The following is a 144,179-nucleotide window of genomic DNA, read 5'->3' as shown; positions in this document are numbered from 1 at the left end:
CCTCCTTTTGCATGTGGTAAGGCTAAATGTGATCTTCCCTCATATTCCTTCCCCCCACCCTACAATCTATTTCTCTTTCTGGAGCATCCGGAGTGCATGACTTCATCTGCTTAATTATCTTGAGCCTTGGGAATGCTGGCTTTGTCTCCAAAACCACCAGAATGTGCTGAGCAAACACCACTCCTAGTCAAGCTGCATCAGGGCTGGCAGTTAAAGCCTCCTATGCAAGAAGGCACTAGGAGCTGCTTTTCAATGAGATCATCTTTAATGACACAGAATTGTCTTATTTGGTGAACTGGATTGAACACGAGGGCAGTATTATGGCCAAATAAAAGAGCTGTTGTTTCCAAATGTTTTTGTAGCTTTCTAGGATTGCATTTTTTGCACAAAAGTGGGCATTCATTCTTTGTTACTTTGCAGTTTCATCTTTCATACTGACAGCATAGTTTCTCTCATTGGAGGTGGTTCCAGCAAATTCTGTAATGGATTTTTAAAATGTTATTGGAGAGGGTGTGTTTCTTTTCTCTGAGAAAGACATAGAGCTGTGTCTCTGGCAATGCAAACTTCTCCATAGGCAAGACTATGTTGTTCACTCAAGTCTACCTGGCTATGGATCATTGTTGTTCTTGTGGATTAGTCAGCTGGAGTAAGCTGAAGCAGTGCTAAGGGTAGGGTTGTGAACAGGCATCTAATGGGGGCCATTCCATGGAAACTCCTGTAATATGAGTGCAGGAGCACTCTGTGTGATGTCTCCAGCTTGTTGAATGGTGTCTTTGATGCCACAGCTATCCTGACATGCTGTCTCCTGAAAGAAACAAGAGGAAAGTAGAATGGGTTATAGATATTGCTGGGATACTAAGAAGTTTGTGTTAGGTGTTTCTGTATCAGCTGATAATATGTAGGCTATGCAAATGCAATCTTTGTGATCAACAAATATCTTCTTCTACCTTCCACGAGGAAGACAAGTTTTTACAGCTTCATCAAAACTTCACATAAGATCAAGCTTCATTTCATTTGTCAGAAGGGGTCCAATGGATGGGGAGGGAATATGTGATCAAGAACCAAAACAGATAAATGTGAGTTGTACACCCTGACCACCAGCCTGTGAGGACAAGGCATGTATTAGCATCATGAATTTCCTTCTTGAGTATTTGAGAAGAGTGGGCCTGCCACCATTTGTACATGGCAGAGGCAAATAATGCAGATGGCAGTGACAACTGCTGTTCAAATCTTAGTCAAGCATGTACTTATTTGTCTGAACAGTGTCAAGGTCCCAACTTTCTTCCTGTCAGGCAGTCCAACCCCTGCAGGTTTAGAAGTTGAGTTGCTGGTGCATGTGAGGACATTTGCTGGTTTCTGTCACTGTTCTTGTGATGTGTATGAAGTTGAGCATTACCCTGGTGTTAGGCTGATTGCCTCCAGCATGGATTTTGGGGGCGAATAAATCAGTCTGGTCAAATTAGAAAGAGTTGCTCATAACACAAGTTAAGCAAAACAAAGCTTTTATTTTATTCTAGTTTAGGAGAGGTCTAACTCTTTGGCATGAAGCCCTCTGTACTCCCTCCTAGTCCATCATTCAAGAATCAAGCAAATTGTTACAGCTCAGTCAGCAATGCTGAGAGGATGAGCTTGTGCAGAGCTGAACCTGGCTTCTGGGAGCTTTTCAGCTGGATACTTTGAATCTTTAACCTGGAGACTGCCTCAGTTTTTATGGTTTCTGTTGAGACCTGTGTTCAAGTCAGTAGCTAATGTATGGAGTTTTGCACAGCCTAGCAATCAGAAGATGTATCTCTATCACAGAAGATAAAGTGGAAGCATTTTCCATTGAGACAACTGGAGAAAGTTACAGTACATCTGTTGGCTCTGAACATTTTCAAATCATTAAATCCAAGAAATTTGTATCCAAGCATTTTTGAAAAGCTGGAGAGAGGAAGTTTGACTTCTATATGTTGCTCTTTAGACAGTGAGTGGAAAAAAACATATTGTTACCATGCTGTGAAAATTGAGTGCTGGTGTTAAGTATAGGTCTGTCAGCTTGACATTGATCCAAGGCAAAATAATGGAACAGCTGAAATAGGACTCCTTTAATAACGATAAATTAAGGGAAGACCACTTTGTTACTATCTATCTATCTGAGCCTAAGGAAAATGGACCTTGTCAAATCATCTTCATGTGTTTTACTTTTCCAAGATTACAAGCCTACCTGATAAAAGATTCAGTAGCCCTCTGAGTGGGCCTCCTTCACATCTTGATCCAGATGCAAAATGAGCAATATCCAACAGAAAAATGGTTTTGACACTTGACAGGTCTCCAAATGGATGTGGATGGAGAGAATCCTCTCTGAGCTGACATGTATATGGTAGGGTTCCTCAGGGATCATTTGCTGGCATTTTGCTATTTAACACTTGTATCAGTAGCTTTCTATAAAACATAAAATCATTACTGATAATGTTTGCAGATGTGCATGCAGAGTGGCAGCTGCTGAGGTGACGAATAAATCAGCTCTCTGGAAGAGCCATCTGCATTGTTTGATAAACTGGGTGAATGTAAGAAACACTTGTATTTAAAGCTCAAGGCAGCAGCAGGTCTTGTGGAGGCCCAAGGCTTTGGTGCTACAGAGAAGTGACTGAGAGGCCTCAACAAATGGAAAAGGGAGTATAAATCTCACACTCTGCCAGGGTGTGGGGTTTGATAAGGCACCATTGTGGATGTGGAAGGAAACATTAAAAAACTCAGTACTGGTAAAGGAAGTGGGTTGTTTATGGAGTCTGTGTTGGATAAAATCCACTTTTGTGCACAGGGCTTGCACAGATGATATTCAGGCTTGGAATGAGATTTTCATCTCAGGCTGGCTTTCAGTGCAGGGGTGGAGTTTACCCTTTGAGCCTCTGCATGTAATTGTGCTACACCAGGATTTAAATTCTGTATTTACTGTTTTCCTGGCAAACATTTAGGTAAATGTTGCATTAGGTAGGTGTTTGTTTTTAATGACATTGACATTTATCTTGCTTTTCTCCTGACGTTTTTACCATCTTCACAGATATCAGCGTAGCTATTTCTGTTCTAATACTTGTGCTTTTCTGTGTATCTATGGGAGCAGCTATCAGCAAAGAGAAAGGGAGGCATTGCGGTTACACATCGTGTGATTAAAGATAAAATAATTGAATATGTTGTATTTAACATAGATGCTTTTGAGCTGAGAACCAACATCCTGATACCTGCTCAGAGGTACCTTACTCCACAAATAATCTCCGTTCTGGTAACTTCTGCTGTGACTTTGGAGCATTGGAGTATGGTTCAAGGCAATTACCATTTAGAGACAAAGGAGACACTTTTTGTGCACCCAGAAGCAAATCACTTTGATTGCTCTTCCAGGCACAAATTGTATAATTTAAGATGTATGATGCAGCAGTGGAGCCTTCTGGGACTGGTTCATCCCAGTGAGAAGGCTAATGCAAGTGATGGGTGAGCAGATACAAACCAACAGCGTCAGGGGTACTATGTGGTGTATGCATTATATGCTGTGCATCTTTCACTCAACAGTATTGATCTTTCCAGAGCTGAAATCCAGCTTGCCCACATGCAACTGAGCTGCAGGAACGTCTCGGCATTGCTCTTTGGGGGATTGCCTGGGCCCTGAGTGGAGCTGCAGTTATATTGAGAAAACCAGTCTGTCATGTCAGGTGCTAATAACAGGAATTAAGCCCTTCTGCAAGCACTTTTGGAAGTATAAACAAGAATCATCAGGCTCATGTCTCATAACAGGTTGGTATGTGATGACTCCAGAGAGCCTTGGAAAAGCGTTTGGAGAGCATTCTGAGCATCCTGTTTGAGACTATTTGCTGAAAGCACGGGGTTGGTCCATAGCTCTACATGGAGCTGCTCTGTGCACAGCCAGGAGGTGACCTCACGATTGCAGGGTTGTTTGTTGTGTTATTGACCAGCCACCTGGGAAGGATTTCTAAATCCAGCTCTTTTTTATTACTCAGCCAGCACTTGAAACATAGTACAGGGCAGTAATTGCTGTTGTGTTTGTATCAATTTCCTTTTGATGGTATCTCTTCCTTCTTTAGTCTGAGGTCTGAGATGCTTTGGGAAGACTGGGATCTCCCTCCCTATCTTCCCTGACTCCAGCTCCTCCCTGTGCTGCAAAATCAGCCTCAGTCTCTGCTCCCCATCCTACTCTAAAGTCTTTAAACCTGTAACTTACGCCACAGCTAAACAGCCCCTTCTCATGTTGCTACAGAAGTATTTCTCTCCACGTGGCCTGAGTTTCTGTACCAGAGGCGTAGCAAGAAGTGGAGGAACTGCCTCTTCCAGCAGCCACCCACTTTTTCCGGAGTTGTTGGTGATCCCTGCTCTGACTGAGAGGTGAGGTGAACAGCAAGCACTGAAGTCCTGGTGTTATGGAGCATCTGGTGAGGTGTCATCAGACAAAGTTCATGAACCTGGGCTTGATACCATATTTTCTCTCCTGGTTTAACCTAAAGGCTGACTTTAAAAGTGTAGTGAAACAGGCAGTCAGCACCTGCAACAGACAAGATTGCTTCATTGTCTCCCATGTGTTCATTTGAAAAAGCAAATGTATGTAGTTTGCATGCCTAATGCAACTAGAAGAGCCAGAAAAAGACCTAAAAAAGAGGTGGTTCTGTTTCATTTCTGGAGCCATTCTACTCTTGTGTAAAATCAGCAATGTGATTGTGGCATTCTTATTATAATATTTTTGCCATGTGGCATTCTTGCATCCCTTTTTGTTTCCTTCTTCATAAAATTTTGTGCTTTCAGTTCTGAAGCAAATTAAAGGTTTTGAATTGACGGTTCCAGGTGTAGATGCTGTCTGTTCATATAGCAGGTGCTGTACAGTAGCAGAATTAAACTGCCAGTTTAATTTTGCTTGAGCACCTCTGATCCGATCCAGAGAAATCTTCATGACAGCAGAGAAAGTTAGCAATTGTGTTTTCAGTACAAGCACAAACCTTTATGATGCAGAAGTTATGCAGCTGACTGAAGTGAACTGACTGGTGAGATTGCTGCTCTGCCGTCCCTGTCCTCACTGCTTATAAACCTCTGCCTCTTTATCCCTGTTTCCAGCAGGTTTCCTGCTTTCTGGATCTGCTGGTCTTCAGTAATATGTTTGCTAAGAAAAATTCCTGTGGGCTAATCTTCAGCCTTTTGTGAATTTATAATTTTTTAAAATTTGCCTTTTATTTATTTGTTTTATTTAATTTTCTTTAAAAATAAAGAAAGGAAAAATAAGCAGGAAGAGGGGAAAACTTGGATCCTAACAGAGGGGAAATCTTGGATCCTAACAGAGAAGCTATTTAAGGGGTGAGTGCAACTTGGAGGCTAACACAAACCTTTTCCTTTGGAATCACTCCATGGGTGGGTGGTGCTGCTTCTGTACAAGCACAAGGTGCCTTTAGTACATTTGTAATTCAAAATTATTTCCAGCAGTGTGAGTGCAGATGGAGCCAATAATTGGTGTTTATTTCTAGACTCTTTCTATCTTCTCATGAGGGAAAAATAAGATCTTTCTGGTATCATTTTGAAGCTGAGCATGATGTGAAAGTCAGACAGGCTGGCCTTTCATCTTCCTCTAGACTGGTGCTCACCATGGGGACAGTGACCTGTGTCTTGCATAGGAGCTGAGACTCTTACGCCCAGAACCAGAGACAGACCACAGCTGTTTCTTCTATTCAGGACCCTGAGAAGGGGCTCATTCCTGCCCCAGTTTGCAGAACAAGCAGTTTCCCTGTCTCACATGGGTCCCAGGCAGGAACTGTCGCATGCTGTCCCTCACACAGGCACAACATGCAGCACTGGGGCCTGCGCCTATTGCTATCAAAACCCAGAGAGATTTCTTTTCCAGAAGCCTAATGGGAGATGTTTCAATCTCTTCAAATTGAATATTACTCCAAAACAAAATGCCATTTAAAAATCAATGTTCCTTTGTACACAGCTGCTCTTTCTCACCTCCTTTGCAGGAGGTGATCGAGGCATGGAGCTGAATTACAAACCCTGCAACAGCTGGGTAACAACTGGCAACAGGGGACATTCTTGAGCAGCCAAAACTTGATACGTGCTTGGGTGGAGAGTAGGGAAAACCATCTCCTTTAAGGAAATCTTGGTGGCTTGAACAGATCAGCACAGTCTCTCTGTCTACACCTCCCCCCTACCCCCCCTGCCCCATCCTGCCTGTGGTTAGCCACTGGGCCAGCACTCCGGTGGGATGCTCTCCACACCCATCCTTTCCCTGTCAGGCACAATCTGTCCCTCTGTGTTGGAAGTGCATGCAGGGGTTGCGGAACAAAAGTCTGCCTGTGCAGCTGGTGAAGTGAGAACCGCTCACCCTCAGATGAAAAAGACCACTTTTTCCCTTTTTTTTTTTTTAAATTTATTTTTTACTCTATTTTTTAACAAAATAATTTATTTAAGTAGTCCAGACAGTTACTGTGCATTGCCTTCAGAGTCATTTAAAACCAATTTAATGGAGCACGCTCGTAAGCCAAATCATAGGGAGGCAAGTAAATCTTTCTTCCCAAGTCTCAGGGGAGCTGTGTGTTCCCTGCAGCGTGTGAGGACTCACAGACGTGCTTAAAAAGTCACGTATTCATTAGAAAGGCCACACTGCTGTTCAGATGACACCACTGGTAAGCAGGCAGTTTTGTTCCTTCTTGACCTAGTAATGTGTCTGCCTTCTCATTATCATCCCCCATTTTACTTTAATTGGGACCAGGCTACACCAGCAGTGCTACAATCTGTTTCACAGGGTTTCTCCTCCTCAGCTAAGGATGGTATTTAGAAAAAAGCTGGGGTTGGATTAACACATGTAGAAGCACTAAACAAAGGGGGGAATACATGCAGAGTCTGGCCTAGCCCATCTACACTGAAAGATAACGCTGCTCTTGCTTTTTAGGATTAACATCTGGTAGAAATTCAAGCTGGGTACAGCGATGTTGCTGCTTGCAGATGGAGGTGCAGGGAGTGATCTGCTGCTCCAGTATTCACCATCGCTAGCTGTTGGGTTGCTGGGGAGGCTGGCAAGTGGCTTCAGATCACTGCCTAGGTGAGGGATTTTTGAGTAACTGCTGTGGGGATTGCCCTCAACCCAAAAGCTTGTTAGTTAGTGATTTCTGCTCATTGATATAAAGTTTAAAATAGCTAGACAGAAAAAGCTATCAGTTGCTACTGCTCCTTGAACAGATGTTTCTGCCTAAGATAACTCCCTTCTGGGAGTGGGGATGAATGGAAATTAGTTACAGGGAGTTCTAAGGGAAGGCGAAATTAAAAACAATTTCATTATAAACTCTGTGTTTGTGTTGCAGAAATAATTAAAGGGCCTTGAGCAACAGTGATTTTTACAATATAAAATAGAGTAACAAAATATTTTATGCGTGGAAAATATTATTGGTAGATTCCAAATACTGGATTTTGTGCTGGACTAAATTTGTACCATTAGTTGTGTCTAGAAAACTGAGAGTTTTTTGCAATGGGAGCAGGAGTCCATAGAGAGACATGATGAAAGAGGGGCTTTCTCTCACCCTGCTTTTACACTCAGAAAATTTGTGCGTTTCCTGTTCACATCTTGACCAAAACCCCAAACATTTTTAATGCATACTCTGGATTGCTGCATTGCCATCTACTACAGAGTAGGGGCAGCTGACTGAAATAGAATGAAAATATTAAAATTACTGTTCAAAGAGAGATTGTTCAGATATCTTTATTTAGCAAGTGAAGTATGTTGCCAGTAGAAAGGAGAAAAACGAAGACTCAGCTGTGTTTACAAAGGCAACAGAAAATTTCCTGAAGTGAGGCCAACTTTGATATGAGCTATTAAGTTTGCTTGATTTTTACAGGGCTAATTCTGAATAGGATCTAAATATCATGTTTTTGATAAACAACTTACTTTCAGTTCATGTTAGCTTTGTGTCTGCAGTTCTATGAACTGATGTTTAGTCTGGTGCTTTGCAGACCTGTAACACTGCAGAGATCGAAGCATGACCTGCTGATCCCTGCATACTTTTGGGAAGAGCTGGGATTCTTGTGGCACCAAAACAGGTTCTTGATGCTAGTGTGAAGTGCATTGCTTTGATCTTGTACTTTTTGTCTTTCCATTGCAGCAAATGTTTTCCTTATGGCCTTGATCCAACAACCTGTTTAATCTCACACAGGTGCAAGCTTGTGATGGGACCCACTAGCACACCTCACTGTGTATGAAACTGTACTGTCAATGAAAAACAAACTACAAGGCACTACAATCTACCTGCCCCTGCCAACTCCAGTCTTTGTTAATGACGAGTACAAACATCTTTCCAGAACACCAAGGTCAGAGTGGCAAACCAGGAAACACCAAATTAAGGCGCAAGTCCTGACATTGCTCCCTCTGACCTCTGAAGATGCTGCAGGGAATTACCTACAACACTTGGACTTAATCCATGAGAGTGGTTTTGCTAGGTGCTTGATGTGGCAGATGGGCAGTGCAGCAGGTTTTTCCCAGGTCTCATTGCTCTGTGAACACAGTTGTCTGAGCACAGGTTGATTGGTCACACAAGGCCACCTGCAATGCTTCTACCATCAGTGATCCATGTTGTGCAAGTTGTCAGTGGCAGGCACAGGTGGTAGTGTCCTGGAGATGGCCATCCATGAAACACTATAGGAGAGTGAATGTTTTTCCACAGTTTTTTCTAACTAGACACATTTTTTCCCCGTTACTTACCCACAACACTTAGCTGGTAGCTTTGATACCTGCAGACCTACCTAAGATGTCATCTATTTCTGTCTCCATCCTGCCTCAGACAAGTGCCAGACATGAATGCCAATATACATGAGCATCCTTTCTTATTGCAGTAGGACACTTGCGCTCTTGATTCATTGACCATTATTTGCGAGATGTGTTCCTTGGTCCCTTTGCTGTTGCAGATGTATGTAAGAAGTACCTCGGAAGGGTGTCCTGTATCTCGTGCCCACTCTAGTCACTACCCTTTCCCATTAAGAGGAGCCTTTGGCCTTCTCTTTCCTTGGTGACTCTTCCTCATAACTTCACCCTTCATATTAGTTCTCAGTTTCTCCTTAATCCAAATTTTTATGCCAGGAAGAATTTATTTACCTTCAAGCACTTTTTTAACTTCTTGCTGTACTCAGATTGCAGCGCCTCAAAGTGAGCCCTGCCCCTCCCCATCACCCTCTTAGTAGAGCCAAGTTGTGAAAGCATACCATTACTTGACTTCCTTCCACTCACTGGCTGAAGAACACACTTAGTAGATATTGTTCAGGTTTTGGGGCTAGTGAACCCTCCCACTGATTCTCTTGAGCAAGAGACAAAAGCTGAAGGGTTGACATTTTCTTGACCTGCCCAAGCAGGTCAGCCAAATGTGACCCATTTGGCTGAAACTTTTGCACGTCTGCTGAAGAGCTCAATTGTTTTGGCAATACAGTGTTCAATTGGCCATGTCCCAAGAGGGATAGACCTGATGATCCTTCAGTGGAAATGTCAAAGGGCTTGCAAGTATGAAATTATGGCTAGAATCTGTTTTGTCTGAAGATCATATCCCCTGGTTTACACAATTAAGAAGTTTCAGTCCCATGGAGTTATTTATGATGTCTATCTCACATCAATAATATTTTCCTCCTTTACAGCACTGCAAGCAATCACTGGATGCAGCCAAGTTTGTGAGATTTGTTTGGGAGCTGGACAAATGGATATGATCCAACTCCCACTGATTTAGAGAGAAAAACATCTAGTGACATCTCTTCACAAGTTGTCTTGACTGAGGCTTAACCAGATGAAGAATTTCCCAGATAAGTCTTTTTGTAGCCTGTCCTTTCTGTTCACAGGCTCAAATTGGTGGAAGTTACAAACTTTGTTCCTCTCCCAGCCCAAACCCTAAATCTAGTCAGGGTCTGAGCCCTTTTCCAAGGAACACAAGCAGAAATCAAGCCATTAGGGGGGAAATACTTTGCAACCTCCCTTTTCAGCCACAACTCTACTGGAATTCAAGGATTTTCCTTCTTTTAGTCCTACTCCTGAGCACTGTATTTCACAGTATCACAGTATAAATAAGGTTGGAAATTACCTCGAGGATCATCAAGTCCAACCTATCAACACAGACCCCATGACTAGACCATGGCACCAAGTGCCACGTCCAATCTCCTCTTGAACGCCTCCAGGGACGATGACTCAACCACCTCCCTGGGCAACCCGTTCCAATGACGCATGACTCGCTCGGTGAAGAACTTTCTCCTCACCTCGAGCCTAAACCTCCCCTGGCGCAGCTTGAGACTGTGTCCTCTTGTTCTGGTGCTGGTTGCCTGGGAGAAGAGACCAACCCCTTCCTGGCTACAACCACCCTTCAGGTAGTTGTAGAGGGCAATGAGGTCACCCCTGAGCCTCCTCTTCTCCAGGCTAAACAATCCCAGCTCCCTCAGCCTCTCCTCATAGGGCTTGTGTTCAAGGCCTCTCACCAGCCTTGTTGCCCTTCTCTGAACACATTCAAGTGTTTCGATGTCCTTCTTAAACTGAGGGGCCCAGAACTGGACACAGGACTCAAGGTGTGGCCTAACCAAAGCAGAGTACAGGGGCACAATGACTTCCCTGCTCCTGCTGGTCACACTATTCTTGATACAGGCCAGGATGCCATTGGCCTTTGTGGCCACCTGGGCACACTGCTGGCTCATATTCAGGCAGCTGTCGATCAGTACCCCCAGGTCCCTCTCTATTTGGGAGCTCTCCAGCTACTCCAACCCCAGCCTGTAGCTCTGCATGGGGTTGCCGTGGCCAAAGTGCAGCACTCGGCCCTTGGACTTGTTTTGCCTGGACCATCATCAAGTAGAACAAGCCTCACCAGCGATGAAGTTTTCAGAGGCAAAATCCTAATGAATCTAGTCCCTCCTTCTGAGGGAGCTCTTTGGCAGCTCCACATCACATGGAGCTCTAGGATTTTTGGTAGTATCCTGAACCTCAACCTAAACCCTGTGTATGAGCTGAGCATTTGCCAAAGAGACCAAGCCTTAACCAAGATAAAGCAGTTGAGGGGAAGAAGCCCTTAGCGGGCCCTGCTTTCATTTGGCAGCTCATTAACAACCCCATGCCAGCGGGAGCTGTAGGACCTGTAAGTGTCCTATAGCTCCAGCTCTAGGTGTATGGAGCCAATGCGGGCTGCCCCGCAGCTAAGAACACTCAGCCGTGGCAGGCATGAAACATTTAGCAGGAGGGTAAGTTTGTTGCTGTTCATTCCACCCTTTTCCAAACCCTTTGCAGACTTGTGCTGAATGGAACTCCAGGCTGTCCCTCTTCCATCCCTAACCCTAAAGCCTGAGCACAGCTGATTCTTAGCCAGGTACCCAGAGCAATGGTCCTGATGAAAAAGTCATCAGAGGAGAAATCTTTCCATGGCCCACACTTTCCTTCAAAAGGCCCTCATCAGTGCCATGCTAACTGGAGATATAAGCTTTGTCCCTTTCCTGGTACTAAACCAAACTCTAACAGTGTGCATGGAAGAGTCCTTTGCCAAGGACCCAAAGCCCAAATCAAACAGTAGTCAAAGGAATGATTTTTTAGGAGACTGCTATGGACAACCAGCCATGGTTCCGATGAAGATGTTGGAGGCTCAGTCTTTCAAGTAACCCATACATTAACCCTAACACTAAGCATGAAATGAGTGTTGTGCCAAGAAACCAAGCCACAAAAATGGTTGGGGAGACATATTTGCTGCTTCCTCCTTACTTTGTAAGCCCCTTGTAATCACCATGCCAACCAACTCTCTTCCTGTTCCTGTCCTAAATCTAACCTTTCACCTGACTGCCTCATTTTGTATACAGCCTGTATCTGTGATCCAGAGGAAAAAGTTGTCAGGGGATCCATGTTTTTTTCAGCTTATAGGTTGTTTTGGTAGTCCCATGTTGAGCACCAATTATTTTTTGTAGTGTGATGGTCTGAGATTTCACCCCACACACATTAACTTTGCCAGACCAATTCAATTAGAAGCAAATGAAGCTGTATTTACAAGCAAAACTACACTCTACAATGGAATGCAATGAGTATGTACAAAATATACAGTATTTACAATATTATGCAGGTATTTACAATTAGCAAACAACACAAAACCCTTCCCGTCAGAGACCAGGGAAGCTGTTCCACTGCCTCCCTCTATCCCCCTGTCCCAAGAGAGAAAAGGAGCAGAGAGAAAACAATGAGTTAGACTTAACAGCGCAGCCAAGCCAAGGTCATCTGAAAAGCAGGTTAATCTCTCCTGAGTGCAGCAAGCAGAGAAGAGAAAAAATTGGTTTGGTACAGCCCGTTTTATAGCAAATATCTCTCCAATTAATTTGTTTAGAATAATCTTTTGTGTTCCTTTTTACACCCAGTAGTGATTTATTTATATTTTTCTGCTTTTCTGCTCAAAATCTGTAACTAATTTTAAAGGCATGGCCTAAGACCACCACACCAGTACTAACTGGAGCTTTAGGTTTTGGCTCATTCCCAACCATTAAGGTTACTGTAACCTGGATTTTAACTTTAAACCTACCCCTGTATTAGGATATTCAAGGGATAATTGTGTTATTCCAGTGCTGAGATGCTGGTATCTCTAGCTGTCCTTCTAGCTACAGTGACTCACTTATGGTCTTTAAAGTCTGTGTCCATTTTGAAGTTTCTTTTTTCAGTGTCACAGCTAGGCACAGTACAACTAAAGATTATTGACAGAGCCTTGTGTTGCTAGTGTGTTTGTGGGCACTACTGAGGGTTCTTCCTCTTCAATTAAAAATAAAATACAAAAATCCTCTGCCAGGAAGCACTGCTGTGTCTGTGATCATTTATGAGGACGATGGAAGACCAGATGCCATCCTTGTGAAGTGGGTGCATTTGTCCAGTGGCCTATGTGGACTGGTATGGCTGTGTCCTAAAGTGATGGCAACACGAACTCCAGACACCAAGTATCTTTCTGCCTATTCTGGTGCAGTCCAAGCATCATTTTCCTTTCTTTCAAAGGCTCTGCCTTGGCATACAGCTGGACAGAACAGAAGGATCAAACCATCTCCCTGGGGATTTTTGCACCCAGCTCTTGCTGGTTTTGCTACTGCAGCTAAGAGGAAGACTGTGTGTTTATTTTCACATGGTGTCTCCCACTCATCAGCTGGAGCCAGCTGTGGATCCCCACCATCTGAATCCTGCAAGCAATTTCCCTTTCTTCCCTCTTCAACTCTGTGTGCCCATGCTGAAAAGTAACTTAAGAATAAAATGAGAGGCTTCCTATATTAGAGGAGATTCTTTTCTGTATCTCCTGGTGCAACATGTTCCACTATGTTCAAGTGACAGGAGTCCAACCTACATTTCTTCTGTTGTGTTTTGATGCTGGGAAGGCTGTGGCATTCACCCCAAAGGCCCATGCATGGGTTACTTGAAAGATTGAGCCTCCAACATCTTCATCAGAACCATGGCTGGTTGTCCATAGCAGTCTCCTAAAAAATCATTCCTTTGACTACTATGCACCCATCTGCCCCAGAGCTAGAGATATCATGAGAGAGCTCATAGCACATGACACTACTGAATAATTCTTAAACACACCAAGCTCACCTCTGTGTCCATAGATAAGTGGGCTGTGGAGGAATTTGGGCCTTTTTGAGGCAGAGCATACTAGTAGACAGGAGCTGTTAACCCCCAGCTTATGAGTTGTCATCTCTGCCAGCTTGTGAGACTGCTGGGGAATCACTGGCTGCAAGGAGGTAGATTTTATTCTTCCAGGAATCAGTGGCCTTTGCTTCCCGTGGTTCCTCTGAGTGGTGATTCTGTTCAGCTTCAGGGCAGCACATTGTTGTCTGGCCTCTTCCCCAGCTTGGGGTCCCATTGCGATGCTTGAGGGGGATACATTGGATGAAATCTATATTCATAGATTCATAGAATGGTTTGGGTTGGAAGGGACCTTGAAGATCATCTAGTTCCCACCCCCCTGGCTAACGCAGGTTGCTCAAGGCCTCATACAACCTGGCTTTGAACACCTCCAACAAGGGGGCGTCCACCACCTCCCTGAGCAACCTGTTACAGTGTCTCACTAACTTTACTGTAAAGAATTTCTTTGTAGTATGCCAGCTCATGTTGAGTTTTTCATCAACTGACACCCTCAAGTCCTCCTCAAGACTACTCTCAATCCACTCCTCATTCAGCCTATATTTGTGCTTGGTATTGCCCCAACCCAGGTGCAGGACCTTGCACTTGGCTGTACTAAGCTTTTCTCAAAAAGTACAGCAGAAGGAAGAAGGGGACCCTTTCCCCTTAGAAAGTGCCAGCATTAAAGCAGGATATGGTAGATGTCAGCTGTCATCCTCACCACTCCCTTGGGCTCTCCAAGTGCATCTTTCACACATTCCTGTTGATGCTACTCAACTTTGCTTTAGTAGCAGTCACTTGTTTTGAGAAGAAAAAAAAAAAAAAGAGCAAGCATTAGGCAATAATCATCATCATCATTTACTGCTGGCAGCTGCATGGATCACATTGAGATTTGACCACTTTTCTGCTCAGTTTTTCCTCTTGCACCTCTGAGAGGGCAGGAGATTTGCTGGCCTTCCTACCCATGGATGAGGACATTGAGGAAGCAAATATGGATCACTGGAGTCACAGCTTGCTGTCTCTGCAAGACCCTTCTTCCTCTCCATCAGAACCAGGAATGAAGGGTTACAGCCTGTTCAGTTCTGCCTGGGAGAGAACACAGCAACTTCTCAGAAATTAGGATGAATAATTCCTTTTGCACAAAATAAATCTAACATGTAGGGAAATGACCAGAAGAAAAGAATATGCAAAGGTGCTGAAAGTGATTAGTATTTGTAGATGCAGAATTTGCCTTATCAGGAAGGTAAATGGTTGGGTCAAGGCAGAGGCTGAGCTAGGAAAATGGATGTTTTCCATCTTTGCATGTTGACACAATAGATTTAAGGAGGCAGTGGATGGGGAATAACTGACTGTAGTGATTGTTATGTCCACAAACAAAACCGAAAGAAACCTCTTACAAAAGCTCAGTCTTGATCCCTACCTCCCCTTTTCCCCTGCTCTCAGATCACTAATCATCAGTCACAGCTACACCAGGTTCAAAGGGGGAAATGCTGAACTAGGGCAACTTTTCCTCCTTCAGGAGGTTTATTAAGCTAATGCCTTTATTATTCAAAATATTTGAACAAGTGGTAGCATGGTTCCCTCCCTCTTTTGGAGGTCTGCTGATGCTGGCCCTAACACAGAAGAACAAAGCAGAGACTTTGCTCAGCACACCATTTCTCCTCTCTCCTGTTCCCCTCCCCAGCCCTGCACAAAGTGACCCCTGATGAAGGGCAGGCAGAGGACTGAGCTTTAGAAGAGATTATTTTGGTCACCCTTGGAATTGAAAGCAAACACTCCTGAGCCTCCTTTGATGCCAGCTGACCTGAATCAAAGCTCACAGACCCCTAGCTGATAATGTTTACCACATGCAGCAGCCTAGAAGGATTTCTAATCTAGCTTCTCACTTACTAGATATCCATACTGAAAACTAAGCACACGGGTAGGAATTTGACATCTGACTGCTGTAACAGAAAGCTTGCAAAGGAGAAAAAGCAAATAGAAAATCAAGTGAAGGACTTTCTGCATAGTCCAACACATTCAGGTACTTGACTAACAACTTGCAATAATCCATGTAAGTGCAAAAGGTCCCATGAGAGGTTCTGCAGCACTGGGATTTGCTTGCGGCTGGGTCTGTACGAACATCATTTGCCATTTGGGGAGATGGGGGGAGTCCTGTGAGGCAAATACAGGTTGGCAGAAAGGCAAAGCTGAAGGGAAGGAGCAGCAAAAACAATATTTTTGCTGACAAAAGCAGAGGAAAATGGAATGTGTCACCCGAGGGACTCTCAGTGGTGGATAGCAGCATTGACAGAGCCTGGTGATACTGGGGACACAGATAGCTCAGTCACCTGCCGCAGGGAAAGCGAGAGAGATGGCAACAGCTACCCAACCACCACATTTCAAATAAAACTATGATGTGATGCAGATATTGCTTCATACCCTGTTTTTGTCTTGGAAAGCCCAGTTCTGCCTTCAGCTCTGTGATGACAAAGCAGAAGCGTCTTAAGTATGGGAGGAGATATGATGTTACCTTAGCAGAAGAGCAAAGAGAGGCACACAAACACTCACCTTCCAGAGTCTAGCCTGGAGAAGAGGAGGCTCAGGGGTGACCTCATTGCCCTCTACAACTACCTGAAAGGTGGTTGTAGACGGGAAGGGGTTGGTCTCTTCTCGCAGGCAACCAGCACCAGAACAAGAGGACACAGTCTCAAGCTGCGCCAGGGGAGGTTTAGACTCGAGGCAAGGAGGAAGTTCTTCACCGAGCGAGTCATTCGGCATTGGAACCGGTTGCCCAGGGAGGTGGTTGAGTCATCGACCCTGGAGGTGTTCAAGGGGAGATTGGACGTGGCACTTGGTGCCATGGTCTAGGCATGGGGTCTGTGTTGATAGGTTGGACTCGATAATCCTCGAGGTCCTTTCCAACCTAAGTGATACTGTGATACTGTGAGTCACAATCTGTTACAGGAGCACTTCAGCTGACCTTATTGAGAAGGGGAAAAGGCAGAAGGAAAGGAGGAAAATCTATGCATTTGTATTTCAGAGGCTCAGCTGACCAAAGCAAGCCCAGACAAAAGGCCCTGTTGTCCTGTTGCTGGAAATAGCAGCAAGATCAGGCTTTGTGGGCAGCAGAAGAAAGCTAAGCATTGCATGAAGGCCCTTTGTGAGGGCAGTAGTGCCATAAGTACAGCTTCAGATAAGATACAGAAAAACATTAATAAATGGAAAAAAACCTTCAGGTCCCACAACACACTGAGTTTCCTTGTGCCATGGGGTTGTGCCAGTACCTGGCAGCTCACCAGCCAAGCACACATTGATTCTACTTGGGCCTGGAGAATGTGCTGGCCATCCTGGTAAATGGAACCTCTTTCGGAAACTGTGGCAAAGGGATGGGGGCAGGGAAAGCAACCAAATGGAGCAACACACCAAAATCCTTCAGAATCCTGCAGCAAGCGAGGAAGCAGAAGTGAGCTCCTTCTGTGAAATAAAGGCTGGTGAAGGTAGTTGCTGTGGGGCAGTGCAGCACCCAATTTATTTGGGATTGAGGGCATCACCGGCAGTCTAGCACAGCTGCAAGTCCTGCATTTGTTGACATGACTTGAACATAAAGATCTCAGTTTGCCAGGATGGTCTCCCATCCCCCTCCTCCTCTGGCTTTTTTTTTTTGTGTGTGTGTGTGTGCCAATTAGTGATTAATTACCATCCCCACTAGACCCTGTTAGAATAGTCCGACCTGGGCTAAGATATCTCATCTATCTCTGCTTTATAAAAAATTGGGGGATAACCATGTCACGTGGCCAGAGGGCTTCCTGCTGCCCTCCTTCACCCCAGGCTTCTCTGCCTTTGAAAAATCATTAGTTTGCTCTCAGCTCCATGACTCTCTAGGCATGACATCTGGAAAGCCAAAGAGCACTGCATGGGATATGTGCAACCTCTCCAGAGGTCAAATCAACTACTGCACAGTAGTAGCTACTACTGGCCTCTCCATCAAACTACCAGACCTGCATCACCTGCTTTACAGCTGCTGGAATGCTCCTGTGCCCTGCCCTGTCTATCACTGGCATACAGGGGCTGGTACCAGCTAAGTCTTGCAGCCTTCTCCCCAGGGTGGTTTTCCCCCTGTTATTCTACAGTTCCTTTGTCTGAGCACAGCCCTGGCGCTTCAGGATTCAAGCAATAAATGACACACAATTAAAAAGTGGACATGACCTTGTCTATTGCATGCTCTTAACCTGTTCTTTGTAGGGTTGTGAGTGACAGAACCCATCTCTTCTCAGCAGGTCATATTCCTTGTCTCTCAGGAGCCAGCCTTCTCCATTCCCCACCTCATTGCTGAGCTGATAAAACATCAGCTCCCTTGCGTGCATCTGAGTGCATCCTACTGCAGCCCTCCACATCCAAGATGCAAGCCAAAGGATAGAATAAAAGGGACCCTATGCAGTTCATGCCCTGTCTGAAAACCATTGTGCAGGGCAGAGAGAAAGGCGAGGTTGTCTCTGTCTGATCCTGAATCCTAGGATGTAGCCTGCATTTTACTCTAAAAACTTCACTCTTAAGATCACTATAGGCCTGTCCCAAATGCTCTCCACCCCTTCCCAGTCTGCCTTTTGCCTTTGGTTCAGTTTTGGACTGGAGTTCAAAGTGAGGTGATGGCTCTCTCTGTCAGGAAAGCTCAGGCTCAGGTCTGGTGCAGGTTTTAGGTTTGAGTAATACAGGGTGACTGCACCCACCTGGCCCTCCCTCCACACCCAAGCAGTGCTGGCAGTGCTGTGCCTGCAGCCTTTCTTTCCCTTCTTTCCTCCCAAAGCACCTCAGGGAGGTCACCCCAGCACAGAGTTGCCTCCTAAAGACAGGGGTGCTAAAGAGGACATGTATTTAAGTATTATTTAGCATATGGTTTGCATGCTGTCTGGTCTTTGCTTAGAAGAGCAGTGTATAGGAAGAGAACCCTCAAGACACTGTTGGTTTTTTTTTAAAGTCCTTGAAGACCTCTAAACCCAACTGCTCAAAAACAAACCAAATTGCTGATGAAAGGAAGAGCCATGTGTTGTTGCCACAGGTAAGCAGGCAGGCATCTGCTTTAACAAGGAGTGTTTAAAGGCCCATAGTGAGCACACCCTCGCTCAAATTCCTATCAAAAGGAAATTCAGTCTCAGGAGAGTTTGTTTTTTTCCTGAGAAGTCTTCCAGCCATATGGTGCAAATCTCAAAAATTCATATCTGAATAATTTATTTTTAATAGGTGAATACCTTCCTTCTGTCTCTGTCTTACTCAAGCTTCCTTAGCAGGACGAGAACAAAAGGCTAATAATTCAACTTTGGGAAAGATTTTAAACAGGCAGCTTAGGCAGTCCTCTTAATTCTTCTCAACACGAGGATTTTCTGCTTTACTGGTTTATTTTTGGACACACAGTCTGCAAGAAAAAAAACCTGGAATTTTGTTAACAGAGGCATGCAGTCTGATTTGTGAAAGTAACTTTTCAGAAGCACGAGAGAACATTGTGCTGTTATACTTAGGTCTATACATGTTTTGCTGACTTGGAAGTCAATACTGCATTTCAAAGACTAAGTTGCTAAGCCTGATTGGTGTCCTTTATCTTTTGATGTTTAAGAAGCTTTTCTTTCCAAAGGTTCCTTTTCTTTCGAGGCGCTTCAATGAAAGTCTTCTCTTACCCACTTTCAGAACTGCACATAGCATCTCCTATTCTCCCTGATTTACCTTACCTATTCTCTTAACTAGAGGCAGATCATAAATTTGCTCTAATTTATGATCTGGTGGTTTTCTTTTTCCTTTTCTTTGAACTCTGCCATTTTCAGAGACATTTATTTCACTCTAATGAAATAATAGATCTGCTAGGGTATGCTCATCCCACTGAAAGTAAACGATGGTGGTCCACCGCTGCAGTAAGGACATTAAACACAGCAACTGGAAGCAGAATCAACTGCTTTCATGTTCAAATGCAAAAAAAAGTGTGTTTAAAAATAAAGTGGAGGGTCAAACTCTGACCTTGATTTCTGTGGGAACTGCACTAATCTGGTACTTATGACCATGTTCTCGTCAGAATTCCACAGTAGAAAGAAAAGCATTTTTATTTTGTTTTGGCTTTTTTTCTCTTCCTGTGGGGGGAAGCAATAGCTACAGGGTGAAAGACCCACTTATGTCTTGTTTAGAGGCTTTAAAGCAAACCGTAGTCTTCAGTGACATTTCTGGGACTTGTATATCACTTCATGTTTGAATTTCTCCTCTTCTGGCTTTTTGTCACCAAAAGTATTTGCAGGAATATAGGATTATTCTTATTATTAAATTTAAAGAGTTCATCTGCTCCTGCTTCGTCTCGTTCTCTCCTGGAATCATTATTTTTTGTTTGCATTGCTAAAATTGTTGCTGTGGAACTGTTTATCATATAATAAATAGAAGAACATGACATCATGCAGGAAAGTAACAGCAGGAGATGAAGAACTTTTAAAGGTCCCTCAATTCTTAATTTTTTATTTTCTTAAACTCTAATTTGGACTGTGTTTCCCTGAAGAAATTAGTTTGGCAGGCAACAGACCTCCTACCTGCCATGTCCCTTGCTGGCATGTATGACTTCCCAGAGCTTTCAGATTTCAATATGAGCTGGTCAGCAATGGCTCAAGATTTATACTTCTAGATCAGTGTTAATCATGAAAATGCAACTGAGTCCTCAGCCACAGATTCTTTGGCAAAATGCTCTGTTGATTGTGACTCCTGCCAAGTTGGGATAAAGATTAATTAAATTCATGCTCCTGATGGTTCTTTGTAGGACCCAGGCCAAATTCGTCTTCCCTTGACACACAGTTTAGCTGTGGGGAATAGAGAAGGTTTGACAAGACACCATGCTTGGTGTTTCTCCTCCTTCTGGGAGTCAGAGACTGTCTACAGCAGGAGGGGAGAAGGTGGGCAAAAGGCAAAGCTTTGTGTAGGACTGTAACCTCGTAAGTGGCATTGTCATCTCTGTGGTCCTCAGACTCAGAATTAAGATGAACATTAGGTTAGAAATAAGAATCAAATCAAGAACCAATGGGGATTTTGCCTTCCAAAGCAGCACAAGATGCAATCCATCTGGAAGATCATCTGGGCTTTTTTCCCCTGACATACTTCTTATGCTGACATGGTACTAGAACAATTAGGAACTACTTTTCTGTAGTCCTTTGAGGTGCCTGTTGTGTATTTTATTTATGCACCAAAGATTAGTTTTGTCATGGATTAATGAAGTGTCTTGTGGCAAAGCAAAAAGGGGGTGTGGATCCTTCCATTATATGATTGCCAGTGACTGACAAAGACTGGCTTTAATGACTCAGCAGGCTTTTTCTAATCACATTATTGATACCGGTTGTCCAAACCAAGCTTGTAGGATAATCTGGACTGTTTCCCTAAAAACACTTGGATTCAGACTTGGATTGGGAGTAGGACTCTTGAAATGAGCTCTGAAAGGCACAAGTTACCTAGAGGAAAGAGCTGAGGGGAGCAGCCTGCTGTCTGCAGTCTCCTGCCTTAACTGATTTGAAGCTTTTTGGCTTTGAATTCTGTACTCTTCTTCTGAATTTGCTTCTTTAGAGAAAGGCTTTCTCATTCTCCATGCAGCAATAGAATCTCTTTGCATATCAGAGTCCCTGATGTTTTAATCATGAAACAATATTTCAAGAACCAACAGGAAAGACTTTGGGCAGCCACTCCAATCTAGCAAACCTTGTACCCTTCTGATTTGCTGCAGAATTTGACTGAATTTGTTGTGCGATGACTCATTCATGCCTGTTTTTCTTCTGGGGTCTTGGAGGCCTCTTCAGAGTTCACATCTCCACCTCCTTTCTCCTTCTCACCTGTTTGTCACATTTCTTTTGTCAGGTAGGTTCATAAAGTTTCTCAAACAGTAGATTTTTAGAGGCTATAGGAATATCATTCTGATCCTACAGATGTTTAACAAATCCACATGACTACATTACCATTCTGGCCAGAAGGTGTTGCCCTGACACAGTAACTGGAAAGCAAACAATTAGGGAACAAGCAGGGGCTGAAGCAGAAGTAGCCAAGCAGCTCTTCAAGGTTTCATCGTGGCTTCAAATGGCAAAGAGTCTGAATGCAGCGTTAACTACAACAGACCAGACATAACTTCTGTACTGCAGCCCTAGCACCTCTGAGTGTCTTGGCGTCTTTTATGAAATAGAAGGCACAGGGCACCGTGGTGCAAGCTTCTCAAAATAGTTCCATGTCGGGTCTAGGAGAGATGGAAAGATTCACATTGGTTCCATGGTGTAATGAACCCTTCTTGGCTTCTGGAATGGGTTATAAGCAAGGAAGCCACATGTGTCTACCAAGCAAGAGAAGAAAATATGAGGCCAAATGTTGCAACAGCAATTTTAGAGGCCAGCCTTTAGAGAAATCTTGATAGAAAAAGCAGCACTAAATGCCCACAGGATAATGGGAAATAGAAGATTCAGAAAATAACAATTGTTATGCAGAGATGGGGACATGCTGGTAGACATAATTTAACAATGGGAGCTTTATCCCCATCTTTCTCTTTAATAGAAAAGCTGATTGCATTCACTTTCACATGAAAAATAAACAAGTGAAAAGGAGAGAATGGTAAATTGTTAGCTGACCATTTAAGAGCACAGGAGCTGCAAAGATTTATTCCAAAGGCAATTTCTTCATCTTGCTCACTAACTTGTGACTCCAGTGAAATAACTAATGAATCTGAAACATTCTGAAACGTGCAAGTGCATTTCCCAGCATCTCCTGTAATCGATCACTCTACCATGAGACAATTAATTTATCAAAATTAGAGATTCTTGATAGGGCTGTTTCACAGTTCCTCTACTTTTAGAGAGGAAAGCTAAACAATGAATTAAACAAAAGGGAGAATTTATCCAAAATGATGACTCTCTAGCTAAATAAGATTAAACCTATATCACAATAGGATTTTGGGGAGGGCTTGGTGTGGAAAGTGATGAGCTCAGAAGCTAGGCAGCATACTTAACTGCCTGTGTTCAGAAACTGTATGAGCTCTCAAGCTGGAGCATTAGTAAATTATTGGTGCCAGATCTCAGCACTTCCTCCTAAGCTGTTCAGGAACACCTTGAAGCATCAGCTTAATTTTAAAATTATTGACTCACTGGTGAGCTGCCAAGGTGCAGTTTCAGCAAATACATGGCCACAGATGTTAGACATCTGACTAGCTGCCTCCAATGCAGGTTGATGTCACTTTCAGGAGGTGCAGTTCCCAGCAGCAGTCCCTGTTGGAAGACAGTACTTTTCTTTGCCCCAGCAGAGTGGTAATCACTAGGCCTAAGGCCACAGAGGATGGCTGCAAGGCTTTGATATTTCACAAGCTCCACCAGCCACTAGGTACCTTACAAAACCTGCTGTCTTTGTGGATGCTTATTATCCGCAGCTCAGCACGAGGAGACTCCAAGTCTATGCATTTTATCATAGAATCATAGAATGGTCTGGGTTGGAAGGGACCTCTGAAGGCCACCTAGTCCAGCCCCCTCTGCAGTCAGCAGGGGCATCCTCAACCAGCTCAGGTTGCCTGGAGCCCTGTCAAGACCCACTTTGAATACCTCCAGGGGTGGGGCCCAAATCACCTCCCTGGGCAACCTGTTCCAGTGTTCCACCACCCTCATAGTAATGAACCTGTTCCTAATACCCCATCTAAACTGCTCTTCTCTAGTTTGAAGCCATTGCCCCTACAGGCCACTACAGGCCTTTGTAAACAGTCTCTCTCTTGAATGTTCCTACTATGCAAATATTATACAATAATTCATAAAAGTAAGCAAATAAAAATTAAACAGACAACTTGGTCCAAATTCTGCTGAAATCAGTGAGCCCATAATGACTTTGTTTTGGATCTTGAGAAAAGTTATTCTTTCTGATGAAAGAAACGCTAAATGTATGTTTGTTGTTCATGTATGTTTGTTGTTCCTGTATTCAAGTATGGCACTCTTCCACATTTTCTATGCATAATGAAGAATTATAAACTTATTCCTATAAGTTAACAGCAAGGAGCATAGAACAGATCCTATACACTAGGCCTTTCCAGACAGATAATGAAACCCAGATGACATTTCAGGAAGAACTTTAAAATCCTTTTGCCTTAGGTAAATTGTAATCTGCACTGCAAGCAAAATTGTTGTGACTATGTCTTTTTTCCCTTAGTTTTTATTAACACAACCATTTACATAAAAAACAAGATACTTGTTTCTGAAAAGCTCATATTCTCCTGCTGCTTGTTTGCTCCCCTGAAGTTTTCATTCTCTGTTAGTAACCTGATAAATCACATCCACTAAACTCAATTACGGTATCACCAACACGGCTTTATCGCTTCGGGTGATAAGGAATAAGTAGCAAACACAGCCACAAAACCTCCAGGAATACAGATTATGTTTCTGTGTCATTTGCTCCATTAGCAGCTTGTATGGTGTGTTTGGGAAAAAAGAAAGAAAAAGAAGACATGATAGGAAGAGGTTGTATTCTTTACATATCTCAGATGCTAATGACCAAGGTCACAGCTCAGGTAGGGCCTTCTGAGACCAGTAGAAGGATTTTCATCAGCTTTTATGGTTTCCAGAAGAAACATTTGGAGTGAGGCAGAGTACCACTATGTAATCAACACTGATGAAAACTGAAAGGAAAAAAAACCCACACACACACACAAAAAAAAAAAACCAACAAACCAGGCAAGTGAGAGGAGAAAAAAGGCTGCAGGCATTTTGTGAGAAACGAGTTGGATGTGAAGATGCACAGCAGACACTACTGAAGCCAGAGAAGATCCATATCTATATGGAAATAAAGAAACCACTACATCTGAATGAGATTTTGCTGATCCTGTTTAATTAACCTGCTAAATGTTCATGTACTTTAGTAATTAAACTTTAACTTTAGAAGCTAAATTGCTCCTAAATAAGCTGCTGGGATTTACCTTCGGCATGGAGATCAACAGTCTTTTTTTTCTTCTACATTACAAAAGCCTGGGTCATCATTATGACAGCTGGCATCATAGTCCAAACCACCACCAAAAACAGATTTGTAGACAGAGACCCATATTTAACTCTAGTTAAGAGTACATGTGGGAGAAAAAAGAAATCAAGAATTTTAGCCAGAAAAATGTCATCTAATATTTAAATCATTCAGTGTTATGAGCAACCTGAGCTATAAAATAAAATGCACTGTGGGAAAGTTAGTGGTCAAAACTACAGTCATAATGACAGATTACAGAGAAAGGTTAATGTCTGGTTAATAATCACCATCCAAAATGTGCTCAAATATTTCTAAAATAGAGGTCAGTTGCAGCTTGGAAAATATAAAGGGTACCTGTAAGACAGGAGAGTCTGTCTCAGGAAGTCAGTGAGAGGTTATGAATAACCTGCTTGACGTGACTGAAGGGCAATGATGCACAAGAAGAAGGAGCATCAAACATAAGCAGGCACATTGTCATGCCTCTGTCAAGCAAGAGGAGAGGAGAGGAGAGGAGAGGTTCGGAGAGGTTCGGAGAGGAGAGGTTCGGAGAGGAGAGGTTCGGAGAGGAGAGGTTCGGAGAGGTTCAGAGAGGAGAGGAGAGGTTCGGAGAGGAGAGGAGAGGAGAGGAGAGGTTCAGAGAGGAGAGGAGAGGTTCGGAGAGGAGAGGTGAGGAGAGGAGAGGAGAGGAGAGGAGAGGAGAGGTTCGGAGAGGAGAGGTTCGGAGAGGAGAGGTTCGGAGAGGAGAGGAGAGGTTCGGAGAGGAGAGGTTCGGAGAGGAGAGGTTCGGAGAGGAGAGGAGAGGTTCGGAGAGGAGAGGAGAGGTTCGGAGAGGAGAGGTTCGGAGAGGAGAGGTTCGGAGAGGAGAGGTTCGGAGAGGAGAGGTTCGGAGAGGTTCGGAGAGGAGAGGAGAGGTTCGGAGAGGAGAGGAGAGGAGAGGAGAGGAGAGGAGAGGAGAGGAGAGGAGAGGAGAGGAGAGGAGAGGAGAGGAGAGGAGAGGAGAGGAGAGGAGAGGAGAGGAGAGGAGAGGAGAGGAGAGGAGAGGAGAGGAGGAGAGGAGAGAAATAACCAGGTTGGAAAAGACCTTTGAGATTATCAAGTCCAACCTATCACCCAACACCATCTCATCAGTTAAACCATGGCACCAAGTGCCTCATCCAGTGTCTTCTTAAACACCTCCAGTGATGGTGAATTCACCACCTCCGTGGGCAGCCCATTCCAATGGCCAATCACTCTTTCTGTGAAGAATTTCTTCCTAACATCCAGCCTAAACCTCCCCTGGCACAGAGTGAGACTGTGTCCTCTTGTTCTGTTGCTGGTTGCCTGGGAGAAGAGACCAACCCCCCACCTGGCTGCAACCTCTCTTCAGGTAGTTGGAGACAGCAATAAGGTCTCTGAGCCTTCTCTTCTCCAGGCTAAGCAACCCCAGCTCCCTCAGCCTCTCCTCATAGGGCTTGTGCTCGAGGCCTGTCACCAGCCTCACTGCCCTTCTCTGGACACACTCAAGAGTCTCAATGTTCTTCTTAAATTGAGTGGCCCAGAACTGGACACAGTACTCAAGGTGTGGCCTAACCAGTGCTGAGTACAGGGGCACAATGACTTCCCTGCTCCTGCTGGCCAGGGGAGTATGTGGGCTTCGTTCATCACTACACCAGATACCTCTGTCAGTTTATGATAACACATGCCCTTTACAAAATGCTGCTCACTTAAATTCAGCTGCACATAATCTGTAGAAAGTCATAGAGGGGTAAGTAGGCAAGAAGAGGCAAGTTACAGAGGATCAGGTGCAGAGGGGAAATTGGAGCAGAGGACACTCTGGCACAGGCACATGCATATTATTTGCACTGCTGTGGTTGGCTGTACAGAGGAAAATACAACGATTCCTCTGTTTGCTGTCTCCTTGCTCCGCTGGAGAGAGCAAGGAGACTTGGGGAGTGCTCCATGGCTGGGTAGGGTCAGCATGTGCTGCTAAGGCCATTACTACACTGAACCTGCCTGAATTCAGGCTCCATGCAGTTGCCTAATGGTCTCTGGGGGGATAGTTTTGTGCTGTTGGTGCATGACTACCAGATATGTTTTTCAGACAAAGGTAGAACAAAGAAATTTAACTCCATCTGAGCACAATAAATGTGAGCAGGACAGATCACAGCACACCGAAGCATGAATATAGGCTGGGCAACGAGCAGATTGAGAGCAGCCTTGCAGTAAAGGACTTGGAATGAAAACCAGAACGTGAGCCAGCAATGTGTACTTCCAAGGCCAGCTGTATCCTGGGCTGCATCAAAAGAAGTGTGACCAGCAGGTGGAGGGAGGTGCTCTCTGCTGCTCTACTCCACTCTGGTGAGATCCCACTGGGTGGCATCCATCTCTGGGGCCCCCAGTGTAAGACAGGGACTTGCTCAAGCAAGGCTGGAGCACCCACACTATAAGGGTGGGTTGAGAGAGTTGGAGTTGTTTAGCCTAGAGGAGAAGCCTCTGGGGAGACCTTATAGCAGCCTTCCAGTACTTAAAGGGGATCAACAGGAAAGAGAAACTGAAAGAGGGTAGTTTAAGATTAGGTATTAGGAAGAAATTCTTTACTGTGAGGATAATGAGACACTGGAGCAGGTTGCTTAGAGAGTTTGTGAATGCCCCATTCCTGGAAGTGTTCAAGGCCAGGCTGGATGGGGCTTTCAGCAACCTGGTCTAGTGGAAGGTGTCCCTGCCCGTAGAAAGGGGATTGGAATAAGATGATCTTTGAAGTCTCTTCTGAGCTGACTATTCTACAGTTCTGATCCTAGGGTTCTAGGATTTTATTTAGCCCACTGATAGGTAGGGAATTAGATCAGAAGAAATCATAGGATAACATCTGCTGGTGTCCACCCCATGGAGCACAGACCACCTGCTAGCATGGTGTCCCACAGGCCCTGAGACACACAGTCTTCTGTTGCCCACCCTTTCCTGGTGGCAGCACAGCCTCCTTGGCTGCTGGAGCCCAGGCCTTGTTCATGTCTGAGATGGGAGGTGGACCATGTGATGCAATGCCTTAGAGGGGTTCAGCATGAGCTTCCTGGCCTTCAGCTGCCTGAATGCTGAGCAGAAATGGAAAGCTGTTGGTTGAAGACTGAGCTGCTTCAGCTTCCTGCTGAGCTAGGCTGCAGCCCTTTAATTAGGGGAAGCTAATTACATTTGACAGAGGAAAAGAGACTGTCAGGTAGTTTGGGAGAAATTCTTTTTGATTCAGCAGAAAACATTTTAACCTGAGGTATCCTGTAGGCAATAAGCACAAATAGGAAGCAAGTGTGTCTGAGAATGGGCTGCTCTCAGCAACGTCTCCCCTTCTCTGGGGATTTGTCCTATTTGGACAGTGGCTGACAGACAGGAGATGAAAGGCTGCTGAGGCTGCTGAGTGCAGCCAGCAGTACTCCACCTTCTTGTTGCACCAAAGGGGTGGCAGCAGTCAGTGGGGTGGGGGCTGCCAGGGCATGTTTAGGCTAGCATTGGATCTGAATAAGGTTTAGGATGTGCAAACCTTCCTAACTTACTTGCTTATCAAAGGATTTAGGCTGAGCTTTCTAGAAGAAGCTGGCACAGGATAAGCACAACAGATCCCCTGTGATATCCAGGAGGAACTGGGTTCCTTAGTTCCCAGACCTCTTTGAAAATCCCAGACTTCCTTTCCCCTCTTGCCCCTGGGGATCTGGGACCAGCTCAGAGGGTTTCCTTGTGTCTTATTTCATAATGTAGTTAAGTGTGATATCTCAGAGCTTAAAGTTGCTCAACTCCAACAGCTAGCGTCATGAGGAGTCTGAGGGGCTGGCGATCACAAATGGTTAACTAACAAGTGTTTACAGCACCTCATGATGGTTACTGGCTCTAAGACAAGGGCAGTAAAAGTAGATTAGATGAAGATAAATGTGAGACACAGGCAGAAACAAGTACTCCAGCAGATGTGTGTGGAAATTAATGGGGTGGTGATAATAACAAATTCTGATTTGCCACACAGTAAATGTGTCTCTTGATAATTGCTTCCAGTAGGATACCAATTGGGCATGCAAGGGACAGAAACCGAAATGGGGTGACATCTCCACATTGCCAATGCCTTGGATATGTGAACAAATAGCTAAAAAAATGTCCAGAAAAGTCAAGTTTGTTTTGTCCCCTGCAGTCTCACCCCCTTGAAATTTTAATCCTGTAACTGTGACTCGGTTACTTGACAAATAATTCTGCGAGGCTACCAGGGAAAGATATGTTCCAACTTCAGCATAAGGCCAGTGATCAGGACAACTTGGTTACATCCCAACTGCTGCAGCAGTTATCTTGTCTGAAGCAGGGCAGGGGGGGTGACTATCAACCTTGTATGACTGCTCATCTACTGAACTGAGATGTGAAAGCTCCCACAAGGCACAATATTTTGCCAGATATGTTGTTGAACTTCATGTGTTTATGTTTGTGAAGAGAACACAGGACGAAAGGCATTACAGAAATGCAAGATATGATTTGTTATGATTTAAAAGACATTCTGGTATAGCAGTGATACTTTCAAATATTTGCACCCCACAGGCATTTCCAGATAAGGACTCAAGCCCAGATTTTCTTTCCCAGTCTGCTTTGTTTAAAAAAGCAGAGCAACTTCTAAACCCTGTGGAAATGGGTCTTTGAGCTTGTATGCTGAAGCCTGTGTGACCTTAGGGACCTGGCTGTGGCTCCACAGTCATGGAGACATGAAAAGCAGTCCCTGCACTCACCTCTCTCCCTTGTGGTTATGAACACACTTCCTCCCCCAGCTTCATCCCTCACATCCATCTTGGCAGACATGTGCAATGAATGTAGGGCAAACCAGGCCAGGGCTTCAGCCATATCCATTCCCTGATGCCTGGAAAGAATGAGGAAGGAGGGAACGAGTGGCTGGAGAAATAGAGGAGTGGGGGCAGTTTTGCTGAGAGCATAAGCTGCATGACTGCAGTGCCCTGGTGTAGGTCTGCAACCCACTTTTCTCATCAGGGAAATCACTCAGAAATCTCCCATTTCTCCATCTTCTGCATCACAATTTGCTGCTGCCTGAATTGTATGGGTAAAACTGGGAGGGACCTCTATCCAACAATGCCTTGGGAAGCTCCAGCTTTACAGCAGCAAATCAAGGTTATTCTTTCATTGTTTTGCTTTGAGGAAGGGGTGGATTTTTTTAGCTGGGGTCATTTTGGTGAAGCTGTTAGCAGAGCAGTGCAGGAAACACATTTCCCAGCACAGTGGAGGGGGGGAAGACAAAATTAATCTTGGGAAGGACCTGAGTGGCCAAGCCAGGACTGCTGCAATGCCAATTTTGCCAATGGCTCTGGAGCTCAGGCTGTAGCAGTGGAGGGAGGACAGGAGGATGGGAAGCCCTGAGGCTGGTGTCACCATAGGGGTAATCGTAAGAAGGACATAGCTTGTCACTGATACTGGTTATTTCTACACAGATGCCTGGAGTGAGGTTGAGCGAGGGTAAGAATAAAACCTGTGGGTCCAGTCTGTGTACCTGCTAAAATCAGGTCATTTGTAAAAGCAAGGGGTACTAAACAGGAAGTACATGGAATCTATAGATTTCTGTCTTTCATCCTAAAATAAATATGGCATCTTCTGGAGCATGTCCCTGGTCAAAAGGTGGTTTTCTGTGCTGAACACTCTAGCCACTTGAGGTAGTGTTGCTTGGATAACCTATTCCCTGGCCCCTCTTCCCTGGCCTCCCATGCTCAACCACACCAGTCCTGATCTCCCTTGCCTTAGGCTTGGACAGTCAGGGGTCAGCAGCTGAGCAACATGATGAAAACCAATGAAAGCAACAAGTACAGACCTGCCAGCACCAGAACACTGCTGATGTAGCCCAGCCAATGCATCTAATTTCCCAGTCACTGCTTCTTGTGCACATGACCTGTTAAAAGGATTAAATTAAATGAATTCCCAGAGCTAATCTAGTGATGATATGATGAGAGATAGGACCTCAAGCATATCACAGAGGTGGCTGATCAGGTTTCCTAGGATGTATTATTTATGGGGCCATCTGCTTTAGATAAGTATTGAATTCTACAGAGGAGGAGGATTTTGATGGAATTCGATTGAATCCCAGTTAAAATTGGGACGAGGGTGAAGGGAGTGCTGTGGGTTCCCTCCTCCCCCCCCCCCTCCCCCCCAGTAAATAAATAATTTTTTAAAAAGCTGTAGTTAGTTATGGAGTAAAGCTTCCAGCAGGGTACCTCTGTGCTGATGCCTTCAACAAAAGGCTTCTCAGCTCTAGGAGCTGTGTGTGTCCTCACAGAAAGAGCCATTCATAGCATGGTCCATTAGTGTGAGAGAGGTACAAATGCATTCCAGTTTGAGTTACTAGGACTGTGAAATACAGGCATATAAACAGAGCCATGGCTGGAATGTGAAGAGGCAGGGGAACAAGACAGAAGAGTCCACAGGAGAACAGGAAGAATTTCCTCAAAATAGCTGATTCAGTTACTGTATAGCTCAGTAACTGTATAGCTCAGAATTTGTTTACTGCTATTACAGGCCACATAAAGCAAAATCACAGATTGAAAAAAAAAGAAACTGTCTTTCTTTCTGATTTGGGCTGACATGATATTTAAATAATATGGGTCGAGAAATCTGAAATAAAACACATTCATGAACAGAAGCTGTGTTCTTTTCCTTCTTGTTCGTTCCTGTGGTGCTAAAAGCAGTCACCTTCTGCTGACGTTTCCCCATCACAATTGCATCATCAGATTTCTAAATATCAAAGCTTCCCCAGGCTAATATCTAAACCTTTCTTAGTGATCAGAAATAAAATTACTCTCAAAGCTTTGGTTGGGAAGGTTTTGGCAAACCTTTATGTAGAAATTTGCTAGAAGCTACCTGTCAGCTTGCTGCCCATTTTCCAGTAATTCAGACTAATGACTCGTCAACCTCTCTTCCCCCCCTCCTTCCCCTCCCTTTTTTTTCCCTTCTTTTGCATCTGTCTAGAAGTAGCTTTCTGCTTCAGTTGCTGGCTTAATAACACAAGGCTATATACTGAGGCAAAATTCTCACCCAGTCTTATTTGATTTGTCTCACAACTCTTTTTATAATCCTTATTTTTTTGGTTATTAATAAAAAAAATCTGAGCAACTGGTTATAGCATTCAAAGATATCTCTGAATTGGATATTGTTTAAGAGCTGTACTTCTGGGCACTGGACCTATGCAGGAAAGTTTTGATTACCAAAAATGCAGACTTATAGTCACAGACTATATGCAAGAAAGGCAGCTGTGTACAAAATCAGGAATATTATGTGTAGTCTGATTAGGTGAAATTCCAGTTTATGCATTATGGAATGTTTCTCCCAGAGTTGTTAGATATGAGTGTTTTATGTGGACAGGCAGAGAATTAGATTTCTGTCTGGTAGACAGCTTGCTGTACTAGCCATGTGCCAAATGTTGAGGCTGGGAAATTAAGCTTGTGTAAGGAGACTGGATCAGGCCACATGCTGGGATTGTTCTTGTTCAAGAGCTTTGCTTCAGTGTCTTTCCCATGTAGCTGCCCCTGACAAGCTGTCCCACCACCTTCCAGGCAGTAGCACTCTAAGTCACCATCAGGCTCTTCTGGCTAGGGGACAGTGCTGTGGGATGCAGCAGCTGGATGGGGAGCAGTGGAGCATCAGTGTAACCGGTTGTCTGTGAGGGTCTGCTTGCAAAGGGCTAGATGTCCTCATCAGCCCCTGCTCTGTGGTGCCTCACAATAAGGGATGGAGCACTATGACATGGGTGTATACAAGAGAGGAGAACTGTATGAAGCCCCAGCTCTGGGGCCACACAGGTGGGTGTCTTTTGCATGCTGCCATAAGGTACTGCAAGGGCAATCCCTTGACAGTTGCTAAATACCGAGCAAAGTGCATGAAGACAGAAACCTGCATGAAGTGCCTGGGGACAGACAGGGATGTGTACTATCTTTCTGCTGCAAAGATAGAAGTCAGCAAGTTGACAAAAAGCAATCAAGCCTCTGGAGTCCTTGTTCTCATTGCTGTAAGACACCAGTAAGATACCAGTGGCAGATTTGTCTCCCTCTCAACCCAAAGGCCTCCCAAAGACGGGATTTCTCTCATGAATTTCTCTGGCTGGCAGCCCTTCAAAGGGAAATGAGTCACAAGGAACAAGACCTCTGAGTGGAACAGAGCAATGTTAAATGTCTTGCAGGACAAAACACTGGAAGGGCATCAAGTGGCTGTTGAGTAGGGGACAGTATTTTAGCAGGGCCTGTCAAGATAGGACAAGGAGTAATGGGTTTAAAACAAAAGAGGGTAGATTTAGATTAGATATAAAGAAGAAAGTTTTTACAATAAGGGTGGTAAAACACTGGAACAAGTTGGTCAGACAGGTGGTAAATGCTCCATCCCTGGAAACATTCAAGGTGAGATTGAATGGGGCTCTGAGCAAACTGCTCTAGTTCAAGGTGTCTCTGATCATTGCAGGGGTGTTGGACTAGATAACCTTCAAAGGTGCCTTCCAACCCAAACCAACAAGAGGTAAAACCCACTGTGTTTGGAGTAAAACATAGTTTTGCTGTTGCAGGATTGTGAGGATTTTGAGCACAGCTGGCATTTGTCATTTACAAAATGGAGCCTGGTTTTCTGCAGCAAGGTGAGCCTGCTGGTCATGCCTTTTCCCTCTGGCCCTCCTACTGACCCTAGGTGTGCCATCCCTCCATGCACCTCTTGGATGCTGGGTCTCAGATCTGCTGCACCAGTGCATACTGGCTTCCAGCACCTGTAAGAAATTAAAAAGCACTAAAACAATCCCTGGAGATGGTCGCTCATCATAGAGCTGACAAAACAGCCCAAATTCCTTTCACATGAGAGCATGGGTACATCTGCTTGCAATCATCTTTCTCCAGGCAGCCGGCCTGATTAAGCAGAAATGTGATTCTCCACACTTGGTCCAAGGAACATTCAGCAGATGCCTACAGCCAAGAGACTGGGATCTGGGAGAGGAAGAATAAATGCGCCGTTCACGCCCAGCATCCCCAGCAGTCCCGTGGCTCCTGCGCTTGCAGCCTTGGTTGCTTCTTACCCTGCTTGCAGGAGACAAAACAGGCTGAAATAAAGAGAAACTTGTTCTGTGGCAGGAAAGGTAATTTCTTCTGGCCAAGCATTTGGGAAGGAGACAGGATGCATATTATTTTAAAGGTAAATTGATAAAATATTTGGTTGCTGGAGGAAGGGGAGGAATATCAAAACTATTCCAGCATTCTTTAGAAAAAAAAATACTGTGGCATCTTATTCTTGCCCTGACAACAACTGTGGGGTATTGTAAAGAAATGTCTTATCCTTCAGTGATCTGCAGCCTCATGTAGGATATTTTCCTTGCTGGAAGGATGCCCTTTGTGTGTCTGTGCATGTTTGCACGTGTGGGTGTGTGTGTGCACGGGAGTGTGAGTGCACCCTCTGTACTGGAGCCAACGGCTAAAAGTATTAGAAGTGGGTGCACATAGAGGGATTTTTATCAAAGTCTCTAGTAATGTTATTGTTTGTTTCCTACTATTTCCTTTATTGCACCTGACCAATGAGGAAACAACTGAAAATTACTGCTTTAATAAAAGCTGCCATTTGTAGCACAGATGCGTTATGGCTTATGCACTTTTGTAGGTATGTCACATTCCATTTCAAAACTTGCCTTTCATGCTGCTACACAAGAGGACTGAAGAAGTAATTTATAGGTGCAATTAAGAATGCCATGTTTGGGGAATAAAGGACAGGTATTTTTAACAAAAGCGAGCTTGACAATTGAGTAGCTCAGCTTCACTGTCATTCTTGAAAGCAAGCTGAACACAACAGCCACAGCATGCTTTTAATCCTCAGATCTGATCATCAGTTTGGTATAGGTTAGATTGTCCCACTCCCAAGACTGCTTTTTGCCCCTCATAGTCCAGATAAGCTGAGGACTTCAGTCGGATCTGCAGAAGGTGTAGTTTGCTGAAGCCGCAATGCAGCTGTAGCCGACGTGCCCCCAGGGCACACGTGTCTCAGCCAGCCACAGTAGCATCCATCCCGTGGGACTGATTAAAATGGTCAGAAATGACAATTCACCACATCCCTAACTAATGCAGGCTATGTGCAAGAAAATGCTGTGCTGGCAGGCTGGGCAAAGGGACCTGGGACAAGGGGCCCTGGGGCAAGGCAGCCCACTTTAGTTTGGAGGCATGCAGTTGAATCAAGCATGGATTTTTCCTAAACTCTTTGAACTGGACTCTTGTCAAGATCTGCCAAGGTATTGTTTTAGGGCAGGCTATATTCTTGACCTCAAACAAATGCCTAATAACAATGGGACAACTGTGATATGGTTAAATGAGGATAGACAGATGCTGTTTAAAAAAAAAAGTAGTGTGCAGGGGTCTATTCGCTCATCTGCATGTTTGACCATCGCAGTTTTTCCATGTGCACATGCAGAGTTTTAAGGTACCAATAGAAAGACCTATGCTTCAGGAAGATTCAATGAGAAACATCTGAGATTAAAAAAACAACAAGGGGAAAAATATTTCTTTGGCACAGGCTGAAATACAGAGATGTTTGCATGCTTGACTTACTATAGGCAAGACTCAATGTACAGAAGGGCTGTCTGAAAGCAGCCTCGAGCTCGACCGACTGGGCAGATGGGCAGAATCCAATGGGATGGCATTTAACAAGTCCAAGTGCCGAGTGCTGCACTTTGGCCATGGCAATCCCATGCAGAGCTATAGGCTGGGGTCAGAGTGGCTGGAGAGCTCCCAGAGAGGGACCTGGGGATACTAATCAACAGCCACCTGAACATGAGCCAGCAGTGTGCCCAGGTGACCAAGAGGGCCAATGGCATCCTGGCCTGCATTAGGAATAGTGTGGCCAGCAGGAGCAGGGAGGTCATAGTGCCCCTGTACTCTGCTCTGGTTAGGCCACACCTTGAGTACTGTGTCCAGTTCTGGGCCCCTCAGTTTAAGAAGGACATCGAAACACTTGAATGTGTTCAGAGAAGGGCAACAAGGCTGGTGAGAGGCCTTGAACACAAGCCCTATGAGGAGAGGCTGAGGGAGCTGGGATTGTTTAGCCTGGAGGAGGCTCAGGGGAAACCTCATTGCCCTCTACAACTACCTGAAAGATGGTGGTAGCCAGGAAGGGGTTGGTCTCTTCTCCCAGGCAACCAGCACCAGAACAAGGGGACACAGTCTCAAGCTGTGCCAGGGGAGGTTTAGACTCAAGGTGAGGAGAAAGTTCTTCACCGAACGAGTCATTCGTCATTGGAATGGGCTGCTCAGGGAGGTGGTGGAGTCACCGACTCTGGAGGCATTCAAGAGGAGATTGGACGTGGCACTTGGTGCCATGGTTTAGTCATGAGGTCTGTGTTGATAGGTTGGACTCGATGATCCTCGAGGTCTCTTCCAACCTTAGTTAGTTAGTTATACTGTGAAAGAAATTATGTAGGGTGTGATATTTTCTGGAGCTTCTCTCCTGAATGTTCATTTTGGATGTTGCAGTACACTGACACTGTAATAAATCCATTCAGCTATTATGTAGACATCTCATACTCAGTGTGGGCTTTTTTAATACAGCTTCATTCTCTGTGAATCCTAATGGGGATATACAGAGATGAGAAGTTCTCCAATGGTAGACACAGATGGGATGCCTAACGCCTGTGCCAATGGCCTCTGAAAATGTTGATCACCAAGTGTGGTTACTGAGAAAAGATGCTGAAGCCTTTGGAACCAAACAGTTAACATAACGTGGATCAAACCTGGATTTGCAGTTATAGGAAGGATAAGCCCTTATGTCAGTCTGTCCTCATGGCAGTCAGCTGGCCTAATGCTTAGATCTCAGTGTATCAACAGGAAAATGCACACCTTTGTTACTGTGCTTTGTGAAGGTTCCATTCACCACATGGCCTTCATCCTCAGCAGGAGGCACAAGCACAAGTCTTTAACTTCTGAGATTAAATGTGATTTGTCAAGGCCTTGCAGAATCAGGTCCCACTTTTGCCTCTTGGTCTTTCTAATCTGTTTTGCTGCCACCCTTTGCCTGCCTTGCTTCTCACCTGCAGCCCCTCTGCTCCTCATAGCACTGTCATCACAGCTATTGTGCCTTTCAAGGTATTGCCTGAAGCCACTGCCTTAATGAGAAAACAGTAACAGTTAGGTTGAAGGAAAGTTGACTTTGGCTGACATTTTAGGATAAATTCAGAGCAATCAATTTCATAGGTCATTTGTAAAAGTACAAAGTCTGCGTTACCACCTGTGTTTGCCTTCCTTTCATATCCAAGAGAGATGCATTGATTTTAAGGCTAGAAGACATCGTTCTGGGCTGACCACCTGTGTAAATCAGATCCTTTGACATCCTTATATAAACTTATGTTTCAGGATCAAAAAAAAGTCCTTGTGACAGAGAGTTTTTAGCAAGAACCACCACCCTCTTCAAACCTACCCTTCATTAAGGAAGACCCACATAGACCAAGGCAGCGCTTTTGAAGTCATTTCAGTGTTGTCCAAGAAGAGTGTCTTATAGCTTTCACATCTGATAATTTCCCTCAGAAGCCAAACTCTGAGCCCATTACACATACAATTAGGTTATAAACCTCCAGGAGGAAGGCTGCTCTGCTACCTGCACTTGCATTGCCCATGCACAGAATCAGATATTAGTAAATAAAATATACATGTTTCGTAACTGTAATTGTTCTTGTCACAAGCTCTGCCTCAGATCATCTTGGATAATTTAATCCTGAAGCTGCTCACGTTGTCTGTGAAGGGAAAAGTCAGACAGATTTCCCAGTATATTGTGATGCAGAAAATGTGCTTGGATCTTTGAATATTTTCTGGATTGTACTGTTTATTTACATAGCAGAGTGTAGTTCTCTGTGCATGAGAGCTTATTTTGTGATGTTTAAGTGTAAACTGGAGATGTATGGGAGAGAAACCTCTGATGAAACAAGAACAGGTGGACTTTGTCCATAATGAAACCACAGCGAGGGTATTCTGTCAACCTTTGAGGTTGAGCTGAGCTGAGGTCCTGAACACCTTCTTTGCCTCAATGTTTAACAGCAAGGCAGGAGTTCAGGACGAGTGGTCTCCGGAGCTGGGCGTTGGGGTCGGGGAGCAGAGTAATACCCTGGAAATCCATGAGGAGTTAGTTCGGGACCTGCTGAGCCACTTGGATATCCACAAGTCCATGGGACCAGATGGGATCCATCCTAGGGTGCTGAGAGAGCTGGCGGATGTGCTAGCTAGGCCACTCTCCATCATTTTCCTCCAGTCCTGGCTCACTGGTGAGGTCCCAGATGACTGGAAACTGGCCAACGTGGTCCCCATCCACAAGAAGGGTCAGATGGAGGAACCTGGAAACTACAGGCCAGTCAGCCTGACCTCAGTGCCAGGGAAAGTGATGGAGCAGATTATCCTGGCAGCAATAACTGCGCACCTGAAGGATGGCCAAGGGCTCAGGTCCAGCCAACATGGATTCAGGAAGGGCAGATCCTGCCTCTCCAACCTGATCTCTTTCTATGATCAGGTGACCCGCCTGGTGGATGTGGGGAGGCCTGTGGATGTGGTCTACCTAGACTTCAGCAAGGCCTTTGACACCGTCCCCCACAGCAAACTGCTGACTAAGCTGTCAGCCTGTGGATTGGACCATTACACTCTGTGCTGGGTTAGGAACTGGCTGGAGGGCCGGGCCCAGAGAGTGGTCGTGAATGGTGCCACATCCAGCTGGCGGCCAGTCACCAGTGGTGTCCCCCAGGGATCAGTGCTGGGCCCTGTCCTCTTCAACATATTCGTTGATGATCTGGATGAAGGGGTAGAGTCAGTCATCAGCAAGTTTGCAGATGACACAAAGTTAGGGGCAGATGTTAGTCAATTAGAGGGTAGAAAGGCTCTGCAGAGGGACCTCGACCGACTGGAAAGATGGGCAGAGTCCAATGGGATGGCTTTCAACAAGTCCAAGTGCCGAGTGCTGCACTTTGGCCATGGCAATCCCATGCAGAGCTACAGGCTGGGGTCGGAGTGGCTGGAGAGCTGCCAAACAGAGAGGGACCTGGGTGTGCTGATCGACAGCCACCTGAATATGAGCCAGCAGTGTGCCCAGGTGGCCAGGAGGGCCAATAGCATTCTGGCCTGCATTAGGAATAGTGTGGCCAGCAGGAGCAGGGAGGTCATGGTGCCCCTGTACTCTGCTCTGGTTAGGCCGCACCTTGAGTACTGTGTCCAGTTCTGGGCCCCTCAGTTTAAGAAGGACATTGAAACACTTGAGCGTGTCCAGAGAAGGGCAACAAGGCTGGGGAGAGGCCTTAAACAGGCTGAGGGAGCTGGGATTGTTTAGCCTGGAGAAGAGGAGGCTCAGGGGTGACCTTATTGCCCTCTACAACTACCTGAAGGGTGGTTGTAGCCAGGAGGGAGTTGGCCTCTTCTCCCAGGCAACCAGCACCAGAACAAGAGGACACAGTCTCAAGCTGCGCCAGGGGAGGTTCAGACTCGAGGTGAGGAGGAAGTTCTTCACCGAGCGAGTCATTCGGCATTGGAACGGGTTGCCCAGGGAGGTGGTTGAGTCATCGACCCTGGAGGCGTTCAAGGGGAGATTGGACGTGGCACTTGGTGCCATGGTCTAGGCATGGGGTCTGCGGTGTCAGGTTGGACTCGATGATCCTCGAGGTCCTTTCCAACCTAAGTGATACTGTGATACTGATACTGTGATACTGTGATTTTGTTTCTTCTTTTCAACCTAGTCTGGGGGTGTCTGTGCACTGGTGGGGAAATCATTCTGTGCCTTGGGCAGTGGGATTTCTCCATGCTAGGGGACACTGATTGATTGTCTCACATCCTGAGACTGTAAATTTGATGGGAACTATACAGGAATGGTGACAGTTGTGGGCATTTGAAGGGTTTGCCCTCTTTACTAAAACATACACCTTATACCATATGCTCCTTCTTCTGACAAGAAGTCCTTGCTCTGCTATGTATTTATCTTGTCTTTTCTCTGTGTATTTCCCTCCTTCCTCTCTAAACTTTTCAGTATGGCTTATTTTAAGTATAAAATAAGAAGTCATCTAAGATTAGTTCTATGGAAAAGATTTTTCATAAACATGCTTAGTGGCTTTGTAATGATTCAGTAATTTGGTTACACTGGTGGTTTTTTTAATTTTTATTTTTAGTTTGTTTGTGGTTTTATTGGTGTTTGTTTGGTTTAGTTTGTTTGTGTTTTGGTGTTTGGTTGGTTGGTTTTGTTTAGGGGTTTTTTTGTCTGGTTGGTTATTTTGTTCCAGTTTGGGTTGTTATTTGTTTGTTTGGTTTTTATTAATAGTGTAACACTATTTCTCATTAAATGGCCAACTCAAACCCCATGGTAAAAATTTCATATGAATTCATCAAGGGTGAAATGCTAACATGGCTAAATCCAATGACAAGTGTTGCATTTAAGTCAACAGGACCAAAATGCTTCTTGTCCAGGTGCTTAAAATTTGGGCAGGGCAGTCTAGGCCTCTGAAAAGAGTGTTCCTATGTCCAGTACTGCATGCTTCAAAGTATGATTTTTCTCTGCTTCCCTAGTTTTCTCTTTACTAAAAAACAAAACAAAAAACCCCAACAAATAAACACCCACCCACACACACAAAAAAAAACCACCCACAAAAATACCCCACCCAGCAAGCTGCCTATCTCCTCTTCCCTGTGGCTCACAGCAGTGGTTGAGTCACCATCCCTGGAGGTATTTAAAAGTCATGTATATGTGGTACTTTGGGACATGGTTTAGTGGTGGACTTGGTATGGCTTGCTTAGTGGTTGGATGGTTGATGAGCTTAGAGGTCTTTTCCAACTTAAATGATTCTATCCTTCTTCGTTTTTAACATCCCTGATTAACCAGTAATTACCAACAACAAAGTTACTTTGCATGTTGCATGCTGTCCCTGAATCTGCAGTAATCAACACAAAAAATTATCATTTAAATTACCATCTTAAAAAAGGTGTTCCTAACTCCATTGTTACTTGAGTGAAAATACACAGCCTAATGCCAGCATGTGGCCTCTCCTAATCTATTATACAGTCATTACTGTGTTTGTGCAATTTCTGTAAGGTACAAGAAGTCCTAAAAGCTTTGTCTGCATGTTTAGTTATACCTGTATGGCTAAACACCAACCTGGGCACACATGGGAGAGAAAGAGAACAGTGTAACCAGAGCATCACTCTGCAATTACAGTGGTCAGGTCCTTCCCATCTCCAAATAATGTTCAACTGTTGTGTATTAGACTTACAGCCACTGCATCATTACTGATAATTACCAAGTAAAAGCAGTTTTCTGTTGTGGCCATTAAGTGGTAACCATTCTTTGCTTAGTAAGAGTACTATACACCTGCATTGCAGGGTGTGAAGAGACATTCAAACAGGAATATGTTCTTAAAATAAAAGTCACTGCAGTCTTGCAGGAGTTGCACAGAGTTCTCCACATGACGGTAGATCTTGAAAAAGGAGGAGGAGAAAGACTTTTGTGCTGTTTTGGTAGAAGTAAGCAGTTAAATTGCTTGCTTGAGGATTACAGTCTCAAGATTCCTAATTCTGAAGAAGATTAGCTTTTTGGTTGAAGTGTGTATCTGGTCTAGACCAAAACTGAGTGATCTGGCCCAAAACAGGGCTGTCTTGCTCACCAGGGCAGCTTTGATGGAAAGGAAACAACATGCTGGAGATGGATGGCAGTGTATTTGCACCTCTGTGCCACAGCCATCCTTTATGGCAAGGTCTCCAGGGTGTAAAAGCAGTTCTGCTGATGCTTAGAGGATCTAGCAGGGATTTCAGGAGCCTGTCTGCATTAGAAAGAAAAAAAAAAAAAAAAAAGAAGAAGAAGAAGAAGCAGCAGGCAGGTTCTGCTTTGGTAATGGAGAACCAGCTGAGCTCAGAAGTTGTGCAGCCCTAGTAGCACAGACAGAGTTAATGGGCCCTGCCATGAGATGGCTCAGACCCTGTGATGGTCTGGTCAGAGCCCAGCAGCAGTCCCCTCTTCCACCCACTAAACAAAACCCCAGGAGGTCAAAGAGTTGGGGAACAAATACCTACCTTTCCAGGGGAGCCACGCTTCTGTAAGACGTTTTGTGAGATCTAACAGCAGCAGACTGGGATTTAATCTTTCTGAGATAAATGGGATTCCTTAGGGCTCTTATGATTACAAATCTGTGTGCATGAATATTTGCAGGACAGACACCCAAATGATCACAACAAGAGAACAAAATCTCCGGTTTCCATACCCTGCAACCATTGTCCTGTCAAATTGGCTCCTGCCCTTTGAAGCTGCTGGCATCCCAGCACAGCCAGGGGCAGTGGGGCTTTGTGCTGCAAGATTAAAGATGTCATGATCTCTTACTCAGCAGTAGCACAGAAAGGCTGCAGAAAGTGCATTCTCCTGGAAACAAATCAGACCATAAATCAGAAAGGTAATCCACCAGCAGATGAAGAGAGGCTAGTTCACAGACAGGGCTTAGGCAGAGCATTGGAGTAACTGGAAAGCACAGATATAAAGCAGCCACAAAGCAGATCAAGAGAGGCATAAGGTCACACATGATAATGTCAGCAAGACAGGTGAGGTTTCTGCTCTGATAACCTGAGAATCTTGCTTGGAGCTGGGATGTGCTGTCTGTTATTAAGGTTCCCAAACACTTGTGTTCGACCTGAGGACAGAGCAATTACCTGCCCTCTGCTGTGGATGACTTTGCTGCATTTCAACCATTTGGGCAGACATTTTGTGTGCTGGGAACCTGCCTCAGGCAGGCTAGTGGTACTGCTGGAAATTTCAGTCCATGTGATTCCTACCTGCCTGGGAAGGCAGGCAAAGGAAAGCAAGTTTATGCTAAAAGTGCCTGGCAGGCTTCAAGAGATGTTTCAGGTCCTGTGCTTTTAAACAGGAACTTCAAACTGAGCAAGGGGTGGCTGGAATGTGCTCTACTTCCTTCCTCGTGAAAATGCACCCCATTTGCAGAAAAAAATACATTAACACACATGCTCGGTAGACATGCACTGTGTCCCTGCAGGTCTGTAAGAAGTATGTCCCTGCTGGGGAGGTGGCGCTGGAGAGGCACAGGGCTTGCTCTGCCTCCCAGGCTGTCATGCATTGCTGCAGGCTGCAAAAGCTGAGGAGCCTGAGGCACAGGGAAAGAAACCTTAGGTAGAGCTAACCTGTCACTGTCTCGAGTCTTTTGCTCCTCAGAAAACAAACTTGTTCTGCTAGTACACTTCCCTGCACAGGCAGAGATCCACTCTGGAACATGCATAAATTTAATAAGCATCCTAGTCACCCACAGAAGGTCATGAAGACATCCATTTGGCCTGCAGGAACCAGTTTGAGGCATGGCCAGAGCCTTAAAGATGAAACACGAGGAATGTGCAATCTGACTGGGGTGCTCGGGCAGAATGGGATCAGTGTGGATTCAGATCAGCCTCTCTGTGATGACCTGCTCTGGGAACACTGAATACTGAACACCATATAAGCTGGACCCCTGGCTATTCCTTAGGGTGCAGTAGAAATAATACCCTCCTCCAGCAAAAAGGAGAAGTTCTGTTTCATCATTTTCACTCCATTCCCACTTCTGGCCATACTGTCCCACGGCCCTCTTACTTTTCCCCAGCTCATGCAAACCACCTGCCTGAGCCATCAGAGTTCACCAGTCCTGAAGATCTGCTTTGTTAGAAAAGTTGCACTTCCTCTAAAAAGTACTAGAGCCAATGCTAGTAAGGAAGAAAATGAAGTAGCAGGGGGCAAAGAGACTTCCCCGTATTGGTGGTAGTAACCAAACATATTGACTTAAGCTATTAAGGGTAAAGCAGTGGCTTTATGAAGCACAGCCAGGTTTCCAAGTCATGCTCCAATTTATGCTGGACTCAGCTGTGTGTTGTATAGACTGGGTTCTCTGGTGGTGCTCTTTGAAGGAAGAGGCTCCTGTGCACTGTTCTGTGAAAAAATTTAGGACTGCAGGTGCAGGAGGCATATTCCTACATCTGTGATGAAGGTGTCTAAATCATAGAATCATAGAATGCACTGGTTGGAAGGGACCTCTAGAAGGCATCTAATCCAACCCCTCTCCAGTGAAAAGGGATATCCCCAACCAGATCAGGTTGTTAAAGCCCCATCAAGCCTCACCTTGAAAGTCTGCAGGCTTGGAGCCTCCATCACCTTCCTGGGCAACCTGGTCCAGTGTCCCACCACCCCAGTAGTAAAGACATTCTTCCTAATGTCTAATCTAAATCTATCCTTCTCCTGTTTAAAACCATTGCCCCTTGTCCTAGTGCTATCCACCCCTTCTAAACAATTTCACTGGCTGCTAATCTGGCATCTAATCTAAAACAATATCTACAATAATGAGTAAATAAAGTTCATTGTCCATTCTGGCTATCTCAGATGTAGATGATTCAGAAGTCCAAAAACCAGGAAACAAGAAAACAGAAAACAGTTTGTCTCTTCGCAGATGAGGCAAAGAAAAGGAACAGGGACTCTCAGGTGACTCAGGGCTCTCAGGGTTCTTAGGGTTTGCACACCATAGATTTCTCATAGATTCTTCTTTTGGGCATAACTTTGTAGCTGTACAACACTCTGAAGTTAAGCTCTCTTAGCCAAAGTTTGATTTCTTTGTGGAATACACTGAATTTCACCATTCTCTTGCATTACCCAGTAAGTGTCACCACGACCTTCAGCAGAAACCACCCCTTGGACAGGTTTGGCCTCTCCTGAAGGAGAAAATACCCAAACACTTTTGCCTAACAGATTCTTTTCTCTAACAACAGGAACTCTATCACCTTCTACCTTTTGTAGCAGATCTGAGTGTGCAAGTCCACTGAACCTCTACTATTTACCAGCCAGGTTGCTTGTGCTAGATGTTTCTCCCAGTTTTTTGAAGATCCACCCCCCATGGCTTTCAGTGTGGTCTTCAGCAAATCTTTGTAGCATTGTAGCAGGTGGTGCATAGTAGGGAATGTGGAATGCCCACTCAGTGCTGTGCTCTTTGGCCCAGTTCTTCATGAGACTGTTTTTGAAATGAGTTCCGTTGTCTGACTCAATCCTCTCTGGAGTTCCGTGTCTCCACAGGATCTGTCTCTCCAGACCAAGAATGGTGTTGCGTGCAGTTGCATGTGAAACTGGACAAGTTTCCAGCCATCCAGTGTTTGCCTCTACCATAGTAAGCACGTATTGCTTACCAGAACGAGAACGTGGTAGAGTGATGTAGTCAATATGCCAGGCTTCACCATACTTGTACTTGGACTATCTGTCACCATACCACAAGGGCTTAAGTCGTTTTGCCTGCTTAATAGCAGCACAAATGTCACAGTCATGGATGACTTGCATGATAGCATCCATGGAAACCTCTGTGGATCTGCGTTGTAGTATGGGTGTTAGGTGTACAGCTGAGTACAGCTTCCAGGACAAGATATTAGCAGGCAAAGACATTTATTATGTTATACAGCAAAGTTATATAGTCTATCAGAAGGCACATGTGTCACATCTTAACTGGTTATTTTCTCTGGCATGCACATAATTAAGGCATACAATAGGCTAAAATAACAAAACAATATTTCAACACATGGAACCAAATTCTGCCAAATTTCTTCCTTCAGTTACAAGATGTTTACATTCTTTTCTAAGTCAGAGACTAAGCCTTCTCCTACATCTCCCCCTTTTTCTAATTGAACCACACTTTTGATCAACCTTTCTAACATTCTCTGCATACACAGAAGCAAGCAAGGTAAAATTAACTACATAGCAATAGCAAAAGCGAAAGTTCTGTAAAGTAGTGTGTCTAACAGACTGATGTAACCCATAAAAGATACAATACTCAGAGCTGTACCAATTAGCTCATTCTAACACAATTGGCATAATATATGGTTAAAGATAACAAGACTTCCCGCTCAAGCACACATTCCTTTCCACTTATCTTACAAGGTCAAAATACAAACAGAAAGTTTCATCCTACAGTTTTGAACTTACTCCTTAGTTGCCTGATCTCTTAAAGGAGAACTTAGATCTTACTAGTTCCAATTCTTACATTTCCCTTTTCTTATTAATAAAGAAGATTTGATTAACCATAGCAGTTCTAGCCTGAACACATTGTATGCAGAAATTAAAATACAAAGACCTACAAATAGAGCAAACCCAATCTTCAGCACTGTCTTTTACAATCTACTTCAAAAGTATGAATGTTACCCCTTTGCCTTTTTCTAAGATGGTCAAAAATCATAGAATTGTTTAATGTCAGCAAGATTCTCCCTTGTTCTATGAGGGTAGGGCTGCCCAGGCTTCATCTCCACAGATAAGGAAAATACCTGCAGGCAGACAGCAAGAGTGAAAAGGCCACTTCACTGTGTCAGAGATGACATCTTGGATATTCATGGTTCTGCCCAATGTTAAACTGAACATAACACAATAATCCATTTTTACTCATCCTAAGATACTGATCTCTTGATGCTCTGTTTTTGCTAAGGAAAGGTACTGAGTCCTATCGATCGTAACTTTGGCCTAATGTTGTTTCTTTTTCTTTTGAATTTCTCCCAACTAAAACCTTCCCATTTTTCATATCCTCCATAAATTGTTAAATCACACTTAAACCCACATATAACATGAAAATTTGAGAACATAACATACTTTAACTATTCTTTCTTGTGACATAATGCCTGAATTCCCTCTTTTTTGGGGTTTTTTTTATAACCTAAAATGAAAATGTCTTTTGTGCTATAATTAATTTTTACTTTCCCTTTAACTATTTAAAATTATTACTTAATTATGACAGACTCATGATTTAACATATAAATCCATGTGAATATATTCCCTAATCACACAACAATTAGGCAACCGTGATCTTCAGTCCTAATTCAGATGTTTTCTGGTACATTTTTGTGTAGTCAGCTTCTGATTGATGCTTTTGATCTCAGATTATCATGACAGTCATTGCGATCAGTACTAGGTAGGTCTGCTGATGGGAAGGTCTGATTTCATGGGAAATGCTGTTTGTCCCATCTTCTTGATTCTCGTGCTGTCTTCTGTTGAGATGATTGCAGCACTGAGTTGCATAATTGATGTTTCCAGGTCGTGACATAGGTTGGCTTTTCCTTGCTGGTATCACTAAAGCTGCAGGTTATAATATATGTATTCCCCACACACACCTTTTTTTCTTTTTTAATATAATCCTTAAAGCTATTATGAATACAAAGAAAAGACCAAAGAAACCATTCCCTAATATTCCTACATCAAACTCTTAACTTATACCAAAAATCTCTAAACCACTTAAAGAACTATGTTAAAATTAAACTATCAAATCAATGTCTAAAAAAAGAAACAAAAGAGCTGTTACATTAACTAAAGCATGTTTTTCAAAATGAAAACCTATTTACCACAACCCTCACCTAGAGCTCTTCTGAAATGCCATGGCACACAGTAAAAGAAAAAAGGTGTGAACCAAAGAGAGGAAAAAAACCCAACTTAACCTATGAACTCCTAGAATAACTTATTCTACTTAAACTTACCCATTATCACTTATATCTTATTATAATCACTGAATACCTAATATAAGTACTCATTATGCTTACTATTAAAACTTAACTTCTAAAAACATTGAAATAACAAATTGCTAAAGTACCTTAAAATCAGAAATAACAAAACTTAGCACTGTTATTTTAAATCAGGACACAGGTTTTGGAGAGAAGGGAGAGTTATCAGGAAGAGGAGGCAGGGGATGGGGAGAATTTACAGGCTCAGCAAAAACACTGTAGCTACAGAGCCGGGAGGAAGGGATGGGAAAAGGTGGGGGGAACGTTACCAAATTCAGAGCAGCTGCCTTTTCAAGTAGCTCTCAGTTAAACTGTAGGATTTCTTGGTGGCACGGAGAGTCCTGTGGGATTGGGTTGCAGTGTTCATCGGAGGCTTGAAAAATGTCATAAGTTTGCTAGAAGTTGTAAAATTCTCACCTGGAGCTAACAAACAAGTACCAAGGGGAGGTGATAGCTTAATTGATGTTTTTGGGCCTTCTGCTGAGGCACCGCTTGTCCTCCTGCTGTGAGTGGCTCTGAAACTCGAGATAGCTAGAGCAGACACTATTGCTTCTTCCCCACTCCATACTGCTGGATGTTGATGCATTATAGTACACAAAAGTTTCTGGAAATCAGTGCTTTTCAATTTCTTCTCCAAGGTAGGCATTGCTTTAATTTCTCTGATCTTACTCTCCTTCTTAGCATAGTCCCAAAACTCCGTTCTGATCTTATGTGAGATCCCTGGATCATACACTGGGGGTTTTGTGAAAGAGGAGTGGAGCTCAGCAGTTGAGAAGAGCATCTGCTGAAAAGCAGAGGCACTGATAGATTTCTCATGTTGTTTAAAGAGTTTGTGAAAAGCTTCTAGGAAAGGTATCTCCTCCCAAGTCATACTTTTCACTGAAAAAGTCCCTTTTGTCTGCAATTAAAATATTTTGAAGAGAGCTGTAGCTCTTTTTTTCAAGATCTGATTAAGACTCTGAATATTGCACTTCCTTCTTTTATGTGCTTGCCAAAAAAGAGGGTCCAGCCCCCTTATGATTATCCCAACTGCTCACCTCTGCTTCACAGTTCTGCGGATTCACTTTCTCTTCAATTTCTTCTTTTTTTTTCCAGAGGTGCCTATAATTTATTTAACATAGCCTTTTCCTACAGATCTGTCATGAGCCCACTGATAGGTTACACCTCTGCCTTGATGTCCTGACAAATCGTGAGCCCACCGAGCTAAGAATATCTCACCTCGGTGTTTCCAATCAGGATCAAAATCAGAGCCTGTGTCTACTTGAGAAACTCTTGCAGCTAGATCTGCCTGATGGTTGTGTTGCTGTTCCTCAGTAGCTTTGCTCTTAGGGAATGTGAGCATCAGTGTGTCTCACTTTCACTGGAATTCTCTCAATTCAATCAGCAATGTCCTGCCACAGGTCTGCTGCCCAAATGGGTTTTCCTTTCCTCTGCCAACCATTCTTTTTCCAGTCCTTTAGCCAACCCCACAGAGCATTGGCTACCATCCATGGGTCAGTGTAGAGATAAAGCTTTGGCCATCTCTCACATTCAGCTACGTCAAGAGCTAGCTGGACAGCTTTTACCTCTGCAAATTGACTGGATTCTCCTTCTCCATCCTTTGCCTCTGCAACTCGGCGTGTTGGACTCCACACTGCAGACTTCCACCTTTGCTTGTTTCCAACAAGACGACAGGAACCGTCTGTGAACAAAGCATATTTCTTTTCATCATCAGAAAGGTCATTGTAAGGAACAGGTTCCTCAGCACGAGTTACTCTCTCCTCTGGAGGTTTAGTACAGTTGGTACCTTCAGGCCAACTTGTAGTCACCTCCACCAGACCAGGTCTTTCAAGATTTCTCATTCAAGCTCTCTGTGTTATCAGAGCCATCCACTTGGACCACGTGGAATCTGTGGCATGATGTGGTGTAGAACCTTTACCTTTGAACATCCAATTCAAAACTGGTAATCTAGGAGCTAGAATAAGCTGTGACTCAGTTCCAATTACTTCAAATGTAGCTTTTACTCCTTCATAGGCAGCTAGAATCTCTTTTTCTGTTGGAGTATAATTAGCCTCTGAACCTCTGTAACCTCAACTCCAGAAACCAAGAGGATGTCCACATGTCTCACCTGGAGCTCTTTGCCACAAGCACCAGGTTAGACCATTGTCACTTGCAGCCATGTACAAAATGTTCTTAATGTCTGGACCAGTTTGGACAGGTCCCAGACCCATTGCTTGGACTACTTCATGCTTTATCTGGTCAAAGGCTGCTTGTTGCTCAGGACCCCACTGGAAACTCTTTCTCTTTCGAGTCACAATCAGGAGCAGGCAACCTTCCCCTAGGAAATCACCCCAAGCCAATCAGGGGATGTCAAGGGGGTCTCTGTGGAGGATCCTCTGTGACCATGGAGAGGACATGGACACCTGGCATGGTCAACCCACCTCTGCCCTCTGCAACAGAGTGTGGGAACTGCAAGGTAGCCACAACAGGGATAACTCATCCAGGAGAAGGGCTGCCCTAGTTTCCCAGAGTGGCCCCTCTCACACAAGAGACCCTTCCTCTAGTAACACAGGACCCTGTGACAAGTGTGGGCATCACTGCCAGCATTAGAAGTGCCCTACCTCCAGCCAGGTGGAGGCCAGGGACAACAGAGTGTACTGGGACATCTATGTGAAATGGCCTGGCACTTCAGAAGCCCTGAAGTACTGAGCTCTGGTGGACGCAGGGGCCCAATGCACCCTGATACCATCGGGGTACAAAGGGGCTGAGCCCATAAGCATTCAAGGAGTCACAGGGGGCTCACAAGACCTGACTGTACTGCAGGCTGAGATAAGCCTGACTGGGAATGAATGGGGAAAGCATGACATAGTCACTGCTCCAGATGCACCTTGCATTCTTGGCATTGACTTTCTGCAGGAGGGATGCTTCAAGGACCCTAGGGGGCACAAGTGGGCATTTGGGGTAGCAGCTGTAGAGACTGCAGGCAAAGAACAGCTGTCCACCATGCCCGAGCTGTCGGATGACCCCTCTGTAGTGGGCACCCACAAGGTGCAGGATTTGAAGTTACCTATTGCCTCTCGTGTAGTACATCGCAGGCAATACAGGACCAACAGAGACTCTCTGCACCCCATACACCAACTGATTCGATGACTGGAGAGCCAGAGGGTGATCAGCAAGGCTCACTCCCCCTTCAACAGCCCAATATGGCCAGTGTGGAAGGCAAATGGGGAATGGAGACTGACTGTGGACTACTGTGACCTGAATGAAGTGACTCCTCTGATCAGCATTGCCGTGCCGGACATGCTGGAACTCCAGTATGAGCTGGAATCGAAGGCAGCCAAGTGGTATGCCACAACTGACATTGGTAATGCCTTTTTCTCCATTCCCATTGCAGAAGAATGCAGGCCACAGTTTGCTTTCACCTGGGTGGGAATACAGTACCAGTGGAATCGGTTGCCTCAGGGCTGGGTCCATAGCTCAACCATCTGCCATGAGGTGATCCAGACTGCCTTAGAGAAAGGTGGAGCCCCTGAGCATTTGCAGTTCATTGATGACATCATTGTGTGGGGTGAGACAGCAGAGGAAGTTTACCAGAAGGGTAAGGGGATAATAAATATCCTGTTGGAGGTTGGCTTTGCCATAAAGAGAAACAAGGTCAAAGGGCCTGACAGGGAGCTCCAGTTCCTGGGTGTTCAATGGCAAGATGACTGTCACCACATCCCTCAGGAGGTGATGAACAGGGTAGCCACTATGGTGCAACCCACGAACAAGAAAGAGACACAGTCCTTTTGGGGGCTTGTGGGTTTCCAGAAAATGCACATCCCTGGGTACAGTCAAATTGTGAAACCTCTCTTCCATGTAACATGGAAGAGAAATTATTTTGTGTGGGGATGTGAGCAGCAGGTAGCATTTGACCAGATCAAACAAGAGGTGGTCCATGCTATGGCTCTGGGACCTGTTCGAACTGGACCAGAGACTAAGAATGTGCTGTACACTGCGGCCGATGAGAATGGTCCCACGTGGAGCTTGTGGCAGAAGGCTCCTGGTGAAACCAGGGGCAGGCCCCTAGGTTTCTGGAGTAAGGGGTACAAAGGCTCTCAGGCCAACTACACTGCAACAGAGAAGGAAATCCTAGCTGCCTATGAGGGTGTCCGGGCTGCCTCTGAGGTAATTTGGACTGAGTCACCTCTATTTCTAGCTCCAAGGCTTCCAGTCCTGACCTGGATGTTCCAAGGGAGAGGCTCAACCCCACATCATGCCACAGATGCCACCTGGAGTAAGTGGATGGCCCTGATAACTCAGCGAGCTTGGATGGGGAGCTTTGAATGCCCTGGCATAGTGGAAGTGATCACCAACTGGCCAGAGGGTGCTGACTTTGGAATGCCAGCAGAGCAGACAGTGACCCGTGCTGAGGAGGCTCCCCCATATAACGATCTCCCTGACAACGAGAAGAGCTATGCTCTATTTACAGATGGGTCCTGCTGGCTTGTAGGAAGCAAGCGGAGATGGAAGGCAGCTGTCTGGAGCCCAACAAGGCAAGTGGTGGAAGCAAGGGATGGAGAAGGCGAATCCAGTTGGTACGCAGAGGTAAAACCTGTCCAGCTGGCCCTGGATATAGTGGAACTAGAGAACTGGCCAGTGCTTTACCTCTATACTGACTCCTGGATGGTAGCCAATGCCTTGTGGGGGTGGCTGAAGGAATGGAGGAGGAACGGGTGGCAGAGAAAAGGGAAACCTGTTTGGGCCACTGACCTGTGGAAAGAAATCACTGCCCACCTGGGCAAGGAGGGGGGAGTGGAACAGACTCAGTTTCCCAGGGGGAAAATGCCCTGCAGGGAGGGCAAAGCACTCTCAAGCCCTCCACCCTGTTTTCAGAATGAGTGTTAACCCACTACAATCTCCCTGTGCCAATTTGGATGTGGAGGTTTTAAGTTACTCCTTCATCTCTTTCATGCAATTCTTTATCTCACCAGACAGAGTTTCAATAGCTGAAACCAAAGAAACACATGTGAGACTATCCTCCAACTGTGTCATTTGGTCAGTGAAATGGCCAACAGTAGGAGGCATTCCCCCATAATTCTTGCCACAATTCTGCTTGCTAGAATGGTAGCATAATTAGGAGGAGCCAGTTTGATGAGCTTTTAGGCAAGGCTTGCTCCCACAGGAATTTTATCAGGATTCAGAGTACCACAGTCTCCATACATCACTTCTCTCACAGCAAACTCTCTCAAGCACTTAATTCCCTCACCCATGGTGTTCCAAGGCTTAGAGTTCCATGGAAGGTCATCTATAGAAGGGTATCTCATAAGAGCTGCCAATAATAGGTGTGTCCATAGTGAAACCTTACCAAAACACCTGCCTAGATGCCTATCTATTCCACTATCTTTTGAAAGAGTACCAAGCTGAGATGTGGACTTCTCACTGTGCTTATCACAAGAGCAATAAGGTTAATTCTGTAGTGAGGGCAGCAAAGTACTGTCAGGTAATGAAGGAAGGAGGATGGACAGACCAAAAGACACCATTTCTTATCTAACAGGGTCAGACAGAAGTTACAAAAAAATATCAGCAGTAGCCAAGAACAGGGGAAAAGGTGGAAGAATAAAAAAGACTATTTGAAGCTAATTTCTATGGAGAATATAAATTTAAAGTATTTATTAATGCTGTCGACCAAACTAATAATGTGACCACCTGAGAAGCAATGGACAAAGCACGTCCCAAACCATGTTTTAGTCCAATGAGACTCACAGCCAGCAAAAAATACTTTTTCCCTAAACTAAAGATTCTTGTTCTGGGACTTGGGACAGGACCTGTCAATACTGGGAGGACTCTGAAGCAGTGGAAGAAATAGTATGAAACTCAAAACATATGGGAAAGAAATGTTCTTTCTTCTGTTTGGAAGGAAAATATGACTCCTGCAGTTTTCTTGGAACGGTCTGCAGAAAACAGTCTGGAGTGCCTCTGTCCTAAGGCTAACGACCAGGCCAGTACGGATGGGAGATTTTGTAAAAACCTTATTAACAGAAAATAATCTTGTTCTGCGTGTTGGGAACACTGTTCAAGGCTGCAATGCTCTTGATCAAATGGGCCTTTTTAGTAGATCATTCAAATCTTCATGGTGCTTCTTTGCAACAGATGAAGTGTCATCTCCTGCAATCCCTGGCCTATTTCCAACCTACCTACCTACCTACTAAGTTAGTAAACTTATGCCAGGTCTTAGTATTTTATAGTAAGTACTGTTGTATTTGGTGATTTTTCCGTGAAAAACAGGGAGTCTTGTGATTGCATAAGCATTTAATCTACACTCTATTGAAAAAAAAAACCATTATTGTATTGAAATGCTTGAAAACATGAAGCTTAATAATGGAAGAAGGAAAGAAACCAAGATCGATCTTTTTAACATGATTCTTTGTGCTTTGTATTTCTGAATATCCTTGAGTGGCCATTACTGATGCTATCACCTCTTACATTTTAATGAACACAATGCCGTTCTCCCAGCACCTACTGTGATGAGGTGAAGGCAAATCATACAATAATAATACTAATAAAAAAATCAAACACCTAAAAATTTAGTGATGCTTTGCGGCAGTGATATTTTTTCCCTGTGTTAAGACCAACTGCACATGCCCATGACACTTTAGGTAAATGTAGAAGCCACTGGCTTTAAAACCACGAAGCATAAACTCAGAGACTACACAGATGAAACAGGGCTCTCTGAGCAGTTGCCAAACATGCATTGAATTGCAGAACTGTTTGAAACATCACACAAAGTCTTATCTGCTTACCCTAAAAAACGTACATTAAGTCCTGCAGACTCCAAAGAGAACACTGGCTGGCAGTAGGTCCAGCAACTGGGATTTCTCCAGCTCCAGCAAGCCCCTTGAATGGCTTATACCCATTGTTTCTCAAGGTCAGGCACAGAGTGGCTTTCTGTTGGATTGCTCCCAAATTTCTGCCTCAACATGCAGGATTGCAAGACCACAGCCCAGCCCCACGCTGGGGAAACAGTGAAATCTGCCAGCTCCATCCTGCTACCCTGCTGTGGGCTTTCCTCCAATTAGCAGTCCCCATTACTGTGAGGGGCTTGATGAAGTTTTACAGGCATCATGAAAGAGGCCCTGCTGACTGCTCCTCATCCCAAAGCTGTCTGGAGAACAGTCCTGCTGATGGCAGTAATTAACATCTTTCAACGAAGTCTCCAAACCAAAAGCCTACCATTGTCACCAGTGGTGATGAAAGACATTTAAACCAATGACATCATTACCAGCAAACCTACTTCCCTAGACCTCTTGGGGATCCTGTGCATCCATGCTGGCAGAGAGCTCCCAGCACTACTGTGCTAACAGAGGTAAACCAAGCCCTAAGACGAGCCTTAAATTCCTCCATGTTAAGGAAGGGATGTTTTAAAGAGGGTGATGTCACTGCTGATGGAGAGATCCCAGGAAGATACAGCAGTATCTGAGTCCTGTACACAGTAGCTGTGGTTTTAAGTGGCAAACAGCAGAAAGGGGTACTGCAGGCATGTCAATAGCCACAGATAATCACTTGAAGATAAATACTACTAATAATAATGCAGTAGTCACAAGCTCAGCAAAAACCTGTGTCTTACTACTACGCCAGGGCAACACTGCCTTAATCCTTACAACAACCCAGAACAGAAATAAAGATTGCTACTAAAAATTAGCAGTGACCTTTCCCCACTGCCTCTGAAAAGAAGTGTTATATTTTTACACAACTTTTTTACTTTATGTCAAAAACTTCTTTCCCCTGAACTAAGAAAGTGACCTTTTCTGGGAAGATACTGCTCTCGCTTTAACCATGAATACTATATTCTTTTGTCATCACTTCCTCTACCACTAGAACAATGATTTTCTGCACTAACCTGCACTTGAGTCTGTTCTTTGGGTTTCACCTGACAGCACTTTATCTCAGCAGTTTCTTCAGTCATGGGGATAAATGTGGTATCTGGAGGAGGTTTCTTTGTAATCCCTTGGCCTAGAAGCACCAGGTACCTGAAGTTCTGCAGAGCCCCAGTTCCCATGCAAGTCTCATTACAAACCAACCAGCTGAACAAAACACCATTTGCCATTACCAATGTAGCCATCGACCATAAATATTCATGAGTTACACTCCGGTTTTATAAATTACCTACATTATGGCTTTTTCATGTAGCCTTACATACACGCTCTTCAGTTCTGTCCCTTCTAGCTACATTCTGCAACTGGCTATCCAAAAATCTTGGATGGTTTCAGTAAAGAGGTTGTCAACATTAAGCTGATGGAAGAATGCATTGATTCAGAAGGCGTCAGTGTGTTTGCTCCAACACATGGTGCTGTCTGCTGAGGCCTGAAACATGGGGCTATAGGGAAAAACACTGAAAATCAGTGACAGAAAGGACAAACTAATTTCAGTTCTCAGCTGCCTGGGAGTGGAGCTGGGGCACTAGCCTCCTGTGGGAGTGCTTAAATCACAGGAGTATGGAAGGTGCTGCTCTCTTCTGCACTGCCCTCTTGAATCTGTGGCTCCTGCAGAAACCAAAGGGTGCTTTGGTTGGAGGGACCACATCACTTTTTCAAGATGTTGCTTCAACTGGGATGAGCTGAGAGGCCTGAGTGTTTGTTTGAGGGTGCTGGGGGACAAGAGAGGGGCAAAGTGATGGGTGTTAATTGCAGCTCCAAGTACTGTTTTTTCACAAGGGGAAAGATGCATGGGACAATAAGGAGTGGTCTCCTGAAGGAACATTCAGGCTGGGGAATCACTGATGACCCAGTCTGTGCAGGTGCTCCTTCTGCATTTCATGGTAAGTGATGAAGCCAGACATAGAGGCTTCCCTGCCACCCCGCACAATTAGCTGTACCAGAAATAGCACTGACAGCTCCACATCTGATCTCAGCAATCTGCCACCACTGCATGGCTCCCTCACCATACACAGTATGGTGAAGTACTCAGTAGACATATTTATATACAACTACAATATATACAGCATATACAGAGTGTGTGTGCGCATACATTCATCTGCAATCTGGAAAGAATCCATGGATCAGGGAGCTGAGGCACATTGCTTGCCAGATTTTGCACAAGTAGGTTACAGAGAGCCCATCTCTCCCTTGCCTCCCCCCAGATCCCTCAGTGTACCCTGGAACAGCTTCAGCTAGAGGCCAAGTGCCCATAATGGTCTCCTGAGTGTTGTGGGTCTGCTGCAAAGGAAGAGGGAGGTTTGTGTCCAAGGATGGACAAGGATTTCGCTAGACTTCTTTTGAGGTGTTTCTGGCATTTGCAGAGCAAAGAGCTGAGAGAAGCTGAATTCACTGAGGGAAGCTTAAGTCTGAATTAGGAAAAGGCAGGAAATTTTAGAGGGGATTACAATCCTGATCCTGATGAATAAGGACTTTTAATTTGTGAGTTTGGCTTTTGGTCCCTGAGTTCTTAGTGTATGCTTACCCTGCCTGATACAGAAAAAGACATCCAAATAATTTTTTTTTTAAAGCTGAACAGTTGAAACGCTTTGCAGTATTCCGAGGACTTGGAAGGAGAGAGAAAGAAACCCTGAACTAATTCACCTTTGGTTGATTCTGATTTGTTTTGCCAGCAAGGCAAGGTCTTGATTTCTGTCTGCTGTTACAGACAACTGATGAACTGCCTTTACAGCAGTGAAAAGTTAAAAGACATACTGAAGCTACTTTTTTTCTTAATTCCCCTGTAAGAAAAGGCAGCACCATTTGCTGAAAAGTCTTCAGGAGTTGTACTGGATTATGTGTAACTACCCAAAAAAAAAAAAATATTAAAAAAACAAACAAACAAACAAACAAAAAAAAAAACCAAACAAAAAAAAAAACCCGCTTCTGGACACTGGTGAAATGTTCCACGTCGAGGAAAAGGCTTGATGCCTTGTCCGCCCGAAACGCATCTGACGCCGCGCTCCAGCGCACAGGGCACAAGCTCAGGGCAGAAGCCCACCAGGCTGCCCTCGTCCCTCTCCTCTGGGCGCCTCCCCGCCCCTCCCCGTCGCGTCGCGTCAGGCCGGGCCGAGCCGGCCGGGCCGGGGCGCGGCGTGGGGAGGGCGGGCGCGCCCCTACCCTACGCTCCGTCTCCGTCTCATCTCCATCCTCTCCATCTCCTCCCGCCCAGGTGGGTCGCCGTGCCGCCATGCCGCCGCCGTGTCTCCACGGGGTCCTGCCTGCAGCTGCCCTCCTCCTCTTCCTCCTCCCGCTGCTCTGCGCGGCCCCCGGTGAGTGAGAGCCCGCGTCCGGGGTGGGGGAACCTAACCGGTGCCGTAGGTTACAGGAGCCCGGAAAAGACCTCCCCTGGCACCCCCAGTAGGCGAAGTTTTTTCATCGCTCCAGAACTTGTGCGAGTTGAGCATCTATTTTAAAAAGCTTATTTTTGAGCTAAACAAAGCATTTTGGAGCAGCCAAGCATTTGCAGGGCTCCTGTTACACGGCTCAGCCACAGACTAAAGCCTTGGATCTCTTTTAGGAAGAGGCTTCAGTAGGACAACAGCTTTGATGTGCTTTGGGACAAGCTGCGAAGCAAAATTTTGCAGCTGCTGGTTGTTAGTGTGCCCCTTGCTGAGTGACCAGGGTTTTTCAGGTTACTGTGCCACCCTGGCCGCCAGGTCATGACACCAGCACCAGCTGTGGTCTTCTGCTTAAAATTATAACAATTTAACTGGGGAAAGTGGCCAGTTTAGGGGCTCCTTTGCCAAAAAGAGATGGGGAGAGGAGGCTGGAGCATCAGAAGCTTCCCTGCATATGTTGTGCTCAAGCATGAAAGAGGGAGAAACTTGCTGCAGAGTTTTGCCCGTTGGGCTGGAGCTATGGCAAAAACACTTCCAGTATTTTTTGAGAAATTATTATTATTTGTTGGGTTTGTTTCCTTCTTCATACTTGTATGTGTTTTATTTTTACTTGACTAGATGTTTCAAGGGGACATAAGCTTAAACTGTTGCTTCAGAAACGTGAAGGTAAGTAAAGAGATAGCAAAATGCTTTCTCTTATTTTTTCCTTGAGTAAGTTGCTGACGATCAAAGGTGCCCACATATTGTCACTCTGTCTCCAGCTCACAGAGGGCCGGCAGAGGTGCACTGTACAAACACTCAGTTCAAAGCTGGTTGCACACAACTGCTCTTGCTACGTACCATAGCTAAGCCTCCTGTGCCTCCTTGTCCCTTTTGTACTGGCCAGGCTGGAGGCTCTGCTTATCATGGCCCCCTCCCCTCATGACAACCAGGGCTCCCAGTCACAAGCAGTATGCACCTACCTTGTCCAGCATATGCATGGTGGATATGGTTAACCCTGGGAAGTCACAAGACTTTCCAAGGAATTGTAAGATGTGGCAATACTACTGGCTGAGGTGCAGAGAAGAAAATGTGCAAACAGAGCTTGCTTGCAATACCTTGGCTTGGTCCTTTTCTCTTCTCGGCCCCACACATGCTTCCAAGACTGATGTCTCTAAGGGCGACTGGGCCAAAGCCCGGTGGGCAGATGTACCGAATGGTTCACTGGCTGAGGGAAGGGAGTGGAAACAGAGCTGGCTGGGGATAAACAGCTTTGCAACAGATAAGGGGAAGGTTTCGTTGCCTCTCCTCAGCCTGCTCTGTGGCTGAAGCAAAAGAACTTACAACACGCTAAGGGGGCACTCCCACTTCTGCAGCAAGACTGCCTTAAATGCTCACTGGATTTTTCTTCTGGCATGGCCCACCAGGTCTTGACAGCCCTAAAACACATGCCCCGTCTATGGCTGTTTTCTATGCACATAGTTTCCCTCCCTCCCTCACTCACTCCTCTGCAATGCTTGCATGCAGATAGTCACGACCACCTGCAATAGCAAGCCTCCCTGCATCACACCATCAGTCCACTTGTTTGTTCATGTCCCCTGGTGAGAAGAACACCTAAAGGGAGACTTATGCAGCACGCAGACAACATGGCCTAGATGAGGAAGAGCTGCAAAGCCTTGAACTGATCGATGGAGGGTATTATGTGTTTGCTTAATTCCAGTATAACTCCCCTTTTCCAGTTGTGCACTAAAGCAAGCAGACCAGCACACAGTATAGGTCCCTGGCTGGCAGTGTCCTTTGTTCAAGGTTCATTCACATGACATTTGTTCAGCTGTCTCACTTTCCTGCAGTAACACTCTGATCAAGCACACAGTGAATTATGTTTCCAGCTCATCACTACAGGGCACCCTCCTGCTTCCCACTCTTCCTGCTACAATTCATCTATTCTTTTACCTCTTGCATCTCCTTCCTGATGTAGTCTTTTTCCTCCCCCTGTGAGTCTAAACACCTTCTACTTCCAAGAGTTTTCACATCTCCATCTGATTTCCCTGTGTGTCTTGACCCCCAACATCCTCCAAGAATGCCTATCTACATCAGTATTCCTGGTCTATCCCTTGTTGTAATGAACCCTCTGAAGTAAAGATGTTCCTTACATGTCCTTCTTGTTTCATGGGAAGACCAAATATCATACCACATTTCATAATTTCCAAGCATGGCAGGGAGCTAGACAGTCCTCACATCCATACCTTTTAGAGATACATAAATCCCCCTAGCAGCCACAGCAAACTGTCTGCTTCCAAGGCATGGGGACAGCCAGATGGCATGTTTGAGTCTGGCAGGTTGAGAGCATTTCCGTGCATCCTCCAAGCAGTATGCCATGAAAGCCTGCTGGGCTTTTACTTTCAGGCATACTGGGCATTTAGTAGCATCCATGATTTAAAGGCTGCGTTTTCACACAACAGATTAAAGAAATCTTATCTTTTTATGTGTGCCTGGTAAGGCAGCAGTGTTTTCCCAGCTACTTCAGGCTTTTTAGCATCACTTCTCATCTTTATTTCAATTTCTAATACAGCTACAGCAGGCCAGTCTCCTCTTTTCCCCTCAACACATTGGGTTTATTTATTTAAATTTCTCACTTAGCTGCTGTTCTTGAGCTTGAACAGCTTTTACAAAATCTGAGAGAATGAGGGTAGCTGAGAAGCCCTGTCACATCAACACTCCTGGGTTTATAGCCCTACTGCTGCTACATGCATCGTACTGCCAAATGAGAAGCATTTTCTTACTTGCTGCAAGCAGTACACTTCAGGCTGACTAAAAATTTCCTGGCATGCCTTTTTTTTTTTTTTTTTGGGGTGTGGGGGGAATTAATTTCAGCCCCTGCTGCCACAAAGCCTGAGGTGTTAGTGAAAGAAACAGCAGCCAAGGAGTTCCTAAGCAGCCTGAGACGCCAGAGACGCCAGCTGTGGGATAGGAGCCAGCCCGACGTACAGCAGTGGTACCAGCAGTTCCTGTACCTGGGGTTTGATGAGGCGGTGAGTGGAAATCTTTCAGAGTGAAGGGCTGTGAGCCTGGACACAGCCACGGGGGCAGCCAGGGAGAAACTGCCTGGTGTCCCTTCACAGACACTGTGATTTATTTATTTTTCAAATGTGGCACAGAAATGTAAGTGCTGTTATTTGTTAGATTTCTGTGTTATGTGTTAGTAGAGAAAGACGACATTAAAATCTTCTGTGGAGCTCTTGTCTGCTACCGAACTCAAGTTTAATAATGGATGTATAAATGAAGTTTGTCCTGAAAAATAGGCAGCCAGACCCAAAGCAATCAATTGCATTCCAGGAAATTAATTTGGCAGCCTCAGCCCAATCAATTTCCTTTTGAATGTGCTGAGAAATCAGCACCAAACTGGTCATGACTGACATTCCTCAATGGAACTGCACTAACTTTGTCACGTACCTAATGCATGGGTGTGCCTCTGCACTGTGGGCAACTCCCAAGCATTGTGAGCACTGGCAGCTGTGTCTTGAGTCCAACAGGATGGCATTTAACAATGCCAGATTCTGCACTTTGGTCACAACAACTCCTTGCAGTGCTACAGGCTGGGGTTGGAGTGGCTGGAGAGCAGCCACACAGAAAGGGACCTGGGGGTACTGGTTGATAGTAAGCTGAACATGAGCCAGCAGTGTGCCCAGGTGGCCAAGAAGGCCAATGGCATCCTGGCCTGCATAAGAAGTAGTGTGGCCAGCAGGAGCAGGGAAGTCATTCTGCCCCTGTACTCAGCACTGGCTAGGCCTCACCTTGAGTACTGTGTCCTGTTCTGGGCTTCTCAATTCAAGAAAGACACTGAGTTGCTCAAACATGTCCAGAGAAGGGCAACAAGGCTTGTGAGAGGTTTCGAGCACAAGCCCTATGAGGAGAGGCTGAGGGAGCTGGGGTTGTTTAGCCTGGAGGAGGCTCAGGGAAGACCTTGTTGCTGTATAGAACTACCTGAAGGGAGGTTGCAGCCAGGTGGAGGGTTGGTCTCTTCTCCCAGGCAACCAGCACCAGAAAAGAGGACACAGTCTCAAGCTGAGCCACAGGAAGCTTAGGCTCGAGATGAGGAGAAAGTTCTTCACAGAAAGAGTAATTGGCCAGTGAAATTTGCTGCCCAGGGAGGTGGTGGAGTCACCGTCCTTGGAGGTGTTCAAAAAAGGATTAGATGTGGCACTTGAAACCATGGTTTAGTTGTCAGGAGGTGTTAGGTAACAGGTGATAGGTTAGACTTGATGATCTCTGAGGTCTTTTCCAACTTGGTTGATTCTATAAAAATAATTTGGTAGTGTGCAGTCAACTTCCCTTCAAAAGAGAGAAAAAGACTTTTTTTTTCTTTAAAAAGAGCTAACTTCTAAAAATGCTGATGTGGAATCAGGAGTACCCAGCTCTGCACAAAGCTCTACTAAAGAGATACTGTAATAGAGAAAAAAAATGTGCATTTACTTGTGGTCCCACATGCAGAATAATTCCTACCTTAATAAGAGGTAAAAATAGTCATAGATGTTGAGTTCTTGGCTTGTGTTAGCTGCATGAATACATTTAATGAGATTGCACTGGCACAGGCAATCTGGAGTACATTTTGGACCTTCGTGTTATGTGGATTGCTTAGAAGATGAATGCACTCATTTTCAAAGCTGGAACCATTAGGAAAATAAGCCTTTGCTTGGACTGAAAAATGAAGGATACATTTTTTTGTTGCTCCTGGACATTATGCACATAAAAAAGACCTTCTAACAGCATGGCTATATCCCTTTCCCTGCCCCCAATAGCAGTAGGAAAAATGTGGTTTTATGCATCAGAAACTGAAGGCTGGGGGCAAATACTAGTAGGTAGCAAGGAAAAAACTTGAAGATAAGATGAATTCTTCTCTAAGTTCCTGTATGCATTTCAAAAACTGAAATGAGGCCTGTTGTGGGATACAATGAATTCAGTTAGGAGGTTTTCTTGAGTATTAAGACACAGTTTTAACAATGAAATAGCTGTTTGTTCCAGCAAAAGACTTAGGCCATACTTATTCATTGTGTATTTTGCAAGACTCTTTTTTTCAAATCTCAGCCAAAAATATTTCCAAAGACTCATTCAGATGGAAAGGTTTTTGCCTTGGCAAGTATTTGATATCCTTGCACACGGTTTTTCCCTCTGCTGGCATGAGCAGAATTGAACTGCTTATTGCATTTCCATAGCTAGAAGGCTGCGCTGTACCTTCACTTTTATCCATGCAAAATGAGAGTGAAAGGTCACAGGCATAAAGCAAAAGCCTGGTGCACCACTTTGCAGTCAGGGACATCTTTACTAAAGGCACAAGGCAACAGAGAATCAAACCTTTCAATTTTTAAGTACGAAACATGGAAATGTTTTCATAGTTCACTGCTGAAGAGGTAACAGAAACATTAAACATGCTTAGCACATGCCTCAGCTGCAGGAGCTCTGAGTTTAAGGTGGGCAGAGGGTGTGGGGGTGGCTCCCAGATGTAGGTGGGCAGAATGATTCCTGCACTTGGGACCCTGATAATCCCACAGAGAACGTTGGTGCAAGTCACAATCCTTCTTAGATCTAAACATTTCATTTTGACAAATACATAAAAGATCTGCATTTCTGAAAGAGACATTTGGAGGTGTTCAGAAGGAGACTTGATGGGGTGCTTGGTGCCATGGTTTAGTTGTTTAGGTGGGTTGGATTGGTTGATGGGCTGGACACGATGATCTTGAAGGTCTCTTCCAACCTGTTTTTTTTTAATTCTATTCTTATTCTATTCTATTTTCTATTTTTTTGCAGAAATTTGAAGATGACATCTCCTACTGGACAAACTTGGGGCGTGCTCGGAATGAATACTATGGTGGATACTATCAACACCATTATGATGAAGATTCACCAATTGGGCCACAAAATCCACACACCTTCAGGCATGGAGCAGGTGTCAATTATGATGATTACTAATGCCATTTATCCTACTGCAGCTAGTGCCTGTAGGGCTGCATTGGGCAAGGCTGAGCCCTCCCTCACTCAGAATGGCCCTGCTTCCCTTATAGTCATGTAAAACGGCAAGAGTAAAGGAAATGCCAAACTTCAAAGGAAGCAACATGACCTTTTTTCTTAATCATCATTACTTAGTAGTACACTCTATAGAAAGTGTTGTAGGAATAAAGTTTTTTGAGAAAATAAACAGGTTGCCATTGTTTAGTAGTCTGTGACAGCACGTTTCATTCCAAGTGTATTACTACAGATTCCTTTTCAAAGGGCTTTTTCATTTGCTTTCCTACAATCAATTGCAAAATTACATTGTATCATTTAGTTTGGCATATACAATATCTAATGTGAGCCAATACATTTCAGATGTGTCTGCTTATTCAAATTCATGTCAGCAAGTAAATCTGATTATTATTGGGGAAAAACAACCCAAAACCATTCCTCTCAATTGAACTGCTGTCTTGCTGCCTCCTCTGGTTTTTTCCATACCTACTTCACAGAGCCCCCCAAACTTGTGTGATGTGGCCCTTCTACAGCTCCTCTTGAAGTAAGGACACAGATGTTCACTAAAGCTAAGTTCAGTACAGAGGAGCTCACCTACCTGCAAAGCCTGTGGAAAGAAAGACCTCTCCAGGGAAAGAGATACAGGAACTCATCTTCAGAATTGCTGAGATGCAGAGAATCTAACCTAAAAGAGGCTGCATTTGAGTCACAACAACCCCATGAAACTACAGACTTGGGGAAAAGTGGTTGGAAAGGTACCCAGTGGAAAAGGACCTGGGGATGTTGGCTGACAGCTGGCTGAATATGAGCCAGCAGTGTGCCTGGGTGGCCAAGATGGCCAACAGAAAGGCGGCTTGTGTCAGAAATAGAATGGTCAGCAGAACTAGGGGAATGATTGTCCCCTTGTACTTGGTACTGCATGAGGCCACACTTCAAATACTACAGTAAGTATTTGGCCCCTCAGTACAAGGAATACAGAGTTGCTGGCGTGTGTCCAAAGAAGGGCAATGAAGCTAGATTCTCCATGACTTCTAGAGCTGAAGAATCAGGATAAAGACGGATGAAATGTATACTGCAAAGTACAGCAGTCAGACAGCATGAGTGCTTTAAGCTGTCTGCCATGTAGAGCTTACAAGAAATTTCCAAAGCATGGATCATAGCAACACCATTCTTTACATTTCTTTCTTAACTCTGAGTACAATTCCTACTTTACTTCAAGCCCTCATTGCGTGAGGGCCTAGTATCCGGGAGAGGCAGCCCAGCACTATCCTACTCCCTGTAAGAATGCTTCCAAGGAGACAGCTTTTTGTTGGGGAAGCCAAATTGGACAAACATGTTAGTCACTTCTCCTCTGCACGCATGGATACACACTAGCCTAATGTGCTCCGTAACTTCAGCGTTCCCCTAGTTTTTGGAGTGCTTGCTTTCAACAGAATCCTTGCCAGTTTCATCAGTTTAAACGGGTGTATTTCCTTGGTAGAAGGCTCTTTATTACACATATGGAAAACTCCCAGTGAGTCAAACACACCCTCTTCTGCACAGCTGGAAAACACCTATTCCTGGAAGAATACTGCCATTTTGTGTCCTATCAAAAAAGCACAGCACCAGTTTGGCAACACTTGAACCATGCTGATAGTTTCCATCATTTCCCAGAATTTACAACAAGTAGGAATTCAGATCTGCCAAATAAGGAACACTAAAAAAAAAAAAATAATAAAAAAGTCCTGTAAATAAGTACCATCCCTCTCTAGGCCTTCGTAAGCTCTGTCTGTCCCTGCAGGCTGACTCCAGTAGCTTTCTGTGCCTTGCAAGCTCACAACGAACACTACGATCTCTGTCCTCTGGATTCTCCAATGATCTTTTCCAATATTTTTGAGTAACAGATCTTTGTGGTGTATTTACCTCATCTACCTGGGGATGTCGCTGCTTACTGCAGCAGAGCTGGACTAGATGACCTTTGGAGGTCCCTTCCAACCCAGTGCGTTCTATGATTCTGATATGTTGCACACTAGTTTCCAACCACATATTGAGGCCTAGCTAGACCATAGTTAATTTCCTTCATAGCAACATGTATGATGCCATGTTTCAGATCTGTGACTAAACCAGTGCTGATAACACACCAACATTTTTGCTGTTGTTGAACAGTGCTTGCACAGCATTGAGGCTGCCTGTGTTTCAAGTTGTCTCCCAACAAGTAGGTTAGGGATCTGTGAGAGGCTGGCAGGGGACACAGGTGAGACAGCTGACCCCAAGTGACCAATTCCATACCATATGATGACTTGCTCAATGCTAAAAGTGAGGAAGAGGAACAAAGGGACGGGAGTTCTGCCCTCCATGGTAGTCACTGCTCAGAGACTGGCTGGGCATCAGGGAGATATTGAGTGTCCTTTGCATTATTTGGGTTTTAATTTTCTCCTTCTTTCCTTCACTTATCAGACTGCTCTTACCTCAATCCTCAAGTTTGCTAACATCTTGCTTTTCTTATTCTCTCCCTTGTCTTGTTGGGGTAGGGGGAGTGAATGGGTGTGTAGGTACCTGGCTGCTGGCTGGGGTCAACCCAGCTCTGAGTTGAGGGCACCTTCCTTCTTGCAGAGGGGTCCACCTGATTTGAGGTGCAGCAGTTGCAATGTTGTAATCACAGGATTAGACAAAAGGAGGAAAACTATTTAAAATGCATGTAAATATGCACAGAGTGCTTCAAACTACATTAACAAACTTAATTTCCTTTGATTATTTGTCCCAGAACAAACAAAACTGCACTCTCTCCAAGCTTGTCTATTCTGCTATGCAAACAGCACAGAGTGCTTCATATCATCATAATCCCCAGCCACCCCAGCTTTCACATGACGCAATCTCTGCACCAAGGCAGAGGAGCAGCCATTGTTCATTGTGCCTCCCTTACAGAGGAGGAACAGCTTGGCCATAGCTCGGTTCTACAAGACCCAATGTTAAGACATTCCCCAGCTTGTGGGTGTCAGCCAGGCAAGCCCAGCAGTCAGACTGATGGGGCAGTCCTATCTCCTTTATTGGTAATACCTGCCAGGTAACCTCAATATCAAACTACAGAAGTACTATTGCCACACCCCTATCGCTACTCTCATATACTCCCCTGAGTTTAGACAAAGATGTCTCTCTCCAGATCCAGTGTCTTCATCTGCAGCTTTAAACATGTATTGATTTTCTTATTTTGAGGCCTTCACTACCTTAAAGTTCCTACTTCTAAGTCAAAGACGTTGGGGATGGGGATTTAGCACTTTTAACTCAGGTCCTTTCCCAGGTGAAAGGCTTAACTTCCTTGCTCAAAACAGTTTTATCTGCAGTGGACTGGACAAAAGCCAGATTGTTGTACATAAATCCATCCTATACTACTCTGTGGCTTCATGATTTGGAACTTCCATCTGTTTCAGCCACAGCACGGTCCAAGGAATTCAGAGGACCCCTGTCCTTGCTGAAGAGCATGTCAGAAACTAGGGAAAACAGCAAGAGTAAACCCATTGTTGTTTGTTCCTGGCTGTAAATGGTAACAAGACAAGGTGGACAAAAAGTCATTTCCACATTTGCACATTAGAGAATATGCAAGTGAGGAAGGAAAGGGACTGGGAAAAGGAATAGAGAATGTGAGTCTGGTTTTTGCAAGAAATATGAATTATTTTAGCAAAATCTTCCCCTGATGTGGAATCACATTCAGGAACCTCTTGCTATATGGAAGGAGCTGTGCTTTTCTTCACATGAACTGCTGCCTTTTCTGATAGCTTCAAGGCATCATCGAGTCCAACCTATCACCCAACACCATCTAATCAACTAAACCATGGCACCATGTGCCCCATCCAGTCTCTTCCTAAACACCTTCCTAAACACCTTCCTAAACATCTTCAAGGGGAGATTGGACGTGGCACTTGGTGCCATGGTCTAGTCATGGGGTCTGTGTTGATAGGTTGGACTCGATGATCCCTGAGGTCCTTTCCAAGTGATACTGTGATACTGTGGTACCTCCAGTGATGGTGACTCCACCACCTCTCTGGGCAGCACATTCCAATGGCCAATCACTCTATGAAGAACTTCTTCCTAACATCCAGCCTAAACCTCCCCTGGCGCAGCTTGAGACTGTGTCCTCTTGTTCTGGTGCTGGTTGCCTGGGAGAAGAGACCAACATTCCCACTGATTTCAGCAAGGGGATGCATGGATGTTAGCAACATTGACCACACGCTTTCCCTACTATTAACAAAGCATCTTCTTCCTGTGAACAGGCCTTCTCTGATCAGCATCTTAACAACCTTCAAGGACTTCTTGGCCCCAAGTAGCATTAAACCCACTACTAATAAAGGCCCGTGGACTAGCTGAATCTGTCACACTAATCAAAGCTCTGTTTAGCCCTCTATAATCTCTTAGCTAAGGCTAATGAATTTATGCAATTGTGTTTTGTGTCTTCCCCTCCCCCCCCACCTCTTTCCCTCAACTTTGAAACTCAATTCCAATGCTATACAACAAGAGTGGAAGTTTTCTCAAATATACTGAAACAATGGGTGACAAAAAGACATTCATAAATGCCCAGAGGACAGTGAGCTCACTGGCTACTAAACCCATCAGGTTCTATATAGGTTAATAGAAGCTGCAAACATCCCAGACACAGGAGGACTGTCAGATCATTTCCCCACAGACCAAAAAAAAATAATTGAAAATTTCTAACCTAAAGCTAGACATGAGGCTTCTCTGGGCTACACACTCACAGAACTGTTTCAAATAAATCAGGTTTGCAAGCCCCGCTGTAGCTTGTCTATAGACCAGCAATGTGGCTTACAATGCTTCTGAGCACTGTACATATAAAGCAAAAAGTACACTAGGTTTAAAAGAAAAAAATTCAACTATGCACCTCACACTCTTACTAACTTTCAGCAGCAAATGTGGTTGTCCTTATGAGGTTGAAGGAATCCACATCAGCAGATGCCTTGAACATCTTCCCTTCTAGAAGGCAGCACCAGCACAAAGCTGGCCAGTTTGGCAGAGACCTCTGCTACATTGCATATACCCTGCTGAGAGAGGACTACACCTAACACCAGCTGAGCTGCCCATTCATGCAGATCAGTGTGAATAAATAGGCACCTCAGGTCTGCTCATGTTAAGTTTTACCTTGCCTGCCTGATCAGGTGACAGCAGAAAATCCCAACTGTCCAGTGTCCTGGAAGTAAATAATAATAAAAAAGTAAATTTACAACACATTGTGTTCAGGTATGGAGATGAGGACACATCTTGGCTTCATTTACTCCCAAGTCCTGTTTCCAAGCTTTCAGTGATGTATTCTACCTCCCTCCATCCAAAATGGCTCTTTTGGAGAGGCAGTAGCTGTTTCTCACCTGTGGCTCCCTGAAAACTTGATGCATCTCTCATGCCAAGATGTTTAACCTCAGACAGGAGCAGAAAGAACCAGTATGCAAAACCTCATCTGCCTTCTCAAGGACTCTGTTCAGAGTAGACCAAATTTGACATTACCCCAGACCTTCAGTCTCAAGCACTACCAGACTGTGTTTGAACACTCAAGATTCACACCTTTTGAATCAGCTAGAAGGCCTCCAACACAATAGGCAACAGCTGCCTCAGCTGCTGTTTCTGGAAGACAGCATTTAGAAAGCATATGGGAACTGAATCAGAAACCTCTGAAGCAAAAACTAGAAACAGTACGCAGAAAGTAGCAAATCAGCACAATCTGTCTCTCTGGCCCAGTGGGAGGCATGCCACATACTCACAGATGGGTTGTACTGGTACCAGCCATTTGCCCTCTCTCCAATTTTCTCCTTTTATGAAGCAGGTCAGGCTGTGAGGTAACCTGAAATGCCTTTAAATCCGTATCTGTACTACCCAAACATTCAGACTTCCTGAGGGAATTTGGTTTTTTTTCTTTTGGAAAATGCACATTTCATGCTAGCCTCCAGAAGCACGTTTGTTCCAGTACAGTTTGCATACTTTGCACTGCAGTCATTGGACTAAATAAACCAGCTCTGGAAGTCACAGTTGTAACCCACAGCTCCTATTTATTCTCTAAATGCTGGACCAGGCTTGCACCCTTGTGCGCTTCTCCACAGATGCTTTGGTTTCCAATGGCACAATCTGTATGAGGAGTAAAATACAAGGAGAAAGAGCACCTTCCTCTATGTCTAGAGCTCAAATGTTAAAACCACTGTGCTGGGAGATGATTAACAGTTCTCACCACAGAACTACTAAAATAGGGGGCACTACTTTCACATACATCCAGCTGTGGGTTCAAGTACAGAGAGAGGCTGTGCTTTGTGTTATCAGTAATGACAGGTCACAGGCACATTTGGAGTACTGCACACCATGGTGGCACTTCTTAGGCAATTTAGTATGAAATAAATGCCCTAGCAGTACCTAGAAAAAAGCTTCAAACAAAAAGACCTCAAGCTGCTTTGCTGTGAAAAGATGGAGGCAATGTGTAATGCCTGAATTTGGCATCTGAGTCCAGACAGGAAAATGATCCTTGGCTCTCCATCTTAGCTGCATGGCAGATTTCCACTGGAAGAAAAACCTGCCTATGTGAGCAGGGAAGAAACAGTTTTGTCTTAAAAGGATCACTGCAGACTTGGTCCAGGCAGGCCACACAAATGAACACAGAAGCCACAGAACTGCTGGACTCCTGAGGAACTTTACCAGACAGCCTTGAAAGCATCATGAAGCTCTGGTGAATGGTATGCTCAGACAAGGTGGCCTACATACCATGGCTCTCACAATCTTCTCTTGGTCTGGGCATCAGGTCATTGCTACAGGTAATGCCCACTTCAACCAGCCATCTAAAGATACTCAAAAGCTAATAAAACACCAGGCTTTAATGAGATAAAGTCAATTTATTTTGCTTTATGAGATATAGGATTTTTAATTTTGGGTGGCACTAAGCCACAATATCCTTTAAAAACTTTGTCAATATCTCTTCCTGGGTATTTAGTGTTAAGTATTAAAAAATAAAGGGGAACTACTAAAAATAAAAGGCAATGATTTTTATGTCTGTTTGGGGTAGTTTGTTGGGTTTTTTTTTACGACAGACATCGTTATCAAAGCTGAAAGTGTTTACTGGCAATACAATAACTGCTTGAAACGGGAACATTTCCTCCATTAGGGAGGCTACAATTTGAGAGTATCTTGTACTCCAGCATCAACTATATCAACCATCTCAAGTGGAATAAATCGTGATGGTTTGGTCCAGTCTATTTCAACAGACATTGTGCAACCTGTAATTTATCTCTTAAGAAACAAGCAGTGAAAAATCAATGTTATTAACTTTGAGTCAATTATTTACAGACTATTACTTTCTAATTAATACACCATAAATGCACAGATGTTTAAAGCCAGAGAAGTGTCCACAGTAAAACCCTGAAATTAGTAATTAGAAGTTTCAGTATTTTATTAAAATAGCATATTCAACCACTGTAACCAATAATACATTAACTTTATTCCCAGAGTATGCACAACACAGTAGTGATTCAAAATATCCTTATCCATGGTAATCAATGAAAATATCTCAAATTCAAGTGTACAACTAAAACTAAACCTTTGGAAAAAATCTCTCCTTTAAAGAATACATAAAGCTCTCATACAGAATTCTCTCAAACTCCTCTATGCTTAGATGTCAGTATCTGTCACCTGACAACACCACTAGCTTTCTCTTATGCATAGTAGAACATACCATATTTTATAGCTCCCATTTATAAATAAATTGGCATTTTCCACCCCATTTGTGTTTATCTTCAGCTTCACAAAGAAACCAGTAAATAAAACTGTCAAGGACAGTCACAACAAAATGATCTCACAGCAAGATATAAAACTTGAAGATACTAAAAGATGCTTCTACTCTATTTTACATAAAAAGACAGATTTAAAAAGTGCAAGGCAAGATTTGCAGGGGGAGGGGAATAATAGTTTGTTATTTTTAGGCACATCCACTTCTTTAAAGCAAGCTTCAGAATGAAATTCCAGTTTGTTCTTCATGATACCTGTTTCAAAGTCTCTCCCAAAACAAAACAAAACAAACAAACAAAAAATCACATCTGTCGAATGTCAAGCAAGGAATTTCCTCTCCAACTAACAGTCTTCAGTTATGTCTTGTTCTTCCTTTTTTCATCCTTGCAGGTTTTGGTTTGGGGATATACTGATTGTTTGCCTGATATTCAAGTTCTTTACGGAAGTAATGAATTGCTTTATTCAAACCTTCTTCCAGTGGGACCTGTTCCCAAAAACGAAGAGAGAATAATTTCACTCTAAGTTCACAACAGTTCTCTTTTTTAATACAGCTATCAAATGACTACTAGGAAGCTTCACTCACAGCCAATAGAAGTATTAACAGCACCACACACTGGTTACATTTCTGCACTGCTAATGCACGTTAGCTTTTAAACACAACACACACATTTCTGACGTACCCAGCCAAAAACACAACCAATTTTAATCTCATCGGATGGTTATGATCCGTCTGGTCAGTGTCAAAACAGACTTACATAATTCTACTTTTAATTCATAATGCATTAGAAGAGATAAGCACACAAAAATCTAAGCCCCTTCTGTTTTTAATGATTAAAGATCCTCTTTTGCAGAATCTCATGGAATGCTATCTATCACAGAAAGGTATGAAGGTGGTGGGGTTTTCTTTTAGTTTTTATTTATTTCTCCAGTGCTCCACTGATACACAGAAAAGGGGTTACAAATTATCATCCAGTATCTTCAGTTGGTATTTTTAAATCCTATACAAGTAATTGTTAATTTTTTGGTATTCTATGCCTGTATTTAAACACTCTAACTTGTAGACAGAACAACAGACATACAGCCTGCTCTTCCCAGAAGCCATCTGCTCAGACACGCTTGCTGACACCACCATCAACACCAGAGGATAAAAGAGCAGCACAAAACCTAATCACCTTGATGTACCAACACTGCACTGTCCTTCAGAGTAAGTGTTGGTACTGACTGCTGAACACAAAAGGTCAGAAGTATAAAAGGTAACTGTTTTAAACCTTTTGTGATTGTAACACTTGCCATAGTTCCTGTGCTTTCAGACACAGTCTATTAATATCTGGTGCCTCTGTGAATCCTTTCAGAGGGATTTGGAGCTTCCTTTTTCTACTAATAGGCTTACATTTACTAGACAGGTTCACATGCTTCCTGGAAAAAATTTTGTCTGCAAATCTAAAAAAGCCTGCAAGGCACTGTGCCAGCTAGAATGCAGAGCAGGCTAAGAAAGTCACACCCTTTCTGGGGATTAAGTAGACCTTACCTCCCTGAATCAAGCAGCTTCTACCAGCTATGCCTGGTTATACATTTCCACAGACAACTTCATCAAAACGGTTAAGGAAGCAAATTACAGCAAGCATGCGCATTTTGCATTTCCTGTGCAACTGCTGTGCAGAACAACCACAATCTTGACATTGCCTGATGGCTGGTAACTAAGCTTTAGAGGTGGACAGACATTACTGTGGGTTTGTGGGTGGTGAGATGTCAGACAAACCCTGAACACATGTCAAGCTTATCTCTACCCAGACCCCCATAGACCATAACTCACCAGAATATGAAATAAAATAATGCTAAAATAAATAATAATAATAAGCAAAATCTGGTTGGCTTCTCTTTCACCTGAGTTTAATGTACTTCCCTTTAAACAAACTGAAAACTGGAACACTATTCTAGTGCTCATACTACACCATGTTAATCCAAACAAAGTTTCTGGTCCCAGTGATGCTACAGAGCACCATAAAAATAGACTTAAAAATTTGTCTAAAAATATTTTAATAAAATAAAAGCAAAACTCTCTCTTCCATAATCTGTGTTACCAGAGTAAAACAGGAAGGAGGACTGCAGCAACACTTATTAGCACCCGTAACTATGTGCCATGCATTTCGAAGGATTCATTGGTCTTACAGAAAGGTATAAAACATCTTAATATGCAAGTGAAAGAAGTTCACAGTATCACAGTATAACTTAGGTTGGAAAGGACCTCGAGGATCATCGAGTCCAACCTATCAACACAGACCCCATGACTGGAATGTGTCCAGAGAAGGGCAGCAAAGCTGGTGAAGGGTTTGGAGCACAAGCCCTATGAGGAGAGGCTGAGGGAGCTGGGATTGTTTAGCCTGGAGAAGAGGAGGCTCAGGGGTGACCTCATTGCCATCCACAACTACCAGAAAGGTGGTTGTAGCCGGGAAGGGGTTGGTCTCTTCTCCCAGGCAACCAGCACCAGAACAAGGGGACGCAGTCTCAAGCTGTGCCAGGGAAGGTTTGGGCTGGATGTCAGGAAGAAATTCTTCACAGAAAGATTGGCCTTTGGAATGTGCTGCCCAGGGAGGTGGTGGAGTCACCATCACTGGAGGTCTTTAAGAGGGGACTGGATGGGGCAGGTGGTGCCATGGTTTAGTTGATTAGATGGTGTTGGGTAGTAGGTTGGACTTGATGATCTCAAAGGTCTTTTCCAACCTGGTCTGGTCTGGTCTGGTCTGGTCTGGTCTGGTCTATTCTATTCTATTCTATTCTATTCTATTCTATTCTATTCTATTCTACCATGGCACCAAGTGCCACGTCCAATCCCCTCTTGAACGCCTCCAGGGACAGCCCGTTCCAATGACGAATGACTCGCTTGGTGAAGAACTTCCTCCTCACCTCGAGTCTAAACCTCCCCTGGCGCAGCTTGAGACTGTGTCCCCTTGTTCTGGTGCTGGTTGCCTGGGAGAAGAGACCAACCCCTTCCCGGCTGCAACCACCTTTCTGGTAGTTGTGGAGGGCAATGAGGTCACCCCTGAGCCTCCTCTTCTCCAGGCTAAACAATCCCAGCTCCCTCAGCCTCTCCTCAAGTTAAAATGCTTATCCTAAAAATGTGGTTGGGTTTTGTTTTTTTGGGTTGGTTTGTTGTTGTGTATTTTTTCCCTACTTAAGTGAGGAATGCTAACATGCTCTTCTGCATGGTACAGGCCACACAGTCTCATCCAGCACTTCCTGAATCATAAGCTATGACAATATACAATACACAGTGTTTTAAACAGCAGTTCTGAAGATTATACTAAGCAGATACTCTGATAAGGAAAACAAATCATTATTCTGTGGTCCTCCCTTACCCCCTTCTGCCTCCCCAAGTTTTTGCACACAACGGTAATACAACTGTACATACCACAGGTTCCCAGCCAAGCAATAGCTTGGCTTTTCTGATGTCAGGTTTTCGTTTCTGAGGGTCATCCTGTGCTTCTGAGAGAAACTGGATTTCGCTCCCACTCCCTATTAAACAAGAAACTGAGCATCATCATCCACAATTCACTCTGCTTTGCATTTACATGTTCCATACCTATTGGACCATTAAGGCTTTCTGCTTCATAATTCTACCACTGAAATGCTTTCCATAAACAGCTACACTGCAGGCAACACCTGGGTGAACCAGCTGTCCCAAAGCAACACGGACTCTCACAAAGCATTTCACAAAGCTTTCAGCATGGATTCACAAAAAAGAAGCTAGGTTTGACCAGTCTAATAACCTGCTACAATGAAATGACCACTTTAGTAGCCAAGACCAGAGCAGTGGATAACATCTACCTTGTCACCAATGATGCTTTTGACACTGTCTCCTATAACAACCTTATTGTGGGCTGGATGAACAAACACTGAGGAGGATTGAAAACTGGCTGGGCCCAGAGGGTGTTGACCTAGCTGAAGGTTGATAACTAGTGATCCCAAGGGTCAATACTGAGCTGCTGATACACCAGAGGGTTGTGCTGTGATCAAGAGGGACCCCAAGAAAGGAAGCAGGAGGCTTATGAGAACTTCATGAAGTTCAATACGAAGCTCAAAGTCCTGTACATGGGGAGCGACAACCCCAAGGCACTGGTATGTGCTGGGGGACAACCAGCTGGACAGCAGTTTAGCAGGAAAGGGACCGGGGGGTCCTGATAGACAGCAAGTTAAATATGAGCCAGTGATGGGCCCTTGCCACAAAGAAGGCAAAAGATATCCTGGGATGCATTAGGAGGAGTGCTGCCAACAGGTCAAGGGAGGTGAGCTTCCTACTCTACTCAGCACTGATGAAATACATCTGGAGTACTGGATCCAGATCTGGGCTCCCTAGTACAAGAGAGACATGGTCATACTGAAGAGAGTGTACAATGAATGGCTCCTAAGACTATTGAAGGGACAGAAGTATCTTTCCTATGAGGACAGGCTAGGAATGTTGGGATTGTTCAGCCTAGAGAATAGAAGGCTCAGGGAGACTTTATGTATCTGTATAAATATCTGACAGGGGAGTAAAGAAGAGGGTGCCAAGCTCTTTTCAGTGGTGTCCAGTGACAGGACCAGTGGCGGCGGGCCTCTGAAACACAGAAGGTTCCTTCTGACCATCAAGAAATACTGATTTACTGTGAGGATGACCCAGCACTGGCATAGATTGCCCAGTGAAACTCTAGAGTCTCCATCCTTGGGAGATAGTAAAAAGCACTATGGACATGGTCCTGTGCAACTGCCAGCAGTAGAAGGGTTGGACCAAATCACCTCCAGAGGTGCCTGTCAACCTCAACCAGCCTGTGATTCTGTTAGTGCTTTCCATTGTAAAAGGGCTTCACTTGCTCTTTGCCCAGACTCTCCAGTCTGATTTGAATAGACAACACAGAACTTGCCTTTCCTCATGACAACACACAGAAACAGAACAATTTCTCACACCAAATCTAGCAAATGGTTTATATGTCATGTTACTGTGGGATTTTATGTAAAACTATACTGCCTATTTGTGAAGGCTGAAATAGATCCATTTGTGAGCAGATAAATGGAAGTAACAATTATTATAGGTGCCCGATAAGTTTGGTGGCATGATTTTCACTTTCCTTCTCTGATCTCTGGATTCATAGAAGTTTTCCAGAGGGAACAGTCCTCTATCAATAACATCACATGCATCAGCTTCTGTACTGTATGTTTGACCTTGTCTTTTTCAGACTCTTCAGAAGGACTTCTGGAACCTATAGACTAAAATCCCTTAGTTAATGGCATCACTATGTTTCATGTCATTAGGAAGTCACAGTAGAAGACTAAGCACAGACTTTTGCTTCCATCCTTGAGTAATCTGATTTGCTACAAGTATCAGAGCAAGAATGAAGAGAAAGTCACTGTGTTTTCTTCCCAATCACATACAAGGGAAGCACTGAAAGCCCTTGCAAGAGTCACTGGGTAGATCAGTGAAAAGTATAGAAAGACTCCACCACAGCAGGAGGTTTTTAATGGTAGCTAAAGGAGAACAGTGTGAAAAAACAGCTTGCTGAAGTATCTGTATTTCAGCTAAGATGTTTTCATTCATGTGTTTTACATTTCATTTACACATTGCCCTCGTGCCAAAACAAATTTAAAAAATGCATAAATGTGATGCAAAATAGTAAGTATAGATTGCACAGATATTCATTCCACTGTTCCTGCAGTATTTTACTTGTAATTGAGAGCATTTGGATGATCTTAAATGTCTTTGATAAAGTTACAAATAAATGCAAAGACCTGTTAAATTATCCATATATTACACACACCAATTAAGTAATAATCAGTATTACATCAGTTTTATTATGAATTACTTATCATACTCACCAACAAGTTTTTTGATTAACTGGGCAAATTCTAAGATAGTGTGCTCTTCTGGGTTTCCCTAGAAATAGGAGGGATATTCATTACAATAACAATTAAATACCTAATGACATGCTAGCTTTCTGACATGAGATGTTTCTAACAGGGTCATGTTAAACTCTTTCTGAAAAAACTGAACATTATACCTTACTCCTACTTTGATAAAAAAACAAAAGATCTCTGAGAAGCTCCATACTCATCAGGAAAGTCTCCTGCCATTACATCTGCCTTGGTAGTTCAATGTGGCCCAAAAAATCAGTCTGCAGAGAATAGGGTAATAAACCTCAAGCAGAGTAAAGGCATATGCAATTCAGTGGGCCACATAACCACATCATCAGTTTGAAATCTGGATTCAAGGACTCTGATGAGTTGAGGAGAGACGCTGTAACAAAGTAGTATACAATATTCTCAGTTCATCCAAAATTAGGGAAGAAAACTAATTTTAGCAGCAAATAATTACTTCTGCCTTTATGACAGTTTACATATCAATATGCATAAGGGCTAGTTTCTTTCCTATAAAACATTCCTTTTCTTAACATAAAACTTGCATGTGAACTCCTGATCTACATTTTATTATGAAATGCTAAAAGCTTCCTGCTAGCATTAGCTCACCTTCTGTTGCAGGGCACTCCAAACCTCCCTTCACCCCACAAAGGTATAAAATTGCCTCCCTCCTGCTGTGGGACAGGTAAAAAGGTGCCCATGCTTCCCACCAGGAGCTGAGGTCTCTCACATGTATTCACCTGTGGGAGAAGCCTGCGCTGGGATTTGGAATTGTGACTGGCTGGGTTCTTTGTGCCCAGTATAATTTGGCACTGGACACATTGTCTAGGAAAATCTGAAAAGCAAGCAGTCTGGGCTCTCATTTTGGGATAATTTTTGGCGCTCATTTTGGACTTGCTCTGCTCTCACTCTGGATTTGTGGCAAAATTAGAGAGATCAGCACTCGGACCCGGCTTCTCCCCAGATCTGCTCCCTGTCTGCTGCTGGAGTGACCCAGCCTGCTGTAAAACTGCGGCTGGTGGCTGGAACAGGCTGGTAGTGTGGCTTCTCTTGCACTGCTCAGACAGTGCTGCTACATGAGTTTGCCTCGTGGGAGCTGTGTCTGCGGACACTTTAATTTTGGTGGGTCCCTTTTTTCCCTTTGGATTTGTGCCGCATTATCCACACATTGGATTATAAACTTGCAGTTCTGAAGCCTGCCACGGAAGAGAGACCCTAGGGACCATCTCCAAATTCCTACTCTGTCCTCTGAGTAAAACTGGCATTCTCAGCTTTTCCCTAGGGTCCTGGATTGCCTCTGATTTTGAAGTGGGGTAAAGCTATTTTGTGGCTTAGCCTTTTCCATTTTTTGAATTCTCTAAATTGTATTAAACTTGCCCATAAGCATCTTTGTAGAAGTCATGACCGAATGGAACCTGTAAATAAATGTAATCAGTTTTGTATGTAATTTTGGGGTGGGGTTTTCAGGAAAATAAAGCTAACTATATTTGTCTAATTCCTGCCTCATTTATTTAATCCCAATCAAAACACCTTCATCAGAATCAATTCCCTCCACTCCCTACCTTATGGAAAAACCTATTTTTATTACATCTTGTTTGTCCTACCGCTGAACACTGAGGGACATACAGACTTAAATACTGAGTTTTCTGGAGACAAAATATATGGTGGTGTTTTAAAATATCAGCATTTGGATAGAAACATAGAAATTAATTCATGGCCACAGTAAAAAAGGAAGCTCTAGTGAACAACTGCCCTGCAGAGTTCAACATCTGATTTGTCAAAAGTTGGCATACGCAGAAATGACCTGGCACATGCACTCTTTTCCTGTTCTTATATCCACTGCTGACAACAAGCTGACAACCAATGGGACAGAACAAAAATCTTTTGAGTGTAAGTGCTAACTTCTAAGTAGCCTTAATCAAGATAAAAAACTTGTATCATCAGTTATTATCTCACTTTCCTCTAGTCAAGGCTAGTATGAAGCAAGTATTCCTTCAGTGTTTTTTTCATTAAAACCAGACTTCAGTCATTTCCTTAGTGTGATTTGTGTGCTCCCACTCACTTGTTTTGTTTTTTTTTCTTTTCCCCCCCATATTCTAATTACATAAATCTTTTTACTAAACCAAATGAAAAACACCAGAAAATTCATTCTATTTTTGGAATTATGTGATCTCAATGCCTCGGGGCTAAATATTCCTACATATAAAGAAAATACATGGAAGAATACATTATTCATCGTGGAAAGAGGTGGGGTTTTTGCTGAGTTTCTTTCTTCTACAAATCAGCATCAGTGATGAGGAGGAACACAGGGGCCATTGCCCACTGCAAACTAAACACAGTAGAGCAAAGTTCTGATACTCACCAAGTTGACAGGACTGCTGACATTGCTGTTCATCAATGCCACCAATCCATTCACGAGATCACTACAAAGAAAAGAACAGATTGAGGCAATTTCTGCTTCCCTGTAAGCAGTATTTTTGTCTAAAAAAAGAATTGCCTCCTCAGAGCTCGAGTAAACCAGATCAGGTAACCAAGGAATACTGAAATCTGATTTACAGTGTATACTTCAATGGATGCGTGTTTTCTCAGCTGTTTGTTACACAGTCAGATGCGTGTTTTCTCAGCTGTTTGTTAGACAGTCTACATTTTAAGATACACTGAACTGGGTTGGAAGAGTAATTATCTTTGGGATACCTTGGCTCATTGAAGTGTATCAAAGAATATAAAAAAACAGTCAAGTTACTAAAAACCAATTAGTATGTCCTCTTCCCTCCAGTACCCAAGCATACTTAGCGGCCTATTTCTAACCATTCACAACAACAGAGTAGGTTGTAATACAGAGGCACAGGACACCACCACCTGGCTCTGCAGTTTGAATGCTTTCTTGCTTTCAGAAAATCTTAAACCAAGTTTATTAAAAATCAGTATTTTGGTCTCCCTAGCAAAATAACGCAAAGTTATCAGTAACAATCTTAGCAGCTTGCCACTGGACATGCAAATCCAGATGCCTTTCATTATGACTTACAACCATCAGGTAAGAAGTGGCTATTTTGAACTGATGGGGGTTTCCATAATGTCTGTAAATTGCTGTTATTCATAGAATGCTAAGGGTTGGAAGGGACCTCATGAGATCATTGAATCCAATCCCTCTGCAAAGCAGGACCTCTTAGGGCAGGTCACACAGGAATGTGTCTTAGCAGGTTTTGAAGATCTCCAGAGAAGGAGGTTTTACAACCTCTCTGGGCAGCCTGTTCCAGTGCTCCAACACCCTCACTGTAAAGCATTTTTCTCTCGTGTTAAGATGGTATTTCCTGTGATTGAGCTTCCATTCATTGTGCTTCATCACTGGCTAGCACTGAAAAGAGACTGGTTCCAACCTCCTGACAGTCATCCTTCAGGTATTTGTAGACATTAATAAGGTCTCCTCAGCCTTCTTTTCTCCAGACCAAACAGCACCTGGTCTCTCTGTGTTACCTCATAAGAGAGGACTGTCTTTTACTCATCCTTATAGCCCTTATTACTTTTAACAGAGACAGAGAACATTTCCAACTGGAGAATGATTAAAAAAACTCAGAAGACTGACATGGAAGTTCAGCTAGCATGACAGAACAAAAGAATCTAAAGAACAGATACACTTTTCATTGTGAAAGTACATTCTGGCACTGCTTACACTGCAAACATTAACTACAACAATACACCCTTCAAGCAGTTCCTTCCCCTAGATGCATAGATGTACAGCAGATGTGCTGACCACGTCATGGCCAAAGACACACGGTGGCAGCATTGCATTAAAATGCAGGGAGTGACAAACTGCTCAACATTACAAACTCACCTGCCTGCTAGCTGCTGTCCCTTGAAGGGAAGAATACATTAATATTTCAATATTCAACTATTTTTCTTGTTTCTGTTTTTGAACTTTTAAAAGCTTCCTTGTCTCCCTTCTGAAATTAAGGCTGGCCAGAGGATGGAAATAATTTCTTTTGCTAAAATGCAAATGTATGCAAAGTTGGCCAAGCTCAAAGACCCATCAAGTTAAGTAAACATCAGAGAATACAAACAAGGCTTACCTGACATACTGGAAAGCTCTTGTCTGAGTTCCAGGTCCATAGACCTAAAACCAGAGGAAAATAAGAAAAGTAACATAAAAGTCCTCTCTAGCCCAATTATCTTTTCCTCACTATTCTAGAAAAATGTCTCAAGGAGAAACATGATCAACGTTACAGGAAAGGAAAGGAAAAAGTTGTGCTTGCAGAGCCTTTAGCAGAATATTGATTCTTTGAAGGTATTCTTAACCTTGCATGTCTCCGGTAAACATAACCTCAGGCAATTTGTTAACCAGAACTCTGCATGTAGGGAACATTCCCAGGGATGTAGGACAGTGTTGCTTTGTCCTCTCCTGGAACACTGAAAGAGGCTGCAGCATGCACTCAGCCAGCAAAGAACACCAAATATTTAAAGCAAACCTCAGACTACTAAGATGTGGTTATGATGAATAATTTTTACTCATTCGTTAACAACAGTCAGCTTCAAGGAGACCACCAAACATTAGTAGTCTCTCAAAAACTGTCAAGAAAAGTAGCACTGTAAGCATTTAAAGCAACCAGGACAGTTAAGATAAAATAAAATAAAAAATCAGATTTTTTTCTCAGGTTATGTGATGTTGCTTTGGAGCAAGTATGCTGTTTAAGCTGAAACAGGCATGAAACTATACTAAGAGTGTATATGACAGTATCAGGTAATTTTTTTCCACAGTTGAATTGTGTGCTGTATTAAATTCCATAGAACAGGAATATTTAAATTCTGACAGCTATTAACAGGCACACTGAAGAGGAGAAAACACTTCAGTTTAGCTTGAGACACATGTACCTTACCATCGATCTGCTACGATAGAAAAGCTTTTTTGGAAAGACAGAGCAGAAAGCATGTTTGTTTTCAGGAAAGACAATACAATTGGTATGCAGGCCATCATCTGTCATTTGGTAAGCCTGCTGCTTTCTGAGGTCAATTCAGAACCAAAAGGCTTCACATTTCAGTAGGCACTGGGTAACTGCAGGGGCCTGAGGTTTACCCAGTAACTGATTCTGAGAGAAATGCGCTAGGAGAGCACATTGACAGCTTGATGGACTCTCGAAGCAAATAGGAAGAAGGTTTTATGTGTGTGTATAAAGCTCCCAGATTGTTTCCTTTTGGTTTATAGGATAAGATTTTCAGAATTATCTATTTGTGCATGATTTCTGTGAAGTCACCCATGTGTCTACCTTTTCTGCCTCACAAGCAGTGGCTGGAAAATACAACACAGTTTCCTCCTCCCAGTTTCTCTTAGTAAGCCCCTCCTTTACAGCAATACAAAGCAACAATGTCAATGTTTGCATAGGCTGTAATTTCTTCACATTAAAGAGATTGCTTTCTCAAGAGTTTATTTACTTCATTTTAACAATTACTTTAAAGAGACTGTCAACACATTCAATTTCTAAAAAAGCTCAGCACTTGGTGTTCTATTCAGCCAAATTCCATGATGATACAAGGGTGACATTGTTTTTTCATCTCAACTACTGCTTATTGCTGACAGTTGATTTTATTTGACCTGGTCAGCTAAAAAACTTCCCTTAGTTATTTTTTTATATTTAGTATATTTTTAATGTAAGACAGTTAGTCCCTGCAGCACAGTGATGCTGGGCAAAATGTTCTATTTTATCCTCTGTTACATTCTGGATAAAATCTAGACAGAACAGCAGATACAAAAATAATTGTTTAAAGAAGCTTTCAGTATTCCCTCCCACAGCACTGACTCCAGACATCTCTTATTGATGCTCTGAAATATCCCATGGATTGTATTATAACAGTAAACTAGACAGGATCAGGGTGTAGGTCAGGCGTTGTCTTTATTGCTAAATTACCAGCAGCATCTTAGACAGAGTACTGGCCTGTGCCAGCTCCTGCTCTCCCAGACAATGATCTGACATTCCTTAAGCATTATCAAGAGCCAAAGACCATTCACAGCAAATAGCTTGGATGTGGCAACTTGTTTCAGCAGGAGTATTTAGCTGCATAGAGGTAGGTCCTGCCACACCAGTCTGTCAATGGTAACAACACCCATCCTGACTATCTTTATTTCCTAGTATGTGATATAGCCTGAAAGCCTTTAATTTTACATCACACAAGGAAAATTTAGGGTTACAAGGATGACTGGGGGACTCGAGTATATCTCCTAGGAAGAATGAGTGAGAGAACTGGGGCTGTTTAGTCTTGACAAGAGAAGGCCAAGAGGGGATCTTATCAATGTCTATAAATATCTCAGGGGTAGGTGTCAGGATGAAGGTATTAGTCTCTTTTAGGTGGTGCCCAGTGACAGGACAAAGAACAACGGATATAAGCTGGAACACAGGAGGTTCCACCTCAGTGTGAGGAGACACTGTAAGGGACTGGAAATCATTATATATGTATGGGTCAAAATAGTTGGGAGAATCATTTGGAATATGGGGAGCTTGGCACTTGGACCCCTGGGGTCACTTCTTTATGGTGAGGGTGATGAAGCAGTGGAACAGGCTGCCCAGAGAGACTGTGGAGTCTCATCTTTGGAGACTTTCAAAACCTGTCTGGATGTGTTCCTGTGTGGCCTGCCCTGGGTGATCCTGCTTGGGTAGGTGGGGTGGACTATGTGATTTCTGGAGGTTGCTTCCAACTCCTAACATTCTGTGTTCTGAACTTGGTATACTGAAAGACTAGATTTTTAGGACAGGAGAAGAAATTGAAGTGTTTTCTAAAATCCATCCTCTTTCATGGTACATAAAGATAGGATATAAGCAAAATCAGTTCTTCACATCACAGAGAGGTCATTGCCATTACTTACTGTCAGTGGTTCTCCCTGAAGAGCTTGTAGAATGAAGTTACTGACAACTCTACCATCATTCATGTGCATTCGAGGGCCGAACGTATTGAATATTCTGGCAACTCTCACTTCAACTCCTTCCTGTAGGCAACAGAAAAAGAACTGTTATTACCTTAATAGGAGTGGAAATTAAATCTGCCATGTCCAAAAGCTGTCTTTAAGGATCCCTCTTACAGATGTTACATCTATTGTTTTCTCACCATGAAATACTTCTAAACTCTCCTCCAAAGTACTGGAAACTGCAGTGCATGCAATGGATGATTTCAGCATGTGCCTTTTCTTCCAAGAACTCTTGAGTTTTTTCAGTAGTGCCCTTCCAACAATAACTTATCATAGTATCATTCAGGGTTGGAAGGGACCACAAGGATCATCTAGTTCCAACCTCCCTGCCATGGGCAGGGACACCCCACACTAGATCAGGCTGGCCAGAGCCTCATCCAGCCTGCTCTTAAACACCTCCAGGGATGGGGCCTCGACCACCTCCCTGGACAACCCATTCCAGGGTTTCACCACTCTCATGGTGAAGAACCTCCTCCTCACATCTAGCCTGAATCTCCCCACCTCCAGCTTCATTCCATTCCCCCTAGTCCTATCACTACCTGAGATCCTGAGAAGTCCTTCCCCAGCCTTCCTGTAGGCCCCCTTCAGATCCTGGAAGGCCACAATGAGGTCACCTGGGAGCCTTCCCTTCTCCAGACTGAACAGCCCCAACTCCTTCAGTCTGTCCTCATAGGAGAGGTGCTCCAGCCCTCTGATCATCCTTGTGGCCCTTCTCTGGACACGTTCCAGCACCTCCACATCCCTCTTGTAATAGGGGCTCCAGAACTGGACACAGTACTCCAGGTGGGGTCTCACCTGGGACTTATCTTCATTTTTGCACATAACTGAAGTCTCACAGTCACCAGTTAGAGCACCAAGGCAGCATTTCCAAAATTTAGAGAAGTTCACACTTCAGATAAGTATTTCTGTGAATGCTATGAGTGGATTTCTAACCACAATCAACACTGTTTCTTAGCTTTCTTCTACTATTAGGCTGTGTAAACACATGCATTAGAATCCAGGTCTCTTTGATGGCTTAGTTTTTCCCAAGGAACACTTCTATCCATCCTTGAAGTCCTTTCTGCATGATATATTGCAAATACTCAAAGCAAAATGCAACAAATCTGTAAAACTGGAAACTGTCTGGACAAAACATTTTAACATTGAGAGACTGCAGTTGTCTCTAGGTGTTTTCTGTTTATTGACACACATTGGACACATTTTGATTATTGACATATTCATTTGGACAAACAAGTCTACAAGAAGGATGTTTGGTCTTTGTGAGCTCAAGCATGCACTTGGCTGCTGGTGAGTTCAGAGCAGTGTGGTGCACTGTAAACAGATAGATGCTACCATGTGATAGCGATAGCAATAAGGCAGGAAAGAAAGTGCCAACTTCAGCCCAGTCCTATGCATCCTCCTCACATTTTCTGGTCTTTCACCCTCCCAGAAAAAGTCATCTTTGTATCAGTCACAAGGAAACACTTTTAATCTGAAGCAAACTTTGTGCTGCTGATTCAACCAAAGCAACTGAAGTCACAAGAACAATGTTCTGGAGTTGCAAACATTCAGTTACTCTTTCAGAGGACACATAGAACATCTAGTATTTCCAGTGCCTTTTACTAGGGCTTAGACCAATGCTTGTCATCTTCTTAGAAGACAAAGAGCCACATCTGTGGCTGAAGGCTGCAGCTCATATACACTTCACACATCAGAGACACAGAAACACATTTTTCATGGAAATTAATGTAGCTTCACATGCAAGAGAAACTTGCAGGGAAATCTGATCATCTGTGAAACCAAGAGCATTATTGTTTTGCAGATGAGAGTGAGTGTCAAAAGGCAACTTTAACACTTAGTGATGAGAAATGGGAAGCACCACATGGTATAGGTAATAGCCAACTCTTCCTAGTATGGAGAAGGACAAATAATACTCAGTCTGCTTAAATGCAGGTAGGGTTTCAGTTGCCATGATCACCGCTTCTATTCGCAACCAAATGGTAAGCAACCAGTAACCAGGAGGTAACCTGTGCCATAGAAAAAACCAAAGTCGTGGGTTTTTGGGCACACAACAAGCTTGCATCCACAAGAGAGCAAAAAAAAATAACCTCAAAATATCCACTTGACTCTAGCTAAGAGATGCTGGAAAGTGCATAAAGTCCCTTCCCATGCAAATTTCCTGTTAGCTAAAAAAGCATGCCAGTGTAACATGTCCAACATGCACTTCCAGTAGCATATTACAGAGCCATTCCCAGTGCATTCACTGTATCTGAATATAAACACTCTGACAGTTGCTTGGGTTTTTTTTTTGGTTTTGCTCACCACTCTGTCTTTAAAAGGACACTGACTCCTTTAGGCAGGGATTGCAATTCATGTGGGCTTTCCAGATATTGCCATTAATAACAAGTACAGAAAATGAGGCTCTTGGAAGATAGTACTCGAGATAAAAATAACTCATTTAACAGTGCTGACCAAAAAGCCTCTCTTGTACTACATTAGCTACAGTAGCAGCCTTGTTTTCCAGTATTGGCTGGAAAATAGAAAGGATTCTAGAAAAAGCAAAAAAACAACACATCCTCTATAGGCACTTACTCATAGCCACAGTGAATCCAGTATCTATTCTCCCTTCTGTTTATTCCCCTCTCACCAGTGTAATGTTGCCTTTTAAAATGAGTAACTTTTAATTTATAGTGTTATCTAGCAAAGCTTTTCTGTGCAGCCTACTGCTTTGAAAAAAAACTATTTTCTGTGCAGCTCAGTTTATTTGTGCCTGTAAAATTGGGATCTACATAAGAAATTCTGAAGCCATTTCACTAGCATGCCCTTTGAAACAATCCTTTTTGCACATTGAGTAACTATGCCTTTTTGTACTAACTGCCTTAAAAATACTTATGGTGTCCTGTTACTCTGAATATTAAAAACATGTTAATAACTATGACCGACTACTTCCACCACATTACTTAACCAGACTTGTGGCAGTAAGTCACATACAATATTTTATTATATCCTATAGAAAGGAGAAAAACTTACTTGGCTAAAGACAGCTTGAGACTAATCCCTGACACTGAGATCAAGTGATTAACCAGATTCTGTCTTCAGAGTTTAAGACTATGCCTTCCTATAGCACATTAACCAGAGAGAAATTCCCTTGAGTAATCCAAAAAAGAGCCTAGGAGCAAGCTAATAAAATGCAGCATTGTGGGCTATTAAAGCACTTTGGCTCACTCTATTATTTATCAGCACAGACACATTCACAAAGACCATACAGATGTAAAGAAAAGAGAAGAGAGATACAGAAAAGATTGTTATGGCTTACAGAGATACCTCCTCTGAACACTCAGACTATTCTATAGCTGCCAGTCAGAAAATAACATTAGTCACCCAGTCTCCCCTGCTAAACAAACTTGTACAGTCTTCAACACAAGTCTTTGCTACTTTAATTCCAGCGATCCCTGCTCCAGAAAGTATCAAGGATACTACGATAACATGTTAATTTTAAAATATGTACTTTAGTTTTATAAGTCTTTTACAAAAATATTTCTTTGCACTGACTTTTTCAGAAAATAAATCAATACAGAAAACAATTCAAATTCAATTGTCAAGAGGTTCTTTTAACTGAAATGGCAGGCTGTGGCTGCCATATCCATATCATAAGGATATCAGGCAAGCTGCTCTTACTAATTAACAGTGCTTCCTTCTCTGTAAAGAGTGTGGATCCAGCTGACCGTCAAAAAATGAAGTAAATCTCCCTGCACACAGAATCAGGAAAGGGAAAGCCACCATAAGCTGCTCTCTAGCAGACAATTTGCATGAATTAAAAGAATCTGCCAGGGAAAGCTCAGACAGTTACATGATTATCAGTGTGATCTGACACTAGCCTTTATAAATGCTTCATCTAAAATTACTAAAATTGTTGCCTGCATCCCTTGCTTTAATAGTCCATTTCTTACTGCTTCATATTCTATCCCACGTCCTTCAGAGATCATTAATGCAAAATTGTTCCCAAAACCCTAAATTGTAACCACAGCAGAATTACTAGCACAGTGTTCACCAGGATCCATCTCTGATGTGTTTAACTACAATACTTTGCACTGAGGCTTGAGGGAAAGTATCTTACATACATGTACTGCCTACTGTATAAACAATATTAGATTAATTCCTGATTACCAATGTTTCACAGAAACAGCGAAGCTGAGATCTGAATTTCACGCACAGTAAAGCTCCTAATCAAGCCAGAAAAGACAATCATAATTATCTGACTCTACTTTTGGCATAATGCAGGTCCCTGAATACAACTGAGGAACACCTCCAGTACGCTTATCTTACAGTTGAAATATTGCCATGCTTATAGTTCAACACTTACTAGACTAGGGACAGTACAATTTTCCTCTGAGGTCTTCTCAAACCATTAGTTACACATCCCTATAAAAGTGTGTCCTACTTCCAGCACTTGCCTCACCTTGCATGCCTCTTATATGTACTGTACATGGGCAATGCAAACAGCCACAGGCCTGTTCCACCAACACTTTGATGGAGGTATTGCCATTGGGAAGGGATGCATACCCACTTAAGTACATCTGTCTGAATTTGGAGATTACTCCCTTCAGACAGGAATTCTACCTTCAATATCTTACTGCACAACATGGCTTCTGAACATGAGGTGATAGATAGCAAAACCAGTGCAATAATGCTCAGTGAATGAGAGCTGTATCACAGCTTCCAGAAAGTTTCCAGTAAGGGTCAGGAATACATGCAAACAAACAGCAATATATACTCCAGACAATTTAATTGTAATCATAGAATCAGTAAGGTTGGAAAAGACCTCAGAGATCATCAAGTCCAACCCAATATCTCATGACTAACTAGACTATGGCTTCAAGTGCCACATCCACCCTCTTGAACACCTCCAGGGACAGTGACTCAACCACCTCCCCAGGCAGCACATTCCAAGGGCCAGTAACTCCTTCTGTGAAGAACTTTCTCCTCACCTGAAGCCTAAACTTCCCCTGGTGCAGCTTGAGACTGTGTCCTCTTGTTCTGGTGCTGGTTGCCTGGGAGAAGAGACCAACGCCCACCTGGCTACAACCTCCCTTCAGGTAGCTGTAGGCCTCCCCAACGAGGTCTCCCCTGAGCCTCCTCTTCTCCAGGCTAAACAATCCCAGCTCCCTCAGCCTCTCCTCATAGGGCTTGTGCTTGAGACCTCTCCCCAGCCTTGTTGCCCTTCTCTGGACACGTTCAAGTGTCTCAGTATCCTTCTTAAATTGACCCAGAACTGTACACAGTACTCAAGGTGTGGCCTAACCAGTGCTGAGTACAGGGGCACAATGACCTCCCTGCTCCTGCCGGCCACACTATTTCCCATGCAGCCCAGTCATCTGCCTAACGAAGAGTTCTGCAGAGATAAATGAGTCAGTGTAACAGTGACAGTTACAGGTGAAAGCACATGCCTTACTAATGTGTTTAGAGCAATAGTGCATGATGCAGTTACAATGACTGAAAGCAGCACTACTTCCTCTTTCAAAGCAGAGCCAGTTAATCAGGATAAAAGCAACCAATAACAAAGAATACTTGACCATTTCAATGGAATTGCCACATCTACTGAAAATACTAACACCACTGTGACTGCAAAACCTCTCACACTTTGTAAAGGAGTTGTGGATGATTTATTTTATCTTTTTCAGAATTCCACTGACTTAGTAAATGATAACTCAGATGGGACACCAGTTGCAGTGCTGATGCCTGCACTTCAGGGTTGTCAGCACCCTTTGAATCAGCAGTAAGAGAACTGTAGTATTTCAGCTGTACCTTACAGGCAATGCCCAAGGTAGCTGACCTTCCTATATCATCTTACAGACTCACCTCTCCAAATTTCGCTTCACTAACACTCCTTGGTATCCCTCTGCACTGCTCCTAAAAAGCTGAAGGGATCCATGATGGCTCTTAACACTTCACCTGCTTTGGCTTGGTATACATCCAACAGTAGCCACTGTATGTCATTAAAAGACTATTGTCTGGGCTTTTGACTACTGCCCTCAGGAGATGCAATGCCTCCTCTTCTCCCCATTTGCTGTCAGAACCACAAACAATTCAATACCATTATTCCACAAAACCAACACTGATTCTGCATTTTTCTTAAACAAACTGCCAGCAAACTTCATGTGCCAATGCCAAAAATGAATGCTGTGTGCTTAAAAATAATCTAAGTTAAGTATCATGAAAAGAACGTAATGAGCAATAATGAGAGAATACAGGATAAACTCCCAAAAGACATTAAACCAAACTGCTTTAATTCAACATCGCTATTTGTTTTCTATCTAATTACTCAATAACTACCTCGTTATTCACTACTCAATGCCTTTTCAGTTGCAATTCAATCAAGAGCTTTCAATAACTACATTTTACATGAAAGCTTTTTATGATTATTGAAACCAGCTCAATTTGTGAATTAAACCAGAAAAATCACCCTCATGCTGTACTTGCAATGCACTTCCATGTTACTCTCTCACATTAGTATATTAAATTTCACCTCTAATCTAAAATGTCTGTCACATCATGTCAAGAACAACTGAGCCCTGCAACATTCCACAGTGATCTCAAGTGTTGCTTCACCTCTGGAGAATTTCCGTACAGATCAACGGTATAAGAGGAGAAATTAAAGTTAGTTCCCATAACACCCTTAATATACAAAACATTCACTTCATGCTGAAAGTCCTCTCCCACCTAGTTATCCTCCCTGCACCTATGTTTTCTCCACCTACATATGTCTAGGATGACCTTACTTGCATTTGCAAAATGGTAGTACTACCTTATCTAGTAAAACAGAAGTTCTGGGGAGGAGCAAAAAATACTTGCTGTGCAACTGTATCATACCTATAAGCAAGTCATGCGCCTGTATTTGACGTTTATGCAGAAGAGAACTTGAGAAGGACAGGTAAGGATAAGCACAACAGTAACAAAGGTAAGAGTACAGAATGAAGACAGCAAATAGATCAACAAGTTGTCATTGTAAGAGAGTTTCAAAACGATGCCTTGCATCTTAAGGCAACTCAGTGAACTGAGAAAGGCTTTCCAGGAGGGAGTGCTAATAAGCACTGAAAAAAAGAGATGAAGGCAATGCTGAAGTTTGAATCAGAGGATGCAACTTGGTTCCCAGTTAAACAGCACAAGGAACTAAAGACCTAGTCACTTGAGAAATGTTTAGAAGCAGGTACTTCCACTCACACTAAGGAGCTCGGCTGACTCAACCTCCCACATGAATTTATGGAAGGAGAGACAATCCCAGAAGCCTATAGCAACTACCTCCTCAAACCACACACTCAGGTGCCTTTCACAAGATGAACTCGTACATGTGCTTTGAATTTGAGAGCCCTGCAATTCTTCAGCAAATATTTTGCTCCCTCTATCTCTGTCCTTTCAAAGAGATGCTTACATAGCACTGAATGTTACTACTGCCCTTGGACTCTGTGATACGGAGAACTGTTTGTCTTGTTGAAAGACATGAGGTGTAAAGGAAGATAAAATCAAGAAACACTTAATTCATAGGGTCAGAATAAACCAACAAGACAATGCTACCAGTAGAAAAGAATGCACCAAAAAGGCCTTGGTCAGGACCGCCTACCAAGGAACTCTGACAACTCTGAATGAATCTTTAACTAGATTCAAGAACTGTTTTGATTCGAATATCCTGCCTGGAAGTATGATGTAGAACTCAATTTTTATATTTTTTTGAAAAATACATTAGGTATTTAAGGTACATAACAGCATGCATGATGACAGAAATCTTTGGGGGGAAAAAAAAGATGAATAATGCAGAAGTAAGTTTTCTTGTTTCTTCTTTTTATTGAAGCTGAGAAGATTCTGGAGATATTTTAGCCTGAAACCCTGTAAATCCAGTTGGCTTGATTTAAGTTGTATCTGAAAACGCTATAAAAAGCATAATACTTATTTTTATAGTAGAAGTCAGACTTTTCCACTAGCAAAAGATAATGTTTTCTCCACTAGTAATGGTGTCTCATCTAATCTAAAAAAATCCAGCTCAGCAATATTTCAGAATATACCTGAATAGAGGACACACTTGGGCAGACTTCACTGACCCATAATAAAGTACAAGAAATACCTCATAGAGCTACCTCTAGGAGAGAGAGAACTCATTTGCATTATGAGCAAATGAATTTATCATAAAAAGTACAATATTCAACTGTGGATGGATTTTCAGACACACAAGGAATGTTTTGCTACAGCAAAGTACAGAAGACATCAACCTGAACAAAAGCAGTACCATCACGTTGGACCTTAAATGAACAAAAGAGAGACAAACCTCTGCCTTCTCTGTCTAGCAGAAGAGATAAAATTAATACAGCCTCTATACAAAAATATGATTCCATCCCACACCTTTGTATATTAAGACTGCAAACACAAAGAAAGTGATTGGATTTCCTATTGTGTGCCACATTTCTTAACTGAATCGTCTCCCAGAGGCTAGCTGAACAGCAATTAAACAAGATTCACATGCAGGTAAATAGTTGATGCAGGGTTAGCTAATTATGAGCCTCAATTTATTGATTATGAAACTAAGGGAAACTGACATGTATAATTTCACAAACATATTTTAAATTGCATTTTTATCCTCATGTTACTGTATTTATCTGAAAAAGTGCATTGCATAGCCAAGTATTCGTATTTTCCCTTAAGGTCTCTATTTATACCTACATAATTTTAAGACGTTTCTGAAGAGATTTAAAGTACATTGCTCCTATACAGGTACACACTAAAAAAAACTTAGGCATCTTTACCTTTATACTCTTGATTTCAATTATGCTCATTAAACATTCCACATTTATCAGTAATGGCCCTATTAAGCACAGCACTTTTCAGTACAGAACCAAATTTAAACCAACTCTTACCTGGGTCACAAATTAGTAAAGTCACCTCAGTTTAAGCTAAAAACTATTTATGATACCCAAACTTGTATTATGTCTACTAAGAAGACTAAAGCACATCTTATTGGAGAATAATGCTCTCCTGAAAAAGAGACAACAGATGGAAGCAATAAAAGTTTTGCATTCAAGAAAATAGACATCATAACTACACTATGAGGGCTGCTACAAAAGACATTCTCTTTTGCCTTCCTATCCCTAAATATACATATCCCAGTTTTGCCATACATTTAGCCATCATTAATTACAGAAAATCCATGAAATCTGAGACAACTTCAGTACCTGCTTCATGTATGCATAGCACATGGTCTCTGCAACTCGTTTTCCTTCATCGTAGCAGGCTCTTGGTCCTATTGGATTCACATGTCCCCAGTAATCCTCATTTTGAGGGTGAACTTCAGGATCTACAGGGTGAAAAAAAAACCTTAAACGATCTTCTGTTAAAATGGTGACTATATGCTATGAATCTTTTAGGTCATTGGCGTTATACAATTCAACATCTCATGACTGAACTATGAATTTTAAAAAGATTAAGTTTCCACATCATTCCTTAAAACCAAAATTTACTAGAACCATCAAAATTACAGTTATGTAAGATATGAGACTAGTAAGATAAAATAGTACAAGCAAACAATAGTCATCACCTGTTTTCCCCTAAAAGAGAGCACACAGAGGGTTAAATTCAATGCTTCTCTGCAAAGACAGACCACCTCAAGGGCACAAATGACTCTTATCTAATGTTAATTCACAGGAAATATTATAGGTTATATAGGCATCACTTTTGACCATATTTGGAAAAAAAGAAAGCATCTTCAACTTTTATAAAATAAGAAAGAATAAAATAAAAATGGACAGAATGGAGAAGTACTGCATTTCTTAAAGAAAGAGTAGAGTGAGGTATCACAGTGTACTTGCCATGTTTCTTCTGTTTTATCCTAAGCATTTTTTTACTAGCACTGGGCACAATCAGGTTAGATAATCCTTTGGTTTGATCAAAGATGACTTCAGGGCCCTGGGAGACCTGGTTGAGGGGTCAGGGGCACAAATAATTTTTTCATCAATACCCTTAACTGCAGGAGGGAATACAGTAAGGAACAGGTCAGCAGCTATAGTTAACAAGTGGCTTAGAGGCTGGTGCACTCAAAAGAATTTTGGGTTTTTTGATATTGGGAAACTTTCCACTGCACCAGGCCAGCTGGCAACAGATAGAGTACATCTGTCCCAGAGAAGGGGAAAGATCACTGTATATGAGAACGGACTGTCCCCCAAAGATAAAAAGATCCTGGGAAGGGAATTGGCAGGTCTCATCGACAGGGCTTTAAACTAGTTTCGAAGGGGGAAGGGGCTGAAAAGAGTCCTCTCAGACAAGAGTCTGGGGGCGACAAGCTAGAGTCAGAGGTGAAACCAGCAGCCCAGCTGAAGTGCATGTACACTAATGCACGAAGCATGGGTAACAAACAGGAGGAGCTGGAAGCCTTGATGCAGCAGGAAAATTATGATATAGTTGCCATCACAGAGACGTGGTGGGACGACTCACACGACTGGAGCGCTGCAATTGACGGTTACAAGCTCTTCAGGAGAGACAGGCGAGGAAGAAGGGGAGGAGGGGTGGCCCTTTACATCAGGAAGGCACTAGATGCCATTGAGATGGAGATTAGGGACGATCGGGTTGAATGCTTGTGGATAAGAATTAGAGGGAAGACCAGCAGGGCAGACACCCTGGTTGGAGTCTGTTATAGACCACCCAACCAGGAGGAAGATGTTGACGAAGCATTCTATAGGCAGCTTAGGGCTGTCTCAAGATCTCCGGACCTTGTTCTCATGGGCGACTTCAACCTGCCTGACATCTGCTGGGAACTCAACACGGCAGAGAGGAGACAGTCTAGAAGGTTTTTAGAATGCATGGAGGACAGCTTCTTATCCCAGGTGCTGCGAGAGCCTACCAGGGGCAAGGCTATGCTTGACCTCCTCTTCACCAACAGGGAAGGACTGGTGGGCGATGTGGTGGTTGGAGGGTGTTTGGGGTCCAGTGACCACGAGATAATTGAATTCTCGGTTTTTGGTCAAGCCAAGAGGGGCGGCAAGAAGACCTCCACTCTGGACTTCCGGAGGGCAGACTTTGGGTTACTCAAGGAACTAATTCAGAGGGTTCCTTGGGATAAAGCCCTTAAAAACAAAGGGGTCCAGGAGAGCTGGACCTACTTCAATGAAGAATTGTTGAAGGCTCAGGGACAGGCTGTGCCAATGTGCCAGAAGATGAGCCGCCGGGGCAGACGGCCAGCCTGGATGGTTCATGAACTTTTAATGGAACTGAGGGAAAAAAAGAGGGTGTATCACCTTTGGAAGCGAGGGGAGGCAACCCACAGAATGTTTAAGGATGTTGCTAGGTCTTGTAGGAAGAGAATTAGGGAGGCAAAAGCACACTTGGAGCTTAAACTGGCCTCTACTGTGAAGGACAACAAAAAGTCCTTCTATAAATACATTAATAGTAAGAGGAAGGGCAAGGAAAACCTCCACTCCTTGGTGGATACGGAGGGGAACATTGTAACCAAGGATAAGGAAAAGGCAGAGATACTTAACACCTTCTTTGCCTCAATTTTTACTAGAAGGGCAGAACGTCTTCCTGACAGCTGGCCTGCAGAGCTAGCAGAAGGAGCCAGGGAGCTGCACAGTTTCCCTATGTTCCATGAGGCGGTGGTTGGAACTCTCCTTAGCAGCTTGGATCCCCACAAGTCCATGGGACCAGATGGGATTCATCCTAGGGTGCTGAGAGAGCTGGCAGATGAGCTGGCCAAGCCACTCTCCATAATTTTCCAGCAGTCCTGGCTCACTGGCGAGGTCCCAGAGGACTGGAAGCTGGCCAACGTGGTGCCCATCCATAAGAAGGGCCGGTTGGATGAGCCAGGGAATTACAGGCCTGTCAGCCTGACCTCAGTGCCAGGCAAGATCATGGAACAGGTCATCCTGAGTGCAATAACACAACACTTACAGGATGGCCAAGGGATCAGGCCTAGCCAGCATGGATTTAGGAAGGGCAGGTCCTGCCTGACCAACCTGATCTCCTTCTATGATCAGGTGACCCGCCTGGTGGATGTGGGGAGGCCTGTTGATGTAGTCTACCTGGACCTCAGCAAGGCCTTTGACACCGTCCCCCATAGCAAACTGCTGGCCAAGCTGTCAGCCCATGGCTTGGACGGGAGCACACTGCGATGGGTTAGGAACTGGCTGGAGGGCCGAGCCCAGAGAGTGGTGGTGAATGGTGCCACATCCAGCTGGCAGCCAGTCACTAGTGGTGTGCCCCAAGGATCAGTGCTGGGCCCTGTGCTCTTTAACATCTTTATTGATGATCTGGATGAGGGCATTGAGTCCATCATCAGTAAATTTGCTGACGACACCAAGCTGGGGGCAAGAGTTGATCTGCTGGAGGGTAGAGAGGCTCTGCAGAGAGACCTCGACAGGCTGGACAGATGGGCAGAATCCAACGGCATGAGATTTAACACATCCAAATGCCGGGTTCTGCACATTGGCCACAACAACCCCATGCAGTGCTACAGGCTGGGGTCAGAGTGGCTAGAGAGCAGCCAGGCAGAGAGGGACCTGGGGGTACTGGTCGATGGCAGGCTGAACATGAGCCTGCAGTGTGCCCAGGCAGCCAAGAGGGCCAATGGCATCCTGGCCTGCATCAAGAACAGTGTGGCCAGCAGGAGCAGGGAGGTCATTCTGCCCCTGTATACTGCACTGGTTAGGCCACACCTCGAGTACTGTGTCCAGTTCTGGGCCCCTCAGTTTAGGAAGGAGGTTGACTTGCTGGAACGAGTCCAGAGAAGAGCAACAAAGTTGGTGAGGGGTTTGGAACACAAGCCCTATGAGGAGAGGCTGAGGGAGCTGGGGCTGCTTAGCCTGGAGAAGAGGAGACTCAGGGGTGACCTTATCACTCTCTACAACTACCGGAAGGGAGGTTGTAGACAGGCTGATGATGGTCTCTTCTCCCAGGCACCCAGTACCAGAACAAGAGGACACAGTCTCAGGCTGCGCCAGGGGAGGTTCAGGTTGGATGTTAGGAAGAAGTTCTATACAGAAAGAGTGATTGCGCTATGGAATGGGTTGCCCGGGGAGGTGGTGGAGTCGCTGTCATTGAAGGTGTTCAGAAGGAGACTTGATGGGGTGCTTGGTGCCATGGGTTAGCTGTTTGGGTGGGTTGGACTGGTTGATGGGTTGGACACGATGATCTTGAAGGTCTCTTCCAACCTGGTTTGGTTTATTCTAATAAAGGTTTATTATTCTAATAATGCAAAATTCCTGACTATAATAAAAACCAACCCACTAAAAATCTCCTAGGAATCTATACACTCTACACTCTATATGCTTGAAATGATACAATCACTTTCCTATGGGCTTGCAGTTTGCACACTTTACTACAAAACTTAAAAGTGTTACAGGCCACATTTTGAAACAACTTTGCAGTCAGGTCTGATTAATCTCTCCAGTTTTTATGCTGATCACAGCATACCATGCAAGAACCATAGAACAATGGTAAATGCAGAGAGGTTTTTCATGATTATAACAGCCTGTAGCAATCTTAAGGGGGGCCTCAGTATCTGCTGCGATCTGTAAGGGCACTTCAATTTTTGTCTCCTTTCTGACAGAGGCAGCCCTATGAAGCACTTCCAAACACTCTGAACAACACTGCATTGAGAACTGTCCTTTATTTTTCAGCAAAATTGCTTTGCTAATCTGAGCAGACTCTCCCAAGCCTGATAATGCGTTTCAAATTTTCCATTCCAGATGTCAGATTAGAGCAAAGAAATAAGGTTCCAAAACTTGGGGTCTTCTTTACCTATTGGTCTCCTGTTCTAGAAGGGATTTTGCTGAATTACAAGAACATCCTTGGGGTTATAATTTTTATCTGTGGAGCCTCACTATGCATAATCAAAGGCAAGGGAGGCAGCAGAAATGCTGCACATGTTCAAGCTGCTTCTTTGGTCGTCCAGTCATTTTACTCATCTCTTGCTTGCATATTTACCTTTAATCTTCTAGACTAAAACTATTCCACCAGGGGTCTATTTCTTGAGGTATGTTTTTTGTCCCTTCTCACTTATTTCATAGATGAGTAAGTATTTTTGGTTTGGTTGTTGGTTCTTTAAAGCCTAGACTCTCACAGCTGCTCCTGTTGAGCAGGTGACTGGGCTGGTATATCTCCATTAATCTCACAGCACTGATATTATCAATAAGGCAAGAGTGCACAACAGCAGGAAGTTTTTCTAGTAGGCACAGAGTTTCACATCCCCCAAGGAAGTACTGAAGATTCTTGCTGGATTCAGCAAGCAGTTCTATCAGTCATTCTCTCACTACTTTACTTCTTAGTAACAATAAAAGGAAGACAGAGAGATCTGGCACTATAGTTGAATATTACATTTTAAGAGATACCACAAGAGCCTGCATGCACAATCACGATTTTCTTAGCTTGGAGATTAGCCTTGTCTTCTGCACTTCAGGGCAATTGTTAAATCACAAAAATACATAAGTGACTGGGAAGAGACATGCAGATTTACTGCTTAAAGTATCTTTCTTCACAGGTTTTTGTTATGGCATCTGGATCTAATTAGAGCTCAATACTCAAAATTCGCCCAAATGCCCTTTGGAAAAAGAGACATGAACAAAGACATTGGAAAGTTACAGGCAACAGTCAGAGTCTCCTTCCACCATTCTGACCAGGTATTTAATGCAAGTACTAACACCCAGATTTTAAACTGCAAGAAATATATCTGATGAAGAAATCAAGCTAAGACAGTGATGAAAATGTATCATTATATCAGCTCAAAAAAGGTTTGTAAATATCCTTTTACATAGTCACATCTCAAAAGCTCTAAGCATTTTTATCTTTCTTACCTCCGTATACCTCTGAAGTAGAGGCCAGCAGCAGCCGCGCTCCAACACGTTTAGCTAACCCTAAATTATGGGGAAGAGGGAAAGATCAATGTCATTAGAGCAAGTGCATGAATCTTTCAGTCATGTTAACTACTTCAGTGTGATCCTGTTTTACATCTTTTTAAAGATAATTCAAATCTCTTACTAGATAAATCTAGCTGTAAATCAGTCATTTACGTATATGTAAATCACATCTGTTCACTCCCAAGCTAGGTAACTTGAGAACTAGCAGAGAAGGACCTGCATATGTGATATGTTTGCTTCTGGGACTAAAAGTTACCTTGAATCAAGATCCAAGAACTTAATAGATCCACACCTTAAAGGGAGGCCAATTAAGAATAAACCACCCCAGTTATGAAATCAGGATCTTGACACAACATGCTGTATTAGGATTACTGAAACTTTAAGACAAGGTACATAAAGAAACCAATACTGAATAATATGTTACAGGAGAAAATCAATCCCAGGGAGGTGGTAGAAGCCTAATCCCTGGAGGTTTTTATGGCCAGGCTGGATGTGGCCCTGAGCAACCTGATCTAGTGTGAGGTGTCCCTGCCCATGGCAGAAGGGCTGGGTTCCTCCCAACGCTAACAATTCTATGATTCTATGATTTTACCTTTATTATGCCCCCTTAAACTGCCTGGACAATCTTACTCATCTCTCAAGATTTCTCTGCACTTCTTTTCAATGACTTTCTTGGGTTCAGAAATGGCAAATCAAACAAATCTCTCACCTATGCTGTACAACCGTCTACTACCTCATTAATTTCTAAATCACTTAATTCTCTGAATTACACTCTCTAGAGTGTGACCCAAATGAAAAACTCAGCTGAGCTAATGCCCAGGTGTTTTTGCCTTATAGTAACATTCAGGATTACTGACACCATGTTCAAGCTGCAGAACATGGCAAATGGATCAAAGACTGGAGAAAAAAGCAGTGAAAGTATGAGGCATCCAAACTATAGACAAAACTGAAATGTTGACTTGTAATTATCTAGCATTAGCTAGACTTGCTTGGAGCATCTGACAGCCAAGTGAGGGAGGGTGCAGGACTCTTCATATTTGGAGTTTACAGAGTCAACAGAGTTATAAGTAGTTTCACACCTGATGTGGTGGAAACAGTCATTCATGGCAAATATACAGATGTTTCACAGTCATGAAAGTGAGAAGTGCAGTGATGGACACAACTTTGCTATAAAAATTCCAATCTCTTAATTGTTCATAAGACTTCTGTAATTACTGCATGCTCCATAGTCAAGTTACAGATATGAAATTATTGTGCTTTGACAGACAAGTTTGCATATTGTCAGAGTTCACTGCAGATGTACTTAAAGGAAAAAAAAATAGAAAAATTTTCAAATGAGGGAAAAACCCCATCCTTTTTTTCCTTAGAGAAACTTTTAAAAATGTACAACTCATCTGCTCCATCATCCCCTGTCCACATTATATGAAGTGTAACCAACTATTAAGTAAGAAAAATAGATTTCCACTTACCCAGCATGTTCAATGTCCCAATAGTGTTGGTCTTTAATGTTTTTATAGGATTATACATGTAATTTGGAGGAGAAGCAGGAGATGCTAGATGATAGATCTGGTCCACTACAGAAAACCAGAGGTAGGAAAGAAAGCATTATTATTTTCCCATGTAACTTACTAAAGGAGAAAGCATCAGAGTCAAGAAACCAGTACTTCTTTCTGCATTTTCTAGCATTGGAACTCAGCTACCTATGGGTTATATGTATGCAAATCTATTGTAAATCAAATAAAGACTTAATTTTTAATAAAACCAGAACTGAAGCATAATATATATCAACAGTGTTGACAAAGATACAGAAATCTGTGTGGGTGTTGACACTCCCCACTTGTAAAAATTTCAGTTATGAATGGAATGGAAAAGAATAAACCAGTTGGAAGAGACCGTCGAGATCACTGCATCCAACCTATCATCCAGCACTATCTAATCAACCAAACCATGGCACCAAGTACCCCATCATGTCTCTTCTTAAACACCTCCAGTAACAGTGACTCCACCACCTCCCTGGGCAGCACATTCCAATGGGCAAACACTCTCTCTATGAAGAATTTCTTCCTAACATCCAGTCTAAACAGCTTGAGTCTGTGTCCTCTTGTTCTGGTGCTGGTTGCCTGGGAGAAGAGACCAACTCCCACCCGGCCACAATCTCCCTTCAGGTAGTTGCAGACAGCCAGCTTTGTTGCCCTTCTCTGGACACATTCCAGCAACTCAACATCTTTCTTGAATTGAGGAACCCAGAACTGGACACAGGTCTCAAGGTGTGGCCTAGCCACTGCTGAGTACAGGGGCAGAATGACTCCCTTGCTCTTGCTGGCCACACTGCTCCTGATACAGGCCAGAATGCCATTGGCCTTCTTGGCCACCTGGGCACACTGCTGACTCATGTTCAGCCTACTATCAACCGGTACACCCAGGTCCCTTTCTGCCTGGCCACTCTCCAGCCACTCTGACCCCAGCCTTTAGCATTGCATAGGGTTGTTGTGGCCAATGTGTAGAACCCAGCACTTGGATGTGTTAAATCTCATGCCGTTGGACTCTGCCCATGTGTCCAGCCTCTCAAGGTCCCTCTGGAGAGCCCTTCTACCCTCTAACAGATCAACACCTGCCCCCAGCTTGGTGTCAGCTGCAAATTTACTGATGATGGACTCAAAACCCTCATCCAGGTCTCAATAAAGACCCCTGGTGCCCCTGGGGGACACCAGTAGTGACTGTCTGCCAGCTGGATGTGGCGCCATTCACCACCACTCTCTGGGCTCGGCCCTCCAGCCAGTCCCAGACTCAGTGTTCAAAGAAGCCACTGTATGCAGCTTGCAGGCAGCAGGTAATCTGAGCACAGCATCTCAGAAAAACAAAGCAATAGCTGGTTACCTGTAGTCAATTCAAAGCTGAACTCTGGATTGAATTTTATGCTTTTCTACCTCTTCCTTCGCAACTGTGATAACCCTTTCACAATCTAGTTTTCAACAAGCTATGGTGTAACTGTTGCAGCAAAAAGCATCACATTAAAAGCGTTGTGTTCCATCAGTAATTTACTGCCCAAAAGTTATTGCTTTCCTGCCTCACTCCCTATTCACTTAAGTTTTTTAGTTTTTAGATACTTGTTGAACTTTGACACACAGCAGCTCCTATCCAAGTGCATCCTCTAATGACACCTGGGAACAGGAACAAAGACCACCTTTTCTTTTGCTGCACCAGCATACAGCTAGGCCTGTGATTACCCAAGTGCTTGTATAATTGTTATCTAGCAACAAATGTAAACAAAATACAAAACTCCAAAGGTTCCTTATAATTTTTAAACAAGAAGCTAAGTGTAATGAATAGCAGCCCACTCAAAAAAGAAAAAAGAGAAGGCGCTTTCCTCCTCCTAGTACTTCTTCCTTCTTTTGCATTCCAGCTGGCAATTGCTTTAAACACAACAATGAGAAGGACCTGGAGAGGAAAAAGTTTTCCTTGCCAGTCTTGCCTGTCTGAGTCTGCATTGTGTCAATGAACAATCCAAGGGGTAGCTGATACACCAGAAAGCTGTGATGCCATCCCACAAGAACTGGACAGGCTGGAGACCTGAGTCTCCATGGAGACATATAGTTCAATAAAGGACAAATGTAGAGCTCTGCATCTGGGGAGGAAAAACACCAGGCACCAGTACAAATTAGGGATTGTCCTGCTAGAAAGCAGCTCCATGGAGAAATACCTTGGCGTCCTAGTGAACAGCGAATTACCCATAGGACAGAAATGTGCCCTTGTGGCCAAGAGGGTTAACAGCATCCTGGGGTGCATCAAGAAAAGTGTGTCCAGGTCTAGGAAGGTTCTCCTCCCCCTCTACTCTGCCCAGTGGTGAGACCGCACTGGAATACTGTGTCCAGTTTCAGGCTCCTCAGTTCAAGGGAGACAGGGATCTGCTGGAGAGAGTCCAATGGAGAACTATAAGGATGACTGGGGGACTTGAACACCTCTCTTAGGAAGAAAGACTGGGAAGGCTAAGAGGGGATCTTATCAATGTCTACAAATATCCAAGTGGTGGGTGTCAAGATGAAGGTGACAGACTCTTTTAGGTGGTGCCCAGTGATAGGACAAGGAATAATGGGTATTATCTGGAGTACATGAAGTTCCACCTCAATGGAGAAACTTTACTGTGAGTGTGATAGAACAGGCTACCCAGAGAGGTTGTAGAGTCTCTTCCTCTGGAGACTTTCAAAACCCACCTGGATGCATTCCTTTGCAGCCTGCCTTAGGTGATTCTGCTTCAGTAGGGTTTTGGACTAGATGATTTCTGGAAGTCCCTCCCAATTTTTAACATCCTGTGATACTTTTCCCCAGATGCAAAAAGGCAGAAATAGACCACCATGACAAAAAGGCACATCAAGAGCAGTACTAGCAGATGGATAGAAGACAGAGCATTTGCCAAGTGTCATATGACCATCTTCTGGGTCAAAGGGGCAGGCAGCTCCAGGACTTTTCCCCTCTCATCCAGGAAGAAAATTTGGCTCTCCAGTATTGAGCCTCACACCAACTAAAAACATGACTGGTTTTCCAAAACATTTAGAGAATGTTGGATATTTCAGCGGTGTGGAAAGACAAGTTTCCACTCCAAACTGGTCACATTTGAGCCATCAAGCTGAAGATGTTGAGCCAAGCACAATTATTTCTCCTTCCACCTCCCCTCTATTACTGTCAGGTCTAAAAAGCACATACTCTTTTGTCTCAGAATTTCAGTAGGCCAACCAGACATGCTAGACAAAATCATCTACCTATGTTGGATGACAACCATGTGTCCTTTGCTGCAAAGCTGGCAGTTATTTAAGACAGCAGACAACTTCCACTATTCTCAAGGCGGAACTGTGGCAAGCTATCCTACCTACAGCTTTTCAGAGGATTAACTATTTGCGTGGCTAGGACAGCATCTACTGAAGGACAGGAATAAATGCATCTTGTAACTGACCTCCACATTGCTGCTTTTTTTATGAGGTAAAGAAAAAAAATTCTAGTTTTATTTGTTCCTGCTAAGAAGCCTTGAGCTAGCTTTGCAATAAAGCCATAGTGCAATTAATTGAAAATAACTGTGTGAAAGGTTGTGCAAAGTTGTACATAGATAGGTAAGGACCATAAAAGAAGAAAAACTAGTAACAGTAACATTATTCTGCAAGTTTTGTAGGTAATGCGCATCAGGGGCTAGGACTCTGTAAGCCACTGTGAACACAGCAGCAAGAGATAGCTTATCAAGCACAGGATAGTAAACTAATGTTAAAAAGCATTAAACAAATTTTTCATGTTACAATTTCACTGGAAAAAAAAAGGCAGAAAAGCCCCATTAAAGCTATGTGAAAACAGCATAGACACAGAATCTAACATGAACATTCAAGCCATCAGGTACACAGTGACAAGTATAATAATCTAAGATCAACAATAAAAATGTTATTAACATATTGTAAGACCAACAGCAACTAAAAATTGTCAGTTATGCCCTTTTCTATGTGAAAATCCACCCCTTTTTAATAGAGTATACATGGAATCTGGAACATCTAAATACACACACAAATGTGCAGTCTTGTGTTTTCCTTAATGCTAAACAAGTATGATAATCAATACAACCACTTTCACAAAACACTGCAATAAAACTTCCTTCATATAATCTATCTTTATTTTCTCTCTGTATCACTACATGTGTTCTGCATGCTTCTTAGGCAGAATCTAGCACCTTTCCTGTGACAGTAAATTACATTGTTTTCTATGAATGACCTTCATCTTCAATTTCTACCTTCAATGGGTCATGGTACCAGAAAGGATTAAATGGGTCACTAAGTCTACTAAGCACCTGCATCTATCACTGTACTTGCTAGTCAGGAAGTACTAAGCAGACAATCATTGATCAAAAGCATACAAACTAGTTTCTACAGCTTAAACATATGGACTTGCCTTGTAAAGAACAGCTACACCAGTTCCATTACTGTACATCATACTGACACAGTCAAGCGTTTCTATTGCACTAAACTAAAAAGGACTACAAACACAAACTCATTTTCCTGATGTTAAAAAATGTGCCTGTAAATTAAGGCAATCTATAATACCTTTATACAGGTTTACCATATTACTTGTAATGGAGTAGTTTTGCAGAGCTTTACTAGAGGCCCAAACACCACTCTTAACTTGGCTCTGGACAAACAAAATTAAGAAAAGGCACTGGCACAGGAAATTAGAAGCTCTGTTTGCATGTGCCTTAAGTTACATGTGAGATTACTTGGAGACTGAATGAATCTGGGATCCTGGAGAACAGTGTTTAGTAAAATTTCATCATCACAACTTCTGGAAAGTTGCTATTCTCAAGGCAGCTATAGGCTGTTGTTTTGCCCAATTTTCTGAGACTGCTGCTTTCAGCCTTAATGTCAACTCTGAGCCATAAGCCAAAGTCATTTTAGTTCAAATTAAGTCACAGATCCATTACAGTTCCATAAATATTTAATATATCTATGCCTATTGACTAACTGTATACCTTCTGAGAACTCTGAAAGCCAATCTCCTTTTTACTATGTATGCCATGTGTTTATAGCATTTCTCTCAACTTGACAAAGGTGGTTTCATTCTATCATTTTGAAAGCTTTTCGATAAAACTCCCAAACTACTTTTGCATTCACAACAGTCACTGAAGGTGACATTTAAGAAATGTTTTGTCAGAAACTGGACTGTTGGCAATAAGAATTAAAAAAAAAACACAACAAACTGAGACCAAAACTGAACAGCTTTATTTAACTGATCTTCACATGAAGTAGTTCAATTAATCTCAGGACACAAGTGGTACACCACTTATGAACATTCTTCTTGGTCACAGACTCCCAGAATGGCTTGGGTTGGAAGGGACCTTAAAGAACATATTTGGTTCTAACCCCTGCTATTTTCAAGGACATCTTCCACTAGACCAGGTTGCTCAAAGCTACATCCAGCCTGGTCTTAAATGCTTCCAGGGATGAGGCACCTACAACTTCTCTGGGAGAACCTGTTCCAATATCTCACCACCCTCATAGTAAAGACCTTCTTTCTAACATCTAATCTAAATCTACCCTGCTCGTTTAAAACCATTGCCCCTTGGCTACCACCAAATACCCCTCTAAAAAGTTGCTCTCTATCTGTCCTGTAGACTCCACTTCAGGTACTGAAAGGCAACTATAAGGTCCCCCTAGAGCCTTCTCTTCTCCAGGCTGAGCAGACCCAGCTCACTCAACCTGTTTTCATAGAAGTGCTCCAGCCCCTTGACCATCCTTGTGGCCCACCTCTGGGCCGTCTCTACAAATCCACGTTCTTCGTGTGTTAGGGTCTCCAGAGCTGGATGCAATACTCTATGTGGGGTCTCACAAGAGCAGAGGAGCAGAGTTGCCTCCTTTGACCTGCTGGCCATGCATCTTTTGATACAGCCCAGCATATGGTTTTTGTGCTGCCAGTGAACATTGTTGGCTCATGTGAAGCACCTCATCAATCACCTCCAAGTCCTTCTCTGCAGGGCTGCTCTCAATACACTTGTCACTCAGTCTGTACTTGTGCTTGGGATTGCCCTGACCCAGGTGCAGGACTTTGCTCTTAGCCTTGTTGAACTTCAGGACATTGGCATGGGTCCCTCTATGTGGCATCCCTTCCCTCTAACACGTTTACACCACCACACAGTTTGGTGCTGTTGGCACTTGATCCCACTGCCCATGTCACTGACAAAGATGTTAAACAGCACTGCATACCGCATTAGATAGGCAGTGCATTTGCATATGTTTTAAAAAGCCAGAGTGTCAGAATGCAGCTACTCTTTGCTGCTCCGTACAAACAAATAACCTATTTTGCTTTCAGCCGTCACAGGCCACAATTTTAGAAGTATTCTACTGCCAGGATGACAGGAAATGGCCTCAAGTTACATCAGGGGAGATTTAGAGTCGATATCATTAAAAATTTATTTACTGGAGGTGTTAAAGAAGTGTAGAAATGGCAGTGTGGTAGTTTTGGGCTGATGGTTGTACTCAAAGCTCTTTTCCAATTGAAAATTCTGTGTTTTACCAAAAGTTCCTATTTATGCCGAGAAATACTTGAGCCAGCAACAAAATTCCTACTATGCAACTGTGCTTCTTTGGTTCAAAATCAGAGCAAGTAGTGTGACCTAATTAAGTTGGAGAGCAAAAGAAAAATCTCTTAAGTGAAGCCTTACAACTAAAAGTACAACCCTTGAGGACTACATTGAACACATTTCTGAAGGAAGAGGATCTTTAATGGCCATGGTAGTGTTAGGTGGATGGCTGAACTCAATGATCTTAAAGTTCTTTTCTAAACAAAATGATGCCATGTTGCTATGATTTAAACTACACAAGTTTTTGGATAAAATGATAGAGCATGCAAATCGACACCAAGCTGGGGGCAGGAGTTGATCTGCTGGAAGGTAGAGAGGCTCTGCTGAGGGACCTTGACAGGCTGGACAGATGGGCAGAATCCAATGGCATGAGATTTAACACATCCAAGTGCCAGGTTCTGGACATCGGCCACAACAACCCCATGCAGTGCTACAGGCCAGGGTCAGAGTGGCTGGAGAGCTCCCAAACAGAGAGGGACCTGGGGGTACAGGTCAATGGTAGGCTGAACATGAGCCTGCAGTGCTCCCAGGCAGCCAGGAGGGCCAATGGCATCCTGGCCTGCATCAAGAATGGTGGGGCCAGCAGGAACAGGGAGGTCATTCTGCCCCTGTACACTGCACTGGTTAGGCTGCACCTCGAGTACTGTGTCCAGTTCTGGGCCCTTCACTTTAGGAAGGATGTTGACTTGCTGGAACGAGTCCAGAGAAGGACAACAAAGTTGGTAAGGGGTTTGGAACACAAGCCCTATGAGGAGAGGCTGAGGAAGCTGGGGTTGCTTAGCCTGGAGGAGACTCCGGGGTGACCTTATTGTGCTCTCTACAACTACCTGAAGGGAGGTTGTAGACAGGCAGAGGTTGGTCTCTTCTCCCAGGCAGCCAGTACCAGAACAAGAGGACACAGTCTCAGGATGCACCGGGAAGGTTTAGGTTGGATGTTAGGAAGAAGTTCTATACAGAGAGATTGCCCATTGGAATGGGCTGCCTGGGGAGGTGGTGGAGTCACCATCATTGGAGGTGTTCAGGAGGAGACTTGATGGGGTGCTTGGTGCCATGGTTTAGTTAGGATTGGTTGATGGGTTGGACGTGATGATCTTGAAGGCCTCTTCCAACCTGGTTTATTCTATTCTATTCGTACCGTGCATTTGTGATTAGGGAAGTGAAATCAGGTCAACTAAGTCAATTATTTCCACTATTGACTGGAAATATGTGGCATTTTCAGGCCTGGTTTACTTTCAAACTTGTGAAAGGAGTCATAAAAAACCCAAAAAAACTAACCACCCTACGCCCTCCCAAAAAACCGAAAACCCCACAACCAACCAAAAAGAAACCAAAGGTCTAAATGTGTTCATGGGAGTTGTGAAACAGTTCCCTTGAGGAGAGTATCCTTCAGATGCAAACGATAGCTGCAGGTAAGGGAATGTGTATATATCGCTTTATAAAAGACTGTACTAAAGCTTCCAATGGTTGTTGAGCAGGCAGGCAGGCGAAACACGAGCAGAAGAGAGACAGAGGCTGTGCATCTGTCTGCTGTTTTCTTTCAGTTTTATTCAACCAATGGAGCTACTGTAGATATAGTGATATGTGTACACAGAGGTAGCTAATAACCAGACCTCCAAATTAATTACTGCATTAAACCTCAATATGAGGGTTAGGTTGAAATGGAAGTATCTTTAGAAATCCCAAGTACTTTAAAAAAACAGAACTCAATTACAAGAGAAAAAAGGGTTAATACAATTACTATGCAAAACTTTGGGGTTTGGTTTTTTTTCCCCCCACTTTTCCTGACTTTCAAAACTCCCAAAACACTTCCACCCCATTAAAGAATCCAGGGCCTTTGCTTTTCTGCTTGAAAAACCCTTAGTGAACACTATATTCTTGTGTGTTTTCTGCTGACATCTTTGCCCAATGCTAAAGCAAACGAAATCCTAGTGGAGGACAAAGTCATTCACCAGAACAGTTAACTATAGTTACCACAGGGCTAAGAAATAAAATATATTTTTAGGTGATTTATTGCTGTCTCTGGCCAATCTAGATCAAGATACAAGAATGCTGAGTGCCACATCATGTTATGGATCAAAGATAATGACTCAGACAAAGCAGATTGTGCGCAGGCATCACTGTGAAGCTTAAAAAAAAAAATGTATCAAGAGATTTAGTGAAAGCTAAGCGTCTTGAGACTGAACTCATTTTTCATATCAAAAGTGCATACACTGTTCTTTCTAGATCAGAAATGAGGTCTCTTTCAGAAATAAAGCTCTGATTACTCTCTCAGGAATTTAAGTATCAAACAACCTTATATGACCTTGTTTAAACAGGGCAGCAAATAAGCAGGAGTTCTTTAGATACAAAACTTATTTTGTCATGACTTTAGCCAATCCAAGTAAAATGGAGAAACTGGGACTATGAAGAACTGATCTATGCAACAACTTGTTAGCCTGTTACAATACTTATCCCTCATTGTCTCACCTTTTTTCTTTGTTGGACTACAAAATCTGCTCTGAAATTAAATGTTACCATCTTCCTAACTTACTGTATCAAGGTTAATTTTATTTTAGCATTTAGCCATGGCAGCTCTAATTTACACTGCTGGAGGATGAGAACACATTTAATAAACTACCTACTGAATAACATGCTATAATTTGTTCTCAGTATGAAATGGGGAATTGGTGCCCTAATTACATAGAACATGGGAGACGTAGCTGAATGATCTCAGAATTCCCATTCATTAGTGCCTTTTAACAGGGCAGCAGTATTAGCAATGATCATTCTCTAAGAAGGTCTCAAGTGTAATCAATCCAAAAGAAGGTAACAAAAGAAGGGATTAGGCAAGTTGACAAATTGAACTGGCTGAGGTATAAGCTACCAGCACCTGGAGCCAATTAGTAAGATCCTAGCTCCATCATCCTGTCAGTGGAGGCAGAAGGTTGAAGTAAAATAAGCAGTAACTGAACCAGTACATTATCAGAGCAGAGAAGGAGCATTTGTATGAAGGACTGTATTAGCCGTAGTCAGGAATTCATCATAAGCAGTACCAAAAGACACAAAAAAGAGATAAGAGATTAAATTACTAGAGATTTGCCCTGTGGAATGCCTTCCATTAGAATTCAGCAAAAATTAAAAATACCTCAGATTTTTTTGTTTAAGAAAAAAAAAAACCTATTACATTGCTATTAAGTTTTAAAGGGATGGAACCAATTCACCAGAAATGCAGCATAATTTTAGTAATGTTTTTGTTGATTCACTATACAATTATATACCAGCATTTCTAGACTTTGTTGGGAATCTCTCTCAAATATGGCTATGGTAATGCTATCTTACAATTTGTCATAATAGTTTGAGGCTTCTGATAGCCCAGATGTTGAGCTACTTCTAATTCTTCAAACCAGAAATTTTGGGTTTTGCTGTTGATTTTTGTTTGTTTAGGGTTTTGTATTAACAAAAAAAATAAATCCTGAAAACTGGAAAAATTCAGTACTGCCATTTTCCTATTCTACAGGCTGTGGAATACTTCTACCTGTAGCAGGAACAATGCTTTCCATGGAAGAAACTTAAGGCTACTAAGAAGAGTGAGTTGACTTGTCCTCTAAAAGATTTTATTCTCCTTTTAACTGACCATATGCAGGTGCAGTATGCACGTCACTACTGTAGTGTTTAGACAACACATTCTGTGTGCAAGCCTGTGCAAGTAACACAGGGATGCAAGACAATGGATGGGACTGATAGACTGACCTGTAGCCACCTTGTCTTTCCACAAAATCAGTCCCATTAGAAAGTCTTTAAAGATTTCTTTCGCCCTATCCATTCAGAAAGTAAGAACTTATTTCAAAGAAAAAAAGCACTCCACACTGGTCACAGAAAATAGGCTAATAATAAACAAAGCACAAAGCTATTACATCAATCCAGAAGTCAGAGCACTAAGGGTAAACTACGAAATGTAGATACCAAAGCAGAGACTACTCACCTTCAATGTACAGGGGCTCAACGACATCATGATTTATCAGTTCGAAGTTCTCATGACCAATCCAGTGCTCCACATTTCTTTTCCTGCCCGTAAAGAAGTTGTCCACAACTGTAACCTCATGGCCATCCATCATTAGTTTGTCAGTAAGATGAGAACCCACAAACCCTGCTCCTCCAGTTATCTGCGTTAGGACAGTTGGTATAAATTTCTTTTTCTTTTTACAGAAACACCAGACAAAGTCTACAAACATGAAGACAGAAGAACAGTAGCTCTCAGATCTTTGCTTACTCCAGGGGAAACAACTCCATTTCCATGTTTTGTTTTTTTTTTCTCCCCAGTATTTATAGCATTCAAAATTTCAAGATACATTGCTTGACATGTTTCATCACCGTCAAGGTTAGAAGTTCAGCTAACCATTCATACCAACAAAATCTCTTTTCCAGATTAGATTCATCTCCTTTTCTTTCCTTCAAATTGGATTGTGCCTTTTTGTGATGGCAAGGCCTAAGGAGTCCCCAAAAGGTAAGCTGAGCATTGTTTGCAATTCCCACTTCTCTGAAAAATAAGACAAAATCCAGTTTATTTTTGTGTAAGATTTGCAGTGTCAGACGTGTAAAATCCAGTTCTTATCCAGTTTAAATTAAAGACATGTTGGATATTGTGTGTGCTACAAATTCTTTCACTACTCAGAGAGGGAAAAAAGGGTATTTTTAGATAAGATTCCTCATTTAAAATATCGGCCAAACTGAATATTATTCTTTTTTGTGTTTTAATACATCCACAGACCACATCATTCCCACCTGAAGTGGTCAGGCAGTTCAACTAGACGATCATTGTAGGTCCCTTCCAACTGAAAATACTCTATTCCATTCTATACCATTAGCTCCGACACTCAGCATTTGCCTGTCTTGGAAATTTATGATATTTCCCTGTAGTGAAATTTACATTTTTGAAAGTGATTCAGCCATTATTTCCATTCTTCAGCTGCAGTGACAGCTAAGTAAACAACAAATGGACATGGTGCAATTGTCAAGGAGGAATCTAATGAACGGATGGTGTGCTGCAGTGACAAGCACTGTGTGGAGAAGGATACAGATGTCTGAAGTTCCTTCACTTTGGGCTAGTCAAAGCATAAACATTTATCCTATCCACTCCCCTGCCACCCACTATTGAAAAAAGCCAGATTAGCAAAAGTTCTCTTTACAAACAAACAAACAACTAGGAAAGACAAAGGCTACGAAAAATTGGGGAGAAAAAAAAAGTTAACTACATCTGTTTTCTTCTGTAGGAACTTTAATATCTACTTCTTGTATTCTGACACTGTTTTTCTTATTAAAAATTCAGGGCCACCAGTGTGTTGAAGACAATTCTAAGTACCAGTTAATAAAAGAATGATTTAGTTGATCTATTTAGTATTCTTCTGGGTTTGTCAGGGCTTCTTTGTAGCAGATTCAATATGTAATTCAGTTCCTTGACAAACTCAAAGGAGAAAGGATTTTAAGAGACGCTCTCTTTGAAAGAAAGAAATATTGTCAAGGCTCCCACTACTCCAAAATGGACAGGAGAGAACATGTTTTTGGCAGAATGTTGTGAACAAGGAGAGGAGAAGAGTAACTGAGGGAGAATAGCCTTCTGCCAGGTGCCTCCACTTACCAGGGCAAAAAATAATATGCACAGAAAACCTACTGCCACAAGCTTATCCTGACTTGGAAGTGAGCTGCATCCTTGCTGGAAGTTCCAAGGGGTGTTTGTGGTGATTATGACAAAGTTCTCTGTGGATAGCCTAAACCTATTCTTTCGACTGAGGGTCAAGGAAATCCCTTGCTGCTACTTTTATTTCCAGGACTCCAGAGAAGACAAACTCAATGTCTTTGGCGCAGCAAAAAGTCATCTTCCCCATCTCCCTTTTGAAAAAAACAACCACAAAGCATACCAAACCAAGCACTACTTACACCACTCTTCTCTCTATATGTGAGCAAAAAAATAATTAAAAAAAGCACAAACCAATTTTGTCTGGAAAGAAGTTTCAAATTACTTCAAATCTGTAAACACTTTTAGATAAATATACATTAGCCTCATATCTCCATAAGTATAAGATAAAGAACTACTTGGAAAAGGAGCTGAATTTCCCCTGGAAAAGTAAACAATGGTGTAAATTTGTTTTTAATCATTACTTGAGACTACATTCAAAAAGCAAAGACCATTTATTACTAAAGCTCTCTGTATAATCTTCCTGTAATTACTCATAAAAGCAAGGTCAATATACTTAATTTCAAAATATGACTTCTAGATCACAATAATATATTAAACCACAGAATCATATACTGTATACGGGATGAGAACCATTTCTATATCAGAGCTGAAGCACCAGCACCTGCTTCAATTGGCATTCTCTTATAAGACATCCTTAATAACAGTATTTCATTACTTAGTAGTGCCAATATGCTTGGTAACTTCAGCTTCTACTAAAAGGCATAAGTATTACTGATGATTTCCTCCACCGAAAGTTTGTGTATTTACTGCATGGGGCCATTTCTGCTCTCTCAAAACACTTGCTGCCCCATATGGAAATTACATTATTTCATGCTTTTATCAGTCTACCATATTCAATTAAAAAAAATAAATCCACAACAAAAAAACAACATAATTCCTTCTCTTGCATAGAGAACACCATGGCCTAGTCCCTTCAGCAAATTGAGCAAACAAATCAATCATGCACAACAGTATGATGACTTGTGCTTATGAGGCTTGTGAATACCCATTCTAGTTGTCACTGAACTAGTTCTTGACCACAACAGAATGACTGAACAACTTGCTCATCCTTTTACCCAGCTTTCTCTTTAGTAATTTAAACTACACCCAAAAACAAAAAGTAGCATGTGGATGCCAAAAAGCTACACACTCCTAATTCCAACTACCTGCTTCTTGAAACAATAGACTTCAACAAAATAGCCATTATCTTTCAGCAGCAGTCTGTAAGTTACTATTAAAAGATCCACAATTTATTGGCAACTTGCACTGATACTTTTTCTTGAAAGCACCTTCTGGCTTACACAGAAAACATGACATTAAGGTAACTTTATTACCCTTGCACATGTGAGCACACAACTCAGGAATCTCACAATTAAACCCCTCTCTTCCATATTTAAGGAGGAATAATCACAGTCTACAGGTCTACCTCCTTCAGACTGTCCAAAAAAAAATAAAATAAATCACAGAATGACATTGCAGAACTAAACTAAATTGCTAATATTTATTCTTTATGTAGTTTTGCAATACCAATTAAGACAAATGTCTAATGATGCAGTAAAAACAAAGCTTATGTTTATTTGCATCATTTTAGTATTCTTCGAAATGTTAAAGTCAAAATGAGAGAGAACACTGGGTAAGTCAGGCACTTTAGCAAGGATTTGTCCTAAACTGTTTTTGCTCTCTACTCCATAAGTTCATACTCTTTATTTATATACCTCAAGTAGCTATAGTTTCTCTGCCCCTTCATAACATGGAGTTTGTTTTTTTCCCCTTTTCCTTCCACAGGACAGTCTGAAACAAGGAACAATTCGGGGCACTGTTAACTTCACAGCTGTTTGTAGACAAACTGGAAAGCCAAAGCTGCATCACAACTTGCTGAGATAAGAACCCTTTGGACAACTAACTGTCCTAACTTAACCCACCCCCCTCTTCCACCCTAAAATACCTATGATGCAAATACCAGAAACAACAAAGAACATGAGGTATGAACATACCCTCAGTCTAATTAACTGGTCCTTCTTAACAGGGCTGCAGTGCAGCTGCTCTTCCAGCCTTCTGACTAGATTTTGTCCAATTAGGTCACACGAGCTTTCTGTCAAGATGTGCCCAAAAAGTTTCCCAGTTTCTACAATTTAAAACCATCTGGGGGCACACAGAAGGACCCTTTAGCAATGCATTCCTGAGATGTTACAAGCAGTAGTTTAATTTGCACATTAAACCTCCAGAGCCCAAGTGTGGTTTGAGCCCATCCATATGCTATGTCTGAAAACAAAGTGAAACTTTGTGCAGCACACATGACATCTAAGGCCATTTCTTTATTCCTGCTCACGTCACTACTTCTACAAGATTGATAACATTTCACAGATTTTTTTAATATATATATATTTTTTTTAATTTCCCAAAAAGTAACCCCTGAATAAATACCAACTTACCAGAATTCTTTTACGATCCTTTTCTGACAAAAATTTCACCGGTGGGTATTTCTGGGTGAAACTACAGAACATATCAAAACACAGAAAAGAAACTGTGTAAGCTTCAGCCTTGCTGCTTCTTTCACAGATCTGTCTTTGAAATATGAAAAAACAATTCTGGAAACCACTCACTCTTAAAGTTCTGCTAAGTCTATGTTTAGTTCATTCCTCCAAAGCATCTGGGCCAACATGAGAAGGTGCCTATTCTTTGTAAAAGAACTGTGAGAAATACCAAAATCGGTCTGCATTCATTTACTAAAACGAATCACTTCTGTCTTTTGATAGATAGACCTTGTGCCAGGCATGACATCGGAAGAGAATAAGAGAGCAAAACATGAGCAGTAATGGGACTTCGTAAAAAACCACAACCAAAAAACCCTTTCTTTTCCAATAAAATAACCTTTGTAAAAGTTCTGTAGCAGAAAGCAAGTCATTGACTTACTGTATTAACTCCAAACAGTTCTCCTTAAAGTTTCAACATGAAGTTTATAACATGAAGTTTTAATTCTTCTTAAAGCTACTTTCTTTTCATTTTGTTTGTTTTGCAGTTTCTTCTTTATAGGAACTTAATTTTAGAATGTTTTCATTTTGATTATGCAACATACAAATCCTCGGTGCTCTCTCAAGCTCCCGATTCTTAGAACCTTAGATGACTTTCATGGACATGGAATTACGTACTTCATTCTCTCCACCCCCAGCATGCATTCTGCTTAGAGCAATAAACTCCTCCAAAGAGAGGTGTGATTTTTATTGATTTCAGTCATTGGCACTGTAGGTGTGGCAGTACTTTCATAGCTTGGGTCTTTCTTAACTAAATATCAGTGTAACACTGGACAGAAACCAAACTATGGTTACTACTCTCCTTCAGTAAATCCAGCTGTTAGAGATGTGACTGGATGCAACTGTATGCAGGAGATACATGTCAGGAGTTCATGCCAAGATTACATTTTCATCTACTCATAAACAGATTCTGACTGAACTGACCCTACACCTCTATCTTGAAGCACCTCCTATGCTTCTAACCTGCAGTACTGGCTCAACAGGAATTCTTCAGAGGTAAGGCAGTGATGTTTCTGTACTTTTCATCAGCTTTTCAACAGAGGAAAAATTGCTTTCAATTTCCAAGATAGAGGAAATATGGCAGCAGAATCTTCCAGTGACATCCATAAAGGTAGACTGAAATAAGAATCTACCTATGTTTGCCTTGTATCACTACATGGGTCACTAATGGTAACCCTGTTTATCTGATTTAAGATGAAGCAATGGGAACCAGCAGTGCCTAAGGATAACACAGAGATGTAAGCACAGCCTTCCTTCCTGAGAGCAAAAGGCAAATCAACCAACCAACCAGAGATTTATGGATTTATTTATTTTTTTAAGTTATGCACCAAATAAATCAATGCAAGGTAAAGTTAGTTTCGACTGTTTTAAGGTCACACAAATCCAGCATGGAGTCATCATATTGCTGCTAAAGGGACCTCCCAACCATTTTTGCACCTTTCATTACACAACTACTAGCTTAGAGGCAGTGGGCAGAAGTCTTGAACTGGTCCAGTTGAATGAGTTTCTGGCAACATCATTGGGTTTACCCTGACCTAATGCTTGCTTTGATGACTACATGGCGATTCTTTTGCTGTGCAAATTATATATAAAAACTTTCCAATTGCAGCTTCAGTTAAACAACCTCATGTCATGAGACAAGCGTTAAGGAATTCTTCTCTTTCCTGCTTCCCAAAAGCATGACAATGGCTTGGTTTCAGGTTTTATCAGCTTATGAGGTAAACGAAACACTGACACTAAACAGTAAGCTTTGCAAACAGGATCAGCCTTCAGGCGTCTGGCTGAGAGTGGTTATTTACTGTTACTTTATTAATTGCAACAACTCACATGAACCAGAGATAAAAGGCTATGCTGTTTAAAAAAAACCAACAACAAAAGCCAGTATTTCCTAAGGACCATACAAGCCCATAAACCTACATTTGGTGAAAGTGTATTTCTCAGATGGGCTCATACAGAGGCTAAGAAAAAATAAACACATTTCTTCCTCATTGCCAGACATTTGAAACAAGACTCATCAATACACTGCAAACATTACTCAAAAAGAAAGAGCTGTTGAAATGGCTCCTGGATGAAGTTTTAATTTAACAGTTCCACTCAAGAAATCATTGTTCATTTGGGAAAAAAAATAACAATTCTTTTAAAAAGAGCCAATCAGGATAGTCTCCCACAGAGGTCCTCTGTGAATGGCAGAAGGAAATGAATTGCCAACAACTGAAATTGAAGATATACTGGGCTATCAATAAAGATTAAAGTCATCTGAATAGAGGCAGGACATCAAAATTGTCTTCTGAACATAAAATCTTTATAATTTGACCATAACAATTGGTATGGTAGTATCACATTTAGCTACTATAGGTGATGCAGTCTGCAATTTGTTTCATGTAGCAAGTACATCACCTAGTTCAATCCATGAAGTTCACATTTATATTAAGAGATGAGCAATCAGATTAGTATTCTTACTGAAACAAATCACATGTGGCAGGTCAATGAATATTTCAAATCAATTGACAAAACCAAAACAAACCAAAATTGACAATTTTTATTCTTCTTCCTTTTATCTTTTTGTTTTGTTTTTGTTTTTAATTTTTTTCACAGCACAAGTGAGGTGGGAGGAGGAGGGACAAGTGCTCACTGGTAAGACAAAGCTCGAAACACCAAAACACCACTACAGGTATCAAGCATACCTCTGGCAAAGAGCAATGGGATTCTGGCCCCGCTCCAGACAAACAGGATGCGAGCACCAGTATGCCATACGTAACCATACAGTCTACTGGTACTGCTTGGTTAAGCCCAGACTTGGCTCTCTGTTATGCAGCATTCTCAGCTAGCTCCTTGTTTGGGACGCCAACAGTGCCACCTGTGAAACAATATTGCTGTCAAAAGCAGCAGTTTCATCGTCAGAGCTGACAATTCCCATCTCTAGTTATTTTGTGATGAAAAGCATCTCCCCATGAGAACACTCAGATGGAAGAACTGATCTGGTCAAAAGGCAACCAGGCTGGAGAGCAGTTCTGATGGCACAGAAGCGAGGATCTGATGTTGCAGGATGGACACAAACACAGGGAGGGAGAAATAGATCAGGCATAGATTTTTGTTTTGTTGTTGTTTAATAACTATGTCAATTTAAGGTGTTTGCCAAACTAAAGAACATAAAAAACCTAGATTGCTTTCCCTCAACTGTATCATCCAGTTTAAACCAAGCTAACATATTCCCTTACAAATCCTGAGGGAAGCAAATCAGTCAAGCTCATCCAAAGCACATGTACAGAAGAAAATTCACAAGCAAATCACAGTACATTAGTTGAACCACAGTAACAGACCACAAGTGTCAGAAATGTGAGGGAAAATGGTTTTGGTCTCTTGATGCCGAAACAAGTATTTTAGCACACATTCACGTTGGACTTTTTACATCGTAGCAATGCATTCACCAGCTGGACTCAAACCAGCAAATTCCTTCACAGGATTTGGATTTTAGAAAAATCCAGCGCCCCAATTTACTTTAGGGGAGTAAATCAATCTGAATACCTTAAGCATTGATGTATTGCAGAACCCCCTCCTCACGCTGATATAATAGAAATCCAAATGTCCTGAGAGTATACGCTATTCTCAAGAGCACAACTACAGAAGTGACTGCTACTGAACAGAAATGGTTACTTTTTAACGGCTTCCCAAATTTAACAGAAGACGTACCTTTTTTCTAGATCTTTGATTTTCTCCCTTAGAGGTGCAATAACCTAAAATAATGGAATAACATTTAATCTCTGAAGAATTGAACAAGATTCACATCACAAAACATGCAAATGAAAAGTTATTTTAGAGAAAAAAATCATGGTAAGCAATCCCCTACAGAGAGTTTCACTGAAGACACTCCAAGAAACTTGCAACTTAAAGCATCCTTTGTGTTAAAATATCCTCTAACCTTTCACACCAAGTATCAAATCCTCTGCTACAGTGTGAAAATCCTTAGTTTACCACTGAAAACAAAACACATCAAGGCTATGAATATTAAAGCCTTGTTGGTAAGTTCTTCCAATGTTACAATTCCTCTTTGGCAAAGCAAAGTCAGAATTTACTTGCCTGAGGTTGCTAGAGGCAATCTACATTGAGCAAAAGCATGATGAGACAGTCAGTAAAACCTCAACTATTTAAATTGACAGCAGATACACATACTTATGAAACATGACTATAGTGAAGAACAATTCAGAAAGATATGTACGGACAAATCCAATGCTTTGAATGATTTTAGAGAATGGAGAATAGTGACAGAGAATTAAACACCCTCTTTCAATATGGTGAAATGGGTGAAACCAAGTCTTCAAAAAAACCCACAAAAAAACCAGACTGCAAGTGTTGGCAAACTAACCTCCTCTATTTTGCTTTCCACCTTCTGATCTCCATTTTCTTGAAGAGACCTGTTGGAAAAAAAACCACAAACAACTAAAACCACCACATAATCCATATCTAAGCAGCAGTTGCTCCACTACACCTGCATCCTGTTAAAATGGTACCTTCAACACACCCCAAGGTGGCATTATTTCAAAGACATACTTGGATCAAATGAAAGGACATGGTTTGATTCCCATTGAAATCAGCTAGTCTTATTACCAAGTTTGGCAGAAGCTGCACCCAGCCCACATGAAACTGGAACTATAAAGATGACATTTAACTTTTCTATAGAAAAGTGTCTAATCACTGCACTAACATACAGTCTACAGAAATGCTGCTAAGTGTAGCTTTACTATGGAAATGCCTAAGATGTCTCTTTGAGGGTGTCATGGATTGAGTTGAACCTGCTGCCGTAATTCATACCATGCCACAGTCATGCCAGCTTCAAAAAAATGAAAGTGCTAACTGGAGCAAAGTACTACGGGGCTTGAAGTTCAGATTGCAACATGTGAGGCTTCCTGTTCTGGTTGCTGCTTCTGGGGTATGGTCTCTTTTTCTGCAGACATGGGGGCAGAAAGAGTGGATGTCGGGTAGTTTTGATTTTCTGTTTTATGCTGGGTTTTTCCTGTATTTCACTGTGCTGCTTCTGCAAAGAGGCTAAGCTAAGGTAATCATGCATTGTATTACGATTACACCTACATTATATTATTAATTACATTATTACCTAAGGTAATTACACAATGTGCTCATGATATCTCATGTTACACCCAACTCTTATCTCTTTATCTCAATCCTAGGTTGTGTGTGCTACTCTTCCCTCACTTTTGTGTTGGGAGAGCAGGCAGGTTAGCCCTTGTGCTAAACTGTTACAGAGGGTCTCTGTTTATGCCACAAGTGTGCTAACAGAACATTTTCCTTTAATGCCACAACTGTAACATCAAACAAAAGGATAAAAGGACAAATACATTTGGCTTTGAACTTTTCCAAACGTAATGGAAACAACCCTACATTAAAATTTGTCTTAACCGACCATCTGATGGGCAACAATGACTTCATACAAATGCTACTCATTGGAAATTAATCCAAAGATTAAGGACGTCAAGGTAACTTGTGAAAACAGAGTACTAAAAAACTGGTGCCTTGCACAAATCTGTATAATTTTATTCAGTATCTAATTGTCTAAACTATTCCAATTAGTTGTGTTCACTCTTTGAGTAAACTTCCACAAGCATAGAACATATGTTTTTAAATTTCACCTCTTGGAGCTAGTCATACCATTTTCTTTATGTTTGCATATATTTTAAATAATTGTTTCAATCAAATCTTCCCCCCCAAAGGGTAATTATTTATCTTACAGTAATAAGACTTTGCATATGAGAGAATTCACGGGTATCCAACATATAATGGAGTTCTTTCAAATAGAACAGAGCTCCTTTCACTTGGGATCTGAAATCATTACACCTAGAGAAACAGAACATATATACACAGAATATACACACACTATTAGAGCAACGATTCCTTTCATATCCCTCTGTAAAACTCTCCTACAAAAAAGTTATCTTCATTCCAGAAGGCAAAAAAAAAATCTCATATAGATCAGTTTTGTCCTATCAGTATAAAGTGGAGTAAACTCCTACACTTTTCAAAACAAATTGTAGTTTATTGCAGTAGTGTCAAACGAAAAACCTTCAGTTGACATAGTATGAATTTACTAAAAATATGCACTATTATGCAATTCTTGTCATTTTTTCCCAAATGTCTTCTCAAATAATAGAATTCTACAAAAACCTGCATGTACAATCTGTGCAACATCTAGCCCTTCCTCTCTGCTAAAGGAGCAAGGGAAATTTGGAAGAGAGTATGCCATGTTCCTTCAATAATGCTTCATACTACTGTTTATTCATAAATCCTTGAACTTAGGGACTGGCAGCCTGCAGTTTTTAATAAGCTCTTCCTTAAAACAAAGACAATCTTATTGTCTGAGGCCAATACCAGACCTTCAGAAATAGTCTTCCCCCTTGACAAGTCTGTAACAGACAACTCAAAAAGTCAGATGCAGCTAACAGCAGAATTTTTATGGTAAAGACAGCTTATCAGGGAATGAACATGCTGGACCCCATGCCCACCTACTCTTTAACTCATCTCAGGTTCTTGTCCTTCCTTTGGACATACTCAGCTGCTCATGTAACAGCTGTTAAGCTGCCATAGATTGCTGGTCACAGTAATATGGTAATCTAAATGATAGGTCCCATCTGTAAGCTTTGGCAGCTCAGCAGCTGTTCACCTCACAGCTGAACACTTTGCAGCAAGGATGGGAAACTCCAAGAGAAGGGGACTGCTTGGGACAGCGACAGATCTCAGGATAAGCTGCACTGGCATCATTAGTTTTCCTACCTTGCTGTAAATTTGCTTTACTCTGTATAGCTAGGAATGGTGACAGAATACCAAAACTCTCTAGCAGCAAAACAACATGGTGAAATATTTTGTCCTCTATACATAAGGATTTTGTTGTAGTTAAACTGTCCCCATATTCTCTTGTTTTTTCAGTTGTGCCTTCTCAGTGAATTTTACCAGAAGGCAAACGCTCATAAGCGAGTAGAAATACTGTGGTAATCTGCATGTTTTGCTTCATAAAAATTCTGGGAGACAGCATTAGAGTGTTTTGCTTTTCAGCAGTGAAAACCATTGGATTCTCTCCCAATTAATTCTAGACAAGGAAAAAATCCTTTAAAAAACCTTTTCCAATTATATGTACAGACATATAATTATAGAAAGCAAGATCTGCAGCTCTTCAATGTTCAGGCCTTTATTGTCATTGAGAGATGGTCAGAACTGCATTGCAGAAAAGCAGAATCAAGACTACGTGCTCAGCTATGCTATGTGCTTCAGATATTTGGCTGAAGAATTCAAAACCAGAGGATGAATTTGTGTAAGGAAAGCTGATATTGAAATGAGAGTAAGATCCTGGGTAAGACTTGCAGCAAACATACAAGCCTTTTTGAGCCTGAACACCTTGTATGCAAAAAATGGTATCACAGCAGCACAGAAACCATCCAAACAACAGTGTGAGCTGCTGTTCTGTTTTCTCAGATGGGAAAAGTAACATTATTTCAGATAAGGATATTAAATACAAAGACTGTATATATACACCTTACCTCATATTGACAAAGTTTCCCCACACAGCTGGAAAATAAGAAGAGAGAGAATATTACAGTGCCATGTAACAGTACATTTTTCTTATTATCATCAGAAGGAATTTAAAACAGTATTATGTTAATCAGAAATTACCTACATAGGTTACATACACGATACATACACACACACACATCCCAAGTGACTAAAAGACATTTTAAGAGTATAGGAGGAATTCTGACAAAATCACATGAGACTGTAACAAAAAGAAAGAAAATACAGTAATTCAATAAAAGGACTAGATTATTCCAATTCACACCTGGAATTACCCAACTAGTAAATGAGCAGATACACTTATTTGATCATTATCCCCACATTGTATTACAGAAATAAAATGTACAAGAATTTTCTACTATACCTTGACACTGCACACATTCAATATCCCAGGTTTGTTTAAAAAAAAACCAAACAAACACAAAACCCAACAAACAGCAAGAAAAAAAAAATCCTTCTGCGGACCCTGAACTACACAAACTAGAAACTGCAGACTGGTAAGAGTCAAAACACCAGCCAACTGATGCCACAGGAGCTCGGCTTTAAAGGTAGCAAGTATTTGTGCACATGTGTTCTCTCTCTAAATATGTAAATATTGTACCTAAGCAATGTAACCAAATGCCTCACTAAGCAAGCAAAGTTCATTTATTACACCGTTTGTATGGAAAAAAGCTATAAGGAAGCCAAACATTCATTTTCATTTTAACTTTCACCTAGGACACAAAGTGGTTTAACATGAAACCAAGCTACACTAGAGAGTGGACAGCTTCAGACTGTCAAGACAAAAAAGATTAATATAGAAGAGTTAAGTAAGCGACTCTGCAACAAAAAGCAATGCAGGAAATCCACCCCAAATACCTCCAGAAAAATCATGCTCCAAATGCTCTTTAGGAGATAAGCCTCATCCCAAGAACCCTAGTTTCACTAAGTCATAAGACGAAGGAGAAGTATATATACAGTATCACTAAGGTTGGAAGAGACCTCGAGGATCATGGAGTCCAACCTGTCACCACAGACCTCATGACTAGACCACAGCACCAAGTGCCACATCCAATCTCCTCTTGAACACCTCCAGGGATGGTGACTCCACCACCTTCCTGGGCAGCCCATTCCAATGACTAATGACTCTCTCGGTGAAGAACTCCTCACCTCAAGCCTAAACCTCCCCTGGCAGGGAGGTTTTTGTATATACATACAAAAAGCTTCTGAAGTGTCCTCAGTTTTTGCAAGCTGCATTTCAGGTCTCATATAGCAGATAATCAAGTATTTTGCCTAGTTTCAGGCTTTGCACATATGTTTTCATGATTAGTACTTACTGATTCTCAAGCAGACAACCAAGTGTTACAGAAACATTAAAAATGATGCCACAGTCACAGGCACCTCCTCAGCCAAAGAAGAAACGAAACACCACCAAGGAAAGGACAGCAGGGAAGACCAACTGAGGATGCAATAATGCAGTCACCATTACACCCCTTAAGGGATGGCAAAGTGACTAAACTGCTTGTAACAACTTAGTGGTGCTGAGCAACTCAGAGTAACTCAAATCTGTTACAGATTATCAAACTAACTGCAGAACACTAGGATACCTCTGGTGGTATCATAAAACCTATGTCATTTTCTGAAGAAAAGGGTAAGGAAGCTTCATATTAGAACAGAAGATCAACAAAATCCAACTGAATTTAAGAAACCCTGTGAATTTTTTATTAATATTAGATAAAATGAATTCTCCTTTGGAAAATGGGATACAGTACTGAACACTAAGTTAAATCCAAGTTATTTACCCTGTGGCTAGAATTTTAGAATTATTTATGATGACACTAATGGAATTTTTTTTATTTTTTTTTTTTTTTATTTAAGTGAATGATGACAATCTAGAACTATCAAGTCACACATTACACAGCAACATTTAGAATAGTGTTTTTTTTTTGGGCTACAGAAATCTGTACAAATAATAAAACATTGTCTACAATGGTGCAGGAAACATCTGAGCTTGGTGAAGCACAAATTGAAGAAAAAAACATGAGCTGCCAGCTGCACCACAAATACCACCCTGCCAGATTTGTTGCAAAGGCAGTGTGAAGCTATACAGTATACAAGAAACAGGTTTTCTAAAGAAAACTTGTTAATTCTGCATGCTCAGTGTCCACAGCAAGGAAAGGGAGCTCAGAAAGACATTAATGTACATCCAGAAACACTATACTAGATATCCTAGCTCTGTAAAAGCAAATTATCTTTGAGGAAGTCTATTTTTGTATCATTGCATAAAAGAATGAAGCTGCAAAAATGAACCACATAGCAAATATCATATGGAAGGGTTTTAGGAACCCTGAAATCTCTTTCACATGCAGCAAAAACTCACTTGACATACTTTCTTTAGTGGTGGGTTGAAAATTCCCCCCAACAAAAAATTGCCAGAGCAGCTCAGCTGGAAGCAAACAAAGATGTATCCAAGCAAAACTACAATCTAAAATGAAATGCAAAATATATGTACAAAATATGCAATATTTACATATATGTACAACTTATAAACAACAGAAGAACCTCCCTGGCCAGAATCAGGGGGCTATTAATAGCTTCCCCTTCCTTGTTCCCTTCCCTACACTCCTGCATACAGTAAAGGAGAGAGAAGAGCAGAGAGCTGTTTGTTAGTACTTAACCACAACACAGCAATGCAGCCAACATGAGCAAAAACTAGCAGAAGCACCGTCCAGAGGGAGGAAGCGAAAAGAGAGTGAGTCAATTTACAGATCTATGTTTTATGGCAGATATCTGTCCAATGAGATTATTTAGAGCATATAATTATTTTTCTTTTTACATCTAATAGTAATTTATTTACATTCTACTACTGTCTGTTCAAGAGCTGTGGAAAATTTTCAAGGTGCAGCCTAAAACTACCACACCTTCACAAAGTATTATGAATGCACAATTCTAAGGAGGATCTCTTTGGCTACTGCACATCCACACAGTTTGTTAAAGTGCACCACAATTTTTTATATAATTGGCTTAAACAGCTGCAGAATCAACAGTGCAAGTATGGCTTACAGAGTATTTCCCTGACTTATTGCTCCCTTGCCCTAAAGGGTTATGCCAAGACCAGCCTGGCATTCAGGCAAGAATGATGGAAACAAACCCACAAGCTGAATGACGCAGAATTACAAGCCTAAATCCAAGACAAAAACCCTCACAGGCACCATAAAAAACCTTGACAGACCCACCATGTCCAGTCATCAAAAGCTGCAGACATGTGCATGGTTAAAAAAAAAGGCTTCCTTTCCAGGAAGGCCATGAATCAAGCACCATGTATAAAACCAGTTTTCAAACACATCAACTTCTTAATGAATCTGATTTGAGCAAACTGACATAACAGAGCACTGCAAAAGCCAGCCTTTAAAAAAAAACAATGAAAACAATTCTGACTTTAAAGCCAAATCTTTTAAGTCAAGAGGTATTCATCCAGGATAACAGTCCCATGCTAATCGCAAACCTTAGAGATTTAACACCCTCACCCATCAACAGCCATATACAGTACACACTCTATGAAAAACTTCCTATTCACCCAATTAGAGAGCATTCATGGACAGAGAATATTCCTGTCATCTGCTGAAACACTGCACAAGAGAAGAATTCATGATGAATTGGACTACAGAGACAGAAGCACGGCTTGTTACCAAAGAAGATGCTCACCTACAAGAGAGAAGAAACAGAGGTTCTACTTTTTGACTGAATAATGTAGTAAGTGATCAGAACATCTGGATTGCTCTGAAACCCACAAAAACCTGGGTTAATGGCCTGTATAAGAAAGGTCTAACCTTGTTTTGACGACCTCTTCTGGGATGTTTTTCCCAGATGCATCCCTTGCGTAAAATAATGAGAAAAATAATTTTTATTGTAGCATTTTTGCAAAGATTAATTGCAAGTGCCATGAAGGTTAAAAATGTATCAGAGGCATTAATCACTCCCACAGACTTTTCACTTTTAAGTGACAACTTCCAGGGAAGAATATGACATGCCTTGGATAAAGCAATATTTGTTTCTTAAAGCCTTAATCAAAGTATTGTTATTAAAGAGGTATTTACATTTTGCCAACTAAACATTCATCACTCACGCTTTTCAGAAAATCCCAATGTTCTTTATTGTTTGGTTTGTTGTTTGGGTTTTCCCCCTCCAGCCTCTAAGAGATAAAGCTGTACCTATTTGGCAAACACAGCCTTATGGAAAAATTGTTGTAGATTTCCAAGACTTCTTAAAACTACTTTAAACAAAAGCCAAGCAATCACAGACAAGTAAAGAACATTTTTCTTTCTACTGAATGTTTATTTTTTCTAGACAAGACCCTTTCTGAAATTATGATGGATGCAGAGTAGTACAACTGGGCTGGCTTCAGCAAAGGCAAATTCCAAGAGCCATCTTTTGGATACAAACCAATCCTTCCTGCATAAAGTAAAAACAAAAATCAAACAACTAAAAACAAAACACAAAAATCTGTTAAGTCACACTGGAAAAAGCACAACAAAAATCCCAAGCAATTTACTGTTGAGCAGCCACAGTCAGACTTAGCTCTGACCAGCTGCACTTCATAGCAGGAAAAGGATGTATGTTTTCACCTCAACATCCTTGGAACCTGTTAGCTACAATACTACTTACTGTATATGTTTCTATAAAACACAGATTACTTCTCAGAGAATGGTATGTGCCTTAACCAAACCACAACATGCTGGGAAATCATAAAAATAACACTATCACAATCTGATAGTGGAAAAAAAGAGTCTCAAGGAAAGCCTGGGCCTTTACCCCAGGATGACCCTTCTTCTTTGGTGCTCTAGATCTGGCATTCAAATGAAGTCATAAACTATCACAAGGCATTGGTGACAATATACACTCTTAAGCCGGAATTATCAGTGACAATATGAGTTTCAGCATCACATACATTTTAAAAGAGACATTTTTAAAGAGTGAGACCATGATGCCCAGAGATTCAACTGTACCAAAAGTGGATGCAATTTCTTTTAAAATAATTTTCTTCCCAAATGCCCTTGTTTGTTGACAGGATTATGTCTGTTTCAAATGGATCTCTATCAATAGAAACAGCATGTGGGAACAATATGAACTGATATACAGTCATAAACAGAATTTCTAGGCAAAACTGTAAGCTCTGAATGCCCAAAATTAATTGCTTCTGCAAAACCTTCTATTTCAAACAGATGCAATGTCATTCAAAAGAGGTCTTTTTCCCTTAAATATGACTCTCCACAGTCATTCAGCAACTTCAGTTTCCTGGCAGAAATAAGTTTTTTGTCTCCAGAGAAAAATTTGACAAAAAGATAAAGAAGGCAAAGGGGGGGTGTCATAAAATGCTTACTATTACAGATGCATCAGTGTTAACTTAATTCTGTTTAAGAACTCAATTAGATGCAGAATTGAGTGCCCAGCTCCAGCATCCCCAGTACAAGAAACACATGGACCTGTTTAGCGCAGGTTCAGAGGAGCGCCATAAAATCGATTACAGAGCTGGAACACCTCTCTTGTGAAGAAAGGCTGAGAGAGTTGATCAGCTTGGAGAAGAGAAGGCTCTGGGAAGACTTTATTGCAGCCTTTCAGTACTTAAAGGAAGCTTGTGTGAGAGATGGGAACAGACTTTTCACCAGGGCCTGCAGTAATATGAGAAGCAGCAACAGTGTGAACCTGAAAGACGGTATGTTTAAATTACATACAAGGAACAACTTTTGTGATTAGAGTGGTGAGATGCTGGAACAGGCTGCCAAGATAAGCTGTGGATGTCCCATCCCTCTAAGCATTCCAGGCCACATTGCAGTACCAGTGAAGACAAGACAAAACTACTATTCATAACTCCCTATTAAACATTACCAAGGAAGGTGGTATTCTGTATGATTATGACTTTGGGGAACACACAGCAATATTCCTCTGGTATGTCTATACAGATTTCTGTACAGCAAGTAGTTTTTCCTGGTTTATTTCCTGAACTGACGCCTTAATCTGCAGTAAGTTCCTACCCCAACTACAAGACAGCTGAAAGGATCTGTAAATTTTACCACATGGAAATTTCCCTAGTCACCTAGATATAGGCTTTTGTGATGGGAAAGATGCTCTCTTCAACCTGGATAACATCACCACTCTATGCTAAATCTCTCAGCTAGTCATCACAGCCACCAAGACAATAATTTTGTGCCTTCTCTCAAGAATGAATACTTAAATTTGGCAAAATGATGCACTCCTACTGCTGTAAGGTAACATTATGCTAATTTTCTTTCCTCACAAGAGTTAATGATGTTTCACAGTGGATGGGAAGCTAATCATAAATACTTACTCTAACATTTCAGTCAGCATTGTCAATTTATGATTCATTTCTGTTTTTGTTTCCCAGATGGTAAATTCTTTCCAACTCTTCTACTAAGTCACTTTTTTCCAGTTCTCTGTTCAGTATTTCTACTCCTTCCTATCTCGTATCTTCAGTATGCAATTCTTTACCAGTACTCATCCATTGTCTGTATTTTGCCACAACTAAGGTAATGTGCTCCAAATGTTTGTTAGTACAGACAGAAAAAAAACTCCAGTATTTACAACAAAAACCAGAATGCATAACTCAGTTATGAAATTCCAAACAGGACCTTCAGTTTTCATCACCACATATACTTAAGCAGGTCTGGACATTATAATGCTTTTCTAGCTTTAAATTACCTGCTTGAAAAAACAAAAGTGGTTTGCAAATACATTGACCGCCTACAAAAGTTTTGAACTTCCAAAGGAGACAGGATTTTGACCTATACCTAAGTGGAGTAGCACATTTTTAATTGGATCAAAACTATTTTGGCAATGTGTAAGCTAAGCAATCTAAAATGCTAACAACCCTGGGTTCCCTCTTCACCTAATAATAGACAATTAGTTGTCTTTCCTTCTTCAGCTGCAGACAGTGAACTACTAAGAAATGGCATCTACTTCCAGATAGATTTGACCTACACAATTCAAATTCATAAAATCTCTTAAGAAAAAGCATTTCCTCCTTTTGTTTTAAAGCAACATGACAGGTTAAAGAAACCAACAGAAACATTCTGTCAACAGATCTGTGAGTGCTCCTGTTAGGGTCACACATCTCCCTATTTAAAGTGGAGGAAAGAGAAATACATCATATTCATCATGCATTATATGTGTTTTACACAAATCATGCTTTAACCCATCTAGATAGCAGCCCTCATTTTTCAAATGCCTTTTAAAAATATTAATGAAAAATAAAATAAAAAGAGGAGAAGTCTCTATTAGTCCTTGACCTTTTGTTTCTCAGACACAGCCAGCAGTACTGTGGGACATTTTCCAATAAAATCAGAGGCAGAGAATATTCTACACAGTCAAGATAACAATGATACGTCGGCATGCATGTCAAACCCCAGAAACAAGAGCAGCAACCTAAGTTAACATAATTTAAATTAGGATGGCAAGGAAATGAGGGCTCATGATTCAAATCAATTACTTTCAGCATTTTAAGTTTGTTGACTGCTAAGATTGGTTTCAGCAGACTCATAGCATGCCCCAAGAGTCAGCACTGTAAGCAAAACAGACTTACTTTTCCCAGTTACTTTTTTTACAATTCCCTCCAAGTAAGCTGATGCAGTAACCCCCCTCTCTAGGGTCCATGAACTAGAAACTGAAAACCACTAGTTTCAAGTAAACTCTGCTTTGGCCAACCAACCTTACAGAAAAGAAACACGCAATATAAATATTAATAAAATCTTTCCTCTTTGCCAAAACATAATGGGAAAAAAAAAGGTGAAAGCTTCAAGAGCATTTGTTCTTGAGTTGAATGATGACAACACCACCTTCTGCACATGCCACAGAAAAAACACTAAATGGAGAAAAAATATTAAAGATAAATACTGAAGACAAATATTAAATGGAGATAAGCTGGGAACCGTAAGGATGAATTTCTCCAGAATGTAAAAAACTGGTTTGAAATACCATGGCTAGCAAAGCAGAGTTCCTGACACACTCAACTGAAGCAAGAAGAAATTTTCATAAACTGTGATTATAGCTAGTGGAAGCCTGATGAGCAGGGAACTGGAAGCTGCCGAAGACAGCAAACTTATTTGTATAAACCCAAAGATGAAAGGCAGCTCTGCAAGACATGAAGCCAGGAAGCAAATGGTTTTGGTTTGTGTTTTTGGGTAGATAATCCATGGCATGCTGACATAAAAACCAAGAGAGCTTGATGTCACATCACACCATTTCTAACTCTTCCAAGGTCAGTCAGTTCTGTCTAGTTGGAGAACAGCTGTGGAAGGAAGATTTCTGGTATTCTGCACAGCAATACTGAATAACTTTCAATTAGCCTTGAAAAATTAGGACAGGACCAAATTGCAACTACTTTGCTATTACCAGAAGTGAAAGTAAAAGCTTATCAGAACAAAACATGCAGTAGCATTTAACCTCCATTTTGAAGACATGCAAGACGGGCAACATGCAAGGTGCTAGTAAGATTCAAATTGAAATCTTACATCTTGATATTCTGAGAAGAGCACATTATACAATCTTCACAGCTCATGGAAATCTGACAAAAACAAATGGCTAACCTTGTAAAACAAAGGACAACACTCATGGAAACTAACAATGCTGGGAGAATTCAAGCCACTACACTCCAGGATATACTTCCCTCACATTATTTTTACATTGTGCTTTTAAGTTAGTTTTTGTAGCTGCTGTACCTTATGAAGGTAACAAATTCTTAATATTTGATCTTATGACAGAACTCTAATACACATTCTTCCTCCCGCCCCCCAAAAAAGGAACAATGCTACTGACATACTTCCTGAGAACTATTTGATCTATAAATGAGCAAAGAGAACTTCTTTACTGTAAACAGAGCTCTTACTTTATTTTTGTTAATAATGTGCAACTCCCTTGTTATACCAAGACATCTGCAGATTATTTCCAGTAGCACCAAGATTATAGGAAACCATGCAAATTGATGAGCTCTGACCTTTAACTGCTGGCTACAAGGTTTTACAGTATTATTTCCAAAAATTTAATTAAGGTCCAAATTCTACAATAGTGTCACTCCAGCATCTCAGTATGCCCATGTAAAGCTGAATAAACATTTAAAGCTTTGAAGGGAACAAGTTTAAGGTGTCTCATGTTTTGACATACCAATCCACAAACAGGTGGACTTTTTAAAAAGCAACAACAAACTCTCATCTCCTTTCTGTCCCTTTAAAAGGGCAATGAAAATTCAATGTTTGGGCAAGGCTTCCCATTATATACAGCAGAGTACGGCCATGCAATGCTCACAGAAGGAGATAGCACTGCAAATGAGTTAGTTAAGCTAATTCTGAAAAATACCAGGGGGGGATGGTGCAAAAATAACTGAGTAGCATTCTACCAGATTAGAGTGATTCAGACAACTCACTAGCTGCACCATATCCAGATTTGTCACTTGAGCAATTTGGGGGGGAAAACACCCTTTTCACCTAGACCTTGCAGATAAGGTAAATGCAACTGTTACTCAAAGCCTGATCACTTCAATTTTGCCAAGGAGCAGTTGCTTTTAACTGCCTGTTGCACAGAAATGCTACTTTTGGGTTCTACTTCTATACAATATATAGAATGCTATATAATGCTGTTTCAAGCAAACAACATTAAAAAAAAGTTTTATAAAAATAAGACATCAAATATTACTTGAATTCAAACCCAGATGTAAATAAGTATTCTCTCTAAGTGCCACTCAGGAAACCAGTGAAGACCATGGAAAGAGTTCTAGGTATCTTTAACATAAGCCTGACTGTGCACCTCATGTCATGGTGGTACTTTAACCAACGTCAACAAGACTCCTTAAGCAAGACACTAATTTTAGACCTGTAAAAAACATGTGATGGCAACACTGCCAACAGTACTCCCAGCTGCCCATTTCACCACTGCACCACCTCCCCAGCTGGGCCAAAAGAGCTGGCTGAATACCCACATTGTTAAATGGTTGCAATCTGAAAAAATAATCTTAGTCCAGACTGGATACTTTACCAGGTACACAGTAGAGAAATTTAAGTCCCTGCACACAGTGGAAGCTGGGAAAATGGAAGATGTGGAATAGGGCTACATAAGCCAGCTTTGCCATCCAACATCTTGTGCCATGAAACCACCAAGAGAGACATCCAATGACTCAAGAACAAGATAACCAAGAGCCTCTAAGAGTTTCACACACAAACCAACAAAATGGCACTATCAAAAAGTTCTAGTTCCTAGATCATAAAAAAAAAAATATACTTGCCAAGGATTCCATTCCCTGTAACATAATATGCTCCAAATCTGATTCCCCATGTACTAACTCTGAATGGAAATTCATGAAAAGGAGGTGCAAAGCCTGAAAACACTTAGTCATTTGGAGAGTACTTGAGAAAGAAGGAATGGAAGAAGTGCCAACACCTACAGCAGCAGCTCAGTTTTCTGAGATTCTGTGCTATTTTAGTCTGGTATTATCTGACTGCAACCAGAGCACAATGATGATTCAGTAATATTGCAAGGAGTACACTTTTAGGATAGGGGGATGGGATCATAATTACTTCCATACAAAACAAAAAAAGTCTCTCTAGAATCTATGAGAACAGTGGCATCTGCTAGTACGCTATATTGAACACACATCAGTTTTTACTATTCTGCTACTTTTGAGCACTAGTCAATCGAAAATACAGCAACCTGACATGTTAGTTTTGCAAAAACCATCTCTAATCAGACACCAACATATCCCCTTTTTAAGCTTCTTTAAGGCTAATTTTACTCACTAATCTAGAAAGCAAACACCAACTGTTTATAGAATCTAATCAATGGCCAGGTCCCAGTGACCATACCAATTGCCACTCAATTCCAGCATTTTCACAGTAGCCTATTAACTTTGTTCTCCAAATCAAGTATAACTTTTGACAAAACATCAAGCCTTTTCAAAATAATAACAGACATTATGCTGTCCTAGCTTCGGTGTTCACGGGCCTGAAGTTACTTGGATGAACTGTCACAAGAGTCACACAGCTTCAACAATAACGGCAGTATCTAAGCAATGAGATCCTGCAAACACAGCAACACAAGGTATTAAAGAGAATTGCTATGTTTTGTTTCTGTGGTAGGAAACACCACCTCTTCTGCCAGGTTACTTTAGGTGTACCTCCAAACAGAAAGGGAGGATCCTAAATCTAATGCACACACCCATCCCAAGAGCTAATTCACCCATGTGTGTTTTGAAGCGTCAAAACACTTGTTTCTAGCTAAGCTGACAAGACTTCAAAGACCCTTCTTCATGGTGTTCCATGTACATTAAATCTACCAAAATCTAAAAGCAAAATAAGCTAACATTAAGTAAACTGAATATGAAAAGTTAAACAGAAAAAAACTGGACAACAAAGGTAAGAGAGCTGACAGGACCACATTATAGATCCAAGACTCCATCTGACTCATGTCTGATAATTGAAGTCATAATCATCACTGTCAGCAACTATACTAAGATTCTCCCAAGTACCTTTATGCCTCTCTTCAGGCTCATAAGACTCAAGCTACGTGCTAAGCTAACAAACACTTATTTAGCTCCCAGAGGACATCGGAGCATTTTACGAAAAAATGACAAGGGCCTGCCCTGGAAAACTTCCCAGCAGGCACACCTACCAGGTTACGACCAAGGCGGACAAAGAGCGGTCTGAGAAGCGGCTGCGGAAATACTCCTGGAGCCACGTCTCGCTCACACCGCTTCCCCTCTGCCCAGGCACCTCGGCAGCATGCCCACCCCACCCCACCTCACGCCCGGGCTTCGGCTTGAAGGCCGGCGGCTTGCCGCGCGTCGCCGGCAAGCCACAGAGTGCCCCTTCCCGCGGGGTACCATGGGGAAGCGCGGCCGACAGCCCCCAGAAGAAACCACCCCCAGCGCCAACGTCTCCCCACACTGCACCTGAGGGGACACAGCGGGGGTACCGCCCGCGCAAGCCCTCGGGACAGATTCGGGGAAAGCTGCCTAACGGGGACCCCTGGCACGGCCCGCCCGGAGGCCCTGCGAGCACGCCACGGCCTAGCCGGCTACCCCCCGGACTTGGGAAAGTTTCGGCAGCGCGGGGAGGCGGGAAAGGGAGGAAGCCTTCAGCCACGCTGCCCAGAGGCAGAGCCGCCGCCGGGACCCCCCTTTCGGGGCCGGAACAGCCGCGCTGCGGCGCCTCGTAACAGGGCAGTGCAACGGGGTGCTCGAGGAGAACCCGCCACCTCCTACTGCCCCCCCCTACCCCCCAGGGTCGGCGACAGAGAGCATGGAAAGCCAGTGGCGCCTGGTCAGCGGGCAAATGAATGACTGGGCCAGACCCACCCCCGCTCACTCACAGGCGACATAGGCGACGAAGGCGAGCCCCATAAGCAGCTTCATCCTCCTTCGGTTGATGGCGGTCAACAGGCGCAGCAGCGGCCCCTTGCTCACCATGCCCAGCGGCACGCAGTGCCAGGCTCCTGCACGGCCGGCCACGCCACCGGGCTCGCGCGCGCCGCCACCCAACGCGCGGCGCAGGTCCCCGTGCCCGGGTAGCCCGGGAAGCACCCGCGCAGGCGCAACGGCTCCCCCTCCCCTTCCTTTCCCCCGCTGTGGATGCGGTCGGCGGCCGTCGGCGGCCAACGGCGGCCGGAGCGGTGGTAGTACTGCCGCGCGGCGCATGCGTGGGGCGCTGCCGCCCAGCGGCCTGAGCCGTTGGTGGCGGTGGGGCTGGGTGGCGAGGTGTACCGCGGCAGGGGTTCTATATTTTTGCTTCGTAACAAGCGATGGGGTTTGGCTAGCGACTGCCTGGAGGGTATCCGCTTCTCACAGAGCGTGTCTGAGGGAAGGAAGGGTACCCGCACCTTCTCCGAGTTCCTGGCCTAGCCTTTCACGGTGCCTCAGCGTTGACGGTCTTGGTCACCTGTTTCCTCCTGCCGTGGTGGCACTTGAGTGGTGACCTGCCTGGATGGACGCACAGATGTGGGGCACGCATACAGACAAAATGCGTCACGCTGTCTTCTTCAGCGCCTAGTATTCTGAAAGCACCATTGGCCCTATCCCAAATGTCCTTTCCATGTATGAACACATTTCTTTGCTACTGCACATGAGAAATTGTACAATTTCCCTTCTCCCTCACCCCCCCAAAAAAAGAAAAAAGATTATGCATTTGCCTCTGTTTAGGGTAGCAGGATTGCAGTTACTATTAAATGGTTTGCATTTTCAATGCAGCTTCCATCCAAGTCCTTGTGGCCTGTTGCAAACAGCAGTTTCATATTTGCCCAGAATAATAGGCACCTTCCTCATGTGCAAAAACGTGTTCTTCTGCCAATGAAATATGCTCAACCTGAAGAGAAATCTTTCTCCACAACCCAACCTCCCCACTGGGTACTAACTACTGCTGTGACAGTTCCTAAGGGATGCTCTTTTTCACACTCCTCTCCCATGTAAGAAGACTGAGAAAATAAGTGTTCTTGAGTTAAATGATCATTTAATTATAGTAGAGAATTATAGTAGAGAAATGCAGCTTGTTTGCAACAAAGAAACTATGACCTCAGTCACACAGTGACACAGTGTTAACCCACACAGTTAACAGGACCTAACCCCTCCTTATTACAAGGACTAAAGTCAGTCAGATGTGTTGAGAGTCTTGAAAGATGCAGTAAGATGCTATACAGTGTGATTAAGAATATCCTCCTGTGGACCAGAGAGGCAAAGTGACTTCATTGAGGAAGACTTGAGAATTGAAATTTCCTAACTCCTAACCCTGTACTTTCATTATAAGGCCACTCCTTTCCTCTGGACTTTAGTTTCTTCTGATACACGACTTCCCTGTTGATTCCACTGCTTGTAGCCATGTGGAAAAAAGGGAATAAAAATATCACCATTTAAAACACAATCTACCAGCAAATTTGTCTGTGTAATAATCACTCGAATAGTAACAGTTTTATACCAGAGTAATTTTGCCTATTAAAAAGCTATAGCTGATCAGCACTTCATGAAAGCTGGAGAGTGTTAGAGGAGTATTATTCCCTCCACACACCTCAAATTTCCATTGTTTGCAGTTGGGATTTTCCATAATGGCATCTGCATACACAATTCTGATTCCACAAGCCTTTAGGGGTAGGCAAGACACTTAGTAGTTGCCCTGCCCTAAGATGGACTATGCAATCTGTGACTCCATTAAGCTGCCTGTGTAAGACACCTTACTTGGCACAAGAGCCAGCTGTGTCATTCTCCAAATGAGCCAAGAATACAGGATCACAGGGTCACAGGAAGTTAGTGGTTGGAACGGACCTCTGGAGATCTTGGAGTGCAACCCCCCTGTCAAAGCAGGGCCATAAAATCTAGCATAGATTGCACAGGTGCACGTCCAGATGGGTCTTGAAAGTCTCCAGAAAAGGAGACTCCGCAGTCTCTCTGGGGAGCCTGTTCCAGTGCTCTGTGACCCTTAGAGTAAAGAAGTTCTTCCTCATGTTGAGGTGGAACTTCATGTGCTGTAGTTTACATTTATTGCCCCTTATCCTGTCACAGGGCACAAGTCAGAAAAGGCTGTCCTTTTCTTCTTGATACCCAGCCCTCATATTTATATACATTTATTAGATCCTCTCTCAGTCTTCTTCTCTCCAGACTAAAAAGCTTCAGGTCTCTCAGCCTTTCCTCATAAGGCACCTGCTCCAGTCTCTTAATCATCCTTGCAGACCCCCATTAGGCTCTCTCAAGTGGATCTCTGTCTCTTCTGAACTGGGGAGCCCATACCTGGATGCAGTATTCTAGGTGGGGTCTCACTAGGGCAGAGTAGAGAGGGAGGAGAACCTCTCTTGATCTGCTGGACACGCTCCTCTTAATACACCCTAGGATACCATTGGTGTTCTTGGCCACAAGGGCTCATTGCTGTACCATGGATAACTTGATATCTACCAGGACTCTCAAGCCCTTCTCCATGGGGCTGCTCTCCAGCAGATCACCTCCTGACCTGTATTGGTGCAGTTTGTTATTCCTTTCCATGTGCAGGACTCTGCACTTATCCTTGTTGAACCTCTTTAGTTTTGTCTTTGCCCAGCTCTCCAGCCTGTCCAAGTGTCACTGAGTGGCTGCACAGCCTTCAGGTGTATCAGCCAAGCCTCCCAGTTTGGTATCATCAGCAAATTTGCTGAGCAGACAGTGTCTGTCTGTCCCTTCACCAATGTCATTGTTCAGAGAAAGAGGGATGATACAGCTTTGAGTGCTGACTCAGGAGTGCACTATAGATCAGGGCATAGGCATCCATCTACCTTCAGGTCATTATCTTAATAAGGCTGATAGCTAATGAAAGTCCTCCTTGGCTGGTTTCCAGGCAATACACCTTGTGTCCTGTACTGCAGTTTTCAACTTCAGCTCTCAAAGTGTGTTATGAGGCCATTTTGATTTTTTTTTATTTCACTAAACCACAGCCTGTAAAACAATGGGTTTAAACAGAGGATGTTTTTAATTTTTTATTTTTTTTTTAATTATTGAAGATGTTCAGGTGTATCTACCTGAGTTACCACATGAGCTTAGAATTCACAGCACCCCCCACAATGTTCCTTTCTTTGATATCAGATCAGAACTGTGCAATTACCCAACAGTTGTTCCAGAATGAAGAAAAAAACCAACCAACCAACCAACAACAACAAACACACACACACCCCCAACCAACCAAAAAAGCCCCACCAACAAACAACTGCCACAATTTGCATGATTTCTACACAATGCTGTGTTAGGGAGACTCTTCTGCCATGTGTAAATTCAGGGAAGATTGTGTCTTTCTGTTCTAGTCATGTTTCTGCAAGAGATGATATTCCACTGTACAATCTGGGAAACAGAAGTGAATCCTGGACACGGAGACATGAGCAGAAAGAATTCCTGTGAATGAGATAAGGAAAGGAATTGCAAATAACTGAAAAAAATCCTAAAATAGAAATAAGCTACTACTACCACACTCCTATCATCTCTTCTCACTTTGGTCTCAAAGTTAGTTAAGGCTGGATGTAGCAAAGAAAATAACACCGAGATAGTTGCCCAGCTATGCATGCACTTCTTCACCATTCAGCTGCATTCTATGGCTAGTGATACTTACCTGAGAAAAATTATTCTCGTCTTGGTCCTCCTCTAATAAGTCTGCATAGTTTTCTGTGGACTATCACTCTTGTGCAGCATCAGCACAAGAATCCAGTCATAGAAACCCCTGGATAATCTTGAAAACCTGATTCCATTCTGTGTGCACAGATGTGCATACATAAAAATGTGTGGAAATGTTTAAACCCAAAACATTGGAATGTGATTGTTTTGTTTTGTTTTGTTTTCATTTTGGTGAACACTACTTTTAATAGCAAGTCATGGTGGGGACGTGAACTCAGAAAAAAAAAAAGGATTAAAGCTATCAGTGTTTCTTTTCAGAGAAAGTTAGAAGTTTAATGGTTTGTGGTGGGTTTTTTTTCTAAGACTATTGAGAACATGCAGTTCTGGGAACAGCGTCAATTCTTTTAACATCTCAAAAGCAAAAGACAGCTGCCAAGAGCTTCAGACAATTATTATTTATTATTTGAATGGCTATGGCAGTAAACAATTTCAAATACAACTCTATCACAACTGTCCTAAGTATTACATGAATGCAGAACTAAGACAATCCCAAACCTTGAAAACACACAGAGACAGATCATCCAGTGAATGTAAACAAGCGAGTGTCAAGGCATGAAATGAATGTAACTACTTAAGTACATATTTGCAAAAATTAAGTGAATCATTTAATTATTTAGACAGCTATTTGCAAATAATAAATTATGATGCAAAATTGTTATATATATTACAAGGAAATAGCTGTTTTCAAACTACAGTGCTATGGGACAGTCCCTCAATTTTTCTAACCAATCTTGTTAAGTATCATGCAGAAGCATGTTGGTTTTCTACCTGATTCACGGGCCACTGGGTGACGAATGAAGGCATGAATCCTGTTGCCATATAGCAACAAGATTCCAGAAATGCAGAGAGCAGAGAATCTCAGAAGTCCTTTATTGCTGCGTTGTAGAATCCCCAACATTACAGAGTCTCAGAGTCCAACTTACAGAAGTCCTGGAAGCCCTTAACAGACGAAGCAGCTAACAGGAGTCCTGAGGGTATCCCTCGCAGCATCCCTACACTGAAGACTCAGCAGAATCCTTAACCAAAGATCCCTAACTTGAAGATCCCTAACCAAGGTGGCTCTTGCTCAGTGGCTATTTTTAATACTCTTTGTTATCAATCCCTTAACCAGTAAAATCCAACCACATATATAAGCTAGAATGTTTTCCCAATAAGAGGTGTCAGTATGTCAAGTAGGTGGCTTCTGCAGCATGTCCCAATCAAAGGGTGCCAATGTGAGGATGTTGTTCTTTGCACACATGCAATGTTAGTGTTTTGCTCTACGCTGCGTGCTAAGGAATTGGTCAGCTAAGGAATCATGCACTCTGCACACATCCAGGAGCTGCCCTCAGAACAGTGGCTGCAACAGAAGCAGTCAAAGATTTCATTCTGTACAATTTGAGGCACCTTTTTACATCAAGCATATATAAACCTAACACACTACTCAGAAAAGTTGCTTCAGGCTCCTGTCTTGAAGTCAATATACTGACTAGATTAAAAAAAAACCCAGTCAAATAGCATTCCTAAATTGACTGGTAGCATTACCTTCATAAAGTGATTGTTCTTGGTGATGCATTTTTCTTCTGAGGTAACTGAAGACAGCCCTGTATGTTTTCGAAGTTGGAAAAAAAGACACTAAGTTGCTATAACTATACTGGACGTGCAGAAGGCCACATGCAAGATTGTCGGGTGAGAATGAATAGCAGATAGTGGCTAAATGACTGAGAAGGAAAATTTGTGGTCTGTTAAAATGGCTGTGTCTCAAAGTTCTTTCATCATCCATCAAAGAAGCTTGTTTAGTAATGTAGGTCAGAAAGTACATTATTCATTCCCTGCTGTTTTACATTTCAGAATTTCCTCAAGCCCTTTGGAACTTTGTAGTGGGCATTGTTTACCCTAAAGCACTTGGGAAGCAGTGGCTTTGAATAGATCTATTTTTTGGGTTGCATTCAGTCCAGATCCTAATGGAATTAGTACTAAAGAAGCCCATGACTTTATGTGATGGTACTGAGCAGTCATAGCTATATGTCTCTGTTTCCCAGTGTCTCATTGGCCCAGAAAGTGAACAAGAGTAAACCTATCTTGGGGTGGACCAGGAATGTACATGCATGTACGTCATGCATGTGATGTAGTGGCTGAGGACTAGTCTTTTTTAAGAAAACCCACTTGGGGCTTAACCTGGAAGTCTGTGCTTGTCAGTGCAGCACTAGGAGCAAGGAAGCTGTTTTTCTTCTACATCTTTATTTGCAGTAACACTTGCTGGATATGATTTCAGCTGTTTTAACTGTATTCTGTGTGAAAGTTTTTCTTCTTTCTTCATGCAAGCTGCAGGCAGATGGTTTACAAGACACCTCTGTGACAGTGTTTCTGTGTTACACCACTGTGAGGGTTATTAGCTTAATTGCAAATAAGGGGCTGATGCTGAGTAACTGGAGCAGCAAGGTGCTAGAGAGCACATCTGCTCTGCAGTCTGGATATATCTATTGCTGTTTTGTCCTCTGAGGCAGAGAAGACTTAGTGCTGTTCAACTACTCTCATGCTATCAATAAAGCAGAAATTCAACAAGATCATTAAAGGTGTTAGAGAACTTGTACAGTTAAATTTATAAGAAAGACACTATGAAGGAGTGTCTGCATCACAGCCTAGTTGCAGTGTATTTGGAGTACACAAATTCTTACTGTTTCGTATTGTTCGTCTTCCACAAATGTCTCTAACTGTAGTGCCAGAGAAGTTAGATTAATTACAGAGAAAGCATGCGTGCTCACGCATTTCTGGAATGCAACACAGAAGCATTATTAAGTTTATGTGGTCCTTATCTATAATAGCCCATTTCCTAGGATCTAGGACAGCTGTAAACAGAACAGCTGCATGTAGCAGGCTTATCTGAATGATGGGGCAAAGTGTGCCCTCAGCAAGTTTACAGATGACATTCAAACTGGGAGGAGTCACTGATATATCACAGGGGTATGCTACCAGAGGAACCTCAACAGGCTAGAGAAATGGGCTGACAGGAACCTCACAAGTTCAACGAGAAATGAAAAGCCCTGCACCTGCAAGTGAATAACCCCAGGCACCAGTACATGCTGGGGGTGAAACAGCTGGAAAGGATTTGAGGTTCTGGGCCTGTGGTAGTGAGAAAAGTTCAATTCTCCCCCACCCCCCAAACCATAGCTAACTCAGTCGGAGAAGCAAATGGAAAAGGCTGTATTTTTACAAGTAGAATGAAATGCAATGAATATATATAAAATACACAGTATTTACAGTATATACAAAAATATACAGGAAAGAATGTAACAGAAAACTCACTCCCAGTGGAGGAGGGTTCCCCCCAAAACCACTTTTCCCCCTTCCTCCCTTTTTCCCAAAAAGGATTAGAGAGGAAATGGATATTAAGGGAAATTTTGTTAGTTTAAAGCAGCTGTTAAAGGAAAAAAAGTTAGTTTTCATATTTCATTTGTCCAAGGTCAGCACTGCCAAGAACAGAAGAAGACAGCTGCCCAGACTGACTGAACAAACTGAACTGAAACTGAAATCCTTAAAGTTACATTCTTACTGATCTACCAAGGAAATTCATTTAGAATTATCTTTGTTTTCCTTTTCACACCAAAACATTCAGCTAGAGAATTCTGTAGCTGTCTTTTCCTTAAAGGCACAGCCCAAAACTGTCACAGGGTCCTAGCCAAACAAAAGCCAGCCACGTGCCCATATAGCAAAGAAGGCTAATAGTACCTTGAGCTTCATTAGGAGGAGTGCTGCCAGCAGGTCAATGGAGGTGATTCTTCCCCTCTGCTGAACACTGGTGACACTACCACAGGTTAGCTGAAGAGACTATGGAGTCTCCATCCTTGGAGATATTCCACAGCTGTCTGGATGTGGTCCTGGACAACTGGTTCTTGGTGGCCCTCCTTGAGCAAGGTGTTGGGCCAGATAACAGTCAGCATGGCTTTGCCAAGGGCAAATCCTGCCTGACCAACCTGGTGGCCTTCTATGAGCAGGTGACAAAATTAATAGATGAGGGGCGAGCAACTGATGTCGTTTACCTGGACCTGAGCAAAGCCTTTGACACTGTCCCACACCACATCCTGGTCTCCAAACTGGTGACACATGGGTTTGATGGGTGGACCACTAGATGGATAAGGAACTGGCTTGATGGTCGCACCCAAAGAGTGGCTGTCAATGGCTCCATGTCCCAGTGGAGGCCAGTGACAAGTGGAGTCCCTCAGGGATCAGTCCTGGGACCTGTCTTATTCAACATCTTTGTGGGTGACATGGACAGTGGCATTGAGTGCACCCTCAGCAAGTTTGCTGATGACACCAAGCTGTGTGGTGCAGCAGACACGCTGGAGAGAAGGGAGGCCATCCAGAGGGACCTTGACAGGCTGGAGAGGTGGGCACAGGCCAACCTCATGAAGTTCAATAAGAGCAAGTGCAGGGTCCTGCATCTGGGTCGAGGCAATCCCAGGCACAAATACAGGCTGGGCAGTGACTGGCTGGAGGGTAGCCCTGAGGAGAGAGACTTGGGGGTGCTGGTGGACAAAAAGCTCAACATGAGCTCTCAGTGTGCACTTGCAGCCCGCAAAGCCAATCAGATCCTGGGCTGCATCAGGAGAAGTGTGGCTAGCAGGTCGAGGGAGGTGATCCTCCCCCTCTACTCAGCCCTGGTGAGACCCCACCTGGAGTACTGTGTCCAGTTCTGGAGCCCCTATTACAAGAGGGATGTGGAGGTGCTGGAGCGTGTCCAGAGAAGGGCCACGAGGATGATCAGAGGGCTGGAGCACCTCTCCTATGAGGACAGACTGAGGGAGTTGGGACTGTTCGGTCTGCAGAAGAGAAGGCTCCGAGGAGACCTAATTGTCGCCTTCCAGTATCTGAAGGGGGCCTACAGGAAGGCTGGGGAAGGACTTCTCAGGATCTCAGGTAGTGATAGGACTAGGGGGAATGGAATGAAGCTGGAGGTGGGGAGATTCAGGCTGGATGTGAGGAGGAGGTTCTTCACCATGAGAGTGGTGAAACCCTGGAATGGGTTGTCCAGGGAGGTGGTCAAGGCCCCGTCCCTGGGGGTGTTTGAGGGCAGGCTGGATGAGGCTCTGTCCAGCCTGATCTAGTGTGGGGTGTCCCTGCCCATGGCAGGGGGGTTGGAACTGGATGATCCTTGTGGTCCCTTCCAACCCTGAATGAAACTATGAAACTATGAAACTATGAAACCTCCAGAGCTGCCTTCCAACCTCAACTATCCTGTGATTTGTTGTTAACAAAGCAAACAAAAGCATAGAAACACGTATTTTACTCAGCTGTGGACTTTTATTCTTTTCCTGGATACAGCTGAATAGGTGCAAAACCAGGTGAGTGCCTGCCTTTGTATAAATTGCTTTTAGTTATCTCAGTAG

At 42.8% G+C, this 144,179-nt stretch overlaps 2 protein-coding genes across 4 annotated transcripts; one reads left to right on the top strand and one right to left on the bottom strand.

The window, feature by feature from the left end:
- Positions 1 to 33,514: 33,514 nt before the first annotated feature.
- On the top strand, positions 33,515 to 63,511 carry ECRG4 (ECRG4 augurin precursor). Its single transcript, XM_068137700.1, has 5 exons — positions 33,515 to 33,712; positions 57,151 to 57,250; positions 57,938 to 57,985; positions 60,173 to 60,330; positions 63,104 to 63,511. Exons 1-5 carry the CDS (start codon positions 33,695 to 33,697, stop codon positions 63,263 to 63,265), a joined length of 486 nt encoding a protein of 161 aa, XP_067993801.1. The 5' UTR covers positions 33,515 to 33,694; the 3' UTR covers positions 63,266 to 63,511.
- Positions 63,512 to 70,150: 6,639 nt separating this feature from the next.
- UXS1 (UDP-glucuronate decarboxylase 1) lies at positions 70,151 to 135,238 on the bottom strand. 3 transcript variants are annotated; one of them, XM_068137668.1, is made up of 15 exons: positions 135,012 to 135,238; positions 122,633 to 122,660; positions 119,455 to 119,503; positions 118,782 to 118,825; positions 114,993 to 115,053; positions 110,809 to 110,989; positions 100,213 to 100,317; positions 98,681 to 98,740; positions 93,074 to 93,195; positions 83,778 to 83,897; positions 80,995 to 81,038; positions 79,290 to 79,350; positions 76,889 to 76,946; positions 74,451 to 74,554; positions 70,151 to 71,525 (listed from the first exon to the last, which is right to left on the bottom strand). In XM_068137668.1, exons 1-15 carry the CDS (start codon positions 135,106 to 135,108, stop codon positions 71,394 to 71,396), a joined length of 1,266 nt encoding a protein of 421 aa, XP_067993769.1. In that variant the 5' UTR covers positions 135,109 to 135,238; the 3' UTR covers positions 70,151 to 71,393. The 3 variants fall into 3 exon arrangements, with proteins under 3 accessions (XP_067993769.1, XP_067993779.1, XP_067993788.1); XM_068137678.1 differs by having other exon boundaries at positions 70,153 to 71,525; positions 134,998 to 135,017; XM_068137687.1 differs by lacking the exons at positions 118,782 to 118,825; positions 119,455 to 119,503; positions 122,633 to 122,660; positions 135,012 to 135,238 and adding an exon at positions 117,776 to 117,918 and having other exon boundaries at positions 70,153 to 71,525.
- Between the last annotated feature and the right edge of the window lie 8,941 nt (positions 135,239 to 144,179).

This window comes from Melanerpes formicivorus, unplaced genomic scaffold, assembly GCF_026170545.1.
Source record: "Melanerpes formicivorus ecotype bairdi unplaced genomic scaffold, bMelFor1.0.p_v2 SCAF_1, whole genome shotgun sequence".
Taxonomy (NCBI): Eukaryota; Metazoa; Chordata; class Aves; order Piciformes; family Picidae; genus Melanerpes; species Melanerpes formicivorus.
The sequence above is the reverse complement of the archived record's forward strand: the minus strand, read 5'-3'. Positions and strand labels throughout refer to the sequence as shown.

What these genes read in the sequence shown, in the direction of transcription:
- ECRG4 (XM_068137700.1), top strand. An exon ending in GCTGCTCTGCGCGGCCCCCG is followed by an intron (nt 57,251 to 57,937) that starts GTGAGTGAGAGC and finishes TTACTTGACTAG; the next exon opens with ATGTTTCAAGGGGACATAAG. An exon ending in GTTGCTTCAGAAACGTGAAG is followed by an intron (nt 57,986 to 60,172) that starts GTAAGTAAAGAG and finishes AATTAATTTCAG; the next exon opens with CCCCTGCTGCCACAAAGCCT.
- UXS1 (XM_068137668.1), bottom strand. Translation starts at nt 135,108, where the DNA reads ATGGTGAGCAAGGGGCCGCTGCTGCGCCTGTTGACCGCCATCAACCGA. An exon ending in TGGGACATTGAACATGCTGG is followed by an intron (nt 98,741 to 100,212) that starts GTAAGTGGAAAT and finishes CCCATAATTTAG; the next exon opens with GGTTAGCTAAACGTGTTGGA. An exon ending in TTCAGGGAGAACCACTGACA is followed by an intron (nt 81,039 to 83,777) that starts GTAAGTAATGGC and finishes CTCTGGTTTTAG; the next exon opens with GTCTATGGACCTGGAACTCA.